The sequence below is a fragment of the Papio anubis genome, chromosome 5 (genome assembly GCF_008728515.1).
Source record: "Papio anubis isolate 15944 chromosome 5, Panubis1.0, whole genome shotgun sequence".
In the NCBI taxonomy this organism is placed as follows: Eukaryota; Metazoa; Chordata; class Mammalia; order Primates; family Cercopithecidae; genus Papio; species Papio anubis.
In genome coordinates this window covers 148,230,696-148,374,874 of record NC_044980.1, presented here as the reverse complement: position 1 = coordinate 148,374,874, position 144,179 = coordinate 148,230,696, and positions in this window count along the sequence as shown.

Genomic DNA, 144,179 nt, shown 5'->3' with positions numbered 1-144,179 from the left:
CACAACTTCTTAATCCTATGTTAGCAAAAAAACAAAAACAAAAACTTTTCAGTTTGTAACTTCTCTCTCACTTTACATGTCTTTTGAAGAACAAAATATTAAATAAAAGATTGGTAAAGGCAATGGTTTTCTTTGATGTAATAAAATTAACAATCCTTTATTAAGACTGATGAGGAAAAAAGAGAGAAATAGAAAGGGAGGGAGAGGAAGAGAGAAGACAAATGGCCAGATTATAGAGTAGCTTAGGAGGTAAGGATTCTGCATTTGATTAGCTACCTGCTCTTATTGTCTAGTATTTTCTTTTTCTCCAAAATATTACACAAGTTAGAACATTATCATAATATCATATTATATGGACAATGTTTAAACTCACTCACATTTTTACCAGTTTATTTAACCAACCATTCCATCTATATCAGCCTTCTGGGATTACTTTTCTTTTGTAAGTGCAACCTCTTCAAGTTTCCTTAGTAAAGACTTCTTTCTGTGGAAATGTGTTTATTTTTTCCTATTATTAAAAGGAAAACAATTTCAGCGTGACAGTTGTTTTGTCTCAGGGCTTTGAAGATATTATTCCAGATCTACTTTCCTCCATTGCTACCATTGAACAGCCTGCTGTCAGTATTACTTGTGGTTCCTTTGCAGGCGGATCTGTCTTTGCTCTCTGAATGCTTCTAAGACCTTCTCTTTGTGGTTTGTATCAATAATTTCACTACAATATATCTATGTGTGGATTCACATTTTATTCATCTTATTTGAACTTAGTATATTTGCAAATTAACATCATTCATCAGTTTTAGAAAATAGCTGTTATCTCATCAAATGTTGTACCTCTTTTATTTGCTCTTTTTCTCGGACTCTGATTAAACATCAAACAAACTTTTCAGCTTATCCTTTCTATCTCTTCACTTCTCTCCCATATTGTCCATTTCTTTCTCTCTCTGTGCTGAATTCTGGGGTAATGTCTTCCTCTCTATCCTCCTCCAACTTCAGCTGTGTCTACAATGCTATTTTACCTAACCAGTTCAGGGTTTATTCTACCAATTCTGTCTTTCAAAAAGTTCTAACAAGTTCTTTGTAAATTATTCCTAATCAGTTATTACGGTCTTTTATTGTATGGTCGTATTTTAAATAATTGCTTTTTACTACTTCAAATGTTCATTTATTTTATTTTATTTTATTTTATTTTATTTTATTTTATTTTATTTTATTTTTGAGATGGAGTCTTGCTCTGTCACCCAGGCTGGAGTGCAGTGGCATGATCTCAGCTCACTATAAGCTCCACCTCTTGGGTTCAAGCGATCCTCCTGCCTCAGCCTACTGAGTAGCTGGGATTACAGGCATGTGCTACCACACATGACTAATTTTTGTATTTTTAGTAGAGACGAGGTTTCACTGTGTTAGCCAGGATGGTCTCAATCTCCTGACCTTGTGATCCACCCACCTCGGCCTCCCAAAGTGCTGGGATTACAGGCGTGAGCCACCACACCTGGCCTACTCTTTCAAACATTGATACATAGTAATTGTATATTCTCTGATAATTCCGATACCTGAAAATCTTAGAAGTTGAAATCTGTTTTCTTTCTGATATCTCTGATTTATATTGGCTGGTTTTCATGTGTATTTTTGTCATCTTTAATTGTGGGATCCTTTTCTTATCTTCACCTGTGGGATTCCTGTAGGCCTAAACAGGACATGCTTTCCTACAAAGAAGATTTACTATTGCTTTTGTTGGAAGCCAAAGAAAGCTACCAACCAAGGGACATTTGATCCTCTTCCAAGTCCTGAGTTCATGCAGGAATCTTGGGTTCAGATTTCTTACTTTCTGGCTTACAGCTAGCTTGCTCAAGGCTGATTCTTAGATGCAGCAATATATGGGTATTTGCAGTTAGAACAATTTTGATTTTCTTCATCTGCTCCTTGCTCAGCACTTCCCACATTGGTTTAAGTTCAAGGTTTGTTGTATTTTAAGATGGTGTTTGCAGACATGGAGCGATGGAGATTTTCCTTACTTGCTCCAAGCCTAGCAGTGCATTGAAACCTAGGTTTAACTATGGTATAGGTGTTTTGTAGCATACGGGCCCATTGAGGTAGTCTGTCAAGTGGAAATATAGAATATTTGTTTTTAATTTATTGTTGTGAGATTTCAGGTGATGCAATCAGGATCATATAAATCTTTTCACTGTTCTCTGATGACATGTTATAAATTTCACCCAAATACATTGCTTTTAGTTTATGTTATTGTGACATAATGGGAAATACATATATTTGGTCTCTGACCTATTTCCTGAGACAGAGATCCTAAAATTCTTGTAGACTGAGGTGCTAGAAGAATCTTTTGTTGTAATATTGGTCTTTGAACTTAGTTCCTGACACAGAGCTCATAAGACTTTCGTAACTTCCCAGTGATAGGAGCATTGTTTGTTCTAATGCGACTTTATTGTGCTCCTGGATAGCCTCCCCATGGGAGCTGGTTGCCAGAGGTGTCAACTATGTGACTGAAGGGTTGAACCTTTGTAATCACATGGAAAGGAGATGAGAGGGGCTGAGTTGATCAACAATGAACAACGATGTAAACAATCACAACTACCTAAAAAAGCTTCCATAAAATTCCAAAAAGACTAGGTTCAGAGAGCTTCAAGACTGAACACATGAAAGTTCCTGGAGGATGGTACACCTAGAGAGGGCATCGAAGCTCCGTGCCCCCCACCAAACCTTGTACTATGCGTCTCTTCCATCTGGCTGCTCATCTGTATCCTTTGTAATACCCTTTATAACAAATCAGCAAACAAATTTTTCCCTAAGTTCTGTGAGCCTCTTTAGCAAATTAATGAAATCAGAGGAGAGGGTAATAGAACCACAATTTATAGCTGGTTGGTCAGAAGCACAAGTCACAACCTGAAGCTTGTGATTGGATCTGAAGTAGCAGTCCTGTGGGACTGAGCCCTTAACTTGTGGGATCTGACACTACCTCCAGGTAAATAGTGAGAAATGAATTATGGGATACCCATCTAGTATCTGCTGGAGAATGGCTTGCTTGGTGTGAGGTACGTGGGGGGAACCACAAACATTCTGGTGACCAAAGGTAATCTATGCTGAGGTTTGTAACGTCTGAACGCAGAAGGAAAAACGTTCGCTTTTTTCCTATCTCAAACATTGACAGTTACTTCCTTCTCTGAATCCTCATGGATTCATTGTCTCTGTCAGGCCTCTGAGCCCAAGCCAAGCCATCACATCCCCTGTGACTTGCATGTCTGGCCAGATGGCCTGAAGTAACTGAACAATCACAGAAGAAGTGAAAATGCCCTGCCCCGCCTTAACTGATGAGGTTCCACCACAAAAGAAGTGAAAATGGCCGGTCTTTGTCTTAAGTGATGACATTACCTTGTGAAACTCCTTTTCCTGGCTCATCCTGGCTCAAAAAGCTCCCCCACTGAGCACCTTGTGACCCCCACTCCTGCTCACCAGAGAACAACCCCCCTTTGACTGTAATTTTCCTTTACCTACCCAAATCCTATAAAACAGCCCCATCCTTATCTCCCTTCACTGACTCTCTTTTCGGACTCAGCCCGCCTGCACCCAGGTGATTAAAAAACTTTATTCCTCACACAAAACCTGTTTGGTGGTCTCTTCACACGGACGCGCATGACAGTCTCTATCATCCAGTTTAAGTCTTAATCACATTTAATAGTTTATCAATCTCAGTCTGCCCTGGGTAAGTATTTACTGCTTCTAGATTCCCCAAGGACAGAAAGTATTGTCTTTACATGTCTTCTATTCTCCCAGGAACCCAAGGACAAAAGGTCCTTGATCAAAAATGATTATTGGTAATTTCATTGTGTGGAAAAAAGTGCATACAATTGAATTAAAAATAGAATTTTTGACAACAAGCAAAAAAAGTGAGGAGTAACTATAGATCTTCTCTTTTTCCAAAATAATGTATCTTTTTATCATAAGTATAATCAACAATAAGAATTATAAACACCTAACACCCTTCTTAAAACCCTAATTTAACCCTTTTCTGTAAAACTTCCCGAGTGAAATGGGAGGGAAAATGTTATCACTGACTTTGTAAACCAAAAATAAACTTCTAAGCCTCCTAACCAACTGAATGGACCCCTCCTCTCAGTCTAGGGCTTTCCAAAGTAAACCTGAAAAACTACTTCTGGTGGCCAGGCGCAGTGGCTCACACCTATAATTCCAAGCACTTGGGGAGGCCAAGGCAGGTGGATTGCCTGAGCCTAGGAATTCAACACCAGCCTGGGCAACATGGTAAAACCCTGTCTCTACTAAAAATACAAAAATTAGCTGGGTGTTGTGGCATACATCTGTAGTCCCAGCTACTTGGGAGGCTGAGACATGAGAATCACTTCTACCCAGGCGGCAGAGGTTGCAATGAGCTGATATCACACCACTGCACTCCAGCCTGGGTGACAGAGTGAGTCTCAGTCTCAAAAAAAGAAACAAACAAACAAAAAAAGAAACCTACTTCAGGCCATGATGGGAAAGTAGGGGGCGGGGGTCAGACTTGCTTCATTATAACCTTCTCCCTTTGGAATTCAGGCACAATTGATCAGCATTACCATTAAAACAGAGACCTTAAGAGTGACCAAATGGATTCATTCTAGAAATAAGATACCAAATTCCAACCTGACTTTAGTATAGTATCACATGACAGATAGTAGGCTCTGAAAGAAAAAGTAATTTACCCCAAAACATATTTCTTTGAAATATTTGGAAATGGACCCACAAAAGTGTCTCTTGCAGGGAAAAACTACATTCTGTAGAGAATGCCCTTCCTTTTCCAGGTCTTTTCCTGATCCAGGAGATATTTAACTAAGACTGTGGCACCTAAAAGGGTCTGACGAGAGACATTTACCATTTATTTTCCCTGAAGCTTGCTACCTGGAGACTCCATCTAAATAATAAAACCTTGTCTTCCACAACCCCCCTTAACTGTAAACACTTCTTTCTGCTGACCTCAACTCTTCAGGCAGAGACGAACCTTTTCAACCAATTGCCAATCAGGAAATCTTTAAATCCACCTATGACATAGAAGCCTCCACTTCAGATGTCCCACCTTTCCAGGTCAAACCAACGTACACCTTACATGTATTGCTTTATGCCTCTGCCTGTGACTTCTGTCCCACTAAAATATATACAAACCAAGCTATAACCCAACCACTTTGGGCACATGTTCTCAGGACCTTCTGGGGCTGTGTCATGAGTCATGGTCCTCACATTTGGCTCAGAATAAATCTCTTCAAATATTTCACAGATATGACTCTTTTTTGTTGACAATTTGAAGGAAAACAAAACTCTTAATTTTGCACACAATAAATTACACTTGTTTCTGGATGGATATTTTTCTCTATCACATTCCAAAACAAGAGAGAGGAACCAGTGATATATTTTTCACTTCAGGTTTCAAAACCAAAACAAACCTAATGATACACGCACAATCCCTCAGTGAATAAAATAACAAAGAGTATAGCTGCTCAAGTTCAATTTGTAATCAGAACATCAAGTCATATTGTACGAAAATGTCAGTTCTGGCACAGCCTTGATGAGCTAAGATTGAGCGCATGGGCCAGTTTATCATATTATCCTGACTGCCCTCTTTTAAAGCTGGCAGGCCCAATTTGAGTATAAAAAGGATTTCAGTTTGAGTGATTTTTGCATCTGAAAAAGAACCACCCAGACTGATAATGCTTTTCATTGCTATTTTTTCTTAACAGAAACAAATGCACGGAAAATGTTCAATATAAATATTTTCTCAACATCAAGTGGTCCTAGATATGTTTCTACAACACTTTTCACTATAATGTATAAAAATAAAAATCTTTCTAAGAGTTAAGAGATGCTTTTGTTGCTAAAAATAGGCAGGGCATGCTGGCGTCTGCCTGTAGTCCCAACTACTCAGGAGGCTGACGCAGGAGGATCACTTGAGCTCAGGAGGTTGAGGTTGCAGTGAGCCATGATTGTGCCATTGCACTCCAGCCTGAGTGACAGAGTGAGGCCCTGTCTCTAAAATAAACAAACAAAAACATATGTCATTCAATAAAAATAAATGAATGCATTTCAAACATTTGGATGCAGTTTCCCTTCATTTCTCTGTTTGAGCTAGTGGAGGTTAACACTGCAGAAATCACAGCAGAAGCTTCTTTAAGGTAGGGCAGGGAAGCAGAATTGTCTAGTAATAATTCTCCATGGTACAATTTCATTATTCTACTTCCATCAAAATAAATGGTATTAAAATGATAAAAACCTAGAAGTTTAAATACAAACTCAAATCTCCTTCCTACTTCGGATGATATGGAAATTCCCAGCAAGTTTTAAAGCTTGCTCCTTTAACAAATTTCACTGAGTTTTCTGCCCACTAGTCAGGATGGAGCTGCCTCAGTCTCTTCCATCATTATTACACTAGCCAAACTAGTGCATTCACTTCCTCATTCACTACTTTATTCAAGTGTATGTTCCTTCACTGAATAAATGTTTACTGGGTATATTTATGCTTTTTTCAAACTCACCAGGATTACAGGCAACAGAGTTTCTCTAAAATATCCTAAATTCTGTAATGAAAAATGTATTTTCTTATAATTTAACAACAGCCATAGAGCCTTCTTTAAGCCTTCTATAGAACGCTAACTGAGGCAGGTTGGATGGAATATTTCATTTTATTACACGGTTATACATTAGCCTTAAAGCAACTCTCTCCTAGGAATCAACAGCCCTCCCCCACCACCCACCCACCGACCCACCGTATTCCTCTGCTTTCAGCCCCACTGACTTCCTCACTGGTTCTCAACTGTGAAACTCACAGTCCCACATCACAGCCTTTGTACTTGCTTTTCCTGCTGCATGGCACGATCTTTTAGCAGATACCTGCTGGACAACATCCAGTTTTGGTCGCAATTACACACAATTATTTATCATTCTCAACCTGTTCTGGGTAAATAAGTGCTGTCTCCATATTCTTCAAGGGCAGGGACCATTATCTTTACTTGTCTCCTCTCTTTCCAGCATCCAAAGGCAAAATATTCTCAACAAATAATTGTTGGTGATTTTGTGGTGTGAAAAAAAGTTCATACAATATTACAAACTGAATTCTTGAAAATATGCACAAATGGCTTTTAATTTAGCGAAGCCTTCCCTGGTTCCATGTTTCCTATTATTTTTTCTCTCTTTCTCTCTGTGTCTCTCTTTCACACACACACTCTCTCACACACAAACACACTCTCACTCTCTCACACACTCTCACACACACTCACACACACATACACGCACACACTGTCATGCACATTCTCTCACGCACACACACACTCTCTTACACACACTCACACACACTCTCACACACATACTCTCTCGCACACACTCACACACACTCACACACATACTCTCTCACACACCCACACACAAACACACTCTCTCAGATATACACTCTTACACACACACACACACTCACACACACACTCTCTCTCTCAGAGGCAGGCCAGCTCCAGAATCTAGCTTCTTAATCATTACACTTTATCACAGCCAAATAAATCTCAGTACATTTATATGACGGCACATTATACAGCTCAGAAAAATAATGAGGCAGCTCAATAGAAGCATACGTCAACAATCCCCAAGATTTGTTATTTACATAAAAACAAGGTACATTATGTTCTGTCACTTGGGTAAAAGAGGAAAAACATGATTTTTGTCCACCTTTATCTTTCGGAGGATGCACAAGACACGAAACATGGTTTTACCAGGAAAAGGGGAATTAAGGACTTGGGATCAGGGATGAGGGCACATTTACTTTCTACCATTTTGTATTGTTTGGCTTAACATGCACATGTAGTGTTAAATAAATTAAAAATTACTGTCTCAAAAAATTCTGCCCCCGGTTCAAGTAGTCATTAGAGTTTCCAGAAAGGGTTATTCATACATCGGGTGTGGCAAACTGGGCTGCACATTCAGTCCTTGTGTTAATGTCTTTAAACATGAGAGTAATACCCTCTGGGTTGTGGAAGGAGAAGTGGTCCAGAGAGAGACAGATATAGGGATTACGGGCACTCAAGTTGGCATCAATGCTTCTTCCCTCCTCTAGGATCTGTTCCCTAATTATTCAATCAAAAGAGTATGCAAGGCTCACAGACAAGCCACAGGGCCCTCAACATCGTCCCATCTCCTCCACTATCTCTTTACACCACAAGTTCCCACCGCCAAACCCATATATGGCAAATTAACCTATCACTTAAATCTCACTAAACAATGCTACATGAGGGAAATGGAGGTCAAAGTCAAAGGGAATATATTACGAGTGATCAATGACAACAATCTACTGACAGACTGAAGCTCAGTCAGGACCCAGAAGCCACGGTCAAGGGTGCTCACTCTCAGGCGTGAGTGGGGGGTCATAAGCCTGAGTTCTACCCTGGCTCTGCCACTAGCCTGTCATGGGATCTTGAACTAGGAAAAATGGCTCCGCTTCCCAAACCTTACTTTCTCCACCTATAAAAGTCCATAATGTCAGACTAGGTAAGTGTTTTTCACAATGTGCTTTTCAACCCATTAGTGTCATGAAATCAATTCTATGTACCACAGCATGATTTCTTTTTAATGAATGGGAATAGAATGGAAAATATCAGACTATACTGTCTATAGTAAGAGTATGATTTTCCAAAACTTTTATTTCAATGATATGAGTGAATATATTGTGTCTCCACATGTAAATGTGCAAGTAAATAATAGGACAAAGCAGAATAGAGGATATCAGTAAATTACCCACAGTAAGGGTAAGTGTTATATTTTTTGAAACTTTTGTGTCAGTTGCATGTGGGGTATATACTAATGACATAAAATACCTTAGTGTATTTATCTTAACATACCTCATAGTCGTTTGCAAGGCATAGAAGAAGATATTCTCCAAGCTCTTTTCAAGCTCATTGTTTTATAAGTCAATTGGAGACAGTATTACCTAGTAAAGTTTGAAAATAAGAAAGTCTGGATTCAAAGCCCTGCCCTGCCATTTAGAGCAGTGAGGATCAGGTGCAAGTTAACTTGCCCAAGCCTCAGCTTGCTGTGCATTCTCCAAAGATCCCACTTAGAGACGTGAATATTTGGGAATAGGAAAAAGGAAAGAGAGCTCACTTTTCCTCCCGCCCTTCTACATTGCTTTCCAGTATTTTCCTGATCCGACTATCACCTTTTCTCTATTCTGGTTAATCCTATCATCATTATTTTTGTCATCTCTGTGGTGATTTCTTAATTCCTCTACCCACAACCACAACATCAAGTTACTGAAAATATGAGATGAGAAAAATACATGTACATAACTTAGAACTATGTTGGCACATAGTGGATACTCAATAAATGGCAACAGTAACAGTAGCAAAAGTAGGAGGAGGATGTGGTAGTGGTGGTGGTGGCAGCAGTGAGAGTAGTATTTATCCTCAATGCCCATTAAAAGGTGAGAAGATAGGGTGAGATGTTAGGTCTAGTTATCAACAATATCCTACTGAGGAAATTTTTGCATTTCAATAAAGGACCATAGAAAACATTAAATTATTCAAAGGCCCCAAGAATTAGCATGCAATGGAGGAATTTTAAGAAACCTATGAGGTAGGAAAGGGAGCAATTTTTTTATAGTGGTAGGGGAATAAAGAGAGGTACCTCTGCCTTGCACCTGACCCTTAGATACCAAATCAGAAAATAACACCAATAATCTCAGCCTGATTATGGTAGAAGGGCAAAGTGAATCGTTATCTGGGCCTTCTTTCCTTGAATATTCAGAGTCTTATTAGTTTGGGTTGGTTTGGCAAGCTTTTTGGGATGCAGGGAAGATGCAAGGTTGAGATATTTCTTCTGCCTTGTCAGTCCTGATTATAATGTTTTCAAAGGATCATGCACAATACATCACACCAATGATCTGTGTCTTACTGTCTCCATAATATTGACACTATGTGATAAAGATCTGTGTGTTAACAATGTCTAAGTACACCACACATGTTTCTGTGTCTGAGGATGCAGTTAGGCTGATTCGTTTAGTCATACTCCAAAGCATCCCAGAGGTAGAAAGAAGGATCCCATGGTGACTGCTTCCCATCTAAAAAAAGGGTTAAGAAGAATGAGGAGCATCAACTGATCATGACTTTGCCAATGACCCTGTGCCAGGGGATTGGCAATGAACATCCATACATCTCTAATTCTTGAAATATCACATACAAGAACATCAAAGGAGGAACCTACTCCAGACACATTTTCTTATTTGAAAACTAGACTGTGAATCCCAGAAGCCCATAAGGCCTTACAGGTTAGGACCTGCCAAGAGGCTCTCCAACAAACACCCTTGACTACAGGAGTTTGCCGATCAGCAATTAATTTCAGGTCTGCTTCACTCATTTTCAGCAAGAGCTTCATCTGGGAATTGTGCAGTTGCAGGCTATGCAGAAGGCTTGCAAGCATGCCTTCAAAGCAAACAAGTAGCTCACCACACATGTGTTAATCACTCTCAGCAGGGCATTAAGAGTCCTGGGCCAGCAGCCAGAAACCACTGGCACTCACACTGGCTGTGGCACTACCTTGCTTGGTGACCTCAGGCAAGTCCCTTTCCCCCTTTGAGCCTCAGTTTCCTCATCTCTTCTTCAAACTGATTGGACTAGATTATCTCTAACCTCGGTTCTCACTCCAGAAAGCTTATTAATTTTTAAAACTTTTGGGTTGAGAAACAAATGTGTCTTTCTGAGCAACTAATTAAATGTACAGATAAAATCACATTAACTTATAAATCAGAATGTCCCTTTTAATTATATCTTAAGCAACATCACAATGAAACTTGCCCAAAGCTACCAACATAGTTAATCAACAACTACTGACACCATTATACTCCTATGTGAAGAAGTGGTGCCTCTAGGGATGCATTAGACCTCAGGGCTTTCAATTCCTATGTTTGGATGGTTTTTCTTTTAGCATTTAAGGACAATGGCCACTTTTTCTGAACCACATAGAATTAGCTCAAAGTTTCAATTAGTCATCCAAAAATGTTTCTGTGAGGTTTCTATATGTCAGGCATTGTCCTAGGTGCTGTAGATCCAAATTCCAATAAAACCAGTCCCCTGATCTCAAGAAACTAATATATAGACTGAGTGGCAGATACAGAGAAGTAAACAGAAAAGTATACTCCAGTTTAAATGGAGGAACACATTATAAAGACATCTAACACAGCCTTTGAGGACTCAAGGGAGATTTTTCCCAAAGAAGCAATATCTACACTGAAACCTTATAAACAGGTGGGAGTCAGCCAAGCAATTGCAACAGGTGATGGATCTATGAAACATCCCAATTGCTAGAAAAGGAAAAGCAAATATTTGGAGGCGATTTCACCACCTAAAAATTATCCCCAAAAGTTCAAAATCTTTTGAACCTTTGAACTTTGAAGAGAACCCACTGTTCTCTTCAACATTCTCTGCAAAAATGGGTTTTTAAAAAATACAAACCAGAATATGTTTCATATGCAACAGTGTCTTAAAGTATAAGGAACAGGGACTCACAACAATGCAACAGTAAGGGCAGGGGGAGTTTAAAAAGGAGAGATCTGGATTCTGTCAGTTTGCTACTTAGAATCTGTATGGGCCAAGTAGTGGCTCACACCTGTAATCCCAGAACTTTGAGAGGCCAAGGATGGAGGATTGCTTCAGCTCAGGAGTTTGAGACTAGCCTGGGCAACATGGCAAAACCTCCATCTCTCCAAAAAAAAATACAAAAATTAGCCAGTCATGGTGGTGCATGTCTGTAATTTCAGCTACTCGGAAGGCTGCCGTGGGAGGATGGTTTGACCCAGGAGGTGGATGTTGCAGTGAGCCAAGATGGTACCACTGCACTCCAGCCTGGTCTACAGAGCCAGACCCTGTCTCATAAGTAATAGTAATAATAATAAATAAAAACAAAATAAAAAGAGAATCTGTGTGAACTGGCCAAATTGCTTAACCTTCCCAACATCAGCTCCTGGGTTAAATGGAGGCTGGCACACAGCAAATATTTAACAAAAAGCAGTAACAATGCTAGCTGACAGGTGTGCAGGACACCATGCTAAGCACTTCAATCATTCATCAGTGTAAATCCTTGCAACATAAGACAACCTGTTACTGTCTTCAGCTTGTACATGAAGAAATGAAGAAGTCAAATCACCACACCAAAGTTATAAAAGTAAGGCAGGCTTTGACCTCAGGGCCAAACTTAAGCATTAAGTGTTTCCTTTCACCTTTTACTTCTCCACTGCCAGTCATGCCAGGAAAGTAGGTTCTGACCACTGAAATGGCAAAAAACAGTGTCCAGCATATTAATGAAGCAGATTATAAATATAAGGTATTCCTTGGTTCATGTTCTATTTATAAATGGCTGTGGTTATTTAAAATACATGTATCAGAGAGTTGCTTATCAAAGCTACCTAAGGCTCAATTACCATCTAGAGGTCAGGGTTAAAAGTAAAATATTCAAAAGATAAATTTGGATCTGAAAAGGGAAGGATGACAAAACAGTTTGCTGGACAAGATGTCTGGCACCTTTGGCCACTTTTCAACGAAATAGAAGGGAAAAGATGTTGAGGTCACTGAGAAAACAATTTAAGTGGGCCAGAAAGAGACAGAACGTGTGTGACAGCTCCTTTTTACCTGCAGAATGAGGTACTGATCTATTCTGAGGGAGTCAAAAGCACAATAACGAAGGGGAGGAAAGGAGTGTTTCTTACACCACAGCTAGATCCACTAAATTGGGAGACTGAATTTCACACTTTTGACATAGTGGCACATTGGCCTGGCTCCTGGCATCATTTTGTGTCAAGTATTAGTACAAATGCCGACACTCATGCACTGAAGGAGCATTTGATGTTTCCATAAATGCTTTCCGACTTGGCACAGGAGAAAAAAAAAAACACGAGTATAACAAACATCACTGTGATTGCTATACTTCTCAAAGAGCTTTCAAAGTTGCCTCCAGGTGGGCCTGCTTGTTTCCTTGCACATCAGTGGGCTGCAACATACATGGAGTCTACTACTTTTTGTATTTCTATTTGGCTGGAAGCAGGAGGGACTCAGAGTTCTCCTCTTGAAGCTGCCTGGAAAGGATTCAGTGTTGGAATCCAGGAGTGAGGGAAAAACTGGGGAAGACAGTAAGGTATAAATAGATGTAGGCTTGGGGAATGGGCTAAAAATATAGATCTCTGGCCTTTCTGCCCCAAGGTTTTGATTCAGTAAGCCTTTAGGGGAGTCCAGCAACTTGTGTTTTGACTATGATGTAAGTGGCCTTGATGATTAGCCAGACATGACAACTACTGGTGTGGTGAGAAGAAGGCTGGACTAAGACTCCAGACTGGGTGCTGGTCCAAGTTCCGGCACCTGCAGGTTGTAGGATCTCTGGCAAGACACTTCCCAGTTTCTTCAGCCACTTTCATTTTTCTCAAATGGTAGAGTGGGAAGGGAGAATGCTTGGGAAAGATCTTCAAGGACCTTTGGCTCCATCAGCCTAGAATGGGGTGTTAGGATTAGCAGCTACCATGGTACGTAATTAGGATCAGAGATCCTGGAGTCAACCACACCCGGACTCAAATTTTAGCACTGTACTTTCTAGTAGTTAGACTGCTGACAACTAAAGTCATTTCTCTGGGACACATTATAGAATTTCTCAAAGTCTCAGTTTCCTCAGCTAAAATGCAGATGATAATAACAGTGCCTGTGGCGTAGCTTTCTGTGAGTTTTAAATGGGCAGATAGTATATGAAGAATGCCAAAGGCAATGCCCTGAGGAATCCTCAGTACCTGTTAGTTATGAAAGCCCCTGACAAGGTCAACCAGAGGAGCCATCTGCCTTCCCCTGGAACTACTGTGATTAATGAGGCTCATGAAGGTAACCCTGGCTGAGCAACTTCCTTGGGCTTCTCCTTTTATTAAGAGAAATTCACAAGAAATGAGCTTTTCTGGAGAGAACAGGATAAGAGAGAGAGGTGTTAAACAGCATCTCTTAGGAAGAAATCCAGAAACAAATTAGAGAAGGGTGTTATACCATCTACAGCATGTTTATCAAAGCCCAGTTCAGGGACTACCTGCTTTATAGTCAACTGGGGCACTCCAAGTAGCACATTCCTGTCCGTAGTAGAACAGGCTCCCAGGGGAGTGGGTCCAGTAATCTGTATTTCTCGGAAGCTACCAAAGAGATTTTTCTAAAAACAAGGTTAGAGAATCATTGGCAAATATTGTCAGTGAGCTAACACTCTGCCTCAATTCTCCAACATGTATTTACCCAGAAAACTACAAACAAAAACAATGACTACAGATGCACTTATACATGTGTGCATTTACCAAGAATCTGAACTTCCTACACACGTGTCATCTCCAATGGGTTCCAAGTAGGTGTCCAATTTCTGCATAATTGACGACTCCCCAGAGAAACAAACATGAATCAAGGGCTGGCTACTTAAGGATGTGTACTATGTCAGCTTCCTTAGAATGGCAGCATGGTTTATGAAAATTAAATACAAAAAGAATGTGACTTCAGGGCACCTCTCTTTTCCCACCCTTTCCCTCCTCCCTACCTGACTTCTCCACCCCTGTTCCCACTCCCACTCCTTTCCCTTTTTGTTCTCTTTTCTCACACTCTTCTTTCTTCAGATTTATTTTCCCTTCTATCCCTTTCTCTTTGCCACTCTTGCCTCCTCTTATTCTTTGCCCTGTCTACCCTGAAACTTTCTTCTCTCTGCCCTCCCTCTCTTTCTATCTCTGTGTGTCACTGCCTCTCTCTCCATCTCTTTCTGCCCTTCTCTCCCTCCCTCTTTGTGCCTCCTTTTTCTTCTTACTCTGACTCTGTACTACTGTCTGACTGTCTCTCTGTAATACACAATATCTCCCTGCCCAATCTCCTTTTGGCCCCCAGTTCCTGGCTCCCTTTCAAACACCAAGGCTCCTGCATGTTTCTGGTGAGGCATGCGCCCCATGCTAAATCACCCAGTGTGTGCTACACATCCAGGAAATCACTCTACTTAGATGTCCTTAATGATCTGCTGCCAGAGGCCCTGGGTGAGGAGGGCTCTCCTTAGGAGGGAAACTAAATTGGGACTGGAAGAATGCAGCAAAATTCCCAAGTAAAGGCAGCAAGGCTAAACAGCTGTGGTCTCCAGAACTTCCTCTGGAGGGAAAGCCACTGGGGCAAGAGTCAACAGCAGAGGGTTCTTTTGTGTTTTGGAGTGTCCATCATTTTGTTTCCAATATACAAACATCTCACTGCACAGTGAGCCGGCAGTGATGTTGCAGCGCCAAGTGTGTGCTGGGAAAGCATGAGCTTCCCCAAATCTCCATCACTCTTCCCCAAGCCAACCAACCTCCTAAAAACACAAAATCTAAGTAAAAACGGAGTGCCTGCTATGCATGTAGGCTCCAGACAACTCTCCCTTTCCACTAGTGCCCCCTCGCCACACACACACACACACACACACAGCTGCTCTACCTTCCAACTGGACATCCACTTCTAAATACCTCCTTTATAGACATTCCAGAGCTTCTCCCATGAACGTGGATAATTGTCTCCAACCTACAAATGAGTAAGCCGAGGAATGAAGAAGTTACTCGGCAATTTTGGAAGATGCTACTTTGGCGGGTCCACAGCTTTAGGGGATTAGAACACTTTGCACTTGGCACACCTGAAGTCACCAAAGAAAGGTGAGTTCAGGTGAAACTTTTTCAAAGCTCAACCGCGCCCTCTCCTAATTTGCCTCCCTGGCGGGTGGAGAATTTTCTAATGTCTTCCATGCAGCTCTTAAACTCGACCTGTCCCCACACTCACTCGCACACAGCACATGTACGCCCATGCCTGCCCTTGTGTATGAATCTCTGGATAAAAACGCAGGAGGCAGGTAAAGAAGGATAAACTCTAGTAGGAGTCCTGGTGTTCCCGCAACTCCCCCTCCCTTCAGTGGAGTACAGAGGAGCGAAACTCTGAGTTTTGGCTCGCCGCCCAGCCGGAGGAGCTGGGATACTGCCGCCAGGGACCGTGGGGAAGGCCATGGCTCAAGTCCGAGGACCAGCCAACTCCGCGCTGCCCAGCTGAATGGCCTCTCAGTTGCCTGCAAGTTGAAACCTCAGTCGGGCACACAATGAGGCCGCTGTTTTCCGACAGGAGGCATTGGGATGCCTCACACACTCACCCCAAATCGGGCCTGAGAGCAGGGAGCGCATTTCCTTGCCCATGTTCAGATGCTCCCCTAGAAGCAGCAGAGGCAGCCCGGGGCTCGAGGAGGAAGCCGTTCCCCTCCCCTGCGCCTAGACACAGGAAACCCGCGCAGGCCACCTGTTGGACTCTGGACACCCTATATTGTGCTCCCCTAAAACCCGCACCGCACCGCGGATCAAGACAATCGGGCATTCCGGATGCTGGATCCGTCAGCAAAAGATAAATTTCACCAGCGCCTCCCAGTCGGGCTACCTTTTCTGGTGCCCCCACCCATGTCTCTGTCTCTCGGTCTCTGTCTCTCTCTCTGTCTGTCTCTCTCTCTATCTCTCTCTCTCTCTCTCTCACACACACACACACACACACACACACACACACACACACTTCCTTAATATACCAACAGTCTTTTTTCTTTAATGAAGCGCGCTTAGCCTCCCCTAAGGGCTAGGGCTGCCCACGATCTCTTAGCGCGCCCAGGCGGCTGCGGATCTCTAAGCGCTTATGCTGGGAGCTAGCTTAACGCGCGGGCGGCTGAAAAGCCCCAAATGGCACGTTGATGAGGAAGTCAGGTTCTGCTCTAGGGAGCCCCTTTTCTCCTCGGGAAGCGGAAGGGGACTCCCTCCTTGACTTAGAGATGGAGGGAATTGGGGAAGCCCCCGAGGCAATCGAGTTAGAGGAAACAATGTTACGTTTCTCTGCCAATGCCAGGATAGGTGCAGGGAGACCCAACTTTCTCCCGTCTCTTTGCCATTCATGCAAGCCACTAGCTGGGAGTAAAGGGCGCCTCCACTAGCGGCCTACTCACCCCTGGGTATAGACGCTATCCCGCAGGGCCACCAAGCCGACTGGTGCGCGCGGAGTCCGCGAAACGCCTTGGTGTCTCGCTCCCCTCCTGGGCCACGCGGCGAAGGCTACGCACTCCAAGCCGGGCAGCTGAGGGCAGTCGATCCTATGGGTGGCGAGTTGGCAGAAGGCGCGCCGCCCGGCTGGGGGCGCATCGCTCCCAGGTCTGGCGCAGGCTGCGGCGGGGAGAGGGGCTCACAGGGAAGTTGGCGGCGTTGGGGGCGGACTTCGGACTTCGCGCTCGCTCCGGCTCGGGCGGCCGGGTGCGCCCTCCGGGATAGACAAGCGACTTGCCAGCGGAATAGGGGCCGGCGCGGGCCAAAGGGCTGCGGAAAGCCTCCACCGGCCGCCGCCTAGAAGAAGCGCAGCGGCATCGCGCTGTCTAGAGCCCCCCAGTAGCGGCTGGAGCAGAGAGCGCGCAAGAGAGCGGGGTTGTTCCTCCAGGCTGCGGGTCTCCCTTGCTCACAGCCCAGCTCGATTCAGCCCGCCGTGCCCCTCCTCCTGTTCTAGTCCTCCTCCCCGCCGGTGCTTCGCCGGCTCGCGAGGCTCGCCTGGGACCAGAGGCTGAGCGGAAGGCGACCGCAGCGCCCGCAGCATGGAGGGCGATCTCGCCGGCTCCGACTCCGGCTCCAGCTGGGGCTCGGGCTCAGGCAGCGGCAGCACGGCCGCCACCTCCCGCGCGCCCACGTGCCGGAGTCCCGGTGTGCGCGCTCCGGCTGGCGGGGCTGAAGGGAGGGAGCTAGGGCGAGCCGCGGGTGGGGGCGGCGGGGAGAGGCTGCACAGCCGCGCGGCAGAGGGGAAGCCGCCGAGAGGCTCCCGAGTGCGCGGGGCTCCTCGTCTGCAGCTCCAGGAAGACTGGTGTGCAAGGTTCCCCCAGCTCCCCGCTCCCTTTGCAGAGCGGAGGGAGCCCCAGCGAAACGCGGGCGGCGTGGGGGAGCTCCACTCCGCAAGATCAGTCGGCCGCGGCGGCCAGAGGCGACTACGTGTCTCCGCCAAGGGGATAGGTTTGTAGTATCCTTGAACCCGCTCTCCACTCCCCAGAGAAGAAAGGGGTTAAGAAACACCGGGTGAAGGAGTGTGCGGATTCCCAGCGAGAGCTTGTTCCGGCTTGCCCCGCCTTCCTCTCCGAGAAAGCACTTTTCCCGTTAACCAACAGACTCCAAGGGTTTCTCCTTCCAGGGAGAAGGGAGGTGTCTTGCAAGATGGGCCTGGCAACCTCCAATCAATTGACAAATAATTCGTGAGCACCCACTCTGAGCGACGCCGGGCAGCGTCCGGAGCACAGGGCCCTCCATAGTTGGGAGTAATGTTGTATTCTCTGCTCTGCGGCCCCTTAGGCAGGCTCTCCCTGGGCCTCATTGCCCTAGTCATAAAATGAGGTTCTTTTATGATATGAGTAAGAAAAACAGAAGACTAGAATTAAAAAAAAAAAAAAAGACAATTTAAAAGATGGGTAATAATACTAACAAGAACGATAATTAAGAAAATTTCGCGGTAATAGAAATCGAGAACTTTAAAGAGAAAAAGTTAGCAAAACACACGTAACACTGGACACCATGTGCGATTGCTTAGACATCATCGTCTCCAATCTTCTCATCTCAATAGGGAAATTGAGCCTCAGGGAAGACACGTGGCTCGCCCGCTGTCACACACATCCAGTTTGGTCAGCTTCCAGTCTGGTCTCCTTCTGCCAATCCTGGGCTTTTTCTGCCACACGCCAGTACACAGGTTATGCTCAGCATTACTGAGACGAGTCATCAGCAAAAGAGGGGAGAGGGAGAAAAAGAGAGAGAAAGAGAGAGAGAAAAAGAGAAAGAGAGAGAGAGAGAAAGAGAGAGATTGAAATTCATTCCCTTTGGAGTTTCCAAAAAAGGCTTCATGAAAGAAGTGGGATTTAAGCTAAAACCTAAAGAGTAGGCAGGATTCGAATAGCTGGAAAAGTGAGAGGAGGATGTGAGAGGTCAAAATGAAGGATGAAGAAAGATGCATTGGAACAGCAGCAAACAAGCTTGGCAGGGGCAGAGAACTTGCCTAGGCAATGGGTGGGCAGGGATCACTGAAGGGTTTTTTAAGCAGCAAAAGAAAATAATGGAAGCTTCATTTTAGCTCAATCAGTATATCCCTGTACAGGATGGTTTAAGAGGGGAAGAGATGGTGGTAGAGGGAGAAAAAAAAGGAACTGCAGGCAGAGAAAAACATTGGGAAGTCAAGGCAGCTATCTGGGTGCAAATGAAGCCCTGATGAAATGTGGTAGCAGGTAGAAAGTAAAATAAATAAAACTTTTCTTGCTTCTGTTTTTAAAAGCCTGCTTTATAGGAAGGACTCTGCTGTTAATTGCAGGGGACATTGTAGGGAAAGGCACTGATGTTTAAGACACAATGGGAAACTGAGGGCCAACCCTCAGATAAAACAGTGGAGCTTTTCACAATAACTAGTCTGAAACAGATCTGGTCCCTTGGTTTTAATATTCAGCACCTGGAAGCTGGACAGCAACCGCCCTTGGTGAAGAATGGGGTAAGTTAGGATTTCTATCAATCAACTAAAAGCAAAAACGAGAAAAGGAAGGGAAAAACGTATTTTCTTTTATTCCTTGGAGGCACTTGAAGTCACAAACGAATGACTTCAGGGACTTCCTCAGGTTCCTCCTCTGGAAATAGTCTCTCCACCTAGCACTTTGTCTCCTTGGTTGGATCAGCAGCAACAACAGCGTCTGGGAGTTTGATAGAAACAAAATCTTAGGCCCCAGCACACAGCAATTGAATTAGAAACTTCATCCTAACAAGATTCCTGGCTGATTCATAGATACATTAAGCTTGAGAGGGGTTTCTTTATCTGTGTCTCTCCTAAGCTAGTGTCTTCAGACTTTTTAGTGTGATGCTGTATTAGTCTGTTCTCACACTGCTATAAAGAATACTACCTGAAACCGAGTCATTTTAATGGAAAGAGGTTTAACTGACTCACACTTCTACAGGCTTAACAGGAAGCATGGCTAGTAGGCCTCAGGAAACTTAGTAGGTGAAGGAGAAGCAGGCATCTTCTTCACAAGGCAGCAGGAGGGAGTGTGTGGGAGCACAAGGAAGTGCCACACTTTAAAACTATCAGCTCTAGTGAGAACTCACTCCCTATCATGAGAACATGAGCATAGGGGTACCAGCCTCATAATCCAGTCACCTCCCACCTGGTCCCTCCTCTGACACATGGGGATTACAATTCGAAATGAGATTTGGGTGGGGACAGAACCAAACCATATCAGATGCATAGTAAAAACACTTCATATTACACTATAATCCTACACACGCACACACATAACTTAAATAAAACTTTCACAAAACAACATGTGTCCTTAATTTGTGATTCACTTAAATATTTTTATTCAATTTAATTTTTAATGCTGGTCATGACCTACTAATTGATTTCATGTCCTGCAAATAGGCTGCAATTTATGGCTTGAAAAATATCGAGCTGTGATATTAATTATTTTTTCCTTGGGTTTTAGTTGCATATATATGTATATCTTATCTCTTCTACTAGCCTGTGCATTCCCTGAAGGCAAGGTTCAAATATTTTTTATCTTTGAAATATAAGTCAGAAATTAACAGAGGGTTTTATATGTAGTAGCAACTCAATAAATATTCAAGGAGTGAATCAATCAATGAATGCATAAATTGATTAAAGCTAGGGACTGGGAGCAAGCTGAAGAAGGATGGAGTGAGGCTTGGCATGTAGGAGAGGGCTAAGCCAAGAAAACATTTATTCAAACCTCCACTTTACTGAAACATCATCAATGGACTATTAGAAAAAGTCATTTCTAAAACAATCATGTATTCCAATATTCCACTGTCAGCCAGAATTTCTTTTTCCAATAGAGTTCATCTTTACCGCTTCACAAAATTTCAAGCTTTGGGGGCTTAAGATGAAGGAAAGCAGCTGAGTAGCTAGCACATATTATTAGAGAAAGAAAAGAAATTAAGAAGGGACCAAGACATGTTAGTGCACACCTGATCTTATTCTGGGACCAGAGCTACTGACCAAGGAAAAGGAAGAAGTGGGACTAATTACTTGGATTGACGCAGATTTTGTCTTACTCTACAGAGATACTTGACAATTAGATCTTTCCAAAATTCAAAATGACTTATTTTGAAGTCACTAATTTTTTTTGCCACAGGAAATAAACCACAGAAAAGTACTTACTGTTTACCATCCAATAGCACTTTAGAGTGGGAAGTATTATAATTTATTTAATATAAATAAAAGCATAACCTAAAGGGCAAATATTAGCGTCACAGTATTTCACATTGTAAAGGGATCTCAAGTGTGCACTAGTCCAACTCCTCATTTTAAAGGAATCTGAGGAAGTTATCACCGATTCTCTTATCACAGGTTCTACAAGAAAGCTGTAGGTCTAGGATTTGATTTCAGGCTTTTAGACTCAGTCATCATGACTGCCTGTTAATCCTACATAGGGATACTGCAAACTACACAGGAGCCACTGTTTCAGCATAAAGAAGAATGACTGATGCATTGCTTAAAAAGCTGGGAATGAATAGCATTTATTAAGTATCTACTATAGAGTAGGCACTGGAGCAGGTGTTTTGAATACTTTGTTCCATAAAATCTCCATTAAAAAATCCATAAAGTAGAACATTTTAATCTCCATTTGCAAGTGAGGAAAGAGTCATAGAGGCTAAGTAATTAGGATTTTAAGACTGGAACGTTGCAGAGCAGGTTTTGAACAAAGAGCTGGATTAATCTAAATCCATGCTCACTCTCTTATACTTTGTTTCCCAGCCATGGAAGATTTTAAGCAAAAACTGGCAGGGAAATGGAAGGAAAGAATTCTGATTGGATTGAAATAGCTGAGAAGTAACCCCTTTTGCTGAGATTCTGGGATGCTATAAAGGGTTATTTGCATCAAGGTAGAAACACTATTTAGCAATTTGAGTATATCCTGATTTGTAGAATCCACAAACTGACAAAGTAGTGGCCACGATATGTGAAAGCTAATGCTGTTGTTAACAGCTGCATTGGCCACAGCTCAATAGTAAGTTTTGCATTACAAGAATTTCACTCCCTGTATAAATTAGGATTATTTTCTTTATCAGAGTAACAGATACCAACATATGCTAGTTTAGGGTGGAGGGCAGAAAATTAAAGAATCAGTTAAAGAAATACATGGAAAGTAATGAAACAAAGTCTCTAGAAGGAACTGGCATGTCAGGATGAAACCTTTTTCAATTTTATATGGTCTCTTTTTATATATCTCTATCTCCATCTCTAGATCTGTATCTATGCTCCTTTTCAACTCATTGTCTTGCTATGCTTATACTTCTTTCTGCAAAAGAACTCTCTGCATCTGTGCTCCCATGGCAGAAAATGTCTATCCCATGCATTTCACAGGTATTTTTTTAACTTATTGTCTCTGAGCCCCAGGTCTTATCTACTAGGAGAGAGCATCTCATTAGCCCATCTAGAGTCAAATGTCTACTCCTGGATAATCACACAGAACCAGGGGTATAGACTCACAGTACCAACAAAACTGCTAGAAGCTTAGCTTTGTGAATTACATATAAAGTGAGGAAGGTGATTGGGATAAGTACCAGAAAGAGTGTAAAAATCTGGCTACTACACTTCTTACCAAGAGCAATCTAGTGCTTTAGAAATTGTGTTGGGGATCTTATTATACATATATTAGATTGTAGGAGATCACCCTTGAGATATGAGGGTTGGTGATGTTATAGCTGATTTAAAGCCCCAAAGTACAAGTGGATCCCCCTTTGAAGATCCCTGCCACTCATAATCCCGACAGCATGAACCACATGGTTCCAGAATTAATGGGAACTAATGAATGTCCCAGACAGCCTGTATCTACCATTTTATCTGAAGATTCACCCTATGCCTGGTTTCCTTGAAAGAACACTGAAATCGGGATTCAGAAAACCTAGATTCAGACTCTAACTCTGCCCTTTCCTGTTATGCAATTTGGGGCAAGTTACTTCACCTTATCAAAATGAAAGGCTACTAAGCATGCCCTGCCCTACCTCAGAAAGCTGTTCTGAGAAGCAAATGAGATAATAATCTGTGAAGCCAGTTCTATGTAAAATCTGAAGCACTGAGCAAATGCAAGGGATTATTAGTAATACAAAAAATAACAGGAAGGCAACGAGTTGTAACACTTAGCTTACCTTTGCAAACATCCATTCCACCATGCTCTTTGGAGTAGAAAAAACATGCTGCGAGAAATGTAATAAATGTGAAGTGTGTATATTCTATTGTATGAGGCATGGTAGGGTGAAAAAGATCAGTGCAGCTCCAAAGTGAAGGATTGAAAATGTATAGTTTTAAAGAAAAAAAAAAAAAAGACCCTTCTCTGGTAATAATATCAGTACTAGTAATACAGCAATAACAATAATTATCATATGGTTGCCATGTTCCAGGCATCATGCTAAATACTTTTCATGTACCTGTAATCCCAGCACTTTGGGAGGCTGAGACGGGTGGATCACGAGGTCAGGAGATCGAGACCATCCTGGCTAACATGGTGAAACCCCTCTCTACTAAAAAAGTGCAAAAAACTAGTCGGGTGAGGTGGCGGGCGCCTGTAGTCCCAGCTACTCGGGAGGCTGAGGCAGGAGAATGGCATAAACCCAGGAGGCGGAGCTTGCAGTGAGCTGAGATCCGGCCACTGCACTCCAGCCTGGGCAACAGAGTGAGACTCCGTCTCAAAAAAAAAAACTTTCCATGTAGTAATTCTTTAAATGTATATTACCTCCTCAGTTGGTTTCTGTTATTGTTTCTGTGTTAAAGATTAGGAAACTAAAGCAGAGCAAGTTAATAATTTACCCACAGTCTCAGAGATAAGTGGTACAGTCTAGATTAAACCCCAGTTTACTTTAATTCAAAGTTAAAGTAAACAACCAACACATTATTCTATATTTTATATCCTTAGAGGAAAAATGTGATAAATGCCAAGTTTTAATGGTTAAAAAAATTATGTAAAGGAAAGCATCTAACAATCAAAACTATTCAGTTATAAATCCATATATGTGTTTGATGTGTGATATTTTTCCATTGGATATGGATGATCACTAAGCAAAACTGAACCAATTTAATCACTACACACCTATTTAAAGGTGTTAGAATAACAATACCAATTATTGATGAGGACGCTTAGTAGCAAGAACTCTCATCATTGCTGATGAGAATACAAAATGGAAGACAGTTTGGCAGTTTCTTAGAAAGCTAAACAAAGTCTTACCATGCAATCAAGTAAATGAATGTTAGGTATTTACTCCACTTATTTGAAAATATCTTCACACAGTAACCAGCAGGCAAATCATAAACACCAAGAACTAGAAGCAACCAAGATATTCTTCAATTGATAAATGGAATTTATCAATTGTACATCCATATAATATGTAGAAGTCAATGGTATTCAGTGATCAAAAACTGAGCTATAAAGCCACACAAGATAAGGATGAATCTTAAATATATATTTAACAGCGAAAGAAGCCGGTTTGTAAGGGCTATATGCCATGTAATTTGTTTTATGCGACATTCTGGAAAACGCAAGGCTATAGAAACGGTAAACCAATCAGTGCTTGCCAGGGACTTGTGGGAAGAGGAGAATGTAATAGTAAAGCACAGGGGATTTTTTAGGGTGGTAAAACTATTTGACATTATGCATTTGTCAAAAACCACATAACTTTACAACACAAGAGTGAACCTCAATATATGCAAATTTTAAGAAATCATTTAGAAGGTCAGGGGATCCCAAGAAGGAATGTAGACTTCGACAGGTGAATTTAACTGTACCGTAAATGCATGAATGTGCTATAAATATATGAGAGAAGGCTAGAGAGATCCATGTGGTACTGGATTACAGTGGTAGAGAACAGTATTAACTCAAGTTTAATATAGATACAGATGGATACATACAGAAATAATTATAGATATGTGAACATGCACAGGATAGTATACAGATATATATTTCCTTTCTCTGTCACCTAAGAAATTCTAAAAGCAATGATACCCCAGTAACTGCACACATGTAGCATCCAGATTTTAATTTCTGATATCATTCTCCAATAAAAGGAACCAAAGCTCCTTGGAGAAATGTCTAATTCTATAAATGGGACAAGAAATGTTCAAAATAATAATAATTCTGGGGCATCTTATAGTGCCAGCAAGTAAGAAAGTGCTCAAAATACACGCATACACACTCTCTGTCTCTCTCTCACTCACACACACAAACACACACACACACACACACACAGAGTAATCAGGTATGTCAAATGGACAAAGGAGCCAACTGAAAGAGCTCACAATGACCAACACTGGAACAGTTTGAACAAAAAAGGTATTGAATTATAGACCAAAGCATGCAATAAATATTCATGTGTCCAAACTGATAGAAATATATGATTGAATAAATACATAAATGAGGACAAAGAAATAAATCTCTCATAGAAAAGAATTCCAAATAGTTTCTGTAGATACTCCCATCTCAAGGAGATGGAACACAAATAACCCTCTATCACCTATGTGTGGGCTGGGCATAGTGAATTCTCTCCAAAGAGTATAGTATGCAAGAGGAATAAAGAGGAACTTAATAGTGGAGAAACCTGAAAAGCTCTGTCTTACCCAAGTGATCAAGGTTAATGTCAATAGTGATGCCGAGTTGATAGTATGTACTCTTAAAATAAGTAATATGATGAAAATGACATTTTACCTCTGTGGTCTTCCTCCCAAGCACTCATAACCACAGTTTAATTGTGAGGAAAACATAAAATGAATCCCAGTTGAGAGATAGCCTACAAAATATCTAGCCATTTGATTTGTATTTGATTTAAAACCAAGATATTTGATTATAATCAACTTTAGTTAATAATAATATATATATTGGTTCATTAATTTATCAAATGTACCATAATAATATATTATCTCATAATAAAGAAAGTGGATATGAGGTATATGGGACTCTGTACCAGTTTGGTAATTTTTTTGTAAATCGAAAACCATTCTAAAACAAAAAGTTTAGTTTTTAAAATGTAAAATAATAACAACAATAATTAATTATAAAGCCTCAGGAGATATCTACAGGAACTATATAGTATTCTTTCCTCCAATAATAAGATGTTTAGAGCAAGAAAGTCCAAAACAAAACAAAATGCAAACAAAACTTAACTAAATTAGATTCATCAATGAGAAAAAAAATAACAGTTAATTTTCCAGAGAGGTCAATGTTCCCATTCAAAATCATTAGAAGCCTCATGTTGTAGTCAAGAACAATCCTCCTCCTCATTTTTCTGCTTGCTAGGCCTGTTCTGTTCATATTTAATGGCTATTTAGACATCTCAAAGATAATATTGATCTGTGCCTTAAAGTGGAATTGATTATTCAGCATGCCACTATTAAAATGTCCCTACATTGCACAGACATTTTCAGCACACAGGAATGCCATTTTGTCAACAGCATGTATTCAGTGACTGTAAGATTCGATCTTTGTCAAGCAGATAAAGTCAAATTTCATGAAGAGAGTTTGATTTAGGTTTTTTAAAAAAGCAAAATGCAAGTGTGGATGTAGAAGGCCATGTGCCAATTTAATTCTGGAAAGAAAAACAGAGGGAGTCCCTTAAAAGGATGACTGTTTTATATCATTTGGAGATTACTTAGTGGAGAAAAATGTGTATATGGTAACTGCAGCCATTTGAACCAAGTAAAACAATTAGGAGGTGATTCAAATTCCAATTTCCATTCATTTTTCTCATCATTGACTTGGTGGAGGGCAGAAGAGCAAAATGAAGATTGCCAGCCAGTTCAGAATTACTAAAGGAGAAGACTCTACATTCTATTATTCACACATACTATGGAAAACCAGGCAGAATTGCACTATTCTTCTGGACTTCAAAAGTGTATAATTTTTCCACCAATACTTTCTAGGTACAGTATTTTCTTTAGAAAACATGTTTTATGTGAGTCATTTTTATTGTTGTTATGGTTTTGAGTAACACGAATATTACTTCCATGCAGGTTACCTCTTCTCTCAGAAAGTGTTTCCAGGATAAAAATGTGAGATTCAGCAGAGTAATGTAACCAAACATTTTTTTCTTTAGCAATCCGGAACTTTATGCTATTAAGTTACATATTTGAGATTTTAATGTTGTAAATTTAGCAAACCCAGTTAATGGTTAGAAAATATTGAAGTAAGATAGGCCGGGTGTGGTGGCTCATGCCTTTAATCCCAGCATTTTGGGAGGCTGAGGTGGGTGGATTGCTTGAGTCCAGGAGTTCAAGACCAGCCTGGGCAACATGATGAAACCTTGTCTCTACTAAAAATACAAAAAAATTAGCTGTACATGGTGGCAGGCATCTGTAATCCCAGCTACTCGGGAGGCTAAGGCAGGAGAATTGCTTGAACCCAGGAGGTGGAGGTTGCAGTGAGCTGAGACCATGCCAGTGCACTCCAGCCTAGACAACAGAGTGAGACTCTGTCTCAAAAAAAAAGATAAAAAAGAAAGAAAATATTGAAGTAAGATATCATGGAGTATGGGCCCAACAACTCCATTCCTAGGTATGTACCCCAAACTAGAGTTCAAACGAAAACTTGTATGTAAATGTTCATAGCAGCACTATTTGCAAGCACAAAAGATGAAAACAACCCAAATATCCATCAATGATAAATGAATATACAAAATGTAGTATATCTATACAATGGAATATTATTCAGACATAAAAAGAAATGATACTTGCTATAACATGGATGAACCTTGAAAACATTATATTTAGTGAAAGAAGGCAGGTCACATATTACATGAAATATTCAGCCTAGGCAATTTCATAGAGATAGAAAGCATAGTTGCCAGGGACTAGGGGACGTCAGGAATGGGAAGTGGCTGCTTCCTTTTGGGATGATGAAACGTTCTAAAACTAGACAGTGGTGATGGTTGCAGAACATTGTGAATGTACTAAAAGCCACTGAATTGTATACTTTTAAATGGTTAAAATGGTGAATTTCATATCATGTGAATCTTACTCCTTAAAAATATGAGTATTTGGATATATTATAAGGACATGTTTTGGGAAGTACCTGTAGACTGAACCTCTAACCTTGTGTAATTGTAAAACCTTTTTCTTCATGTGGAAAGTAGGAGGGAATTAGCAAACAGGAGGCATAGATACTACCAAGACAAAAGTGCATGGAGAAAAGGGCTCCCAGGGAATCAACCCCCAATGGGTACTCTGCCTGACTATTTTTTTCCACTTAAAACATCAGAAGTAGAAACAAACAAAGAAACAAAAAACCCAAAAAACCTCCCATCAGGCAGAGGAGCAGATGGAGACTGAGATGGTCTGTCAGGCCAGGAACAGGCTGTGGTGAGTACAACACTAGTCAGGGAGTGTGTGTGGCATCTGAGAAGAGCATTGAGAGCATCCATTGTGCTCTGTGAAGTTAATGGCAGATGTGGCCAGACTGTAGATGAGGTTGTTTAGTGGAGCCGTGGGGATGAAACCTGACTGGAAGGGCCGCGGACAGATAGCGGATCAATGAAGAAGCATAGACGTGAGAGTGGATGCAGGGTATGAGCAGGAAATTACAAAGGAAGCCAAGTTAAAGCAGCATTTGCCAAACACATTTGGTCTCAGGTTTCTTTTGGGGATGTGGTAGACCTCATTCGTTATCTCTCAAGACACTAGCATTTCATGAGTCACACTTTTAAAAAGTGTGCAGAAAAGAAAAGCAATGTCCAGCTGAAATGAAGCCAGTGATAATTCACATGATAAAAGCAGTTTCCTTTTATGTTTTGTTTTTGTTTTGAGACACGGTCTTGCTCTCTCACTCAGGCTGGTCTTGAACTCCTGGTCTCAAGTGATCCTCCCACCTTGGCCTCTCAAATCTCTGGGATTACAGGCATGAGCCACCATGCCCAGCCAGCAGTTTCCATTTGCTTTGTGTTAACTAAGGGCCAGGTCTGTGCTAACAGTATCACATGGACTCTCTCATTTAATACTCACAATTATCCCTCAAGGGAGGTGTCATTAGATGATGAAACTGAAGATTGGAGAGGTCAAGGAATCCTCTCAAGGTCTTGCATCTAACTAGTGGCTGAGCTGGTTAGAAGCTGGGAGTCTGCCTGCAATGCCTGCTCTTGTCGTCACAGAGGTATTTCCAAGAACAGCAACACTCACACAGAAGTGTCCAGGGAAACCGAGTGGGCGCTTGGCCTATGATAATCTGACTGTGAGGAAATATGCAAAGGCCCAAAAGCTAAAGAAGACAGCGTGAAAACCAAGGCATAAGTGTGAAACAAGAGAAAAAGAGATACCAGCAATATACTTTATTGCAATGATCTATTTATATAACTGTAACCCCCAATAAACTAAGAGCTGCTAGCAGGCAGGAACCCTGAATTTTTCACCCCAGTGCTTAATATAGTGTCTGGTATACAGTAAGCCTGTAATAAATATTTTGAATAAATGGATGAATAAAACTGTGCGTCTTGTATAGTGACTGATAAGAATAATAATAGTTGCTACCACATATTGAGCATTTCATTTGTGCTTAGAAATGTACCTTCCATAAAGATCGTATCTTATTTTTGCTTCCCGACGAATATGTACTATCACCTCATATTACAAAGAGACTGAGGTTAAAAAACTTTTTCAAATTTAGTTGTCTAGTAAAAAGTGAACTGTGTTTCAAGCTGTAATCTCTATGATTCTAAGTCCCAGACGATTACACCTATTCTCTCTACTTTCTGTAATAGACTATCTATCCCTTGGTGAGGAGGGACTGGTGATTATGCACTTTTTGGAAAATGGAAAATGAAAATTGCAACGTTAGATTTAAAAAACAGAATGCAAAATTATACATGTGCTTTGATTACAACCATGCAAAACTTCACATAAATACAAAGGAAACCAGCAGGAGCTTGGAAAATAAAACAATCATATAAGAATGGTGAGGCTATGGGTGATTTTTAAACATTTTTCTAAATTATTTTAATGCTATTTTAAAACTAAATAAGAATTGAAGAAAATACAAGTGTAGTAAAATAAATTGTTATGTGTCCACAAACTGATCGCTTTAAGTAGAATCATTGCTTTCGAGCCCTGGGTCATAAATCCCAGATAGTTATATGATACCTCAGGTACCATATTTTCCTAAAGATATGGCAAATCTCTATGAAACAGGAATTTTGAGTCTTTCTAAATTCTCCAGTTCAGATTAAAATACTGAAAATATGATCCACTGTTTTCCTCAGTGGAACATTCAAAAATATCACTTGCTGTAAATGTAACTTCAAACCGGTTTCTTCTTTCATAGAATCTATAAAATATTCTCTGTTTCCATGTATATTCAGTTTTATTATTCTTGAAAACATCAACTCTGCTATCTTGGGACCAGTTATGTTTTTTAAAGCCAAGGTCAATGTATGACATTTCCTCCCCAAAACCTCTGGTACTCCCCATCAAATAAAGAATAGTCAGAACTGGATCTAGAACCAGAAATTACATTTGACCCAGCAATCCCATTACTGAGTATATACCCAAACAATTATAAATCATTCTACCACAAATACACATATATGTGTATGTTTATTGCAGCACTATTCACAATAGCAAACACTTGGGACCAACCCAAATGCCCATCAATGATAGACTGGATAAAGAAAATGCAGCACATATATACTATGGAATACTATGCAGCCATAAAAAATGATGAGTTCATGTCCTTTGCAGGGACATGGATGAGGCTGGAAACCATAATTCTCAGCAAACTAACACAGGAACAAAAAACCAAACACCGCATGTTCTCACTCATAGGTGGGAGATGAAAAATGATAACACATGGACACAGGGAGGAGAAGGTCACACACTGGAGCCTGTCAGGGGGTGGGGGACAAGGGGAGGGATATCATTAGGAGAAATATCTAATGTAGATGATGGGTTGATGGGTGCAGCAAACCACCATGGCATGTGTATACCTATGTAACAAACCTGCACATTCTCACATGTATCCCAGAACTTAAAGTATAATTTAAAAAAAAAAAAAAAAAAAAGAATTGTCAGAACTCTTTGTCCTAATCTCCATCCATCCTACTATTCCCTCCCACTATCCTCTATGGACCATATGCTCTACTCACATTTTGCCATTTACATCCATGATTTCCTGCCTTTCTCATAATGTTGATTTGGTCTCAAATGCCTTGCCTCACATATCAAATCTCTGTTCATTCCTCAAGACTCAAGAGAACAACTTCTGCTATAACTTTAACGACACCCCAGGCCCCTGTTTAAATGACTCATTATGTTGTGATCCCAACATATAATATTTGTATGTCTATAGCTTACTACATTCTGTCTTTTATGTTATAATAATATTACATAACATTTATCAAATACATTGGTCATGCATTTTCCATGCATGAGCTCATTTAAAAAAACAACATTAGGAGCTAAGTGCTATGAGCCCCATTCTAGAAAAAAGGAAATGGAGGCCAGGATAATAAAGTGCCTCCCCCAAGAGTACAGTATATAAGCAGCAGAGACTAGCTTTGGACTTAGGTATTCCCGAGTCCGAAAGCTGTGCTCTTAACGATATTTTTTTAAATGCTCTCCAAATTTCCAGTCGTCTCCCTGGGAAATTAATTGGAGGCAAATCGTTCAGATGGCAGAAACACATGCATTTGATGTACATGTCAAGTGCTTAGCTGCAGTGCCATGCTGAGCCTGAGGCAAAAGGAAAAAATCAGCAATACTGATCCTGTGTTTACTTAAAATTTGGTATTTTTTCACTGTGGATTGGCTTGCATTTATGTGATTTTTAAAAACATTACATAAAATATTATTTATCTTGAAAACCAAGATTTTTGGCATTCTCTTAACCTTTGGCCCCCAAGATAAGTACCTTACCTGCCTCTCTCTAATCCTGCCCTGTTTAGCACAATGTCTATTACATAGAGAGCACTCAAAAGACATTGGCTCATATATTGTGTTTAATACACATGGCACTTTTTTATACAAGACCTTAAACTTTTTGAAGGCAGTCACTGTAATTGATCTCTTTTTGTAATCCTGATACCTCCATACTGCATTTTTTACAGTCAGAACTTCAAAACAATGTTTTGAGTGAAAAATATTTCCTGCCTCACTTTACACTGTGATAGAGCTGTATTCCACAATGCTCATGAAAAAGAAACTCTTTATGAAAAGCTTGCAATCTGACTATAGTTTTAATTTTCTCTCAGCTTCCAGATCAAATGGTACATGACCAAAAAGCCAAAGTAAGAACTAAAAGTCAACTTAGTTTCTTCTAAATTCTGCCCTAAAATTCTTCATTTGAAGTCTTGAAGAGCCACTTTTAGTTTCTGCTAAGGATGCCTTACATGACTGTAACTAATCCTCCAAAAACAAAAAGAGGACTCCTACAGTTAATGAGTCATGATACTTAGTGCAACTGCAAAATATAGGCCAAAGAGTCATTTCAAACTTTTGAAAGATAATTATCCTTCTTTCTGCAGTCTTTGTGGTGGTACAGCCTCTTGGCCTACTAAAGATATTCTGCAGTATGAAGTCGTTGTTAGCTAGCCTTGGTTTATATTCTAGCTCCATCACTTACTAGCTGTGTGGTGTTTGCAAGATCTAGAATTTCTCTAAGCCACATCTGAAAAATTGAGATATTAACAATTTCTCTGTTAATGAATTGTTATAAATTTTAAGTGAGAAAATGCTATGTCTAGCACACAGTCATTTCTCAATAAATATTAACCTTTATTTTTCACTTAACACATATATATTGAGCAGTACTATATGTCAGGCACTGCTAGGCACTGGAAATACAGGCTAGAATGATGCACAAAGAATGGTCGTTAAATCTGGCAATGTGCACTGAGTATATTCTGTACAAAGTACTCTACTAGAAGTACCTTGTACTTGGAGAAAAACAATGAAGAATAAAATAAAATTCCAGGCTTCAGTAGTATTATATTATATTAGTATAGAAATGTTATTCATTTAAAATAAAAAGAAAATATTACTAATTATTACAGTAAAGAAAATGATAAATAAATGTGAGTTTGCTAAGGAAGAACCAAAACATATAGTACTACTGCCAATTTAATACAAGAAGGCCTGGAGGGAAAATGTTACCTCTTTGTTAAATTACATAAAACAAATAGTTTATCCTGGAAAAAATGTAGAAAAGATTGCATTAGACTGAGAGAAGGTATATTCTGGCCACAGTCTACTAGTAACAGTAGCTTGGTGAAGTCATTTTACCTCTTACCTATAAAATGGGGTTGTTCAGAGGATTAGGTAAAATAATCTTTGTGAGTTTGTCAGTTTAGGTCCCCTAAGAAGCAGGTGCATGACAGAATGAGAAGCACATGAGCTTTATTGGGGTGAATGCCTTTGAAGATGTTATGGTCTGAATTGTTCCAGCCCCTCACCCCCTTCCCCATTTGTACGTCGAAGTCCCAATCCTCAGTACTTCATTTAGAATGTGACTGTATTTGAAGAAGCGTCTTAAAGATGTAATTAAGTTAAAAGGAGGTTATATGGGTGGGCCCTAGTCCAATCTGGCTGGTGTCCTTACAGTAAGAAGAGATTTGGACATAGACACAACAGAAGGAAGACCAAGTAAACACATAGGGAGAAGATGACCATCTATAAGCCAAGGAGCGAGGCCTCCAAATAAACCTACTTGCTAACTCCCTGATCTGGGACTTCCAGCCTCCAAAACAGAAAATACTGTTGCTTAATCCACTCGGTCTGTGGTACTTTGTTATGGCAGCCTGAGCGGACCAAGACAGAAGGGCACAGAAAAGAGATAGCATGGAGAGTCAAGGAGAACCTTTGGAGTACCATGCAGATTGACACTTGTAAAAGGGGAAAGATCAGACAGGAAACTTGGACAGAAAGAGTCTCATCCTGCCAGGCAGCAATGAGAAAGTCTCAGCCAGGCTAACAGACAGCCCGGAATGCAGACTGCCTTTAGAGAAGGCCCCCATGGGGCAGGAAAAGCCTGACCCCAGTGTTGTGTGTGATCTCAAGGGATGGCACCTGGAAGCCATCAGGTTCTTACAGTCCTTGTAGCAAGTTATTTTCTGAGGGGTGACATCAGCTGCATGCTACTATGGCAGCCCCATTGCATATTGTGAAAATGCTGGAGAAAGTAATTATGATGGCTGTGATTATTCCCCTTGAAACTGCTGCTGTTGCTACTACTACCACTAGGTCCAAATTTGTTCTTTCACTAAATGGAGAACAAGATGAAGGAGAAAGCAGCAGAGGAGAAAAATAATTCACCTTCATGACTAAATGTTCCACAAATAAGACACTTTTATTGAGTGTGCAACAAAAGCTATTACAACCTATTCATCTAGGCACAAATTTTATCCCCATTTCACAAATTAGGGAACTGAGACACATAGGATTAAATAATGTACCCAAGAACACAAAAGCAACAGTAGAGTCAGGGTTCTTAGCCAGCCCTCTGCAGCGTTAGACACTAGTGGACCCCAGAATCTCACTCTCCACAAAGATGCTGGAACACAGCCCACTGCTTTATAAAAATATAAGCTGAGGGGTCCTCCCCACTCCAAATCCTTCCATAAGTGGCCTACCACAGATATCCAATACTTCACCATTAGTGGCTGATAATAATACAGATAATGGCAAAACCAAAACCAAAACCAAACAAAACAACAACAACAATAAAACAAACCAGAGAAGGAAAACGAAGAGCAAGCTATGAAAAGGCTGAACCTCTCAGGTGAGTCAATATCTTTTAAGGCATCTTCTCAGGCTCTCCACTGAATAACTTCCACTTGCTTTGTCTACCTTTAGCTACAAAGGAGGCTGGGCACTTTGCTGCCAGAATCAAAGTGGAAGAAGAAAGGGAGGATGGATATTGTGCAGGCAATGAACAGTCTGCCCTAGGTGCATGTAATTTCCACTCTAACATGCTGCTAAAGTATGAGAAACCTAGGATGGGCTTAAATAATCATTTTCAACCGGTGGGCATACCTCCTCCCCAACTGGGAATTGTGCTACCAGTGAAGGCGTGTTGCTTATGAAAATAAATTGTAATCTTTAGGTGTCTTGGTGAGGGGGCAAAAGGTATCTGGTCAGATACATTGAGCTGATATTCAAGTAACCCTGATGTATGAAAAAGTAACTTAAAACTTAAATTCGTTGAACCGTCTTCAAATCCTTTGAATAGGTAGCCAAGGAGGTTTTGAGACTATGCCTAGGAAAACAATTGAGATTATAATTGTTTTTCTTTATAAGTGAAAATATTTAAGTAATTTCATTTATAGTAACTTTCTATTCTCAGGAGTAGGAAATTGGATGATTTATTCTTTAGCTTGAAAATCAGATGACCCAAGCTACTTATATAAATGTGTATATATGATGTGTGTGTGTGTGTGTGTGTGTGTGTGTACACTTTGGTACTAAACAGAATTAAACAGCCAAATCTACAAAATTATGGCAAAGTATTTTTTCAATGTATTAATGTTATGTTATGTGTCAGTGTGCTTTAAAAACAAAACAATGCTTTTGTTAGGATCATAGAAGCAATGAATGTCAGAGCTGGGAGGGTGCTTAGAGATTATCTTGATTACTTACTCTGAGTATCAGGCCTGTATTGTTCATAGCTCTCCTTCTCTGATATACTTTCACCTTGTAAGTGCTCGTTTGGAAGCATTTAAACAGCCTGCCTATGTTGAGGGCTTTCCCACATTACAAATCTTGCCTTCCAAAGGTAGAAATGAGAATAATTTTCTTTTTTCTAGATTTCTTGGCAACTAGAGCATAGGCATTTGATCCAGGTTTCTTTAATCAGACTCACTCACTTGGGACTTCTATTCAGAAGGGAGCAATGTGTGAGAACAGACATACTGTGGAATTCACTTTCTGGGATGCAAGAGGAAGAAACAGACTGCCCCAGAGGCAGCAGAGATAATGGTCCATGGGAAGCACTGCACACATTATCCATGATGCTAGATTTAATGTCTGTGCCAAACAATTGTGACAGCAAAAAGATCTCTGCTGGGAGAGACAGCATAATTTGGGCATTTTTCTCAGGTGGATAGCCCCCAAGCCTGGGACTCTGCTCCGTCCTCTTGTAGAAATTCCATCTTTTAATAAATTCATTACCTGCCAAAAGTAGTTAAAAAGAGTTCTGTTATTTACAAATAAATATCACGGAGGATCTACCTTATTTCACAGATGGGAAAGCTGAGACTTGGACAGAATAAGGGAATTATGAATCATAACATCTGGTGATTTAATATGCAACAGAGTGAAATGGGCATGAACTAAGGGATCATAATCAACACGCTAGCCAACAAGTACCAGCAGGAGCAAGGAAATGTATGTGGAAATGAAGCCTAGCATTGCTAGTAAGGGAGAGTGGGACATAAAATTGGATAAAGTCAAGTTTATTTTCATAGGCATGCTCTCCTGGCAAAGATCCAAGGACATAGGAGTAGGAAAGTTCCAAGGAAATGATGAAAACACAGACTAGGATGGCCCCTAGAAGCCTGGAGAAAGCAATGGATCAAACGAAGTGAAGTAGAAACACCAGAACTGTGATGGCAGATGGTGACAGAACAGAGATCAAGAGGCCCAAAGAGTAGCCACGCAAGGATGTACAGATTATGTAAGGCTGAAAACCCAGCAGCAGCTATGTTCTGTGGCAGGACATAGAAAGCATGGAGGATATTATGTTTTACAACACAATGGGGGAATACACTGGTGAGCAGAGGACCAGATTCATTGAGAAGCTCAGTGGTGATTGTCCTTTGTAGACCAGGGCTAATAAGAAACACTATTACACACTGGATTTCCTAATAGCAGTGGGGATGATAGAATATTGACAATAAATCCAAGGGGCAGTGCTTAACTATTAGAATTGAAGCATAATTATCTTACTGTTTCTATAGTCATAGTGGAGCTCGGTGTCTGACCTGTAGAAAGCTATAGAAAGAGTTCAAAGAATGCAGCGTGCTTAGGAACAAGATAAATGGGAAGCCAACAAGGGCATTGCTTAAACCAGGGATCAGCAGTCTATATAGCCTCCAAGCCAAATCTAGCCCACCACCTGTTTTTGTAAAACTCACTAGCTAAGAATTGTTCTTATATTTTTTATTTGCTGAAAAATATCCTCAAACATATTTCATGACATGTGAACATTATATGATTCAAATTTAGTAACCATAAATAAAGTTTTATTGGAACACAGCCATGCTTATTCATTAATGTATTGTCTATGATTGATTTTATGCTACGATGAAATAGCTCAGTAGTTGTGACAGAGACCTTATTTCCCACAAAGTCTAAAATATTTTTATATGGTCCTTCACAAAGTAAGTTTATATGGCCCTTTACAGAGTAAGTAAGTAGTGTAAGCCAACCCCTGGCTTACACCATGCAATCAAAAGACTGTCAAGGAGACTTAAACCCATTGAGACGTACTCTTCCAATGACAACTAAAGTATCCCTTGCCTAGTCTCCAGACACAAACCAGTTTTCAGAAAGAAATCCAGAGCCAAGTATTCAGGAAAAAGGACAGGGCAACACTACAGCCAGTGTATATAGTCCTTCAAAAGGACCTCTCACCATTAAATCTAGTGAGCTGAGAAAAGAGGAATCCTCAGATATTTAAAACACGGTGGGAGACAGGGTCTGGGTTGGCACTGATACCTGGGGACCTGTTTTTAGAGTGGGGCATATAGGGAGGCCAGCTAATAAATAGAGTGGAGCATATAGAGAGGCCAGGTATAGGAAGGCCAGGTAATAAATGGAATATTGGCCCAGGCCTGGCTGTCAATGGATCCACTGGATCCATAGACCCAACCAGTGGACATTTTCCTAGTCCCTGGCTGCATAAGAGGCATACTTGGTAGTTGGGAGAACCCTCTCACTGGTTCCTTGGCCTGTGAGGTACAGCTGCTACAGTGGGAAAAGCAAATGAAAGCTTCTGAAACTGGTTAAGACAGTAAATCAAAAATAATGCTGCACTCCACGGTGGAGGGAGGCATAGCAGAAACTAGTGCCAGCTTTAAAACTGAAGAATGCAGAAAAGATGCCCCCATTCTTTTCCCACTTAATTAACAAATGTAAGTTTGGCCTCTACAGAAACCACATGGATCCTAGAGAAAAACAGTAGATTACAAACTCAAACAAGTATTAACCCCCATTGCACATGCTGTGCCGAAAGTAATAACTTTATAGAGCAGATTAAGGCATGTACACATTAATCGGCTTGGGTATATGTTATGAAGTCAATGGTCTAGCAAATGAGTTTTTCCCCATTCCTATCAAGAAAGTCAGCAGAGGGTCACATTCAGGTAGGATGGGTAACAGTATAAACTTAGACTTGCCTAGAACTATGTTAACTTTTCTATCTGCTATTATAATAGGTTCCTGGGCCTGAACAATTTAGAAATTCTGCAGAATATTACAATGGTCCACTACATAGATGGCATCATATTAATTGGACCAAATAAGCAAGAAGAGCTAAGTATAATGGAGAAATTGGTAAGGTACATACTAGGCAGAGGGTGGAAGATTAAATCCTACAAAGATTCAGGGTCCTACCACATCAGCAAAAGTTTTAGGGGCCCAGTAGACTGGGGTATTCCAGGATATCTTCTCCAAATTAAGGGACAAATTCTTTCATCTTGCATCTTCTACTACTGAGGAGGAAACAGAGGTTCTGGAGGCAGTATATTCTAAAACTGGTATGTCAGGTAGGGTACAGTCAAGAAAGTTAATATAAAGAAGTATTAACTTGAGCTGATGAATATATTAATTAGCTTGCATGCATCAAAACATCAAGGTGGGGGATAGGCATGGTGGCTCACACGCATAATCCCAGAACTTTGGGTGGCTGAGTTGGGAAGACTGCCCGAGTCCATGAGTTCAAGACCAGCCTAAACAACATAGTGAGACCCTGTCTCTACAAAAAAAAAAAAAATTTAAAAATTAGCCAGGCATGATGCCACATGCCTGTAATCCCAGGTACTTGAGAGCCTGAGACTGGAGGATTGCTTGAGCCCAGGAGGTTGAGGCTGCAGTGAGCTGTGATCACATCACCGCACTCCAGCTTGGGTGACAGAGCGAGACTCAAAAATAAACAAGAAAACCCATCAAGCTGTACACCTGAAATACATATAATTTTTATTTGTCAATTATGCCTCAATAAAGCTGAAAACAATTACTAACTAGTAACAGAGGATTGGGTACTAAGGAGTAAATTCATCTCTGAGATTTCTGGCTAAGACTGAAAACAGAAAACAGCCTCCTGGGTGTTAAAGAAACTCCTAGAAAGCTGCCAATAAGGGGTGCTGTTGAACCCACTGGGAAGCCAGCTGGAGTCTGTGGGATTGACCAGAAGCTTCCTGTGAGATTCAGCTAAAACTAAGTGAGCTCTGTGAGTGAGCTCCACAAGGTGTTCCCCACAGCTACTCAGCATCCCTGAAGGTAGAAGCAAAGAAAATTCACCAGAACCAGGAATGGAAGCTTCTTTCTCCTGAAGTGACCCTCCAGCGCCCTCTACTGCCAAAGCTTACTATCATGCTAGCTGGCAAAGGAGACAAGCTCACAACATTCAACTCTAGTATCACCAGTAGGGCAATGATGATTTGGAGATGAGAGGCAATAACTTGGTATCAGACACAGTCCACCCCTTTGAATATTCAGCTGCTCTATGCATTCTCCTATACACATTTGAATGTCCATACAATGAAACACATATACTTTCACCTCACACAATATAGCTATCCTTTATAAAATTAAAGAAGTTCTCATGCTTTTCCCCTAAATAAGGAGACACATAGTCTCAAAGCTTTTGTATGCATATCTGACTTTACTACTTAGTCCTCAAATTTAGACAACTGCCAAATATTCTGTTGCCTAAAGACTAAACTGTAAGTTTACCTCAAAACTTGAAGGTGTATATAACAGTAATGGGAAAAAGGAGGGAGAAGAAGTGGTTAGCATATTCAAATAAACCCATAAACAAAACAAGCAAAGATAAAATACCAGAATAGTTCTTGTTTCTGCAAAGTGGTCATAAGGCTGGAGCTGGTATCTGTGACTTTCTTCTTCTACTACCTATTCTATTCACTATTTCCCTGGCCCAAAACCAGAACCTCAGATGGTCAGTGTTTTTATTTGTTTTGTTTTGTTTTGTTTTGTTTTTTAACCTGGTGGAGTGAACAAACCCTAACTGTGAAGGGTTTGAGTCCTAATAATCCTGCCCTTCTTTGGTTGCTCTTGTTTTTCATTAGCTTTACTACTGGGCAGGGAATCATTAAGAAGCATGCCCCCAGAAAATATATGGACATGGGCTTTTTGGACCCTATTGCCTAGCAGCCCAAATTCTCCTTGGTGATCAGGATCAATCACTTCAGCCAGCAGAGTAAGCCCTTTTCTGCCATTGTTACAATTCTATAAGGAGACCCAGACGCCAGGTGGCAGTCTCACTTAACTCAATGGGACTATTGCTGTGTTCTCCTAGAGGAAGCATTCTCCTCTTGGGTACTAGGACCTCTAAACCAGTAGAGTACAAAGATGCCAAGATGGGAAGCAAAATACTGCAAGTGAGTTACTGAGTATCATAACAAGAGGAGCCACTTCCACTTCTACCTCTGTATTCAAGAACCCATGTATTCTGGCTATGGGTAAGAGCACCAAACAGTGGAATCTGATCCAAAGCATATACTACGTCCTGTAAGACAGAATCCCATCTTTCCAGGGCATTATCTCCTAACTGGTGCTGTAACTACGCTTTCAGTGAGTCATTTCACTTTCCATTTAGGCCAGCCACTTCCAGGTGATGGAGTATGTGGTGATACTAGTTAATTTCCATGGGCATACCCTCATGTATTCACTTCCTTTGCTATAAAATTAGCTTCTTGATAAGAAGAAATGCTGTGTAGAATGTCATGATGATGGATAATACATTCTGTATGTCTATGGATGGTGGTCATGGTAGAAGCATTATGGACACAGAAGGCAAATCCATACCTGGGATATACTCTATTATAGTGAGGACAAATAACTGCCTTCTCCATAATCATCAACCTGCCACCTGGTATCTAGCTGATCCCTCCAGAGAATGGTATCCTATCAGGGGCTCAACACTGATATCTACTTTTGCCTAATCAGGCACTTAGCAGTAGTGCTATCCAGGTCAGCCTTGGTAAGAGAACCTCTATGCTGCTGAGCCCATGTGTAGCTTTCATCCTTGCTGCTCTGATCATGAGCCCATTCAGCAATCACTTGAGTGGCTAGAGAAAGAGGCTAACTGACATCCAAAGAGTATGTAATTTTGTTCACTTTGTTATTCTCTGTGATGGATGTACTTCGTACAACATTCAAATGAGGCACAAATATTTTCAAAGCCCCCATCCATCTGAGAAGTTTGTCCACATAATTCTTCCCCACACTATCTTGTTACCAATCTCCTAATTCTGTTCCTTTTGAAACTTGACCATCCAACCACTGTTCATAGTTGCCTATAGATCAGTGCTGATCTCTATTTTACATCCATCTCTCACTCCAGACAAAGTATAAAACCAAATATTCCACTTGAAGTTTCACCCAACGGAGGATTCCTTAAACACCATCTTTCAGGGTCACCCTTAGTGGGACTACAGTGTTATAAGTGTCTACTTTCAGGTGGTACCAGCATATCATGAGACTTTCTTGCAACTAGACTTGAGTTTTTTCTTCCTTAGTCACCTGATCGTAACAAAATCTATAGAAGACCATGGATATGGATTATTAGAGAGGAAACAATGCAACAGTAATTATTATTGAAGGATCAAGAGTCATTTGTCATGACTTACTTGTACATTCTGCACCTGCCTGAGCTCTTTCTTATATACCATTCTACCTGATAATGGTTGCACATCTAACCTTATGGCTGAGTCAGACACTCAGTTCATAATGAGAAGGTCAAGCCACATGGTCATCTGATGTCCCTTAATTAGGCATTTGGTCCCTACAAATGCCCAGCAACAAACCAGAAGCTGTTTCTCAAAAAGACAATAGTTATTGACAAAAGATGGCATATATTTACTCCAAAATACCCAAGGTCTATGTTATGATCTATTGGTTCTTGTCAGAGCCTCCATACTGCATTCCTAGTGGCCAAAGGGACTTCAAGTTCATTTAATCTGCAGGATCAAAAGACCCAAATGATAGAACAGCTTGCAATGCACCCTGGACTTGGTACAGAGCCCTTTTTTGGCTCTGGCCCCCAGTTGAAATGGGCAACCTTACAAGGTGACTTTGTAGGTAGGTTAAAGTAGCCCTCTCGTGTGTGGTATATATTGACTCCCAAGTCCAGAAAGGACTACCGAGAATTGTGCCCTTTTTCATGGTGGGTGGCATAAGATGTAGCAACTTGTATTTCATCTTTGAGGGGGATATCCATACACGCTTCAGATGAGTGAACCCCCCGAAACTTCGCTGAGGTGGTTGGTCCCTGAAATTACATGCACTTTATTGCCCACCCTCTAGTTCATATACATTTTACCAAGGCATCAAAATGCATGCTACTTCATGCTCATCAGATCCAAATAGTATAATGTCATCAATGTAGTAGACCAGTGTGATGTTTTGTAGAAGGTCAAGATGAAGATTACTGCAGACTGTATTATGATGGAGAGCAGAAGAATTGATGTAGACCTAAGATGTAAAGATGTACTGTTGGCTCTGCCAGAAACATACTGCTTCTGGTAGTTCTTGAAAATTAGTATGGAAAAAACATCATTACCCAGGTCAATAGCTGCATACAAACTGCCAAGGGTCATGTCGATTTGCTCTAGTAAAAACACTGTATCTTGGATAGCAGCTGCAATTGCAGTCAATACCTAGTTAAATTATAATAGTCCACAGTTTTTCTCCAAGATCTTCTCAACTTCTACACAGGCCAAACAGGTGGGTTAAATGGAAATATAATAGGTTTCATATCCCTGAACCTTCCAAATCTTTGATAGTGTCACTATTTTCTGCAGTTTTTCCAGGGCTGTGGGTATTGCTTCTGGTTAACTATCTTGGTGGTGAGGAAAAGTTCCAGGACTTCTACTTTGCCCTTTCTACCATAATAGCTCCCAAATGATATATCAAAGAGACATGTGGATATTCCACCTATTCTACCCAGTATATCTTTTTATATTATATATTCAGGAATTGGAGCAAACAACTATGGAATGAGCCTGGGGATAGACTATACCTATTATGATTAAGATTTGCACTAAGATTCCATTTATTATATGGTTTCCATAAGCCCCTCACTTTGTGTCCTCAGGAATTAGCATCAATTCAAAGCCAGTATCTAGTAATCTCTTACAGGCTTATGCATTTCATTTTCCTCCAATGTACAGTCACTGTAGTATGGCCACAGGTCCCTTGCAGAAGGCAAGGGAGAAGATTTATAGCATATACTTGTGACAGTGTTACAAGGTCCTTCCTCTAGGGAACTCAGACTTCCCTTCAGTCAAGGAACCATGGATCTGTGAATTGGCATATGTGTGTAAATGAGGCTGTAACTCACCACTGTGGTGACACAAATTAGATTTTCTGTTTCCAGAGCTAGCAGGTTTTTTTGGTTATATAGGTCAAGCAATATTCCAGTAGATTGTCCATAAATTTTGTTACTAGGGAAAACACAATCAATTAGCCACTGCCAAAGGTCCCTCCAGGCCAAGGCATTCTGATTACCAGTATGTTTCTGCTGCATTTCATGGTAGCAAGGTGTACTCACCTTGCTTTTAGAAGTTAAATGCTTCTATTTGGCCTCTTCTTCTCCATAACAACATCATCCCTATTGAAATCAAGGAGTACATTGGATGTCCCACATGTCAGCTGAGAACCACAGGAAGCAACGAAACCACCCCAGAACTAGAAAGAAAAACCCCTCCCAGATCCATCAACTGACAAAGCTTCCCTATCACAAGCTGTCAAAAGAAAAACATTTATAAGATACAGGTCCAGTATCACAAACGGGTGATAAAGAGTAGATTTGGAGCTGTGAGGCAATAAAGTGATCACTGTCACATTCATGAATGTTTCTTTGAACCATTTATCAAATAACATGGAAAGCTGCCTCCTCTAAGTGGGGCAGAGCTGGAAAGGGCTCTATAGCAGGTTCAGAATATGGTGCAAATAACTCTGATGTATGGGCTATATAGCAGTGTTAGGATTTTAAAGATATTTGGATGGAAAAAAAATGGTACTGTATAGAGTTCTGGTAAACCTGAAAGAACAATCACATTATTGATACTAGTGTTGTGAAACAAGGCTATTCCATTTGCAGCAGAAAACTCTATACCATTAGAAAAGCTTCTCTTGACATACTACTGGACCCTGGGACATCAAGTGACTAGGTGGACAGAATGACTCATCATGAGCTAAGTTCTTTCAGACTCATCAAGTAATAAGTTTGGGAAGGTCCTGAAACAATCTAGCATAGGATGGAAGTAATATACATGGGATCAAGCATGAACAGGGCCAGAGGGCATAAGCAGGCAGCACAAGCTGGTAACTCAGATTCCCATGACTCTGCATGTGTTGACTGGTGCTTCTCCCTCCACTCTCATGTAAGCCACATTGCAGGGAGGTCCCTGTGATCAGCTAGCAGAGGAGAAAAAAGGCCAAGCTTGGTTCATAGGCTGAACAGCTTAATATGTGGATATATGCTAATAATGGACTGCAGCTGCACTATAGCTCCACTCCAGAAATGTCCCAGAAAGGCGGTGGTGAGAGGAAATAGCCTCAATGGGTGGAGCTTTAGGTGATGCAGATAGTCATTCGCCCTGTGTGAGATGAAAGGGACCAAAAACAGTGAGACTGGAGGCCGGGAATAAGGAGGTCTGAGCAAGAGGTATGTGGATGAACTATGTGGAACAGGAACAAATAGGATCTTAGATTCACATGACTTTTTTGTTTTGTTTTGTTTCTGTGTTTGTTTGTTTGTTTGTCTGTTTGTCTGAGACAGGGTCTCACTTTGTTGCCCAGGCTAGAATGCAGTGGACTGATCTTAGCTCACTGCAACCTCTGTTTTTTGGGCTCAAGCAATGCTCCCACTTTACCTTCCCAAATAGCTGGGACCACAGGGATGTGCCATCATGCCCACAAAATTTTTGTATTTTTTGTAGAGATGGAGTTTCACCATATTGCCCAGGCTGGTCTCTTACTCCTGGGCTCAAGTGATCCATCCACATCGGCCTCCCAAAGTTCAGGAATTACAGTTATGACCTGCTATGCCTGCTTGATTTATAGGTTAATGACCACCAGAGAACATCAACAACAGAAGAGGTATTATTAACCAAATAGACAGGATGAGTTGGTAAACTGACATAATCTAATACACTACCATTGGCCACCCCAATGCTGGCACAATGTAACCACAAATGGAAGAGCCATGGTGACCTAGATGAAGGCTAGGCATGAGCCCAGTAGTAAGAGTAGCCACTGAGGAAGGCTTATCCAGCTACTGCCAATGCTAACTATACAAACTCTCAGTGAAAGAGACCATAGTGAGCCCCCCAGTCCAGCCATCATTCAAAAAAAAAAATCAGCCAACTATTAGGTGGAAAGTTGGTTAAATTGGATTTCTCCTACCTGAAAGGAGCAATAATTTATCTTAATGCAAATTGAAACTGTTGGTATGTGTTTGCCTTATCTTCCTATAAGGCCTCAACCACCACCACTCTATGAGGACTCACAGAGTATCTGGCCTACCAGCAGGGGATCCCATATAACACTGCTTCAGATCAAGAAAATAAAGCACTTGACAAATGACCATGGTCCTATCACATACCACACTCTTAGAAGCTAATGGCCTTATATAGTGATAGAACGGCTCTTTAAAGGTATGCTTGAGGGATCACCTTGGAGATAATATACTGTGAAGACGGGAAATACACCCTGGCTTAGCCCATTTATGCTGCTACAATAGAACACGAGACTGGAAAATATATAAACCACAGAAATTTATTTCCCACAGTTCTAGAAGCTGGGAAGTCCAAGATCAAGGTACCAGCATTGGTTTCTGGTGAGGGCTGTTCTCTGCTTCTAAGATGGTGCCTTATTGCTGTATCCTCACACAGCAGAGGACAGAGGTGCAAGAGAGTGTTTTCTTCAACCTCAAGCCCTTTTATAAGGCTGAGGATTCCATTAATGGGGATGGAGTCCTCATGACATAATCACCTCCCAATGGCCATACCTCTTAATAGTGTTGCATTAGGGATTAAGTTTCAATATGAATTTTGGAGGGGACACCATCATCCAAACCATACCATACCTTAAATTAATGATCATCCAATGGGCCCCTCCTTGAATACATGGATCCAGGAACAAAGAAATGGAATAGGGGTGGTTCTGCTTACCATCACTATCAGAGACCAACGTGGAGAATTTGTGCTTGCCATTTTCAAAACTCTACACTCTGCAGATCTAGAAGTCCTGGTTCCAAGGGAGCAATGCTTCTACCAAAATATATAGCAAGAGTTCTACTAACCTTTAAGTTTTGAGTGCCGCACTGTCACTTTAGGCCTCTTATGCCAACAAAGCAATATGCAAGGAAAAAAATCACCATTTTAGAAGTTGTAAATATAGCAGGACACATATTTGACATCCAGATGATCCCCTCTAGAATCTCTTGGTACTCCCTTGCCAGTTTTGAAGGCAAATGGACAAATAAACCTGCCATGGCTTAAAATGGTGACCACAGGCTCAGACTAACCAGAAAAGAGGGTCTGAGTTATCTCACTGGGTAGCTACCTAAAGCAAAAAGGGTACTATCTGAGAATGAAAGGAGGGAGGGAAGAAATGAGTAACTCTATGGCAATATCAGGGGCTTTGGCCTACTCTCCAAATGTAGATCTGGTAAGTTTATCCAGGAAAGAGACTAATGAATTCTGGAAAAAAAATGGTGCAAGATTTGATGAACTTACACGAAGCTAGGAAGTCTCAGTAGTGCATGTAATTAACTGTAGCATGTAATTAACTGAGCAGTAATTAACTGTAGTGGATGCTAAGGTGTACCACCAAGATGCATTATTCGGTATCAAGAGCTCCATTCCATCAGCATCCAAGACTGTTGTCTACTGACGATTCTGAGCTATGTCCCTTCCGAGGGATTTTCCTCAGCCAAAGGGAATTTCCTAGCTCAGGTCTATGACTTGCTCCTTGGGACAGCTTGGTAGATGCAGGATCCTGGGATCAGTCACGCTTTCCTCTGTTTGGAACACCTCTGACAGGTCATCCCAGCTGTGTCATCCCTCTCTTATGTAAGTTACATTTAATAATATAAAATAAGTTAAATATAAAAAGCAAAAGTAAGAAAAGTGTATACATTAGTGAAATAAGAAAGAAAATTAGGTATTCATATTAATAATAGACAAATTAAACTTTAGGCCAAAAGTATTACTGAAGATAAACAGGGCCATTACTTTTTGATAAGTGTTTCTTACTGGAAAGACATAACAATTCTAAACTGATGTAAACTTAATTAACAACTTCAAGTTACATCAGGCAAAAATAGGTAGACCAAGCATAAAAAAAATAGGTCGTGGGAGGTGTAAAGAAAACAATTAAAAAGCAATTCTCAATTAATTAGAGAGAATTGGTATGCTGCTAAAATATTATCTGACCACATGTAACTAAATTAGAATTTCAAATATACCAAAAAACGAAAACATATAAAATTTACAGACATTTGAAAATGCAAAATCACATTAAAATAATTAATGGCATATAAGAAATCATAATAGAAAATATTAAAAACTGAATGTCAATACATATCAAAATTTATGGGATGTGGTGAGAACAACATTTACAGAAGAACATATAACGAGGCTTAAATACATATTTTAGAATTTACATATTTTCAAAATAAAAACTAAAAGTAAATGAAATAGGCATGCGGTTTAATTAAGAAACTATGACTAAGTTGGGATGTCCCCAGGAATTCAAGGTTAACTAACATTAGAACTTTAATTAATGTGGTTGATTACATTAACCAATTAAAAGAGAAAGACCATGTGACCCATCTTAATAGATGCAGAAAAAAAAAAAGATTAGATAAAATTCAACATCCTCTCATATTAAACACTCTTACATACAGGAATAGAAGGAACCTCCATAGCCTGATAACAAATATCGAAAAACAAACCAGCAGGAAACCTCACAACAAAGATTTTAGATAATAATAAAGGGTGAAAGTATTCCACTGGATAATTTGTAAAAACCAGAAATTTATTTCTCACAGTTCTAGAAGCGGGAAAGTCCAAATCTGCTGGCAGATTTGGTGTCTGGTGAGAGCCTGGCCTTTGCTTCCAAGATAATGCCTTGAACACTGCATCCTCCTAAGGGGATGACAATGGCTGTGTCCTTACGAGGCGAAAGAGACAGAAGGGCAAAAGAGGGAGTAAGCTAGTTTTCTCCAGGCCTTTTACAAGGCACTAATCCATTCATGAGGGAGGAGCTCTCATGTCTTAATCATTTCCATAAAGACTCCACCTCTTAATACCACCACAATGTAGATTAAGTTTCAACATGAATTTTGGAAGGTGAAGCATTCAAACAATAGCAGTGAAAGGAAAAATCCTGGAAGGTTTACAAAGGTACAAAGATTGAAAAGGAAAACAAAACAGTTGTTCCTTGGAGATAATATTACTGTCTACAGAGAACACCCCAAATAATCTACAGATAAATTATTTTAATTAGCTAAGGAATAACGAATTTCATCCAAATCCTGTAATAGCAGGTTAACCCTTTTTCAGTTAACTAGCTAAAAAAGACAGCCTGAATACTGAGAATTCCACTTTGATAATTCATGCAAAGATATTTACACGGTTTTGTTGGTTTGAGAAAGCATTTGTGTCCTTACCCTGAAGGCAAGTTGTGCCAGGGTAGAAAGTGGCAGTTTCAGAGCCCTGACACTATAACTCTTATTCAATAAAATCTAATTCCATCTTTCACTGGCCATTTTCTCAGCATAGAGCCATGAGTGGGGCCAAGGTGGGACCAAGGGCACCAAGGCTTTTGTAGGTGGGATAGAACCTGGTATATTTGAACTCAGAAATTTGTTCTTTCCCTCTTTTGTGCCTGTGGAGCTCTTTGCTGCATAGTCTTTGTAGAGCAGAATTCAGGGGGAAATGATTCTTTTGGAATAGCTATGATTTTAGGATTATATAGGAGCCATGGAGGTCATAGGAAAATAAAACTGTTAAAATGATGTCAAGGCTCTGATTTAACCCCACTAAACCCAGAGATTTCCGAGTGCTTAAGAAGCTTTACGTGTAAGGGACTATCCATTTAACTTGGTGTAAATTCTCATGCAGAGACAGGCTACAGATTTTGCAGGTATCTGTGATTTATCATTATCTTTCTCCCAGGGGTAAAAACAGGCTATCAGCAGCATAGGAACACAAACTGAAAGGAGGGAAAATATACAATTGAGCCTTTTTGTTGTTTTACAGGTGAGGAAACTGACCACAAAGCAGACAACCTAAGTGACTGAAAGAGATGAATTCTGTGGCAAACTGGAGAGCATACGCCTTATCCAAAGGGAGCATTATTTACCATCTATCGCTGACTGTTGCAATTAGAAATGTGGACCCAGTGAGGCCACATCTGATTTGAAGCCAGAAATCTATACTTTTATGTGAAATCCCTTGATTTTTAAATGTGACCTTAATTTTTAAATTTTTTATTTTTTTATTTTTACAAGCACTACACAGGTTATTCCAAAGACATCTGTCATCTCCTTGTCAGACTTGGTGTGTAAGCTGCCATTTTATAGCTTCAGGAGTAAAATGATTGGCCCAGTTAGAGACAGGACTAGAAAAACAATCCAGTCTCCCAGACTCCAAGGCAGGGTTCCTTTCAGTCCGGATTGCCTCTCTAGAACATACCAGATTTTAAATTGATTATTATTTCTTTTAATATATTTTTGTTTTTGTTTTTTTTGAGACGGAGTCGCGCTCTGTCGCCCAGGCTGGAGTGCAGTGGCGCGATCTCGGCTCACTGCAAGCTCCGCCTCCCGGGTTCCCGCCATTCTCCTGCCTCCGCCTCCCGAGTAGCTGGGACTACAGGTGCCCGCCACCAGGCCCGGCTAATTTTTTTTGTATTTTAGTAGAGACGGGGTTTCACCATGTTAGCCAGGATGGTCTCGATCTCCTGACCTTGTGATCTGCCCGTCTCGGCCTCCCAAAGTGCTGGGATTACAGGCGTGAGCCACCGCGCCCGGCCTTAATACACTTTTAAAGTAAAACATGTATTTCTTAAGCATATACTTTAAGATGGAAAATCTATAGCTGGGCAGGAAAGGGAAAAGCGTTGAGGAAAAGAAAGGAAATGATACTGCCTTGAATTGCTATATTAACACAGAAGTATCTGATTTAATTTTCCATGTATTTAGAAATATAGAGCTTGTATTTCCAGAGAATGTTTTATATTTACAGTTTGTCTGCCTTGTTATACAGCTGCAATATAATTGTTTTCCTGCTGAGAATTATGGCAGTGAAGTTACTCTGGGTCCTATTACAGCTAATTATAGGCTTGCTCTGGAATTTAAGAGCTCCCCTGCAAAGCTCCCTCCTCTCCAGCTATACACAATGGACCTGGAGAGCATTCTGATTCCACTCATGATTGTTGTTCTCAGGTTCCTGCTAGAAATGTGACGCTTGGGTGTTTAGGGTTATAAATGACCAGAAATGAGACCAAGCTGATTGGAAAAATTCTGACTTCCAATTATGTGAAAATGGAACCCTATTGTATAAATATACATATATTATACATATATGTATATATAATTTTATATATGTATATGTGTGGTTTTTAAGTGAGTTTGTGTGTGTGTGCGTGTGTGCATGTATATTCTTTTTTAAAATTAGTTCCAGAACTGATATACAGATTCTCCCTGGTCTGAGCTCTGGAAAAAAGTGTGAGCTGGGAACACAGCCTCTGTAGGCTCATCACAGTCTGAGCATCTAGATAGATGTATGTAAGTTCAGCACAAAAAATATAAAAATATCTAAGTGATAAGCTTCCTTTGGGCTCAGAATCAAAAGATTAGGGCTTTTTCCAATAATGTCACTTACTACCCCTGGGATATTAAATCATCCCACTCCCACTTATTTAAGCTTCATTTTTCTCATCTGTAAAATGGAGACACTACTGTCTGCCGCTGTGTTCATTCCAAAGTTGTGGTGAGGATCAAATTAGAGAGATCTAATTAGATCAAGGGAGCTTGCCTCTTTTGGCTACCACTCTCGCAGGAACTAGGAGGGTACATGGCAGTTTGAAGATTAAGGATGAGAAATTAGACATTTACCAGCCTTGGGCAGCCCTTATCTGTAAAATAAGCATGACAACTGTTTCTATTTGCTGGAGTTGTTGTAGGGGTTAAATGAGATGTTACATGGAAAGTGCTTGGCTCAGTGTCTTCCTCACAGAAGGACCTCATGCTTTTCTCTTCTGCATTCATATTTTATTGAATTACTGAGTCTTTTTTTAAAAAAATGTATTACCAAGGAATTATTTGCATATACAGGATATTGAGTAAGATAAGCACTTTTATTTTTGTAATTGTGATCATTGATTTTTACCAAAAACTGAAAGATTTTTGTTCAAAGAAGTCAAACAGTGCACAAAAAATTTCATGGGTTTCAGAAACAAAGGGAAGAAGCTAAATTCAGAACTTTTGATCTTGAAAGTGTCTGTTTTACTGTCTTTCCCAGGGCACATCAGAAGAAAGAATGAAGGGGATAAGGAAGTTGGGAAATTTTACTTCGAAAAATTCCTTACGGCAGAGGGGGATATTTCTGTCCTCATTTTTCTAATCTATTAAATTTAAAATTTATTTTTAATTTTTATCAAGGTAGTATTCTGTCATTTAGAAAATAAAGAAAAATTCATGGGTAATACATGGAAAAAAGTCGTCCCCTGCTCCACCCTGGCCCTCCCCCAGTTCTGACTCCCTGCAGGTAGCCACTTTCAAATCATCAAAGTTTATTCTGTTATTTACCCTCCATATTTCTAAATAACATGCTTATACTGCCATTCCTTGGTTTATTTCCCATTTCTTATATTATTTATTGATTTCCACCGAGGGAAGATGATGCTTTAGCTATTTTATCCCCTCTTTCTTCCCACACAAATTTTCCCCTCCCCTCATCCTTCCAATAATATATAATACTTCTTAGACTAATAAATAATAGTGTTCACATCATTATTACTCTGGTTACTTCTTAACAGATGCACCACACCATGTTTAATGGTTATAATTCCTTTCTAATACAAAATGTGTATGGTTTTTTTTTATTGTTGTTGTTTTGTTTTTGTTTTTGTCTTTGTTTTGAGATGGAGTCTTGCTCTGTCGCCTAGGTTGGAGGGCACTGGCATGATCTTGGCTCACTGCAACCTCAAATATTTGTATTTTTTGTAGAGACAGGATTTCATCACATTGGCCAGGCTGGTCTTAAACTCCTGATCTTAAGTGATCTGCCCACCTTGGCCTCCCAAAGTGCTGGGATTACAGGCTGAGCCACTGTGCCCAGCCAAATAACTGCCTTTGATGTGTTTGAGCTTCCCATGTTTGTATTTCCAACACTGCCCCAAATTTTGGATCCTCAATAGGGTCCAACACACCAGGAAATGTATTGAGTTCATTTTTTTCCTCCTGGAGGAATCCCTCCTGAAAGTCTCCACCCACAGCTAGCCACATAAGTATTACCCTGAAACTTTACTTCTGGGAATTCCTCACTCCTGTGTTGGACCCCCCTGCTTCACTTCCTGTCTTTTTAAAAATTTACTCTCTCATTTGAGGGCACACACTCCAATAGCTTCTTGACAAAGGAGGCTTTGTAGATAAAGTTTTGAGAACTTGCTTTACTAAAAGTATTGTTTGTTACACCTTCTCTATTAGGCTCATTGGATATACGATTCTAGGTTGTCAACCATTTTTGCACAGAATTATAAAAGTATTATCCTATTACCTAGCTTCCAGTTGTGTCAGTGAGCAGTCATGTTCTCAAATGATTCTCAACTTCTCTCTGAAAGTTGTGAGAATCTTCTCTTTATCCCAGGTGATCTGAATCCTTTATGTGTGCACTCAGGGACCCTCTAATCTGAAATGTGATGTATGTTTCATTTCAGGGAAATCATCCTATATTTCTTTTCTAATGTACTCCCATCAATTTATTTGCTCTCCCAATCTGAGTTAATTGAGTCAAATGCTAGTCCTCCTACATAAGTTTTCCAATTTATAAATCTTTTCTCATATTTTTAATTTTTTTTTTTTTTTTTTTTTTTTTTGAGATGGAGTCTTGCTCTGTCACCAGGCTAGAGTGTAGTGCTGCGATCTCAACTCACTGCAACCTCCACCTCCTGGATTCAAGCAATTCTCCTGCCTCAGTCTCCTGAGTAGCTGAGACTACAGGCATGCACCACCACGCCCAGTGAATTTTTATATTTTTAGTAGAGATGGGGTTTCACCATGTCGGCCAGGATGGTCTGGATCTCTTGACCTCGTGATCTGCCCGCCTCAGCCTCCCAATATGTAAATATTTTTTATTCTGTTTTATAGGAAATCTCATAGCTTTATCTTCAAACTCTTTAACTAAAATAATTTCCCTTATATGTTTAATTTCCAAAAGCTTTCTTCTTCTTTCATGTTTTAAAAATTCTTTCATTTTTGTTTCATGGATGTAATTCCTTCTCTTATCTAAGAATTTAGTTACGATTGCTTTCATTTAAGTTCTCTTTTGATCTCCGACATGTGTCTGTTTTCCCTTACATTCTTTATGGTTTCTCTTACATTCTTATGATTTTATGTCTGGTTAACTTTGGTTGTTCAGTCATCCTTAAGAGATAGGCATTAAAATGCCAATAAGAAACTTAGTGTGACACTAGAGCGTTATAGATTGAACAAGCAAGGACCTCAAATTTCCCTGGGAGAACTCTTGAAATCAGCACCACTCTATGGTATTCATGAACAAGTTCTCCTCTAGTGTCCTGCCTGGATTATAGAAGCCTGGTGAGAGCATTCTGAGAACCTAATGGTCAGAGAGTGGCAGAAAGTCTCAAGACCTCAACAGTGCAGCCATCCTATTTTGTCTTAGCTGTGCCTGACCTCCTAGGGGTAGAAAGCTCTCTGCTTTAATTTCTCCAGAAGTTAAACCTCTTTCTTTACCAGTTGGGATGAGTGAAGATATTAAAAACTATTATTGTTATTCTTCTTTCAGACTTTCCATCAATCCCTGATTTTAGTTTCATTCTGAATCATCAGCTTGAGAGAGAGAGACATGGTACTTTAAATTCCATAGATTTTCCAGAGTTCTTCAGCTTGAATCACATGCTTCCCACCTGAAACTTCAAGGCAGAGAGGTTATAGATTTCTTCACTGTAAATTAGGTACCACTCATTTATCTACCTCTGTCTTCCAAACTATGATTGTTATTGGTCTAAATCTCCTCTACCATCTGGTTGTTCACAGGGATTTAAATCTTGTTAATATAGTGTATCAGTTCAGGTCCTCTGAGAAGCAGAAAACAAGATGAAATTAGTCATGCAAGAGATTGGAGGAAACATCTATGAAAGACAAGGGAGAAAAAGACTGGGCAGGGAGAACCTTTAGGTTGTAATGGAGTTCCAACACCTGGGGAAGGAGAGATGGAGGGAAGGAGTACTGGGTAAAGAGCATCTGACTACAGCGTAATTCTGACAAAGCCTTGGAGAGGAAAATGGGGAGTCCCTACACAAAGAAAGCCCATAAGAGAAGTCCTGCATTGGGCATAAGTGGCCTGGCTCTAGTTCCCTGCTCTACTCAGTCATTGCCTGGAACACCCCAGTGAGAGCATTGTCTCAGTGTGAATGACAAAATGGATCTGAAGGTACAACAGCTGGTGCCTCCCAGCCAATCACACTCCCCACACCAGGTCTACTTGAAGGGAGATCTGAGTGGCACACCTTCATTTTCACAATATTCAGTCATTTATCTTTCTAAAAAGCTACTGAAGTAGCTTTTTAGTAAGCACATGTTACTCAGTTGAAATCACAAGATGGCTTCCGGAACAATGTAATTACCACATTCCAACTAACCTTACCTGCCCTCCAACAAGCTCCACATAATTACATGCAAAGCTTCCAAGAAAGGGTTTACCACTTAAAATGAGAAAACAAGTTTTTAAATCAGAAAAGTAACTGAGATGTCATCAAGATGTCTGACTAAAGGTACCTAGCACTTGTCCCCCTCAAAACAAAGGACTTAGGCAACAAATAAAAAACTAAAATTCAACTGAGTGTTAAGAGAGTGGTAGAGTAAAGCAAGAAATGTCAAGATTCCTGGATTCCTGTGGTTGTGGTAAGCCTAGGCTGGCAGCATACAGAGAGGAATGAGGCCTGGCCTATACTGCCCCATCTCCCCCAATATGATCAGCCCAGAGTCAGGATGGACATACTCTTTTGGGAAAAAAATAAGTAGAAAACCCCCACCAGTCCCCAGTGCCACTGCAGACACCTGCAGTCCTTCCTATGATAATCCCGTAGTGCTCATGAGCCCTGAGCCCTGTTTGAGGAGTTGCCTAAATGTATGCACTGCTTTGAATTGTATAGCTATAGCACAGTGCTATCTTGAAATTAGATACACTGCTGGGGTGTACCCTGCTGTGGGAGCCAGTAGTCACTGTGCCTCTTCAGCTCTTGGACTCTGCCATTATTCCACCAAGCCCAGATGAATGGCTGCAATGCTACAACACCAGCCATGCAGAACCTTGGCCCGGGAACGACTGTGACTCCAGTCCTGCACAGCAGGAAGACCAATGTCAGGCTGGGTGAACCACCATGAACCCATGCTCCTAGCCAGAAAGACAGCATGGGGGACCCACCCCTGATCTGGTCAAGCAGCAATGGCCTATGCCTCAGGCTGAAGTAACAACCTGGTGGCCCCAATCAGCCAGTCCCTAAGCCAGCTGAACTACTGTGTGTATGTATGCTCCCCTAGCTGGAGAAAACACCCAGTAAGCCCACTCCTACTAAAGCTGCACCACTGCTGCCACGGACTTCTGCAGCCTGAAACTCCAAGGCATTTTTATTAAGCCACTTTCACACTGCCAATAAAGACATACCAGCGACTGGGCAATTTACAAGAAAGAGGTTTATTGGACTCGGTTCCACATGGCTGGGGAAGTCTCACAATCATGGCAGAGGGTAAAAGGCATGTCTGACATGGCAGCGGACAAGAGAAGAGAGTTTGTGTAAGAAAATTCCCCTTTTTAAAACCATCAGATCTCATGAGACTCATTCACTATCACCAGAACAGTGCAGGAAAGGCTGCCCCCATAATTCAATCACCTCCCACCCACTGGGTTCCTCCCACAACACATGGGAATTATGGGAGTTACAATTCAAGATGAGATTTGGGTGGGGACACAGCCAAGCCATATCAGCATTCATAAACATTTCTAACAGGAATTACAAGTAAAGAAACTGCAAGAAGAATACACTATTGCATCGATCTGGAAGCAAAGCCACAAATCTGATACAACTAACATCTTAGGACCCAAATGTAGAAATATCTTTCCCTATGAAACCTACCTTATAAAACTGGAAAAGGCAACTTTCACCACATGTGCAGATATCAACATAGAGACAAAATAAACACGAAAAAGGAAGTAAACATGGCACCGCCGAAGGAATACAATAAGTTTCCCATAATAGACCCAAAAGAAAAGAGTATATATAAAATACCAAAAATCAAAATAGTGACTTTAAGGAAACTCAGTGAGATAAAAGAGAATACAGATAAATAATACGATAATATCAGAAAAACAATTAGCAATCTGAATGAAAAATTTAACAGAGATAGATATTGTAAAAATGAACCAGATCAAAATATAGGAGCTGAACAATTCAATGAATTAAATAAAAAATACAATCAAGAGGCTAGGTGTGGTGGCTCACACCTATAATCCTAGCACTTTGGGAGGCCAAGGTGAGCAGATCACCTGAGGTCAGGAGTTTGAGACCAGCCCAGGCAGAATTCAAAGGGCTAAAACAAGGTGTACTGTAGTGGCTGATTCCTGTAATCCTAGTATTTTGGGTGGCTGAGGCGGGCACATCACTTGAGCTCAGGCATTTGAGATCAGCCTGGGCAGGATGGTGAAACCCTGTCTCAAAAAAAAAAAAAAAAAGAAAGAAAGAAATAAAGAAACCTAGTCTCTATAAAAAATTTTTTAAAAGCCTAGCCAGGTGCATGCCTGTTGGCCTGGCTACTTGGGAGGCTGAGGTAGCAGGATCACTTGAGCCTAAGAGGTCAAGGCTGCAGTGAGCCAAGATCACGCCACTATCACCAGCCTGGGTAACAAAGTGAGACCCTGTCTCAAAACAAACAAGAGCTTCAAAAACAGATTAGCCCAAGCAGAAGAAAGAATTTCTGAACTGGAAGATAAGTCTTTTGAAGTAACACAGGTACACACACACTAAAGAAGAATAATAATTTTTTTAAATGAAGAAAGCCTACAGGACTTATTGGACACTACTTAGCAAATGAACATTTGCCTTATGGAGATTAAAGCAGCAGAAAAGTAGGGAAAAGTCGTAGAAAACCTGCTTAATGAAATAATAGTTGGAAAACTCTTATATCTTGATACCTCCAGATCTAGAAATGGCAAAGATTCCCAAATAGATTTAACCCAAGCAGGTGCTCTCCAAGGTATGTTATAGTCAAACTGTCAAAAATCAAAAGCAAAAACAAAATTGTAAAAACAGCAAGAGAAGAGTGTCAAGCTACATGTAAAGAAATTCACATTAGACCAACAGACGATTTCTCAGCAGAAACCTTACAGACTAAGAGAAAATGGGATGATATATTCAAAGGGCTAAAACAAGGTCCACTGTAGTGGCAGATTCCTATAATCCTAGTATTTTGGCTGGCTGAGGCAGGCACATCACTTGAGCTCAGGCATTTGAGATCAGCCTGGGCAGCATGGTGAAACCCTGTCTCTAAAAAAAAAAAAAGAAAGAAAGAAAGAAAAAGAACATTAGCCAGGTATCATGGCATGCTCCTGTAGTTCCAGCTACTTGGAAGGCTGAGGTGGGAGGATGGCTTGAGCCCAGGAGATGGAGATTGCAGTGAGCTGAGATTACACTACTGCACTCCAGCCTGAGTGATAGAGCCAGACCGTGTCTCAAAAAACAAACGAAAAGTGCTAAAACAAACAAAAAACAAGCAGCCAAGAATACTGTACCCAGCAAAGCTATGCTTTAGAAATAAAGAAGAAATAGGGCATTTCCCAAATAAGAAACAAATAGGAATTTATCACTACCAAACTGACCTTACAAAAAATACTTTAGGGAGTCCTACACCTGGGATCACAATGAAGATAAATATCATCATGAAAACATACAAAATTATAAAATTCACTGATACAGCAGATAAAAGGGAAAGAGAAAGGAATTGTATCACTACCAATAAAGAAAAACACTAAACCACAAATGTAATAAGACAGGAAGAAAGAAACAAATGGTATACAAAACAACCAAAAAAACAATAAAATGACAGGAGTAAGTCCTCACCTATCAATTATAACCCTGAATGTAAACAAATTAAATTCCCCAACTACACTATATAGATTGGCCAAATGGATGAAAAAATAACATGCAATTATAGGCTGCCTACCAGAAACTTATTTCACCTATAAAGACACACTGACTGAAAGAGAAGAGATAGGAAAAAGATATTCCATGCAAACCGAAACCATAAGCAAGCAGGAGCTGGTATACTTATATCAGAGAAAACAGACTTCAAGTAAAAAACTTTAAAGGAGACAAAGAAGAACATTATATATTTATAAGTGATAAATTCAGCAAGAGGATATAACAACTATAAGTATATATGCACCCAACAATGAAGCACCCAGATACAGAAAGCAAATATTATTACATCTAAAGGAAGAGTTAGACTCCATAATGGTTGAGGAGTCCAACATACAATTCTCAGCATCAGAGAGATCACCTATAGAGAAAATCAACAAAAGCACTTAGTATAACTGCGCCATGAACCAAATAGATATGAGACATTTACAGTTAATTTCACACAACAGCTACAGAATATACATTTTTCTCACTGGCACATGAAACATTCACCAAGATTCACCATATGTGAAGGCAGAAAATAAGTCTTAAATAATTTTTAAAAATCTAAATCATATCAGATATATTTTCTGACCACCATGGAATAAAACTAGAAATCAGGAACAAGAGAAACATTTATAACTGCACAAATACATGAAAATTAAACAACATGCTCCTGAACGACGAATGAATAAAGAAAAAATTTTCAATTCATTGAAACAAATAATGAAAACACAACATACAAAAACCTATGGGATCCAGCAAAATCAGTATTAAGAGCCAGCTTCATGGCAATAAAACCTTACAATAAAAAGTGAAAGGATTTCAAGTAAACAACCTATGGATTCACTTCAAGAAATAAGAAAAACAAAAACAAAACAAACCCAAAATTAGTAGAAGAAAAGAAATAAAAATTAGGGTAGACATAAAATTGAAATAAAATATTTTTAGAAATGAAATGAAAAGTGTGTTTAGATAAACAAAAATCAACTCATCAGTTTTACTAAGAAAAAAGAGAGAATACCCAAATAAAATCAGAAACAAAAAAGGAAACATCATAACAGATACCTCAGAAATACAAATAATCATTATAGATTATTAAAAGCAACTATATGCCAATAAATTGGAAAACCTAGAATAAATGAATAAATTCCTGGATACAATCTACCACAGTCGACCAAGAAGAAATAGAAACACTGAACAGATCAATATGAATTACTGAGATTGAATAAGCAATAGTCTCCCACAAAAGAAAAACCCAGGACCAGATGGCTTCACCGTCAAATTCTACAAAACTTACAAAGAAGAACTAACACCAATTCTCCTCAAACTAATTTAAAAAAATGAAAACAAGGGCCTTCTTCCTAACTCATTCTAGGAGGTCAGCATTATCTTGATACCAAAACCAGGCAAAGACACAACAAAGAAAGAAAACTATGTTCATCAATATCCCTGACAAACATAAACACAAAAATCCTCAAAAAATACTAGCAAATTAAATCCAATTGCACATGAAAAACGTAATATACCATTGAGATGGAATATTTCCCTTGACCCTCTTAGTAGGTAGAAACTGGAGTGCCTTGTTTCACTAAGCCTGCAGTCTGTGGACAGATAAGTGTTAACAGCTCAGTGAAGGGTCAGGGTGACAGCCTCCTGCACCTTCCCTTTTTTATACCTGAGTTCTTGTTCGGTGTCTAGGAAGAATCAGGTCACATGAACTATTTAAGGGTTGGTGCATGCAGAGGATTTTATTGGCTGATAACAGTGGCTCTCAGTGGGATGGGTAATTGCAAAGGGAACAGTGCAGAAAGAAGGTAATCTCTCCCTGAAGCTGAACAGTCTGAAGTTAGCCACGTCTATCTATAGTCTCTGATGACCAGCTGCAGGTATCCCTGATGTTCAGCAGCTTGTATCCCTGAGACTCAGCAGCTTGCATCCCCAACTACCTGCATCAGCTGCTTGTGTTGCTCTTTCAGCTGACATCTTTTTATGGGCACTGGATAGGGGTGTGTCAGGCCAAAAAGGCAATCATTTTGGTGGAAAAACAGTCAGCTGTTTTCACTTAGGGCCAAGATTCCAGGCTTGAGGGTGAAGTTTAACTGGAAGTCCAGCCTTTCAGGGTCAGCTCTTTTTACTTAGGGCTGAGGTTCCGGGCTTGAGAGTCAGGTTTATCTGGGAGCCCAGCCATTCTGCATCATTTTCACCCTCTGAAGAGGCACATCTAACTGCCTTTAGAATATGGATGATGACCAGTCTTAGCTACTTCCTGCTGAAAGGGGGCATTGTTTGGGGAAAACTGCAGTCAGATTCCTCCCAGAGGTCTACCTAAGGATCATTGGCAAAAGGGAGTCATTGTCTGAGGCTCTGGCTTCCTGCCCATTTGGAGCCTTGAGGACCTCTAGGTGAGAGAAAAAACAAGCTTTACAAGGTTAAGTATGCATGGATCAAACATGTGTATTATAGAAGGAAAGAATCTAGTGCCAAGGGTTACGGAAATAAGGTGTAAAATATACTAACAACATTTTATCCTAAGCTGTTTCACCCTGGTAAAAGAAATTAAACCTTGTATGGAAGTGGTTCAAATTTATGAGAAAGATAACTGTTCTTGCCACATCTGAAGCAGTTAACAGGTGAACCTTAGGGATTCTGGGGCTTTTAGGCTTGCATTGTGACCATTAAAGCTTTTGCCTCTTTCTTATGTCTGAAAGACCAAGGTGGCCACTTTCAGGAGGTTCCTTTCTAGGGAATTCTGGGGTTTATGGGCTTGCATGGTGGCCATTAAAGCATCTTCCTCTTTCTCATATCTAAAAAACCAAGGTGGCCACTTTCAGGAGGTCCTCTAAAGTATGATCTGGTCCCAGGGTCCATTTCTAAGCATAAACTGGAGATGATAAAGTTTCTTGGCTGCCCATTCTGAAAGACAGGAAATTCAGTGTCCTTAATTCCCTTCTTTCTTTCAGTGAAAACTTGGAGTGTGAGGGAGAAAGAAAATGGGCATTCCCCCTTTTCTGTCCTTATCCCAGAGTCCCGGCAATGTTGGCATGTGCCACCCAAGGGTGCCAATGTGGCACGCACTCATTAAGCAGGAAAGGCCTAGAGAATAGGAATTATCCACACTCACCAGTGCCTTTACCTCCCCTACTCTCGACAACTTCTGAGTTTCCTGGACCTCACTTATGCCATAAAGTATGGCCACCTTCCATGAAGCAGGAATTTAATTAGCAGGAATTGGTCCTGCCCATTTACACTGTGCTTGTTTTGTGGCTTTGGATCCCTCAGATCTGGTTTTCCTTTCTAGGGCCTCAACCTGAAGCTTGGAATCAAGTTTGAGACATAAAAGTTATTTCATGGGGTACATAGATTCATTTAGATTAAGTCCCATGTGGGCTTTGCCAAACTTGCAGTTAACAGTCAACAGGAGTTCCTCCTCTGTTGTTTCCCTATCATAAGCAAAGTGCTGAGGTAGATAGAGAACTCTCTCACTTAGAAAAGAAGAAAAACAACTTAAAGTGCATAAGTTGGGGAGCCTGAGGGAAGAGACTGCTGTTCTGTGAAAATGTGTTCCTTTAATCATTGTATCCTCCCCTAGTTCAGTCCAGCTAGACTCCCCTAAAGGGAAACAGGGCCAACATTCCTTTTACCCAAAGGAAAGAGCATGGTGACAGGGTCTTGGAAAAGAGACCAAACAATAGTTCTACATTTTAACTCACCACTTTTCTTATCCTGGATGAGCCCCCAAATGAGACAGGATGTTTCCCTTGACCCCCAACCCCCTTTGTGGGCCGGAACTCAGCCTGCAGTCCATGGATGGCTAACAGCCCAGTGATGGGTCAGGGTGACGGCCTCCTGCACCTGCTCTTTTTGACAACCAAGTTCTTATTCAGTGTCCAAGAAGAATCAGATCACATGAACTATTTGAAAGGTGGTGTGTTTTATTGGGTGATAAAAGTGGCTCAGTTGGATGGGGAATTGGAAAGGGGATGGTATGGGAGGAAGGCGATCTTTCCCTCAATCTGCACCATCTGAAGTTAGCCATATCTATCCATAGTCTACAATGCTCAGCCACATGTATCGCCAATGTTCAGCAGCTTGCACCATTGACCACTTGCATCAGCCACTTGTGTTGTTCTTTCAGCTGAAGTCCTTTTATGGGCACTGGATAGGGATGTGGCAGACCAAAAAAGGCAATTATTTTGGCGGAAAAACAAAGTCAGCTGTTTTCACTTAGAGCTAAGGGTCCAGGCTTAAGGGTGGGTTTATCTGGGAGCCCCGCTGTTCTGTATCACTATGATCAAGTGGGATTTATCCTGGGAATTTAAGAAGTTTCAACATACGCATTCTGTTGATGCATCACATCAACAGAAAGAAGGATAAAAACCATCTAAATGAACACAGAGAAGCATTTGGTAAAACTCAATATTCCTTCATAATAAAAACTCTCAACAAAAGGAACATACCTCGACATAATAAAGGCCATATATGGCAAGCCCACAACTAACATCATACTGAATGACAGAAAGCTGAAAGCCCTCACTCTAAGAACAGGAACAAGACAAGGATATTTACTTTCAACACTCCTATTCAACACAGTACTGAAAGTTCCAACTGGACCAATCAGGTAAGAGTTTGGATTTTCTAATCCAAATTAGAAAACAAGAAGTAAAACTCTCCCTCTTTGAAGATGACATGATCTTATACTTTAAAAAATCTAAGGACTCCACCAAAAACTCTTAGATCTGTTAAACAAATTTAGTAAAGTTGCAGGATACAAAACATACAAATGTCAGTAGCATTTCTACATATCAACAATTAACTAGGTGATGCAGAAATCAAGAAGGTAATCCCATTTACAATAGCTACAAAAAATAAAATATGTGGGAATAAATTTAACCATGGAGGTGAAAAACCTGTACAAGGAAAACTACAAAACACTGATGAAACAAATTGAAAACGACCATACTATACAAAGCAATCTAAACATTTACTTCAATCCCTATTAAAATACCAAAGTCATTTCTTACAGAAATATGAAAAACAACCCTAGAATTCCTTTTAAATTAAAAAAGAGCCCAAATAACCAAAGTAATCCTGAGCAAAAAGAACAATATTGAAGACATAAAAAACTACCAGATTTCAAAATATATTACAAAGCTATAGTAATCAAAACAGCATGATATAAATACAAAACAGACCACATAGGCCAATGGAACAAAATAGAGAACTCAGAAATAAATCCACATATTTCCAGCTGACTGATTTTTGACAAAAGTGCTAAGAGCATACATTGAGGAAAGGACAACCTCTTCAATAAATGGTACTGAGAAAACTGAACATCCATATGCAGAAGCATGAAACTAGAGCCCTATCTCTCACCACACACAAAAATCGTCTCAAGATGGCATAAAGACTTAAACATAAGACCTGAAACTATAAAACTACTAGAAGAAAACCTAGGGAGAACCCTTCAGGACATTGGCCTAGGCAAAGATTTTATGGGTAAGACCTCAAAAGCACAGGCAACAAAAGCAAAAATAGACAAATTGAATTATTTAAATTTAAAAGCTTCTGCACAGCAAAGGAAACAATCAACAGAGTGAAAAGAGAAGCTGTTGAAAGGCAGAAGATATATAAAATTATTCACAAGGGACTAATATCTAGAATATATAAGGAATTCAAACTGAACAGTAAGAAAACAAATAATCACATTAAAAATAGCCATTTCTCAAAAGAAGACTTACAAATAGCCAAAACTTATATAAAAAATGCTCAACATAATTAATCATCAGGTAAATGAAAATCAAAACCACAATGAGATATCATTTTATCACAATTAGAATAGCTACTAATAAAAATACAAATAAAACCCAAACCAGATGCTGACAAGGATACAGAGGAAAGAGAACTCTTACACACTGTTAGTGGGAGTGTAAATTAGTACAGCCATTATGAAAAACAGTATAGACATGATGCAAAAACAATTGAACCACTATATGATCAAGCAATCCAGCTACTGATTATTTTTCAAAGGAGAGGAAATCAGTATATCAAAGGGATACCTGTACTTTCATGTTTATTGCAGCACTATTCACAATAGCAAAGATATTGAATCAACCCAAGTGTTCATCAGTGGAGAAATGGAAAATACACACAATGAAATACTATTTAGACATAAAAAGAATGAAATCATGTCAGTTGCAGCAACATAGAGTGAACTAGAAATAAGTGAAATAAGCCAGGAAGAACAGAAAAATATTGCAAGTTCTCATTTATATATGGGATCTAAAAACATTGATCTCATGAAGGTAGAGAGTAGCATTATAGATACTAAAGGCTGGGAAGGGTTTGTGGGTGGGTGGGGGAGATAAAGAGAGGTAATTTAATGGGTACGAGCATACAGTTAGATAGAATAAATGAGTTTTAATGTTTGAGAGCAGAATATGGTAGTTATAGTTAATAATACTATATTGTATATTTCAAAATAACTAGAAGAGAGGACTTGAAATGCTCCTAACATATGGAAATAATAAATACCCAAGGTAATGGATGCCATAAATACCCTAACTTGATCATTACACATTTTATGCATAAAACAAAATATCACATGTACTATAATATATACAGATATTATGTATCAGTAAAAAAACCTACAAATAGAACTACCATATGATTTAGTAATCTAACTACTGGGTATATACCCAAAGGAAATAAAATTAATATATCAAAGAAATATCTGTACTTGCATGTTTATTGTAGCACTAGTCATAATCACCAAGGTAAGAAATCAGGCTAAGTGTCAATCAATAGACAAATGGACAAAGAAAATGTGGTATATATACACAAAGGAATATTATTCAGCCATAAGAAAGAATTAAATCCTGTCATTTGTGACAACATGGATAAGCCAGGAGGACATTGTGTTAAGTGAAATAAGTCAGGAACAGAAATACAAGTATCGCATGTTCTTACTTATATGCAGAAGCTGAAAAAGTTGATTTCATATGTAGGTTGGTGCAAAAGTAATTGCAGTTTTGCACTGTTGAAATTTGCTGTTTGATATTAGAATACATTCTAAAATAAATGTGGTTTATTTATCAAATGTGTGTTATATATCATTTTAATGTGCATTTCTCACTTTATTTTTTTGCTAATGACTTATTACTAGCTGTTTATTTTATACTTATTTTAGATTATAGAAATTATGTTAGGTAAAAAGCAAATTTGAGCAATTTTCTGAAGTTCAAAATGCGTCATAAGGCAGTGGAGACAACTTGCAACATGAACAACACATTTGGCCCAGGAGCTACTAATGAACGTACATTGCAGTGGTGGTTCGAGAACTTTCGCAAAGGTGACCAGAGCTTTGAAGATGAGAAGCACAGTGGCTGGGCATCAGAAGTTGACAATGACCAGTTGAGAGGAATCGTCGAAGCTGATCCTCTTACATCTACATGAGAAGCTGCCAAAGAACTCGACGTTGAACATTCTACGGTCACTCAGCATTTGAAGCAAATTGGAAAGGTGAAAATGCTCAATAAGTGGGTGCCTCATGAGTTGACCAAAAATGTTTAAAATCATCATTTTGAAGTGTCATCTTCTCTTATTCTACACAGCAACAATGAATCATTTCTCAATCAAAATGTGACATATGACAAAAAGTGGAATTTATGTGACAACTGGCAATGACCAGCTCAGTGCTTGAACTGAGAAAGAGATCCAAAGTACTTCCCAAAGCCAAATTTGCTCCAAAAAAAGGTCAGGGTCACAATTTGGTGTTCTGCTGCCAATCTGATCCACCTCAGCTTTCTGAATCCCAGTGACACCACTACATCTGAAAACTATGCTCAACAAATCCATGAGATGCACTGAAAACTGCAACACCTGTAGCCAGCGTTGGTAAACAGAAAGGGCCCAATTCTTCTCCTCGACAGCGCCCAACTGCACATTGCACAACCAATGCTTCTAAAGTTGAACAAACTGAGCTATGAGGTTTTGCTTCATCCACCATAACCACCTGACCTCTCGCCAATCAACTACCACTTCCTGAAGGATCTCGACAACATTTTTCAGGGAAAATGCTTCCACAACCAGCAGGATGCAGAAAATATTTTCCAAGAGTTCATCAAATCCTGAAGCACTAATTTTTATACTACAGGAATAAACAAACTCATTTCTCATTGGCAAAAATCTTGATTGTAATTGTGCCTATTTTGATTAGTAAAGATGTGTTTGAACCTAGTTATAGTGATCTAAAATTTATGTCTGAAACCTCAATTTTTTTTTGCACCAACCTAGAATAATAGAAGTAGAGAGTAGAATAGTGGTTACTAGAAAATAGGAAGGGTAGGGGGAAGGGTGGATCAAAAGTGATTGGTTAAAGGATACAAAATTACAGCTAAATAGGAGGAACAAGCTTTAGTGTTTTATAACATTGTAGAGTAAATACAGTCAACAATTATTTTCAAATACTTGGAAGAGAAGAAATTATGTTTCCAACACAAATGATACTTGTTTGATGTAATGGATAATTACCCCAATTTGATCACTCATGTGGTATACACTGAAACTCACTAGGTACATCATAAATGTATTCAATTATTATATGTTCATTTTTTAAAATAAAAATATTTCACCAGAAGAAAACTTGTATGTTATTAGTGTCTTCCATTTTGTTTCAGACATTTCAGTGTGAAAAAACAAAGACAGGAGGTTATTTGGCATCTAGAGTAAAACTTTGTTTTCAAGACTATGAAATAATGCTATGTGTTACAGAGTCTAGATTCCTCAGTGACCTCTGAGAAATTTCTTCATCTTAATATGTGAGATGAAATCATCTTATTTTAATTTTAGTTCTATGAGTAAACAATTCAGAAAGTACAGAAGAAGCAGAAAGTTCCTTTACCCTCCAATCTTTCCCTTCCCCAACAAGGAGATAATCATTTGTGTTGAGTATAACTTACTAGACTATTTTTTACTCTGTGTGTGTGCGTGTGTGTGTGTGTGTGTGTGTGTTTATCTCTACAGACAGAGAGCCTATCTGAGAGACATTATTATTTTGCTAATTATTTTCAAACATTAATGACATCTACTATAAATATTTTTCTTTTTTTACATAGAAATAAGTTTTGAACTCTTAATATGTCACTGCATACAGATATTTCTCATTCTTTTGTTTCCTGCAAAATATTTCTTCACTTACATATTTATTTTAACAAAGATTACTTAATCCTTTTCCCAATGAGGACATTTAAGTTGATTCTTGCTGTAATAAACAATGTTGCAATGTATACCTTTTTACGTGACTCTGTGCATATATGCCAATGTTTTCTGTAATAAATAGCAAGATGTGAAATTTCTGGTTTTAAGAATTTGTGCACTCAAAACTCCGAGACACTGTATTAGTCCATTTTTATGCTGCTGATAAAGACATACCTGAGATTGGGCGATTTACAAAACAAAGAGGTTTAATGGACTTATAGTTCCACATGGCTAAGCAGGTTTCACAATCATGGTGGAAGGTGAAAGGTATTTCTTACATGGTGGCAGCAAAAGCGAGAATCAAAAGGGGAAACCCCTTATGAAACCATGAGATTTCGTGAGACTTATTCACTACCACGAGAACAATATGGGGGAAACCACCCCCATGATTCAATTATCTCCCACTAGGTCTCTCCCACAACATGTGGGAGTTGTGGGAGTACAATTCAAGATGAGATTTGAGTGGGGACACAGAGCCAAACCACATCAGACACTTTCAAATTGGCCTCCAAGAAAAGCAGTTATCGATTTACATTGGAAAGTATCACTTTATCTTCATTTTCAAGATTATCCAAGATTTATTAATCTTTTTCTATATAATATAGTAACGTATTTTATTTTATTGTATTAAGAACACTTAATATGAGATTTACCTTCTTAACAAATTATTAAATGTACAATACATTATTGTTGACTATAGATTCAATGTTGTATAGCAGATCTCTAGAGCTTATTCATTCTGCTCCCTTAAAATTTTATGCCCATCCATTGGTAACTCCCCATTTTCCCCTTTCCCAGCACCTGGTAATCACCATCACACTCTTTGATTCTATGAAATCTGTCTTTCTCTGACTAGCTTATTTCACTTAGCATAATGTCCTTAAGGTTCATCCATGTTGTTATATACTACAGAATTTCCTTTAAAAATATTCCACTGTATGCATCTACCATGGTTTTGGGTCCATTAATCTGTCAACATACATTTAAGTTATTCCCTGTAAATAGTTCCACAATAAACACAGGAGTGCTAGTATCTCTTCTAGATCCTGATGTCCATTTTTCTGGGTAAATATTCAGAAGTGGGATTGTTGAATTATGTGGTACTACTGTTTTTAATGTTTTGAGGAACCTCCATATTGTTTTTCATAGTGGCTGCACCATGTTGCATTCCCAAGAGCAGAGTGCAAGAAGTTCAATTTCCCTACATCCCCACGAACACTTTCTGTCTTTTGTTTTTGTTAATACCTATTCTGACAGGTGTGAGGTAGTATCTCATTGTGGTTTTGATTTGCATTTCCCAGATAATTATTAGGTTGGTACAAAAGTTATTGTGGTTTTTACCATTACTTTCAATGACAAAAACTGCAAATAATTTTGCACCAACCTAATAGTGACATTGAGCATTTTTTCATATACTTCTTGGCCATTTGTATTTTTTCTTTGGAGAAATGCCTATTTAAATTATTAACTTCTTTTAAAAAATGGTTTTTTTTCTGTTGACTTGTAGGAGTTACTTACACATTTTAGAGATTAACTCCTTTTAAGATATACAGCTTGCAAGTATTATCTCCCATTCCGCAAATTGCTTTTTACTCTGTTGATATTTTCTTTGTTGTGCAGAAGCTTTTTAGCTTGATGTAGTCCCACTTGAATATTTTTGTTTTTGTTGCCTGTGTTTTGGTGTCATGTCCAATAAGTCATTGCCAAGACCGATGCCATGGAGCTTTCCTCTATGTTTTCTTTTAGGGGTTTTACAGTTTTAGGTCTGTTATTTAGGTCTTCAGTATATTCCAAGTTGATTTTTATGTATGGTAGAAGGTGATGGTCAAAATTTTCATTCCTCTGTATGTGGATATCCAGTTTTCCCAACACCATTTGTTGAAAAGACTGTCCTTTCTCCGTGGTTCTTTTTTCATACCCTTATTGAAAATCAGTTGACTGATATGTGCAGATTTATTTCTGGGCTCTCTGTTCTGTTCTACTGGTTTATACGTCTGTCTTTATGCCAGTACCCTACTGTTTTGATTACCATGCCCTTGTAACTCTAATGTTTAACAAAACATTTGTTACATGGTAGAGATGTTAAATGAATATTGGTGGAATGTATGGATGAATGAATGAAGAAATACCATGGATGTTACCTACTATTCTGGAAAGATAAGTGATACTAATTTTGTCAACTGAGCTGACATTAAAACCACTAGCAATATCAGTGAATTCATAGGCCTAATATTTTGTTTTTGTTTCCTGTTATGGAATGGGACAGAATATCAAGAGTCCTGAGTATTATAGTACAAGCAAAACTTCTATAGTCAGAAAACATCAGTTTAAATCCCAAATCTTCCATGGCCTAATGATATAAACTTATGCATGCAACACCCTTTCCTGCGTGTCAATTTGTACATTTGTAATGGTGATAATAAACTCCAAGGTCAAATGAAAAAGGCATGCAAAACCCTGTATAAACTATAACACATCATGCAAATGTTAGTTTTTCTTGCCTCCATATTTATAAATAAAAAATTGAGCTCTGAAATATTTGATTCAGCCTGGCTAGCGCTCAATCCATGCTTCTTCCACTACCTCTGATCCTCTTGGACTACCATCTTGACATATTCTAGTCCCTAAGTGGCCACATTGCAACACAGTGCTCTATGCATTTCCAACATGAAATGTCAATGAGTTTTCCAGATTAAAACATTAAAAATGTATGAAGAACTACTGTCATGCAAAGAAGCTAATAATACTCATGATTTTTTTAAGTGAGGCTGTTCATTTCAATAGCAACATGTATTACTGTAATCAGTAAAAATGATTCTAATATCTCCTATTGGTACACACAACAGGAAACAGGCATTTTAATGTCAATCTCAATTTTTATGTGCTAGAGTATAACAGTGTGTATTCCACCCACATATATAGTTTTTAAAAAGATGTGAAACATACAGCATGAGCTGTAAGCAAATCTATTATATGGAAGTTGCAGTTACATATTGTTTCTTAAATGCCAGCTGATATTTGCTGGGAAAGGAAGGTGTTTGCTCTATGAAACCTTCAGATGGTTTAACCTTCCTTTTCCCCCTCTGCTTCTGCTTTGTCTCTGCCCACCCTGCCAACTTGGGAGCAATATTCTATCATCCTGTTACAGGTTGCTAACTTCAACCCCGAGCAGGCCAAACACAGTGCTGCTTTTGGCTAGTCAGCCCTCTGCCAGGGGAAAGCACATCTGTTACAGGTTGCTAACTTCAACCCCGAGCAGGCCAAACACAGTGCTGCTTTTGGCTAGTCAGCCCTCTGCCAGGGGAAAGCACATCGTTATAGGTTGCTAACTTCAACCCTGAGCAGGCCAAACACAGTGCTGCTTTTGGCTATAGATTTAAGCCCCAGGAAGGAATCACCAATTCTACATTATGCAATACTTTATAACAATAATAATCAGTGATATTTTTCATAGCACTTTACACACATATTCATAGCGGCTAAGAGGACAGTTTTGGGAATTCGACTGCATGGGTTCGAAATACGATTCTTACTTGGACAAGATACCAAACCTCTTTGTGCTTCTGTTTCCTTCCCTGTAAAATTTGTCTGATAATTGTATCTAGCACATAAGGTTCTGTGGAGTACTAAATGAGATAATCCGTGTTATAATCTTAGCACTGGTCTGGCATACAGGTGGGACCAATTCACTTTAGCTACGGCTGCTACTAGTATTGCCATTTCACCAGCTCAATGAAAAAAGTGGGAGTTTCCCACTCCCCACTCCATTTTCCAGGAAAGAAAACAGATTATGAATGGCTAAATTATCTGCCCAAGGTCTCATCACTAGCAATTGGCGGAGAGCAACAGACTCGTTAAGATTTAAGCTCTCCCTGCTCGAATGCACAATTTTTTTCAATAAAGAGCAAAGGAGAAAAAAGCTGTAAAGAGGAAAGGGAAATAAACTAGGGATTAGATTACATTGGGGGCTATCATTCTGCCCAATCACTCTTTCACCCAAACATTACTTAATTTTGTGAGTCTCTATCTACCCATTTACTTAACAAATGGATTAGAAATGGTAAACAGGACGAATCAAGGTACCTGCACTTACGGAGCTCACGTGCCTGGGGCAGGGGGCACAGACAACTGATGAGCAACAAACACGCAAACAAACACGGCAAATTCAGACCGTCCTTAGTGCTGTGGAGAATATAAAACAGTGTAATGTGACCGAGCCGAGGTCTCAGTGTCAGGAAGAAGAAGCAGTGTGGTTAAGATCATGAGCTCCACAGTTAACTGTCTGGGTCCAAATCCTGGCTTTATCACTTAGCAGCTGTGTGACTTTGGGCAATTGACTTAACCTCTCTGTGCCTCAGTTTCCTCATTTTGAGAATTAAATGATTTAATATATGTAAAGAGGTTAGACTAGTGCCTGACACATAATAGGAGCTCCACAAGTGACTGCCAAATAACAGGAGGCAAACCTGAGAAGATCCTAGGGGCTGGATGCAGTGACTCACACCTGTAATTCCAGCACTTTGGGAGGCCGAGACAGGCGGATCACTTGAAGTCAGGAGTGTGAAACCAGTGTGACCAACATGGTGAAACCCCAACGCTAATGAAAATACAAAAATTAGTTGGGCATGGTGGTGTGCACCTGTAATCCCAGCTACTGGAGAGGCTGAGGCAGGAGAATCGCTTGATGGGAGGTGAAGGTTGCAGTGAGCTGAGATCATGCCACTGCACTCCAGCCTGGGCAACAGAGTGAGACTCCATCTCAGAAAAAAAAAAAAAAAAAAAGAAGATCCAAGGGAAGAGTATTCTAGGCATAAGGAACAGCAAGTGCAAAGGCTGTAAGCAAGGACCAAGCTTTGGATGTTTGAGAAAGAGAAAGGCCAATGCCTTAAAAAGTAGTAAACAAAGTGGAGGCTAGTGGTTGATGGGGTCTGTAAAACATCGTAAGAGAATATTAATAGTAGTTCACTCATCTGGAATTAAGAGACTAGATAAATCATTTCTTAATGTCATGACTAAATGTCTCAATGTCAGAGCTAAAGGTAGCTCTGAGGTCATTTGATAATATCATATCCCGCCTACCAAGAGTAAGTTATATGGGCTTAGATTCATTTTTCCCAGTAAGTAAGGGTCACTAGGCACCAACCACCTCATGTCCATGGTGACTAATTTTGGAATTGGCTAGAGAGGGCCAGGAGCAGAGTCTTGTATCCTCCAGCAAATTGCTTCTCAGGGTGTTGCTGGTTTAGCCACAGTGGAAGCAAATGACTGACCTGGGCATCATGAGCAGTGATTTGTCCAAGATCTATGGAAATCAGCTTCTCACTATGAGCTGACATACACCAACAGGGTCTGAATATAGCTGATTATGCAGGGAACTCATGAATACACCTATCCTGAGAATCCATCACAACAGGGCCTTTGGGTTCAATCTCTGTCTGGTATGAGCCAGCTGGGTGTTCTTGGGCCTAACTTGTAAAATAAAGGCAGATAATAGCATCTCTCACATAGGTTATGGTGAAGATTAAGTGAGATAAAGCAGAGAGTCTGGGATACAGAATAGCTCATGATCACATCTTGAATAATCCAAAAGTGAAGAGCTGAGAGCTAATTCTTATCTTTGACCACTAAATGACAGCATGCCCTCCTGTGCTTGCATAAGAATGGAATTTGGCAATATTTAGCCCAAAAGAACAAAGCATTAAAGTTAATACTTTATGCTCTAGGGCAAGACATTAGGAAAGAGGGGCCAGTGGGGGCAAGGCTGTCCTGGAAACCCCTTCTGAATGAGCTCCAGCCTCATACAGATGTGAATTCAAATCCAAGCTCATTCTGTGTAGCTTGCTCCAACTCAGAATTAATTTTTCTCATTTGTAAATCTAAAAGAATTATATCTAACTTTGGGGATTCACGTAAACTGTAAATAAGGCATAGTGGCTAGTACACCACTGGGTAAGCAATAAAAGGAAACTCTTCTAGTTATTCATTCTTGTGAAATAAACTACCCCCATTTTATTACAGCTCATGATTTTGTGGATCAGGAATTCAAGCAGGGCTTGGCTGTGATTCTTATTCTCTACATGACATCAACTGGGTTACTCAGGGATATTCAACTGTCAGTGGGACTCATTTAGCGGCTCAAGAAGGCCTAAGAAGGCTTTACCAGTACCTGTCACTTGGTGACTACTCTCCATATAGTCATAGGATGCATATATCTGGACTCCCTAGAAAAGTAGTTGGACTTTTTACATGGTGGCCCAGGGCTCCCAGACACCAAAGGAAAGCTTCCAGTCCTTTTTAAGGCTAGGCTTGCCTTAATGTTACTTATACTATACTCCACAGGTTGAAGTTATCACAGGCCAGCCCAGATTCAAAGGAAGAGGAAAAAGACCTCAGTTCTTGATAGGAAGAGAATCAAAGAATTTGTGGCCATGTTTATTCTGCCACAGCAGCTAACTACAAATAATAAGAAACTTGAAGTATGATCAACTGGGCTGCAAATCTGTTATCTCCATGCAATGGCCATTCTCTAAACTCATATTTCTTCTTTTCTTTATCTGCAACTCTTCCTTGATTAAGACTCACCCAATGTGCAGTGACAGGTGTAAGCCACCTTGCTAACTGACACACAAAATGATAATGTTTTCCACAACATTTTGATTGCACCATTCATCCAAGAATATCCAAATCCTCTGCAAACAATAATTAAGCCTCTGCACCCCAGTAACACTCCATTATCTTCTCTTTATAGATGGAGAAGCACTGAGTACAGGAGAGTGAGTTTGCCAAGGTCATAGGAGTTGGTGACAGAGCTGAGAAGGAAGCCACAGCATCAGCAGTTCTGTCCAGGCATTCACATTTCCCACTGCCATTGTTGCCAGACCTAGGGATTCAAGGGGAGCCCCATCTGCCCATTTTCCTGTGGCTCACTCTCCCCCTGCCCTTCAACATCATTACTCTTCTCACTTACCATGGTCTCTCTGAATCCAAACTTCTCCAAAGCCAGATAGAGGTCATCAAGAGAGCTGGAGGAGCTGCACATTCCTCACTTCACTCCCAGCATCTTCTCCAATTACTCAAGAAGTCACACACGATTAAACAGAGGCAGTGAGCAAAGTCAGGTACCAGAGTCGTGCATTCATTCTTCACTGGGCATAGCTCATTTGCTTTGCTGTCAAATAGCAAGAAATCCCAGAGAAAAGAACGGAAAAAAAATTATGGGTGTTGGGGAAAGGGGCATGAGAGAGAAAGTAACTGTAAATGATACGCCACATTCAGAATGTATCATTGAGCTTTTGGCAAACTATTGACTCCTGCCTGGTCTAAGCAAGTGCTATGGCAGACGCTAACGCTTGCTGGAGTCATTTAGCTTGTTGGATAAATGGGAACAAGAACAGATGCGTCACTTTTTATTGGTGGACCTTCTCTTTTCTGCTGGCCCTGTCTCTTGGTCTTCATGTCTCCAGACTAGATCATTAATAATCATTTTGTAACTGATCTTTCTACATCGATCCCTACCCCCAGCCACTCTATCCTACTTATGCTAGTTTAATTTTAGAATTAAATTTTAATTTAGAACTTTAAATTAATTTAGAATTTTAATTTAGAATTGCAGACCCTTTTAAAATTTGAGTTAGAAGAAATTCAGAGGTTATTTAGCCTAACACCTTCATGCTACAGATAGGGAAAATGAGATATCACTATAGCACAGTGATTTGAATACTGTATCAACTTGGACCTGACATTTAACCTCCCTGAGCCTTAGTTTTACCATCTACAAGAAATGAGTAATAAATAGTGCCCATCTTTTCACCCGATTGTGATGAGGACTAAACAGAATCATGCACATAAAAGGTTTTGCCCATAAGAAAAAGAGCTCACCCCTTCCTGATACCTCTTGTAAGTCTGGTGTTGGGGACATATGAGATGGGACTGCAGTTCTCTGCTTCTGTCCAGAACTCTGTAAGGATCTGTAAGTGAGTTCCATGGTAAGTTCCAAGTGAGTTTCCAGAACTCTGTAAGTGAGTTCCATGGGTAAAAATCTTGGTTTGCTTCCACAAGAAATTAGGTGACAGTAAAGTAATGAGTATTTGCTCACACAAATATGTTAGCCTCTGCTTGTCTTGTTTTGCTACTCTGATCTCTAGATTGCAAGTTGGAAAATATATCAAAGAGATATATAGACCAAGAGGTCACTGAAATTATACCAGGGGATTCCTGGTTTTTGTTTTTGCTTCTTAAATGGGCATGCAGGGTTGCAGCCTCCACAGGAACATCTCTCGCTCTGTCTTCAGACCACTTATTAGTTCCCTTTGCTGCTTCCTCCATCAGTGCCACACACAACCATGTTTCTTATCAGCTTCAGCCTGTGCTTCACTTTCTGCTCTGACCATTTCTTTTTCTGTCTTCCTTATCTTAACACAAAAAGGAGAAAAGCTATTCACTGAAACTCAGGTGCACCCCCTGTGATGTATTTGTCCTAGATCAAGAATCAGTATTTGGTAAGCTGAAAGAGTTTATTCATTGACCTAGGTGAGAGTTCATTTTCTCAAAGGGAGGTGGACTTACCCTGTACTCTCAAAGTTTTAGAGCCCATTGACTGGAAATACACCAAAGACTTATCCCTCACCATTTCCATTCTGATAAGAAACTCTAGTTCATCTGGCCCTACAGATATAAGGAGGTATAAGGAATATAATGATATAACTACAAGATATAATCACTGCCTTTAAGGATCATGTGAACAAGTGAAAGAAATTAAATGATTTTTATTATGATAAGTAAATTTATTAGACTCTGTATCAGGCACTGTTTTGTGGGATTTACATGTACAAACTCATTTAATCCTCCCAACAATGTGTCAAGTAGGGGTTGCTATTTGTCCTGTTTCATAGATAAGGAAAAGGTAGATCACATAGTTAGGTAGATCTGGGAAATAAGTCCATGCTATATAATTCCAAAACTTGTGTGCAAATCACATTAAAATAGACATAATAACAACAACAAAAGGCTACAAAAGGTCCACACAATTCAGAGAGAAGATCCTACAGAGTAGAATAAGAAGCTTAAAGGAAGGTGGACAAGATAGGACCCAGCTTTGTAAAATAAGGAGTCATTAAACCAAGGTTTCTCAACCTCAGCCCTATCGACATGTTGTGTCAAATAATTCCTTGTTGTGAGGGCTGTCCTATACATTGTAGGATGCTTACAGCATCCCTGGCCTCTACCTACTGGCTGCCAACAGAACCCCCCAATTGTGGCTACCAAAAAATTCTGGAGACACTGTCAAATGTGCCATCGACAGAGAAGGGCCATGCAAAGTCAGGAGGTAAGCTTGACCTGAGCACAGTGTTAAAGATGAAAGTTGAATAAAGAGTGAAGTAGAGATTGAAGCTGGATTGTGAAGGGCTTTGAGTGCCAGGTTATAAATTTGGGAGCTGGGAGCTAGTGCAGGTTTTTGAAACTAAGGCTGAGGTATGCCCCTGACTTCCTGTTCAACTGCCCACTGACCTCTGTACTGTTCTCTGAATGTGCCAACCACACTTTGGCCTTAGAGCTTTTGCATCTGCTATTCCCTCTCCCATAATCCTGTGCCGTCAGTTTCCTGTAGAGCCTCTCTCACTTCTACCGTGTCTGTTTTGAAACCTCGCTTTATGTGGGAGCCCAGCCCCACCTGTAACTCTCTAACCCCTTCTCCTGCTTAATTTTCTTTCATACATCTGCTTTTCCTTCACACTACACCCATTGTATCATTTATTAATGCCTTTATCACTTCACTGTTCATCTGCCCTATTAGAATATCACTTTCACAAGGCAAGCAAGCACTTTGTGTGCTGCTGTATCCTCAATGCCAGAAAAACTTCTTAGCACATAGTACATACTCAATGAATACTTGAGTTAATGAATTAATTTTCAAGAGAGTGTTTCAAGTAGGGTGTTTTCCTAGAAGTCAGGTGTTCCCATATCCAGTATATAAAGGGAAGGTCTTCATAATATCAGAGATTGTCAAACTATGATCTAAGTACTCCCTGAATCAGAATTAACTAGGACGAGTGTGTGTTAAAAATGTGGTCTCCTGTGCCCCAGTCTAGAGCCAACAAATCACAGTATCTGGATGGCAGGACCCAGAAGCTGCATTTTAATGCATTCCAAAGTGTGTAGGGTACCTAGCCACTCTAATAGTTTGTGAGATGACTTTGTCCTTGCTCTTTCTGATTAACTTCACTTCTTAGGAAGACAGGATTTGGATTCTCAGGCATTAATAAACATGGGATTATAGCTTAGAACATCTTGAGACTCTACATGATGCCTATCAAAATACAAATGCCATCATATATTGATATAAATCTTAAATTCTCACAGCCCTTTATAATATACACAGCATTTCACATTCACAGTTTTCTTCTATCCTTCCAACAGCTTCCAGAAAGGCGGGGGGGTGGGGGGGCAGTGCACAATTTCCTCTGTTGTGTTAGATGAGGCAAAAGAGACTCAAAGAGGGGAAATCACTTGCCTAGGGCCACACCACCCAGGGTAGCATTCACCCCTGTGCTATTTCTACTCCACTGTTCAATTGACCTATTGTAATCGCTAAATGCATTTTACTGATACCTAAATACTTACTAAGAGCTAAATACTTTCACAAAACCTTATGAAATACATTTAGGTAAGTAGTATTATCTACGTTTTTAGATTAGCAAATTAGAAGTTACTGTATAGTAACATGGTTAAATTCTTAAGCTCTGGACTAAATGTCCTAGTTTTGCCACTTGCTCCATGATTTTGAATACATTTTCTAACTTACATGAGCCTCAGTTTCCCTATCTGCAAAATAGGGATAATAATAACTATTTGGGGGATGTTGTGAGAATTGCCATAATCCATGTAAAATGCATATGCCCTGACACACAGACCAAAGTCAACAAATGTCAACTATTGTTAGTAGTAATTAAGGTTCTGAGGTTAACAAAAGCTGAAAGAATGTCTCATTGTAATCCTGATACTTAGCCCAATGGGTGGCATGGCAGGAATTCAATATATATTTGCTCAACTAAACAATAAAGGAATGAATGACAGAGGTTAAATGACTTCCTCAAGGTCATATAGTAGGTAAATAACAGAGTCAAGACCCAACCACCTCATTTCCAAGTCTGCTGTTCCTCACACAACACTGGTTGTCTAGCCTTCTGAACTAAGCAATAGGGTAAGGACAAGGATTCATTTCACTGCTGTGCTGTCTGAGAAGGGTCTACATTTGTGAATATGGAATTGCAAATCATTGGCTCTGACGAAAGTGTGTTGGACCCAACTGGCTCATCTAGGCTTTGTTCTTATCATCCAGTCTCCCTCCCAGATGCCCCCGTGCCAGGAGCTGTACGCATTGGTATTTGTATTCTGAAACAACAGCAAGTCCATTCTGAGTCTCCCTTCTCATTTAAAGATTCCAGGCCTGTCTGCACATCTCACTAGTTTAGGAGTGTATTTGTTTGTTTGTTTATAATTGACACATAATAATTGTACACATTTATGGGCTACAGTGTGATGTTTCAATATATGTATACATTGCATAATGATCAAATCAGGGTAGTTAGCATATTCATCATCTCAAACATTTATCACTTCTCTGTGGTGTCGGGAGTGTATTTGGAAGGTGAATTGCTAGGTTGTTCTGGTTGAAGCACAAAGGGAGAAGGGTTGTATAATTGTAATTGTGCTGTCACATGAGGTTAGTAAATCCCCATCCTATTCTCCTAACCCTTCAATCACCACCACTACCTCCTCCTCCTCCACCTCCTAACAGAGAATACGCACACTTTAACTAACCTAATGACTTTTCAATCACTTCTGATATGAAAACTGCAGTTCTCCAAGCTCTTCAGTTCATGCTTTGTGTCAAATCCGCATTGAACAGTAACCACTAATCAATGTTAATTTATTGATGGCTCAAAACCTAATTTCTTTATAGCTATGCTGAATCACGCAACAAAGATTATAGTACTTCTAACTTCATTTAAATGTGATCATCATTGTCTTGCAGAGAAAAACAACAAGCAGAATACAGAATCAATGTTTAGAATGCAAGGAACTTTTAAAAGCTAACAAGAAGCCTTGTTTGAGAATGAGACTCCTGAAATAGGGAAGCTTATAGAGACCTTAGAAATAACTTGATTCAATGCCCTCAGTTTACAGTTGTAAAAATTGAGGCCAGAGAGAGACAAGACACTTGTTCAGGGCTATGCATCTTCCTTCTCTATAGCTAGCCATTTTCGTCTGCCCAGACTGCCCATCACAGATGTGTTTCTAAACAAATCCTAACCTACACACTGGGAAGCTTTATTTAATAAAATTCTTGAGTCACAGCAAGCAGGGCTACTAGAGTTGATTAGAAGATAACACCATGGCTCAGGAATTGCCACTCTGCTGCCTCCTGGAGAGATACTGTAGCCCAGGAGAGTGCAGGTGGAGGCGAACTTGCCAGCTCAGAGAGTATGGCGGAACAGGGCTGCAAGTCAGATGGCAAAGATTAAAGGCACATGATAAAGCTTCTCTATTAAGTTAAGCAATTGAACATGCTCAATCAGGGATCCCAGCTCTATCAGTTATAAATATCAGTGACACCAGGCACTTACATATGAAGCTGTCTTGGGCTCTTAATGCCAATCGCTGGAAGATAGGAATAGAAATTCCAAACATTTTAAAACCCAAGCTTCTGTGGAGGTGAGATATTGGCAGAGGAGTTTGGAAGACTAACATGTTTGTACACAACATGTGCACACATACACACACATACATACACCCACACAGAATATGATGGTAATTCATATTAGCTTTTGGAAACATCCTCAGATCCCAGGACTTCTGAAAACATTTTCTCTTAATCTATTACGTTGAACCTCCTTCCAAGGTTAACCAACAAGGGAACAGTACAATCAGAAATTTTGAATGGAGCTAAATCAGTCACACTGGGGTATCATAGAACAGTGGCCTATGTTGTTGAGGGCACTGATGAGCCACCTCTGCTTGTCGATCCCAAGATGCAATCTCAGAATAAAACGTCATAGAGCTGCCTCCATGTTGCTGCTCTCAAAATGTCCTGGTATCAATATTTTAGTGATTCAAATACAGGACTAATTTTTTCGTTTTCATTGTCCTCTTCCATATAGTAGGTAATAGGATAGAGCAGTGGAAACAGCAGCAGAAAGAACAGCTGAATTTTACTGAGCTCTTACCATGTGCCAACCACTGTACTAAGTGCCTCATAAGTATTATCTCATTTAACTTTTCCTGCCATATGATGGGTACATCATTATCCTCACTTTACAGATGAGAAAACTGATGTTACGAGATACTCCTAAATTCATCCTGGTATGGAGAACAGAGCCAGATCAGATGCCAGGCGAATCTGTCTTCACTGTTCTTGAGATTCAAGAAAGCTATTTTATTTTTGTATTTTATTTTTTATTAGTAAAAATTTAGTAAATTAATTTACTAAATTGACTTTCTGGTGCACGATTATAGGAATTTTTACCACATGTATAAATTCTTATAACCCATACAACAAAAATACAGAATAGTTCCATCACCCCATGAATTGCTTAATGCCATCCCTTTGTATGCACACCTTGTCCTCAATCCTAACCCCTGAAAACCATTGATCTGTTCTTCACTACAGGTCTGTCTCTTGAAGAATGTCATGTAAATGAAATCTTCCAGTAGCTTACCTTTTGAGATGACTTCTTTCCCTCAGCATAATCCCTTTCGGATTCATCCACATAGTTGCAGTTCTCCATAGTGTGTTTCTTGTATTGCTGACTTGTATTGCAGTGTATGGATGTACCACAGTTTGTACTCACCGTCTCACTAAGGGCTTTGGGTTGTTTCAAATTCGGGGCACCTATGGATAAAGCTGCCATGAACATTCTTGGACAGGTTTCTGTGTGAACATAAGTTTACAATTATCTAGGTTAAATACACAGGAGTAGGAAGAATGGGACAAATTGGTTAACTTTATAAGGAACTCACAAACTGTTTTCCAAAGTGGCCAATCACTTATCATCCCCACAAGAAATGTAGGAGAGTTCAGATTGCTCTGCGCCTTCATCAGCATTTGAAATTATCAGCATTTTCATCTTAGTCATTCAACTAACTATGCCATTCACCTATTGGGGTGTATTCTGTTCGTATGTTTTTTGACCATCTGTATATCCTCTTTGGTGAAGTTTAGGTGTTTGCCTATTTCAAAAAATTTGTTTTTACTGTTCGATTATAAGAGTTCTTTATATACTGCATTCTGAATACAAGTCCTTGGTCAAATAGTTGCATTTCAAAAATTTTCTCCCAATTTCTAGCTTGTCTATTTTCTTAAAAAGTATCTTTCACACAGCAAAAAGATTTACATTTTTATGAAGTCCAATTTATCAGTTTTTTTTCTTTTACGGATTATACTTTTGGTGTCAGATCTAAGGACTCTTTAACTCCAAGTCCTAAATAATTTTTTTCTGTGTTTTCTTATAAAAGTTTTAAAAACTGTTCAACATCAGTAATCATCATAGAAATACAAATCAAAACCACAATGCGATACCACCTCATACACGTCAGAATGGCTATTAATAAAAAGTAAAAAAAAAAAAAAAAACACACACACACGACAAATGCTGGTGAGGCTGCAGAGAAAAGGAAACACTTATACACTATTGGTGGGTATGCAAATTAAGTTCAGCCACTGTGGGAAGCAGTTAGGAGATTTCTCAAGGAACTTCAAATAGAACTACCATTCAACCTAACAATTCCTTTACTAGTAATGTATCCAAAGGAAAATAAATCATTCTACCAAAAAGATACATGCACTTGTATGTTCATTGCAGAGCTATTCACAATAGCAAAGACATGGAATCAACCTAGATGGCCATCAGTGGTGGACTGGATAAAGAAAATGTGGTATATATACACCATGAAATACTACACAGCCATAAAAAGAACAAAATCATGACCTTTGCAGCAGCATGGATGCAGCTGGAGGTCGTTATCCCAAGCCAATTAACGCAGGAAGAGAAAACGAAATACTGCACATTCTCACTCATAAGTGGGAGCTAAACATTGGGTACTTGTGGAGATAAAATAGCAACAATAGACACTGGGGACTACTAGAGCAGGGTGGGAGGGGAAAGGGAAAAAGGTGAAAAACTACTAGGCACTATGCTCAGACCTGGGTGAAGGGATCATACTCATAACCTCAGCATCATGCAATATACTCATAACAAAGGTACACATGTATCCCTAAATCTAAATTAAAAGTTGAAATTATAAAAAAAAAAAAATTAAAGATTTTCTTAGTTTATATTTTGCATTTTGGTTGGTGATACACATAGATTAATTATTATATAAAATGTGAGAGTTAGGTCAAGTTTCATTTTTATTGTGAATGAATGTCTACTTGCTCCAATACCATTTGTTGAAAAGACTATCCTTTCTCCATTGAGTTGCTTTTGCACCTTTGTAAAAAATAATAATAATAATTGGCTAGGGTAGAAGAGAATAGAGAATGACTGCTAATGGATGGGAACTTTCTTTCTGGGGTGATAAAAATCTTCAAAAATTAGATTATGATAACAGTCGCACTACCCTGTAAACATTCCAAAACCACTGAATTGTACACTTTAAATGAGTGGATTTTACACATGCAATTTATATCCCAATAATCACATTAATTTAAAAAAATTATTAGCCATCATAATGTGAGTCTACTTTTGGACATTTTGCTCTAGACAAATTACATATTTCATCTTATATATCATTTTATATATTCAAATTATATGTACTCATTTGTATATTTAAATTATATATATACTATATCTCTATATATTATATATAAATAGAGAGATATAGTATATATAATTATATATAATATATATAATATATAATATATTATATATATATCAATTCACTGCACATTTATTTAGTTCCCACCGTATGTAGACATTCTGTGTAAAGGGAACTAAAACACAAGATAAGAGCAAAATCCTTCATCAGAAGTTTACAAAGTAGTAAGGGAGGGAGCTACCTATACAGATCATTTCAGTGCAATGTGATAAATATTAGTGGACATGGGAATAAATGAGAGGCAGACACATGGGAATAGATAAGAGGAATATTTACTTCAGCCTGATGGCAATGAATGGGGTAGCCAGATTATCTTTGTTCAAGCCACCACCATCTTTCACTTGGACAACAGCAACAGCCTCCTAATTTATTTAAAATTTCTAATTTTGCCCTACTAGCAATCTATTTTTTAAAAATCAGTTTCATTGAGATATAATTCAAGTACAATTTTCCCATTTAAAGTGCATAAATCCATGGTTTTATTATATTCACTGAGTAGTGTATCCATCACCACAATTTTAGAACATTTTCATTATGTCAGAAATGTTCTAACCATAATCCTCCAAACTTCATTCCCCCCAGCCCTAGGCAACTACTAATTTGTCATCTGTTCCTGGGTTTGCCTATTCTGGAGAGTTTACATAAATGTAAGTCACAGGACACGTGTTCCTGTGTGGCTGACTTCTTTCACTTAGGTAATGCTTTTGAGGTTCATACATATTGAAGCACGTCTCGTCACTTTATCTTTAATGCTTAATAGTCCATTGTATGCATATACGACATTTTATGTGTCCCTTCGTCAGAAGATGAGTATTTGGGTTGTTTCCATTTCGGGGTATAATGATTTAATGGTGTACGAATATTTGTATGAAGATTTTTTTTTACTTCTCTTAGGTACATACCTAGAAGTAGATTGCTAAATCATACAGTAACTCTGTTTACCATTTGAGGAACTGCTAAGCTGCCTTCCACTGTGGCTGCACCAGTGTTCCCACCAGCAGCAAATAAGGGTTCCAATTTCTCCATAGCCTAGCCAACACTTGTTATTACCTCTCTTTTTCAATAATTATCATCCTACTGGGGGTGAAGTGATATTTAATTGGGGTTTTGATTTACATGTCTCTGATGGATAATGATGCTAAGGATCTTTTGGTGTACTTATTGGCCACTTATATATCTTCCTGGGAGAATTGTCTATTCAAATCCTTTGCAGATTTTTTAAATAGTATGTCTTTTATGATTGAGTTGTAGAAGTTCCTTATACATTCTAGATATAAGTTATTTATCAGATAACTGATGTACAAATATTTTCTTCCATTCTGTGCGTTGTCTTTTTGCTTCCTTGACAATGTTCTTTAGTGTACCTAAGTCTTAAATTTTGATACAATGCAATATATCTTGTTCTTTCTTTTGTTACATGTCCTTTCGGTGTCATATATAAGAAACCGTTGTCATATTCAACGTCAGAAATTACCAGTATACTTTTGTCAAAGAGTTCTATAGTTTTAGCTCTTATGTTTAGGTTTTAATCTGTGTTAAGTTATTTTTTGTGAATAGTATTAGGTAGAAGTCCAGCTTTGATCCATTTATATTTGGATATCCAGTTGTCTTAGTACCATTTATGGAAAAGACTATTCTCTCCCCAATTCAATTGTCTTGTCACCCTAACTGAAGATCAACTGTCTATAAATATGAGGACTTATTTCTGGACACTCAATTCCATTCCATAGATCTATACATCTACAACAATCTATACTTCACACTACAGAGTCCTCTTAAAACATATAAAGGAAAAAATGCCATGCCCATGCTTCATGTCCTGAGGACTTACCATTGCACATAAAATAAAATTCAAGTCCCACAAGTTCTTACATGATCTGGTCCCTGCCAATCTCTCCATCCCTTGTCCTCCACTTTTGGAGATCTAGCCACAAAGACCTCCTTTCTCTCCCTTAAGACCCTTGCACCAACCTTTCCCAGTGCCCATAATAGTTCTCTCAGTTCTATCCATGGCATCTGGTACCAAAACAGAGCTCTCAGAAATAATACCACACATCTACAACCATCTGATCTTTGACAAACCTGACAAAACTATCTGATCTTTGATAAACCTGACAAAAACAATAAATGGGGAAAGGATTCCCTATTTAATAAATGGTGCTGGGGAAACTGGCTAGCCATAAGTAGAAAGCTGAAACTGGATCCCTTCCTTACAGCTTATACAAAAATTAATTCAAGAGAGATTAAAGACTTAAATGTTAGACCTAAAACCATAAAAAACCCTAGAAGAAAACCTAGGCAATACCATTCAGGACATAGGCATGGGCAAGGACTTCATGTCTAAAACACCAAAAATAATGGCAACAAAAGCCAAAATTGACAAATGGGATATAATTAAACTAAAGAGCTTCTGCACATCAAGAAAAAATCAAACAACCCCATCAAAAAGTAGGCGAAGGATATGAACAGACCCTTCTCAAAAGAAGACATTTATTCAGCCAACAGACACATGAAAAAATGCTCATCATCACTCGCCATCAGAGAAATGCAAATCAAAACCACAATGAGATACCATCTCATGCCAGTTAGAATGGCAATCATTAAAAAGTCAGGAAACAACAGGTGCTAGAGAGGATGTGGAGAAATAGGAACACTTTTTCACTATTGGTGGGACTGTAAACTCATTCAACCATTGTGGAAGACAGTGTGACAATTCCTCAAGGATCTAGAACTAGAAATACCATTTGACCCAGCCATCCCATTGCTGGATATATACCCAAAGGATTATAAATCATGTTGCTATAAAGACACATGCACACATATATTTATTGTGGCACTATTCACAATAGCAAAGACTTGGAACCAACCCAAATGCCCATCAATGATACACTGGATTAAGAAAATGTGGCACATATATACCATGGAATACTATGCAGCCATTAAAAAGGATGAGTCCATGTCCTTTGTAGGGACATGGATGCAGCTAGAAACCATCATTCTCAGCAAACTATTGCAAGGACAGAAAACCAAACACCGCATGTTCTCACTCATAGGTGGGAATTGAACAGTGAGAACACGTAGACACAGGAAGGGTAATATCACACACCAGGGCCTGTCATGGGGTGGGGGGAGAGGGGAGGGATAGCATTAGGAGAAATGCCTAATGTAAATGATGAGTTAATGGGTGCAGCACACCAACATGGCACATGTATACATATGTAACAAACCTGCACGTTGTGCACATGTACCATAGAACTTAAAGTATAATAATAATAATAATAATAAAGGAAACCTAAACAAGACTCCTTGTTAACTCTACAATAATTATGTCCTGAATTGGACCATTTAAAACATCCTGCAAAAATAAGGTCCATATTTGGTAAAAAGCAACATCAATAGAAGTTAACATGTTAAAACTTAACATGTTAAAACATGCATTGCCAAACTAGAGATTCACAGCTAAGCAAAGCCCATTTAAAAATGAAAACAAAAATAATAAAGTGCCATTTCTCCTTTGACTGCTTTACCCTATTCTGAGCCCACCGTCTCTCTGATTGTAGTTTTTCAGCTGCATATTTGTGAATCATGTCAAATGGAATCTGGGCTGAATTGTGGTGCCAACTTTGAGGCATTCCTTGCTACTGAGACCAGCTGTCACATGAGGAAAATGCAGCCCTCTTCCAACTGGCACAAACCAATGCCTAACAGCTAGATTGGGTGACATTCCCACAGTGGTAGCTGGAAACTGCTTGTGTTTGTGATTTTTTTTTTTTAACCTCACTTGCCCCACCTTATTGGAAAATGACATGGTATTTGCCCTCCTGCCTTAGTTCCTCTCAGGAATTATGTCCAGCATGTTTATGCTATTTGCCAACACTGATCACTACTAGGAAAACAGCAGCAGCAATAGTGTGGAGGGCAGGGACTATGAAGTCACAAACTTGGATACAAATCCCAGCTCTGCTACTTACCAAATATGTGACCCTGGGCAAAGTACTTAACTCTTCTCTAGTTCAGATGCTTTTATTGATGAAATGAAGAATATATCTCTTATCTAAGTCATTGGGATAAATTATTCATTCATTCAAATAATATGTACAGAGTGCCTGTTATAAAAATAATGTTGTCATGTATTGACAGCATAGCATGGGAAACCATTGTTCATTTATTTATTCTCAAGCCATTTCAAGAGCTAGGCCCTATTATTACCATGCCCATTTTACAGATGAGGAAAGAGACACTCAGAGATATGAAATAAATGCCCAAAGTCACATGGCTAAAGTGGCAGAGACAGAATTTAAACCCAGGATTGCCTGAATCTAGTCTTCATTCTTAAGGATGGCTTTCCACAAGGAAAATTTTTTGCAGGTTTTATGCTCTGCTAATTTCCCAGCACCGGGTATTAGCATTCAGAATCTGCTTGTCAGGTTGCTCCAGCACAAAGTGGATATTCCATAAGTCTATGCTGAAGTAATTTGCAGATATTCTCTACTGCTACATACCAGCCACTATGCTAGACACTAAGAATACCACCACACATAGCAAAGGCTAAGTCCCTGCCCTCATGTAGTTCACAGTCTAGTGGAAATCAAATGAGACTATGGCTATCAATCACCCAGCACAGTACCTAGCACATAATACATGTATTTCTTAACTGCTAGTGCCACAGTTTTGATAAGACATTATTCCTTCTTTGCTCAACTCAAACTCAAATATCTGTCTTCTCAGTATGCAATGAGATAACTATTGTGTAATAATTCATAATATTGCAATCTTTACCTTGGGAGTTATTATTATTTATTCTCACTCATTCTTTTAAAGGGTATTTCCTGAACATATACTCTGGGTTAAAGAATACCAGTTCTGGCCTGGTGCGGTGGCTCACGGCTGTAATCCCAGTGCTTTGGGAGGCTGAGGCAGGCGGATCACGAGGTCAGGAGATCGAGACCATCCTGGCTAACACGGTGAAACTCCATCTCTACTAAAAATACAAAAAATTAGCCGGGCATGGTGGTGGGTGCCTGTAGTCCCAGCTACTCCAGGAGGCTGAGGAAGGAGAATGGCGTGAACCCGGGAGGCAGAGCTTGCAGTGAGCCGAGATTGTGCCATGCACTCCAGCCTGAGCGACAGAGCAACACTCCATCTCAAAAAAATAAAAAATAAAAATAAAAAAATTCCAGTTCTATAAAATCCAGAGAAATCTTTCAGAGAAACTGGCCTCATTCAGCTGACCATTTGCTTCCACTACACCTTTAGATCTAGCTGAAGGGCAAGAATGAAAGGTACCACCTGATATCCAGCAACCTGGCCCTGGCATGGAGTGCCTCTCAGAAAGCTCAAGCAAAACTGACCTGCTTATAGTTATTTTATTCTCACCTAGATGGTGATATGTCAACAAGGGACATGGCTAGAAACAAGAAGCATAGGATTGGGTGGTATGGGCATAAATAGTTGAGATAGAAAGAGAACAGGTTGGGCTTTAAAGCAACTGAAATTTGTCTTCAGCACCCTGCATCCCTCTTTCCACAGTCAAGCATCAAAGGACTGGCCCAGAGAAGCAGGTGTAGGCTTGCCATGGGTGGCTGCAGACAGCGGAAGCAGGAATTTCCACAAACAAGTGGAACTTTCTAATAACTAGAAATGAACTATTAACAAGTGAGGCAGTGAGCAACCTGACCAATGAATGATACTTCACTGGCATATTTTTGTAAGGATTGTGGTGCCTTGTGATTATCTGGTCTTTCTAGAAGTGAGATTCTATTATTCCTTCTATCTCTGGATATTTTTCCTCGAGAAGCTAATGTTCTTGTGACTTTCTTCATCTTCTTATATCTGTAAGGGTTGGTCATTCACCAGGCACATCTGTGCCCCTCTTTTATATCCGCATCAAAACGTAGCCACCTATGTACCCCTCTCTCAGCATGCCATTACAGAACTTTCAAAATAACACAAGCCACGGTTAGCTGCCATGTGCATTCTCTCTTTTTAGAAAATATTTATATTTCAACAAGGTTTTCCCCAGCGAAGCACAAAATGTTTTTTCTTTACTTGGGGTGGGAGCAGAGTATCAAGAAAGAAAGAGGCTGGGGCACCATAGGTTTGTTTATCTACTTAACAATTTTGCTGCAAGGTCAGCATTGCACAGAGGTAAGGATAAACCGCTTCCTAGCCATTGACAGGAAAAGAGAAAGATAGTGAGAAGATCTGAAGCTTTTTCTTACGTAGTTTGTCAAATTATTTTCTGCTTGAGTAGTTTTTTGTGGACTTTTAATTATAGTCACTTGCCACATAATGAAGTCTGTGGTCAATGACAGATCACATATATAATGGTGGTCCTCAAATAGTATAATACTTTTATGTACCTTTTCTACATATAGATGTGTAGATACACAAATACCATTGTGTTACAATTGCCTACAGTATTCAAGACAGTCAGATGCTGTACATGTTTGCAGCCTAAGATCAATAGGCTCTACCATATAGCATAGGTGTGTAGTAGGCTATATCACCTAGGTTTGTATTAGTACACTCTATGGTATTTGCTCAACAACAAAAAGTCACCTAATGATACATTTCTCATAAAGTATCCTGTCATTATGGGACACAGAACTCTATATATTTTCTGATACTAATACCAAAAACCAGAATTCATGCCAAATTGTTATGAAATATTATTACATTAATATTTATATTTGCAACATATTTTACAACAAACCATTGAGACAATTATTATTATTGTTCTCCAATTTTAAGGATAACTGAAATTCAAAGAACTTAATTAACTTGGCCAAAGTCAGTTGATCAATCAGAGGTAGAATTCAAAACCAGGTAGTCTGTTTCTAAAGCTTAACCTACAAGACACAGTTGCAATAAGCCGGTTTTAAGGGGACCCTCAAGATTCCCAGCCCTTGGTGGACAAACACCTTCTCTTAGTTATTCAATCAAACTCAAATCTGGGTGTTGCTACAAAGGGATTTTGCAAATGAAACCAAGTTCTCTGATCAGTTGACCTTGATATAGGGAGATTATCCCTGTGAGTCTGATCAAATCATAGGAATCCTTTAAAAGCAGGGAGTTTTCTCTAGCTGATCACAAAGAGACAATTCACGCACCCTTGCTCCGCTGGAAGAAAGCAAGCATGCATGTTGTGAACAGCCAGTGGGGCCGCTGGGAAGGAACTATAGCTGACAGCCAGCAAGAAAACGAGGGCCTCAGACCTGCAACCACAGAAACTGAATTCTGCCAACAACTTAAAAGAGCTTGAGTGAGAACCCTGTGCTCCCCATGAGAACTCATCCCAGCTGACCCTGTTTTGAGCCTTGTGAGACCTAAGCAGAATCCAGTAAAGCCAACCTCAGACTTCTGACCTGCAGAAACTGAGAGATAATACATGATATGGTTTTAATTTGTTATGCAGTATATGTGTATGTGTATAATTTGTTATGCAGCCCTAGAAAACTGATTCAGTTTTCATCATAAGATTTGGAAAATACCAAAGAGTTAAGTAGAAGAAAATAAATATCACCCATAATCTCACCACTCAAAGGTAACCGTGCTGACATTTTGGGTGTATTTGTTTCTAGTATTTACAAATTCAAGTTCAAAATTAGTAACAAACTCTTAATAAATTTTGTTTTCTCTCTCTCTTGTTCATTAACATTCTGACAAGAGTATTTTCCATATCATCAAATATTCTTCAGAAACCTAACTTTTAGTAATTACTATAAACTGTACATATACAAACGCTTATTAAATCATGCCTTTTTGGAGGCATTTAGATTTTTATATTTCTTTTTCAATCAACCTTATTTTGATGATTAGTATTTATATAAAGCTCTAAATTTATCTCTTCAGTCTTCAAGACAGGTTTCTGGAAGTGCTAGTAATGAATCAAAGTTTTAAAATTCTTCTAAGGTCTTGACACAGATTGTCAATTTGTTTTCAAGAGTGGTGCAGGAATACTGGCCTACCAGCAGTAGGAAAGTTCCCAGCTCATCGCTTTTACCCCACTGTATATTGTTGCTTTCAAGAAATTGTCGCAAACTGTGGCATCTCTTTTTTGTTATCTGTTGTTTCATCTGTGTTTCTTTTATTACTAGTGAGATGATCATATATTTATACCTTTATTAGCCATTTTACTTGTAATATGAATTATTTCTTCATGCTTGTTACCTATTCTTTTCTGTTGGCATTCCAGTGCCTTTTTTTTAGTTAATTGACAAAAATTCTTCATATATTTACGATGTTAACAAAATATTTCTGGCAAATATTTTCCTGATTGTCATTTCCTTTGCTCTTTATCACCTTCAGTAGCTTTCATTCTTCTGTATATCATCTAATGTCTTTGTGCATATTTCCACTGATTTTATTTTAAAAAATTCTTGCCCACCACAATATCAAATAGTGACATGTATTTTCTTATGTATCTAAACTATTCTCCTTTTTACTGTTAATGTAACTGTAATCCACCCCATATGAAGAAAAGTTTCTCATCCGGTGATGGGGCACCTGCAGGAGGACTGGATGAAAAATGACTATCATGAATGCATGAACTGTACCTTGTTCAGGTCTCCTCCATCATCCCCAGCACAGACAGCTGTATAAATGTCCCTTGAGTTGAAGTGGATTGGATTGATTCAAATGGAATCTCAGAAGCACCAATGAGTCATGCACAAAAGATCCCAGGACCCTGATATTGATAAACATGCTTGGGTCTGATCATATGTCCACAGAAAGCTCACTGAATTGCAATGGGAGGAAACAGCTTTAACAAATGCCTTTATTTCAGCTCTCCCAACTCAGTGGCAGATGCTTCTGGTTCCAGACCTCTTCCTTCTTGCCAAATTTGTCAGATGAAGCTGCAAACATGAGGGTCTGTTGCCATTTAGGGATCAAAAGGCACACTTCCACCTGCTGTCATATGTCTGATCCTAAACAGGCACCAGGTGATTGGATGTGACAGACATCACACCCAACACAAAAATCATTTCCAATCACCTGAGAACTATCTACCCCTTCACCTCATGTTCAAACTAGATACCATCTAGAGCTTAACTCAGGATGAATCTCTGCTCCATTGTCTACTTTTCAAGTCACATATACTTCTAACCAAGTGTATGTGATTGCTAATAAAAAGCAAACACCATTTAAAAAGGGGAAAGCTATTGAAAATTTATTAACCAGTCGCCCCTCGGTAGTTCATTTGTAATTTATTAGCCTAATTTGGACCATGTAACTTCCTGATGGCTGGTGTTCATAGATGATATCGATTGACGCTGGTCCTATTGTGGGAGAGAGAATGTATGTCGAATACACATCTTTTTAGGTAAAGGACATCATCCTTGTATGGTAGAAAGTTACCGAACGCCGCACTTCTCATCTGGTGATGGGGCACCTGCAGGAGGACTGGATGAAAAATGACTATCCTGAATGCATGAACTGTACCTTGTTCAGGTCTCCTTCATCATCCCCAGCACAGACAGCTGTATAAATGTCCTTCATACTCCTATGTTCCTTCATACTCCTATGTTCATCTCTCTGAAAATGTTTATGATGCTTCTTCCGTGAAAGTACTATCTCAGGTTAATGTTCTAGTTACCACCCAAAAACTCAGTGGTATAAAGCAACCATCATATTATGGTCTTGGATTCAGTGGGTCAGGAATTCAGTTGCAACATGGTGAGTGCAGTTTGTCTCTGCTCTGTTATATCTGAAAATTCAGCGAGAAGACTGGAATGGCTAGGAGTGACTCAGACATTAGGGCCTGAAATTATCTGGAGGCTTCTTCACTCACATGCCTTGAACTTGGGCTGGAATGACCGTTCTCTCTCTCTCTCTCTCTCTCTCTCTCTCACACACACACACACACACACACACACACACACACACACATATCCCCACACACCTGGGCTGGAATGACCACTCTCTCTCTCTCTGTCTATACTCGTGTGCACACACACGCACACACACACACACAAATATATAGCTTCAGAGTTCTCCATGTGGCCTCTCAGCATTGCATACCCATATCCCACGTGGCAGCCTCAAAACAGCTGGACTCCTTATATGGTAGCTCAGGGCTCCAAGAGGAAGAACCTCAGTGGACAAGCAGCAGATGCATGGTCATCTATGACACAGCCTTGAAAGTCACATAGCATTACTTCCACTATGCTCTGAGGCTGAAGTTCACCCACATTCAAGGGGTGAGAACCTAGACCCCATCTCCTGATGGAAGGAGTATCAAAAGAAATTATTGCTATGTCTAAAAGCTGAAACAGAGGCAGTCTCTGAGCCAAAGATTCAAGAGTCAGCAGTTCATTTAGGTGGTGGTCCCAGAAAGCACTAGTAAGGACTAGAGAAGTGAGAGAGGAAGGGAAGAAAGCCAATTCAAGGTGAATTAACCAGCAGGTTTGCACTGTGGATAACTGGTGTTCAATGCCACTGGCAGCTATGTGATACAGTGCAGAATATGCCCATTAGTTATGTCAACTAAGGGGCAAAGTTGCAGAACTATTTTTCTACCAGTTCGTCACAGTCATTGGTTGGGAATTACTTGAGGAAAGGGTGGCAACTCTCTGACACTTTCAGAAGATTCCCATTGCCAGAGGAATCCCTCAGGAAGAGGCAGGTGCTTGAAGTTGGAAACTGTGAGGCTGGTATGCACCGGAATGTTGAGAGCAGAGAAGATATGTTTTGGCGCCAACAGCATCTGCTCTGAACTTTGATCACAACTTAATTATAGTGCCAATCATCTAGATTTGGAATTCAGATGGGGCAGCGTAGCTTCTCCCCTAAACTGTGAATTGATTTCTCTAGGGGCACAGTTTCTGTGTCTTTTTTCACCTTTCAGTAATTAGCACCTAGATTGGAACCTTGCATATAGGAAGTCCCTCAAAGCTATGAATAACAAACTAAAATAAAGAATGCATCCACATCTTTAATATAAATCTCCCTCCCAATAAATTTCCCTGACTTTCTTGCTACCTAATTCTTTACCACCTTGGACACCTTAAAGTTTGTGAATATATAGTCTACCTCTTTTCCATATTATGCTGCAAAATCTAAAAACTGCTTCTTCTCCTATATTTACTTGCTCAATAAATGACTATCATCTACTTAGTCACCAGGGCAGAAACTCTTGACTCATCTTTGACCCCTCTCTCCCCCAGAACCTCCCACATGCACATTTTGTTATATCTATATTTGGAAGGTCATTCCATTCCCCTTTTTGCCATTTCTTTCTGTTACTGCCTCTAGACCAAATGCATATTGTCTCTTGTCAGATTGTTGCTATAACTGTCTGACTGGTCTTATTCCTTCAAATGTTTCCTGGAAATCAAATGCACTCTGAGCATTTGTCAAGTTACAGTCCTCAAGTTGTTCCAATACAGGTTGAAAATAAATTTCTTTTTCTTTTTTTTGGGGGGGTGGGGATAAGGGGGGAGGAGGATTTCCTATTTAATAAATGGTGTTGGGAAAACTGTCTAGCCATGTGCAGAAAACTGAAACTGGACCCCTTCCTTACACCTTATACAAAAATTAAATCAAGATGGATTAAAGACTTAAACATAAGATCTAAAACCATAAAAACCCCAGAAGAAAACCTAGGCACTACCATTCAGGACATAGGCATGAGCAAAGACTTCATGACTAAAATACCAAAAGCAATGGCAACATAAGCCAAAATTGACAAAGGGATCTAATTAAACTAAAGAGATTCTGCACAGCAAAAGAAACTATCATCATAACGAACAGGCAACCTACAGAATGGGAGAAAATTTTGGCAATCTATGCATATGACAAAGGGCTAATATCCAGAATCTACAAAGAACTTCAACAAATTTACAAGAAAAAAAACAAACAACTGCATCAAAAAATGGGTGAAGTATATAAATTTCTTATATTTCAATTCTTAGGCAATATAGAAAAAGACAATAAGGTTTTCAAATTTATTCCCCATTTCATCTATAAAACTCATTTTCTTAGTTTAAACATCCTATAAAACTTCAAACCTCTCAAATTCACCCTCTCTGTTTGCGTCTTCTTCTCGTGCTGTTCTCTCTTCCCAGAATACATTTCTGTATCAGTCTCCATCTGACAAATGTTCAACTATTCTACGAGGACCAGTAGATGACACTTTTGGCATTAGAAAAACCTCTAGCACTAGCCCTAGTTATTAATGACTCCACCTCTAATCAAAAGTACACTATTTTGGTACCCTATTTCCTCAATTATAAGACACCGTGAATTGCATAATGTATCATTGATTTGTCATTACATTGTGATAGAATTAAAAGATACTAAATGGTCCATGCAAATTTTAGAAATATTTAAACGTGGGGAAAACTCCACAAAACTATGCACCTCATAATGTTAAAAGTATGTCACTGCAATCCCAGCACTCTGGGAGGCCGAGATGGGCGGATCACAAGGTCAGGAGATCGGTGACCATCCTACAATATGGTGAAATCCCGCTCCTACTAAAAAAATACAAAAAATTAGGCCGGCGTGGTAGCATACTGTAGTCCCAGTTACTTGGGAGGCTGAGGCAGGAGAACAGTGTGAACCCAGGAGGCGGAGCTTGCAGTGAGCCGAGATTGTGCCACTGCACTCCAGCCTGGGTGACAGAGGGAGACTTTGTCTCAAAAAAAAAAAAAAAAAAAAGGTCACTGCTTCCTCTTCTGTGTTCCCAGAATACTTTTATGGCTGACCATACTTCTCACTAGAAGTTTTCTTCATGCTCTCAGAAGTCCAGACTTCCAAATAAAATTTCTTCAGATGTCTCTATATATGTTCACTGTCACAGAATATTCTGGGTTAATAATAAACAGATACCCAGCCCAGCTCTCAATTTACTGAGAACAAAGGATTATGGTCAAGAGCTTGAAGCCAGTCTACAATTGGGATACAGATTGGCCTACTGGACAGGGATTCCCAGGAAGAGGCCAGTCTGGGAGAAGAGACAATGAAGTGCCCTGAGAGAAAAGAACCCTGAGGAGACATCAGGCAGGGTGATCCAGACCAAACAGCAGGTTCTCCACCTGAGAGTCTGACTCTCACCAAGAGAGTATGGCAACCCATTCTTTGTCCCACTACTCACCTTTGCCCTCTTGTAAGGTAAGAACTATAATATAAAGAAAAAAAACTAAATCGCTAGCCATCCAACAACCATAGAACTCACTCTGCAGGAGTGATTATAAAAAGGGGTACATCTTTTTTTCTAGTAGCTGAAGAATGACAAAAGTAGCTACAGTCAATGGCTTAGAGGAATAAGATTATTGCCAGGTAATGCTATGCTCTGTAATGGCCTTGGGGGTCCAATGATATAATGGAAGCTAATAGTGGTTTAAACAGTAGAAGGACAGAAAAGTGTAGGCAGCTGAAAAAATGATAATCAATGGAAAAGAAGGACGACAAAAGTAAGCACACCACAGTGCAGGGTGTACCTATATAAATGTGACACATCTGTCCAGGTAGACAAGTCCATGGATATGCAAAATAAACTTTACTGCAACCCTATCAACCATATGTCCCACCTATCAATCTATCAACCATATGTCCCACCTCATATTCTCTCTCTGTCCCCCTCTGTATCCCAACACACACACAAAGGAAAAGCATTATCACCTACTGGGTCAAATCTTATGGAACTCCTGACAGTGAGCAACAGTAGAATCCAGAGAGGCTCAGACACAGAAGAAAGGGGAAGAGAAAAGAGGAAGGAGTAAGAATAAAGAAAAGCTTTTCAGGTAGCATGGTCAACATTTTGAGAGACCGGAAGTTGAAAATACAATGGAGAAAAGAGGAAGAACGTTTTAGGAAGCACTTGACAACCACGTGGAGAACACTGGGAGGGATCAAAAACAGAAGAATGTAAAAATGTTTTCTGTGAGTTAGGCATACTCGTACCCCTGTAATTTTTACATGTAAAGTAAAAGATTCATAGTAAAGATTAGGATTATTCTTGTTCGTGTATTTTAGTTTCAGCTCGTGTATTATTTTAGTTCTAAAATTTTTACCTGGCTCTTATATATATTGTCTATTTATCTGCTAAGATTTTCCATCTTCTCATTCCAGAATATATTTTCTTTGACCTCATTAATAATAGTTAGACCAGCTGCTTTAAAGTCCTTATCTGCCAATTCTGACTTCTGAAATATTTTGGGGTTGGCCTCTGTTGATTGTCATTTCTCTTGAAAATGGGTCATATTTTCTTTTTATGTCATGTCATTTTGAATTGTGTTCTGGACATTGTAATGTAAGTTGTAGAAACTGGGTTCTGTTACATTTCTCCAAAACTTGTTGACATTTTTGGTTTATTTGTTTCAGGAGACAATTAACTTGGTGGGAATCCAATTTCAAACTGTGCCCTTTGGGCATCAGCTCAAATTGCTTAGTTCTTTCACTCCTTAACTGAGCAGTTTGCAGTCTGACAGGCACATGTGTGGTTCAGGGATCAGCCAGAGAACTGGAAGAGTTTAGACATAGAATTCAAAGCCCCTCTCTCTGATTCTCTTCTTTCCTATCCTCACTTCCTAATGACTGCAGTTGCCTGGAACTCTGTTCTCTGGTTCTTCAGGCTAGAAATGTTAAAGGTGTTCTATCAAAGTTCTAGATAACCCACGTGGCACTAACTTGGCCTGCACTCAGGTTAAAACTCATATTAATAGAAAACTTAGCCTATGCTACTAGTCCTTTTTTCCTTGTATCACTCTCTGGAACCTGTGTGCTTTTGTTTAATCCCTATATTCGTCAGGTAGTTGGTTAAAATATTTTTCCAGAGTTTATCGTTGCTATTAGCAGTGGAATAGATCTATTAGGAGCTTGCTTTACCACACTGAACTTAACAGATTTTTGATGAATGGATTATGTTTCTTTGTGAAACCATATTGACAAATCCTCATAAGCCAGAATATTTTTATCCAGCAAATGCCCAGACACATTCTTCAACTTAGTGTGGGTGGAAACTTAAACCCAACTTACAATTGAGGTTCAAAAATGTTTCTTGAAATACATTAGGTTTTCTCTTAATAATAAAAATATAAACAAATCCCAATTAATGAATTTAGAAATTGAATTGATTAAGAAAAAATGAAAGCCATAATAGGAACAGAACACTGAGCATCAGATACTGTGTCAGACCCCAGAAAGGTATTTGCTTATGTCATTATGCTAATGAGCAAGAGCTTATTGTGTCATTACAGATAGGCTCTGTCAACTACTTTTACAGTTGAGGTTTTTCCGATAGAATCACTCTTGGTTTTTTTTTTAATATTTAAATTCATTGAACTTACTTATCTCTCAGCATGGTTTTTCACTATTGTTTAAATACGGAAATGTTATATTTAAAGTCTAATACTCAATACAATATTGTTAACTAAACAACGGATTAAGAAAACTCTCAAGTCCATTCCAAACACAGATAGGGGAACATCAGAATCAGATTTTTACTTTTAAGTAGGCTGATTGTCATCAAAGGGAAAGTTGCTAGTGCAAAGAGGCATCAGAGATCATGTCACTGTACACAAATCTTCTGTTTGCTAAACACACATTTTACATCCTAAATGATAATTTGTTACCTCTATATAAATGTCTTTGTATTTGTATTTCAGGAAATCATTTGAGGTTTCAGGGTTGATGGATAATGAATTGTAATTTTTCCCATTTAAAATAATTGGAAACATGCTCTAGGCTAGTGTTTTTGTGTAGAACATCTGATTTTTTAAGAAGAGGTTAGTGATCTGACATTAAGCAGGAGATGCCTGTATTTATAAGAATATCAGGGGCACTAAATATTATAAAACATTTTTAATTTTCCAAATGTATCCATAAAACAAGTACAAGATGTTAATAGGTATCCTAAACATCTCCTCACTGTTCTTGAAAAAGTCCTAAAACTGAGGTACTACAGAGCGCACCCAATATATAGCACAGATACACACTGATGCAGTTACACATGCACAAGTACATGTGTGCCATATATTACTCAGCCTGGCATACGAGCATCAGAATGTCCTCAAGATTTTTAGCCCTGATAGCAGTTTATCTAATAAAAGTTTCTATTATTAAAGAGAATGTTCAGTGTCTTCCAGAAACACTTGCCTTTGTGTTACCTGCATATGGGCTGCATTCAGGCTGCAGGCAGACTTTGTAAGGCCTGCACCACGGTTTAAAAGCGCCCTTCCAGTTTCCTCTGCATCAACCCAGCTGACTGTATTTATCCTATCTGCCTGGATCATTGAGACATTTGAGTTTGAGACCTTAGATGTAGAATTTGAAAGCAGAGAGATGGGGGTGAGAATGCTACCTCAGTGGGGATACTGGGGACCTGTTGCTCTTTAGGCTCTGCTGTCTTCTGTTGCTAAAGCCTTCACAGCCTTCCCTTTCTCAAACATTGCATACCTATGATAAGGATGTGCATCCCTTTTACTATTTAATAGGGTAAAACATTTTTCAAATGAGAAAGAATATAAAAACGAAAAGATTAAACTGTGTATGTAAATTGCAAGTGAACAGGATTTTTTTTAAAAAAACTATAACTAAAAAACAATATTCTGTTTTCCTTCCCATCCTTCCCTGACCCTGTCAGATGTAAACAAATTCCCACAAAGCCTCCTGCTTAGAAATACAAAAAAGAGAGAAATTCAGGTTTCTCTCCATGCATCCATTGAAGTATAGGACAGTTTATTCGAATAGCACCTTCCTGCGGGACTATTGATGAGACACTTGAAAGTGTGCTCCCTGGGACATTTGCCTCCCGGTGACTCCCCTTACTCAGCTGGTGGTGATGGCCACATAGTCTTCAGTGAAAGAATGAAAGAAACCCACTTAGCTTTCTCAAGGATTTGAAAACTGCGATAGCAAGAACTGGACCTCCACAGCACACCTTAGGCCAACATTTACAGCCACAAAATGTAGGATTGAGGAACTGATTAGAGAATAGACTGGTTCAGTAATACTGCGAGGTGGTCAATTCAATTTATCCTTTTTGTTTGTTTGTTTTGAGACAGAGTCTTGCCCTCACTGAGGCTGGAATGCAGTGGCACAGTCTTGGCTCACTGCAACTTCTGCCTCCCTGGTTCAAGCAGTTCTTATATCGCAGCCTTCCGAGTAACAGGGATTTCAAGCAAGCACCACCACACCTGGCTAACTTTTCTATTTTTAGTAGAAACAAGGTTTCAGCATGTTGGCCAGGCTAGTCTTGAACTCCTGACCTCAAGTGATCAGCCCACCTTAGACTCCCAAAGTGCTGGGATTACAGGTGTGAACCACCTCACAGGCCAGTCAATCTATCCTTAAAAGTCAGCACTGGAATGAATTGAATCTGAGGTTAAAGTAATATACATTTATTATGATAATGTACATGTAAGTACAGTTAAGTGCTTTCATTCACTATCTCATTTAAAAGGCCTGCTCAATCTCCTAATTTCTACAAAGAGTCTTTCTAATCTAAAAATGCTTATAAATGTTTACACACAGAGATGTTCTGTGCAGTGCTCTTTATAAAAGAAGATAACTGAAAATAACCTAATTGTTCAACTTTAAGGAAATGAACGTGTTATGATACATTCATGCAATGCGATAAAGAAGTTACGGTAGGGTTTCCCCCCACACCAGGGAATGGTAAAGTTTTTATGCAATGGTGCTCTTAACAATATAAAAAATGAATAGAAACCATTGAAGTGTTTTCAGTACCAGAGTGACAGGATTAGATTTTTTAAAACAATGACTTTATTCTCTCTATAGTTTTTTGTTCCTTCCAAATTTTCTACAATAAAGATGTGATATTTTTAATTTTTAAAAGTTAAAAGCAAAACAGGATGAGAAATAATCTTGGAGTCCTTGTTTTGTGATCTATTTGACAACTCCTTAAAATAAGGCCAAGCCAAGGAAAAACATCATGAGCAAACTTCAGGACCTCTGCAAGAAGGCCCTGCAGGAAGCCTTAAACACTCCCTGGCTTGTGCCCTTCAACACAGAGGGTAAAGTTATTTTTATGCGGTGACAAATGAGCCAACCAAAATATCCCTTGCACACTTGTAAGTTACTGTTCAGGAAAATGCTAAATAAACTCCTATCTATGGAAGTGCTGGTCTAATAAGGAGATGGGAAAAGACAGCTGACCTCCATGAACTCTGTTTCCTTTTCTGGAGCTACTGATGCCTTGCAGTGACCCTTGCCCTCCTAGGAGAGAAAGCCCCAGTGTCTGCCACTTGCATTCAAAATTGAAATCTCTAGCACACGATGTATGGTAAGAAGCTCTCTGCAGTTCCCCCAGGACCATCCAATTCTGTTTATGGAATAGGTAGGGGTTGCCTACATGATAGGATTTGGGTAGGGGTGAAGGCCACATACACCCCCCAATTCCCTTGACCTTCCTGCCATTATTAGACACCCTATGTTAAGAACGTAGGTTGTGTTCCTCTATATGACAGCTTCCAGAATGTGAATATACTCAGACTCAGATTAGTTAGTTGACACTGAGTCCTGAGATAATAGCTGCTAGGTGAGAAAAACTGTCAGCATGCAAAGAAGGCAAGCCTAAGTCAGATTCTCATCGGACACAAGAGGGCAGTGGAAAGAGAAAGCAACACTACAAGAAATTACCGAAATTTGACAACTTTGGGCCCAGTGGCAGAGTACAGGGAAAAACAGGAGGTCTGAATTTGCTGCTGGCTTTGTTTCCTACTCACTCTATGACCTTGGACAAGATACAGTTACAGGATCTTTGGGGTGTCGATTTTCTTCCCAGAAACCTCTGTGGCTGCTCATGCCTTTGCTTGAATTCTTGTCTTGCGTCCAGGAAGAATGAGGTACACAGACAAGTGAAGGGTGAACAAGATGAAGACGAGCTTTATTAAGTGTCACACCAGCTCAGAGGAGATCAGCAATGAGTAGCTCTTCTTTATAGGCAGGTCATCTGTCAGGTGTTTAGTTCTCAGTAGAGAGGAGGTTCTGGAGAGAGTGGCTCCTCTCTGCCAGCAGGTCACCTCTGCAACTCTTAGCAGAGGGAGTAGCTCCTCTCTGCAGGTGGTCATCCCATCTTCTCCAGCTATCATCAGAGAGGTTACTCCTCTCTGCAGCTGGTGGTCCCATCATCTCTCTGGCTGTCTTCTGCCCTGCTCTGGCTGAGCCTAGGGCTTTTATGGACCTCAGAGTGGAGGAAGTGCATGCCAGCTGGCTCATGGGTGGCCATGGGCAGGCCCAGAAGTGGCATCATGAGGACTAGCAACCTCCCTGGCCTGAAGGTGGGCTTTACTGGGGACCCACCCTCTTCCATTCAGGACTCTGCCTCCTGCTGCCATTCAAGGCCCTGGGGCTTGGCCCCAACCCTGCTCTAAGATTGAGTGGGCACCAGGGTAGAAGAGAGGCCAGGCACTGGAGGCAGATAACCCAGGCCTGCTGGGACAGAGGAGGGGGTCTTCTCGGGCCCTTGAGGGTGCAGACTGCAGAGATGCCGGAGAGGCTGGCCACAGCTGCACCTGGGGAGCTCCGGTTCCATCAACTCAGGAGGGGTGGGGTTCCTGCTTGTCACTGGCACCTGCCCACTCCATGAAGTGGGAGGCCCAGGTCTGCAGCCATGGGTCAGGGAGTTGCAGCTGCACCAAGGAGGGCAGATACTGCCTGTTCCTGTCCCCCTGCAAGAGGACAGGGAGGGTTGGATCCACAGCTGCAGTTTGGGTGGCTGTAGCCACTGGCCAGGAGGATAGACTCCTGCCTGCTCCATAGAGCAGAGGCCTGGGTCTGCAGCCATGATTTGGATGGCACCCAGGGAGCTTCATGGAGTGTGCAGCCCCAGCTGTGCCTCCCGGCTGTAGCTGGGAGTTAGTTAGCAACTGCTGCCATCAAGACAGTCTCTCTAGTCTTAGTTTCCACACATACAAAAGGAGGGTGATAATAACTAAGTTCTAGGATTGGTGTGGTGACTGAAGATACAATTTTATTTTTTATTTATTTTTATTTTTTATATTTTTTGAGAGAGGGTCTCACTCTGTCTCCCAGACTGGAGTGCAGTGGTGCAATCTTGGCTCATTGCTGTCTCAACTTCCTGGGTTCAAGCCATCCTCCCACCTCAGTCTCCCAAATAGCTGGGACTATAGACACACACGACCATGCTCGGCTAATTTTTTTTTTTTTTTTTTAGAGATAGGGTCTCACTATGTTGCCCAGGCTGGTCTTGAACTCGTAGGCTCAAGTGATTGGCCAGTTTCTGCCTCCCAAAGTGCTGTGAGTCACCATACCTGGCCCTGGAAACACTTTTTCTTTCTTTTTTTTTTTTTTTGAGATGGAGTCTCATTCAATTGCCCAGACTGGATTTCAGTGGTGTGAACTTGGCTCACTGCAATCTCCTGGGTTGCAAGGAATTCTTGTGCCTCAGCCTCACATGTAGCTGGGATTACAGGCATGTGCCACCACTCCTGGCTATTTTTTGTATTTTTAGTAGAGATGGGTTTTTGCCATGTTGGCCAGGCTTGTCTTGAAATCCTGACCTCAGGTGATCTGCCCACCTCGGCTTTCCAAAGTGCTGGGATTACAAGCATGGGCCACCATGCCCGGCCCTGGAAACACACTTCTAAAACATCTCAAGCTGTATGTGATAGATAGGGGGCTATGGCTCTACACAACACAGTTGAAAAACCTATTCCCTCATTTCACAGTAAGAAAACTGAGGGTGAGGGTCATTACTCCCTCAGTAAAACTCCCCTAATTCCACCACCACTGTTATAGCCTTAAATATTGAGATGCATTTTCCAGATAACCCCTAAATCTTCAGATCCTGAGTCATGAGAAAAATACAATTGTGTTGGCTAGAATTATGAAGACAGTGAAGCATATTCATACATTTTGGAAGTTTTTTCAACAAAAGCTGAAGAGGGAAATTCTATTTAATCTCTCAATTAATCAGAGAAATGAAATCACTAGAATGTTCCTCTTAGAGTCCTTTAGTTAACTGAGATTTTACTATCTTCAGCAGTGAAATACAATAGATTGTCAATGTATGAGACTCCATAAAGCTTCTATACCAAATTGATCTTTTTTTATTTCATTTGGAGAGCGGGAAGGAGAAAAGGGTTGTCTCAGGTACAAAAGGGTGATCAAATTCCTCAGCTTGCAGCATGCACAATATATTTCTAAATCATATATGACCCTCCCCTTGTTTCCTCCTTTTGGGTTTGCTAATTATGAATTTTTAAATCTTTTCAGTAAAATAAGGTTAAAATTGTTGATACCCCATTCACTAGACCAAATGCACATGCCCGTGTGAGTCCACACCCACAGTACACACATGCAGGCACTCTCTATTAGAGTACAAAATTCCCAATCAATATTTCAATGTTTTTTTAAAAAAAGATGGCAAGACTATATAAAAGTTAAAATTTAAGGGGGGCGGAGCAAGATGGCCGAATAGGAACAGCTCCAGTCTCCAACTCCCAGCGCGAGCGACACAGAAGACCGGTGATTTCTGCATTTTCAACTGAGGTACTGGGTTCATCTCACTGGGGAGTGCCGGACGATCGGTGCTGGTCAGCTGCTGCAGCCCGACCAGCGAGAGCTGAAGCAGGGCGAGGCATCGCCTCACCTGGGAAGCGCAAGGGGGAAGGGAATCCCTTTTCCTAGCCAGGGGAACTGAGACACACAACACCTGGAAAATCGGGTAACTCCCACCCCAATATTGCGCTTTAAGCAAACAGGCACACAAGGAGATCATATCCCACACCTGGCCGGGAGGGTCCCACGCCCACGGAGCCTCCCTCATTGCTAGCACAGCAGTCTGTGATCTACCGGCAAGGCAGCAGCGAGGCTGGGGGAGGGGCGCCCGCCATTGCTGAGGCTTAAGTAGGTAAACAAAGCTGCTGGGAAGCTCCAACTGGGTGGAGCTCACAGCAGCTCAAGGAAACCTGCCTGTCTCTGTAGACTCCACCTCTGGGGACAGGGCACAGCTACACAACAACAACAACAACAACAAAAAAGCAGCAGAAACCTCTGCAGATGCAAACGACTCTGTCTGACAGCTTTGAAGAGAGCAGTGGATCTCCCAACACGGAGGTTGAGATCTGAGAACGGACAGACTGCCTGCTCAAGTGGGTCCCTGACCCCTGAGTAGCCTAACTGGGAGACATCCCCCACTAGGGGCAGTCTGACACCCCACACCTCACAGGGTGGAGTACACCCCGAGAGGAAGCTTCCAAAGCAAGAATCAGACAGGTACACTCGCTGTTCAGAAATATTCTATCTTCTGCAGCCTCTGCTGCTGATACCCAGGCAAACAGGGTCTGGAGTGGACCTCAAGCAATCTCCAACAGACCTACAGCTGAGGGTCCTGACTGTTAGAAGGAAAACTATCAAACAGGAAGGACACCTACACCAAAACCCCATCAGTACATCACCATCATCAAAGACCAGAGGCAGATAAAACCACAAAGATGGGGAAAAAGCAGGGCAGAAAAGCTGGAAATTCAAAAAATAAGAGCACATCTCCCCCGGCAAAGGAGCGCAGCTCATCGCCAGCAACGGATCAAAGCTGGATGGAGAATGACTTTGACGAGATGAGAGAAGAAGGCTTCAGTCCATCAAATTTCTCAGAGCTAAAGGAGGAATTACGTACCCAGCGCAAAGAAACTAAAAATCTTGAAAAAAAAAGTGGAAGAATTGATGGCTAGAGTAATTAATGCAGAGAAGGTCATAAACGAAATGAAAGAGATGAAAACCATGACACGAGAAATACGTGACAAATGCACAACCTTCAGTAACCGACTCGATCAACTGGAAGAAAGAGTATCAGCGATTGAGGATCAAATGAATGAAATGAAGCGAGAAGAGAAACCAAAAGAAAAAAGAAGAAAAAGAAATGAACAAAGCCTGCAAGAAGTATGGGATTATGTAAAAAGACCAACTCTACGTCTGATTGGGGTGCCTGAAAGCGAGGGGGAAAATGGAACCAAGTTGGAAAACACTCTTCAGGATATCATCCAGGAGAACTTCCCCAACCTAGTAGGGCAGGCCAACATTCAAATCCAGGAAATACAGAGAACGCCACAAAGATACTCCTCGAGAAGAGCAACTCCAAGACACATAATTGCCAGATTCACCAAAGTTGAAATGAAGGAAAAAATCTTAAGGGCAGCCAGAGAGAAAGGTCGGGTTACCCACAAAGGGAAGCCCATCAGACTCACAGCAGATCTCTCGGCAGAAACTCTCCAAGCCAGAAGAGAGTGGGGGCCAATATTCAACATTCTTAAAGAAAAGAATTTTAAACCCAGAATTTCATATCCAGCCAAACTAAGTTTCATAAGTGAAGGAGAAATAAAATCCTTTACAGATAAGCAAATGCTTAGAGATTTTGTCACCACCAGGCCTGCCTTACAAGAGACCCTGAAGGAAGCACTCAACATGGAAAGGAACAACCGGTACCAGCCATTGCAAAAACATGCCAAAATGTAAAGACCATCGAGGCTAGGAAGAAACTGCACCAACTAACGAGCAAAATAACCAGTTAATATCATAATGGCAGGATCAAGTTCACACATAACAATCTTAACCTTAAATGTAAATGGACTAAATGCTCCAATTAAAAGACACAGACTGGCAAACTGGATAAAGAGTCAAGACCCATCAGTCTGCTGTATTCAGGAGACCCATCTCACACGCAGAGACATACATAGGCTCAAAATAAAGGGATGGAGGAAGATTTACCAAGCAAATGGAGAACAAAAAAAAGCAGGGGTTGCAATACTAGTCTCTGATAAAACAGACTTTAAACCATCAAAGATCAAAAGAGACAAAGAAGGCCATTACATAATGGTAAAGGGATCAATTCAACAGGAAGACCTAACTATCCTAAATATATATGCATCCAATACAGGAGCACCCAGATTCATAAAGCAAGTCCTTAGAGACTTACAAAGAGACTTAGACTCCCATACAATAATAATGGGAGACTTCAACACTCCACTGTCAACATTAGACAGATCAACGAGACAGAAAGTTAACAAGGATATCCAGGAATTGAACTCATCTCTGCAGCAAGCAGACCTAATAGACATTTATAGAACTCTCCACCCCAAATCAACAGAATATACATTCTTCTCTTTCACACTGTTAAGAGAAAAGCTCTGGTCTCTATTCAGCTCCTGGCTTCCTCTCTCTGAGTTAATGGGACGATGGAAGTCAATTTAGCCCTGCCACACCCCACTCCCTTGTTCCCCGGCTCCCTTGGTGAGAACAGAGCACTGGGTGGGAGTGGTGTCTTGGGGGCGAGAGTGGGTTTCCTCAGTTGCAACTCTGCTCCTTCCCTCATGTAGTAGTTTTCCTTGACTCACAATCTCCTGGAAGCATTCAAACCCAGTTTAAATGCCCACCTGAGGCACACTGCAGGCATCAGACGAAGGTCTGAAGTAGGTCATGTTTTAAAGTCACTGGTAACCCCAGCATAGTTCCATGACCAATGCCTAAACAGCAGTTACTCGTTAAAGTCCTGTCTCTAAGCAACAGACTACCTACATCAATTTCACTTTCACAGACTAGATTTTAAGCCATGTTCTTTTAAAATTTATGAGCATTCTTTCTCAGAAATTAACCAATAAAATCAGGTTTTTAACAGTTAAGGTAATGTTGTTTCTCCTTACAGCTTTACAGAAATTGGTTATCTGGAGTCAATTTCTCTACTGGTTCAAGAGTCACTGTTTTACTGAGAAAGATCTAGATTATCATGAAGCTAAAATCCATTAACTACTGATAACCAAGACACTGGAACTTTCACATGTTTCTGGTGAGAGTGTAAAATGGCACAACCACTTTGGAGAACTGTTTGACAGGTTTTAATAAAATTAACTCACATATAATCCAGTCATTCTACTCCTAGGTAGAGAAATAAAAAAAAAATATGTACCCAAAGCTTGTACACTGATGTACAGCTTTATTTATAATAGCACCAGACTAGAAACAACCAAAGTGTCCATCACAAATTAATGGACAAACAAAATTCCATAAAATGGAGTGTTACTTAGCAATAAAAGGGAGTAAATTACTGATCCACAGAACAACGTAGATGAATCTCAAAGGCATTAAATGAAAGAAATCTGAAATAAAGGAGTACATACTGTATGATTCCACTGATGTGAAACCCTGGAACTGTCAAAACTAATCCATGAGGTAGGGATGCATGGGAGCACTGACTGCAGAGGACCATGAGGGAACTTTGTGGAATTACAGAAATGTTCTTTACATTAATGGAGGTGGTATTTACAAAGCTATATACATGTGTCAAGATGCATCCAAATGTACACTTGAAATGGGTGTACTTTTTGTTTGCAAATTATACCTCAGTAAAATTGATTTAAAAAGGAAAAAAGTCTTAGACGCCATAAGCCCAGTAGGATACATTTTGGAAGTGGCACTACTTTTCATACATTTCTTATCATGATGAATGTGTTGAGTAAATGATAGGGCTGCAAAGCATAGATTCCAGCAACACATTTAAACCAACTCTGAGGAGCAAATATGGAAGGTAACCCATGACGTTTCATTGCACTGTGTCCCGATAACACAGATGTAGCTAGTTGTCAAATCTTAACAAAATAAGACTCCCTAGAAGTGTCCCAAATCTATTGGTCTCATCTTAGATAAAGCAGATGTTATTGGTTTATAGAATTTGTGATACAGTGCCCAAAGCGAGCCTCTGGAAAGAACATTTTGTTTTGTAATAGATCATTTTTGTTCTTATTAGGAACACCAAATCTCTTTATTATACATATGAGCTAAATTATCTTTGGTTAATTTGGAGAAGGGGATCTTAAATGATAAATCAAAGTTAAGCTCAAGCAAAGAACTCTGTGTTGAATTGTAGTACTAATAGCAGTTTGGGGAAGTTAGAAGCTCTGGATTAAAATCCCAGGTATGTCTCTTACAAGCTACGTGACACAAGGCAAATTACTTAATTTCTCCAAACCTTAGTTTACATACTTATAAAATGGGAACACAACACACAGCTGTAGGGTCAAATAAGGATTAAATGAGATGATACTTATGATGCATGCAGTATTATCATGCAGTATTACGAAACTTACTTCTTTGCATCCAAATGGTTCGGAAACAATGGGGACTTATTAACACGAAAACTATGAAGAGGAAAGGCAGAGAGCAACAATGATTTTTTTTTTTCCTGATTAAAGAAAAGCTCAGTAGTTTTCAAATACACAAACAGCACATTTTCATATAACCTTTCCCCTTTAAAACCAATATCTATGCTATCTGAAGAGAGACAGATCAAGGGTAAGGAACTTGGAAGGTCATCTGCCTGCTAATTTGCTCCCTGACAGACATCTCTTGACAGGGAGATCAAAGGCTGAAAGGAAACTACCTGCTAAAGCTTTTGATAGATAACAGTCCAGAGATTCTGTAGGATTCTCATTTTTCTCTACATATAAGGCTTCCACCTGTCCAAAATGGAAGTTTTCTTCTCAAGTGTGAAGATATAATCAAGATTATATTAATTGCCAATAGACAAATCTAATGTCCAATAAAAAGTTACCTGTAAGTACTTATGGTTATATTTTTTTAAATCATGCCTCATGTCAACTGTTTACATAGAGTCATATAATATTAATTGATGATTCTGTTCAGCACTTTTAGTAAGAAATTATCCACTAAAAACTTAACCAAATAGGAAAGTCCACAACATTCTGTTTGTTCAATTCATGTTTGAGTGGCAGGTGGAAAGACCGTGAGGTCATACCTGACCTACCACAATTCAACTAGTTTAAGTGCACTCACTGCAGGCCAAATATCCAGGAGAGGAATAAACCACCACCTGGGGATTAGCAGCCTTGTCAAAAGAAACCTGAATGTAAATGGACAGAAATCTGAACAGAAGGGCAATTTAGTTAGCTTCAGTATAGCCAGCTCAGCTGCTTAGAGTAGGGGTCAGCAAACTTTTTCTGATAGTGGCCAGGCAATAAATATTTTCAGCTTTGCAGGCTGCATCGTCTCTTTTACAGCTACTCAACACTGCCATTTTTGAAAGAAAGCAGCCACGGACACTACATAGACAAATGTACATAGCTATGTTCCAATAAAACTTTGTTTATGGACACTGAAATTTGAATTTCCTAGCATTTCCATATGTCATAAATTCTTTTGTTTTTGTTTTTTCCAGCTACTTAAAAGTGTAAAAAAAATTCTTTGCTTGCAGGCCCTACATAAATAGGTGGTTGACTGGATTTGGTTATACAAAAACAGGTGTTGACTTGAGAGCATCATTCTCATAAGAAGGTATTTGTCCAAAGGGCTTAGTTTGTCTTTCCTTTCAGAACACCTTGTGCTATGGTTTATACTTCTCAATCTAGGTACATATCTTTCAAATATGAACCCCTGATAGCAAATACTTATGCTTTTCCCTGGCCTTAATGTATTACTTGGGTTGCCTCATTTAGTTCACATTACAACCCAAGAAGTTAGTACCATTATTAATCTCCATTTTCAGGTGACCAAACTAAGGTTGACAGATGCTAAATAGCTTGACTACTGTTACACAGCTAGGAAGACACAGAGCTGGAATTTGAATTATGCCTCTTGCTGTCGAGAATTCTGTCTCTTTCTGAAGGTACTAGAGTACAAATGGCTGACTCTGTGTGACTATTAACTGCTTTATGAAGCAAAATTCACAGCCCTCAGCAGACGCATTGGTTTATCTCCATTCACAAAGAAAGGTCACCTGCCTTTCTTGGCTGTTGCTTTTCAGTGAAGCTCAGCAAGCCATTCAGAAACTCTCTGCTTAACCATAACATCAAGGGTAAATTTTCCAGGAGTCTTTGGCAATTTGAATACTGCAAAACCCTTTCAAAAAGCACTTGCCTTGTCAAGATGTGGCTGTTAGAAAAGAATTTCCCCATTCTCCCAGGGAAAAAAAATCTATAGAGTTTAATACAGTTTGTACACAGGCAGCTCTCACTTGGAGCTAATTTTTCTTCCAGAACTTTAAATTTGCAATAAGTACATGCAATTGGACTGGAGTGGCAGAAAGCTTATAAATCACATCACATCATTCTCTGGCTTTAAATCCCTCCAATGGCTTTGTTCCACACTTAAAATGAAATCTCAGTTTCTTACAATAACCTGCCAGGTCCTACACAACCAAACCATTGCTTGCTTGTCTGATGTTATTTATCCTACTCTCTCCCCCTGCTTTCTACTTTCCAGTCACACTGGCCAGTTTTCCTTTGCACATGCTATGCCCTGTCCCTGGAATACTTTTCCTCCAATCTTTACATATCGATTCCTTCTCATCTTTCAGTTCTCATCTCCTATATCTACTCCTTAGAGTGATCATTCCTAAATACTCATTTATTATCATGTCCTGCCTCACCATCCCCAGTCTCTGCCTAAACCCAATACCTTTTTTTACTTCGTAGCACATACCACTATTTGAAATAATATTATCCATTCATACATTTGTTTACTTGCTTGTTCATCACTGTCCACCCACATGCCAGATCCCAAAGAATGGAGCCCTTGGCTTGTCTTTTTCACCCCTCTATCCCTAGGGCCACCTGCAGGTACTAGGTAAATGTTCATGGAATGAAAAATAAATGACTATTCTGGAGAATGAAAGCACCAGGCCTTACCTTCTTGTGACATTATTGACTAATTTTAGGCTTTGCTCAGGCCTTGGTTGCAGCAGACAGATGAGAAAGCCGTGGAGGTCTTCTTGGTCAATGGATGTCAACTCAGATTTATTCTGCTTTCTTGTCCAAGTCCCAAACTCATTATTAATGTGCAACCAGTTGACAGGTTTTAGTTTTCTCAAATATGTCTATGGCAAAAAATTGGACAATATATTGCACAATAAGCTATTGATTTATAAGCCCCCAGCAGACACACATATTATTCTGAATGCATAATTACATTGCAGGCAGTACATTTTTCACCTGAGATATGGCACATTTAGATAAAAACTAAGTATGCTCAACTAGGTGCCTTGTCTAAATCTGGATATGGAGAATGCATACAAAATTAGCATTCCATTAAAAATGAGTAAAATGTGAGACATAGGTAAAAAGAGGTGCCTGCATCATCTGGAGTGTCAGAAAGGCAAAGGCACAGTGTTGAAGCTCTGGCTTTCTTAGAGCGTCAAGGTACTATGTCAAAACTATTGAAGTCCTAACCTTCAAATGACTTTTCAGGAGTTACAAGGCACACACTATTTGTTTATTGAGTGCCCCTAATGATCTAGTAATTAAGAGAAGAGTCTTTTAAGTCAGAGAGTACCAGGCTAATACCCAGTTCTGACATTTAATAGCTGTGTAACTTTGGTCAGATCCCTTAACCTCTCTTCAGACTCAGTTTGCTCAACTGCAAAAAGGGGACAGCAATAGTGTTTACCTCCTAGAATTAAATAAGATAATGCATAGAAAGCATGCTACCAGCACAGAGTAAGTACTTAAGTCATATTGAATATCAATAACTTTGCACTTGGTATACCCTCAAAGTAGCTAAATTCACCTACTGTATCAATAAAAGAACATGCAAATACAAGTTAGACCTGGCTTCATGTCCTCTTTTTGTTGGTTCATATGTTTACTTGGGCAGATTACTTACCACCTGTGGCATTGAGGACAAAATTCATTTAGTCTATGAAATCAGTCTACAAACAAGTATTTCCTGAGCATCTATGCTTACAAAACCAAACTTTTTGTAAGGTTACCCAGTCTATTGCCCCCTATGTACAGAGAAGAGTAATGCCCCACCCTGCGTCATGCAGTGAGGTATATAAAGAGGCATAACATTTGTTTTTACTGTCAATGAAAGCATAATGCAGCTCAGAACATGGGTTCCAAGGGTCAAACACATGAAATAGTCACCATGATGAGAGAATATAGAAACAACAAATGCCCTGATGCACACTGATATACTGTACATAGTCGGAGAGGAGGGAAACTGATGAAACCTGGACTAGTCTTACTTTTTGTAGGGAGGGCTTATTTATGGCAGCAACACTTACGACTTGAAAGGTGTAGGATTTGGGTAGAAGGAAGAGAAAGTAAATTACATTTGGGAAAGAGGGAATGTTATTAATACCAGTAGCAAAATTTTGAAATGCATTTAGCCTCGAGAGTGACAGATAATACAGGATGATATGGCCAAGTCTTGAACAATGCAAATAATAATAATAAGTATCATTTTTTGTTACAGTTCAGCTCAATGCCTGCACCTGTTGCAAAGAAGATAAAAGACCAAATATTTGCAGATACTAAGCATCTTACTAGCATTATCTCATGTAATGCTTTCGACAACTAGATTCCTCAGGACTCATTAGGTTGTTAGTTACAGACATTCGATACAAACTAGCTTAAGCATAAAAGGAAATGTATTGACTCTCATAACTGAGAAACACAGGAGAGCAGGTGACTTTGTGTCTAGCCGGATGAAGGTACTCAGACAAAGTCTTTACGACTCTGTCTTCATTTCTACCTCAGGCAAACTTTTTCTGCGAAGTAGGAAACATGACCTCCTGCAGTTCTAAGCTCACCTCCTACCAATGTAGCAGCCTGGGTGGAGAAAAATAGCCTTCATGCATCTCCAGGAGAAAGGTTCCAGGAAGGATTCTGATTGGCCCAAGTTGAGTCCCAACCCCATCCCTGAGTCAATCACTGAGACCAGGTAAATGGGATACGTGAATTGGTCAAATCTGAGTCACATGCTACCCATATGAATGAGGGCAATTTGGGTGGGCCCATTTGGATCACACTAAGTTCTCCACAGGAAATGGGAACATTATTAGGACGACAGGATGAAAAAGAGGTTCTAAGAAGGCAAAAACAACAGATGTCACAGCAGATGCCATGGCATTGATGTTGGCAAATTGTTATTAAGCCTATTTTGCAGATGGGGAAAATGAGGCTTAAAAAAGTTAAAGAGCCTTGTCCAAGATCATGTAAGTATAGAAGCAATGCAGTCAGGATCGAACCTAGGTCTCTCTGTCTCCAGAACCTGTGCTTGTAACCACTATACCCAGTTATGGCTACAGGACCCAGTATTTACTTCACAGGACTGTGGTATCCCATTCTTAATATTTTAGGAACTCGAAACAGGTTTCATCATATACTACACCTCTGTCATTATTTTTCACTTTTCTATCTGAACTTGTTTCTTATGTTCAGAGAATTTGCTAAACATAGAACTCATCTCTCACTGGAGTTGCTGAAGATGCCAGAAAGTTCATTTTCTGGCTATGGCTACAACTAGGGCACAAACGTATGAGCTAATCTCTAACATACACACTCAACGATATTTTGAATAGGAGTTAGTGAAGATAAATGAAGAGCCCAGTGAAACTCCTGTCTGGCAGTAGAGGGGATTGTAGCAAGGTTGTGTTCTAAGGGCTCTAGGAAAAATTGCTAGCAGTAGATTCACTAGCCAGTGACTGGGGCTGGATATCCAGTAAGCTGGAGCCCCCAGGGCTCAGCTGTGGCTCCAAGGGGGACATTCACAGACCCACTGTGTGGATTGAATGCTGCTCCTAAGTAGCTGCTGAATCTGCTGTCGAGTGTTCCTAGTGATTCAGCAGCTATCCAACGTCCTTCTATTGAATAACTTTCTGCTTTAAACAGCCAGAGTTGGTTTCTCTTGCTAGCATCTCAGAATCCTGTCTCATATACATCCAGAGAGAGTAGCTTGACATCTTATTCTCTCCTCTGGTGTCAAAAGACTAAATAAATAAAGAATGGAATTATTTATATTGTCTTAGTAGCTTCTTCTACCTCTCCTTTTTCCTCTTCTGTTCTCCTAGCATTTTCTAGAGACCTTTGCTATTCTAGGATAAAGTTTTGTGCCTTCAGAGGCACTGCTGCTTTCCTCCCATCTGTTCTGGCCACTTCCATTTCTTGTGAGATCACCTGCTTTGTTTAATTTCTTCCTTGCTTCCCTGTCTTCTGGGAATACCTATTCTCTTCCATGCTTCCAATGTTTTCATTGTAGGTTAAAATGTATTTTAAAAATTGTAATTAAAAATAACTTTGAATCTGACCTTCTCAAGTTCAAGTACAAGCCCATAGGTACAGCAAGAACAGAGCTGGCCTTGAACAACTTCATGAACTCAACCCCAAGCTCATTATAAAGAACATTATTGGATCAGCAGCTGTCCTCCCTAGAGAATTGAAATGGATGCTCTTTTAGATAAAGGTTTGCTCCCAATAAATATGGAAGCTTTGGGGCCAAAGCCTCTGAGAGAAGCTTGCAGTGACCTGACCAACTTTGTAATGGACTTGACCTGAAACAGTGTGATTATTTGCTGTTTCCTGAAATAAGCACTACTCAACTTTGGGGAGCTGCTTCAGGCGATGTAAGCCAGCCTGAGAAGGCAGGGCACAGCTGATTTTAAGAGGATATGTTGGGGTGCATCAGTGTCTCACCCTCACCACTGAGTATATCTCCTTTAGCTTGGATGATCTAAAAACCAAGCTCAATTGGGACACTTTAGCATAATTTAATACCTTTAAAAAATAAGAAGATGAAAAGTTGTCCAGAAGGGAATATTGAGCTCAAGGTATTTAAAGAAATTATACTTTATGGATGCAGATCACTGTCTCAGCCTCTGCAATTCATTTAATGAAATGAGATTAGCATTTCAATATAATACCTCTTGTTTTCTTCTCCTGCTTCACTTCTACACTATTTTCTATGAACAAAAAGGAGCGAGCGACGTACAGAAAATAGAAAACTTAAACAGTAACCTTATGCTATTGAATGGAGAGAAGCATTCTCTAGTTCTTGCAAATGAGGCCTGCAGACATTATCCAGACAATTAGCTTCCTCTTCCTGCTGTTTGCAATGGAATAAAAGATTCTGCAGGCTCACAACCAACAGAAGGACCTAACATTGCAAGCCAGACATCTGAGATATGCACCTCTTCCAGAAACAGTGAGGAGCTAGCATGGATCACGCATAGTGCTTGATACTGGGATTACAAAGGGGAATACATTTATCTCTGACTTAAAGGACCTCCCAGTGAAGAAAACAGGGAGTATATTTGGGCTTAATTTAATAGTAATTTTAATAACTTCCACTTATTGAGGACTCATCATATACAAGTGACTTTGCTAAATAATTTGTGTCATCTCATTTAATGCTGTCAAAAGACCTATAGTACGTAACCTATTATTATCTCCACCTTAAAGCTAAAAAACTGAGGCCTTCAAAAGATACGACTTATGTCCCCAGGCATGCAGCTGGTATATGAAGGAGTCTGATTTCTAATCTAGGTAGGGCTAAGAACAAAGTCTGGATCCTGTCTGGTAAACTCCTATTGGATATATAAAACTGGATTTGGCTCTGTAGATTAATGAAAGATGGTTGTTTTCTGTCTGGGTGTTTATATTCTGGTAGAGAAGAAGAAAGTAAGAATGTAAAAAGCTGTAACAGAGTAAAACTTAGTGTCTTACGATTGTGCACAGTAATGATGTATAGAACTTCAGAGAGAAAAAGAATTACTGAGAAAATGACATCTGAAATGTCTTGAGTGATAGAGATGGTTCTTCAGACAGAGGTAGGTGTTTGACAACACCAAAAATTCAGATTCCTACCTAGAAGTGACTTTAAAGCAAGCCAGATTATAAAATGCTCACCACTCTTTCTCCCCACTTCCTGGGGTCATAGTGACATTGTACACTGTGCTGTTAAAACTAGGAGCCTGAAGGATAGGATCAGGCAGACTTTGAGCAGAAAATGCTTCCTCCAGTACTATGCAAAATGAGGCAATAGCAAGTAGGCTATTCCAAAACAAAAACAAAACAAAACTCTTTTTGTTTTTACTCCTAAGTATGACGCTGGAAATCTAACTTACAGCAGATCGTTGCATTAGGGAGCCATTATGTCATTTAGCAGGCATAGGTATTCCCCCATCTATCAAGTCCATTCCTAGTCAATAAGCTCTAAGATCGCTGATGCAACATGAGGACTTTTCCAGACTTGCTAGGAAGTTCACCTGCAGATGCCTGCACTCTGCCTCTGAATAAGCCACTGTAATAATTCATCTTTCCTATTCAGAAATTCAGAGTAATTGTAGTCTTTGCATAAGATTTAATTTATAGACACTAAGGAATTGAGAATACAGTCCTGTCACCATTTAGATTTCTCTCTACTACTACCTCCAACAACGTGGATTTGTTGAAAACCAAATGTTAATAGTCACAATTCTACTGCCACTTAAACATGTAATTATTTATTGCTGTTAAATACAATTATAATTATTATAGCAAGAATTCCATCTGCATCAGCAGGAATGAGCAAGGGCTTGGCTATGGGCAGTTAGTTTCTTCTTTCTTCTTACCACTTGCTGCATAGTCCAGAATAGGTCTCATATTTGGATGTGGGATGCAGGTGTCAAAATAGAATTCAGAGGCTGGAGTTCTGATGATTAGCTGACACACTGATGTAAGTTCCCTGTCGTGGGTGACTCCAAAAGGTTCTTCATTTGAATCAGACTTATGATTTCTTCAGAATGGTCTTTTGAAAATTACTTTTTGATTAGTCTAGGCATGACACATGATTGCTTCTCCCAAACCAAAACGGGAGGGTGTGGTCTTTGGGCAGCAGGGAGAAACTTGAGCTTGGCTGCTGCCTTTTCTTGTTTTGATCAATATCACAAGACTTTGAAGGATGAAATTAGTTAGGGTTACCAAAAAATTAGACAGTCTTGCAGGGGAAAATACATCCCTGTATTCTGCCTTTTGCTGAGCTATTTCCCTTGTAATGTTTTGGATGGGCAGTCAGAGCCATTTGCCTAGAAACAAAGACAGGATGTGCCAGCCCAGCTCATAGCATTTAGCATGGCAATGCCATGCTCAAGTATGGACATGTGGTCACAGTAAGTGCTGAAGGCAGGCTTTGAGGACCTTGTGTTTAGCAAAGTGAACCAATAGCTGCCTTTAAAGCAAATTTCCCCAGAGTTACACAGGTTACCTTGTACTTGGATGAAGACATATGCTTAGAACCTGCTCAAGGAATTCCCTGTGCATCCAACAAATACGATAAAATAATAAATGTTTGCCTTTCGCAGCCCTATTACCCACTCGCTCCTCATCCTTGGAAGGCTCTTCGAAATAAAGGACCCTGACTATATCAGATTTTAAATGGAATATTTCAACCAATCAACCAACAAGTGTAATAGCAGCCAGTCAATTAATTAAGGAACAAACCAAGCACAGATTCATCAAAGCCACTATTTTGCTTCCTAATTAGTACTCGTAATCACTGTGCTGGGTGTTTTTTCCTCCAAATTCATCAAGGTCTGATTTAATTGTCAAAAGAAAAATCTGAAGAGAAAATGATCACTGTGAGGCGTTCCAGGCATCCTGGCTATAGGCAGGATGATGAGGCTCACCTTCTTATTCAGGAGAGCATGATTGAAGCTTCTGATCATTTTTGGATTTTTTTGGGGGGGATAATTCTTATGATCTAGGCTTCCAAGTCATAAACTTGAGGGAAGGGTTGTGAGAGGCCATTCATTTTCCTTTCTAATGAGTACATGGTTCAGTTATTTCCCAATTACAGCTGCAGCATGTTGGAAAACAAACACTAACTGGCATTGCTAGCTGAAGTTTTTCAAAGACTACCTCTTTTGTGAGGGCTTCTGGTGAAATACAGTCACCTCTAATGAATAGATCTGTTTGTTTAATTACAAGCGTGGAAATTAGTCACTTGACATGATGTATAGAGCATTATGGATGAACACCTTATCTTTGGGTGATATGGTTTGGTTGTGTCCCCACTCAAATCTGATCTTGAATTGTAGTTTCTATAATTCCTAAGTGTCATGGGAGGGACCCAGTGGGAGGTAACTAAATCATGGGGGCTGTTACTTCCATGCTTCTCTTCTCATGATAGTGAGTGAGTTCTCACGAGATCTGATGGTTTTACAAGGGTCTTTTTCCCTTTTTACTCAGCACTTCTCCTTGTGCCACCATGTGAAGAAGGGCATGTTTTCTTCCCCTTCTGCAATGATTGTAAGTTTCCTGAGGTCTCCCCAGCTGTGTCAAACTGTGAGTCAATTAAATTGCTTTCCTTTATAAATTAGCCAGTCTCAGGTATGTCTTTATTAGTCGTGTGAGAACAGACTTATACACTGGGAAAATGGAAAACTTACAAAGATGCAGTTTTTGTCTCTAAACATTCTTAAATTAGTCCACTCCTCCCTGTAACCACTGCTGCCCCCTGGTCCTAGGTACTAAGGTCTCCCTTGCCAGATGGAGTACAGAAGCTTCTCACTTCTCTCTGCTTTCATTCCCACCTTCTTCCTGCTCCTCAGTCTAATCTTCATTCTGCATCCTTTACAACCTAAATACGATTGTGTCTTTCTTCTGCTTAAAGGCTTCTTGGCTTTCTGTTGCATCTGAGATAAAAGACCAAGTCCTCATAGCCTAAAAGCCCCTAAATGATATGCCCTCTGTGACTTCTCTAACCTTATACTAGTTGCCTAACTTCCCTGTACCCCTTAGCAAAAAAAGTTATGTATACACACACATACATGCACATATTGCATGCGTGCACACACACACACACACACACACACACACAGAGTCCAGCTTTAGCCACAGGTGATGAGGGGAGGAAGGACAGGGAGGATCAGAAAGAGCTTTAAATTAAGCTCATTTCTCTGTGTCTAATGCTCTTCTTGACATTTTTTTCTTAAAAGAAAAGTGCATAGAATTAGATTAATCATAATCCTTGGCTTATGAGACACTCTTTACACTGGAACTAGTTTGGAAATAAGAATATGAACAACTTACATCTACTCTTGAGATTCTCCAGTATTTTGACCTCGACCTCCTGCTTCCCTTCATTCAAAAGAAACTCTATCAGAATCCTGAGTTATCTTTCTCCTCCCTCCGTCCCTTCCTGCCTCTCTTCCTGTCTTTCTTGCTCCATCTCTCTCTCTCTTTCTTTCTCTTTCTCTTTCTCTCTCTCTTTCTTTCTCTTTCTCTTTCTCTCTCTCTTTCTTTCTTGCTCTCTCTCACACATACCTCTATGTATTCTGAAAATGTATGTAATTTAATTCAAGTTTCTTTTATTTATAAAAATGGTATCATACTATTTATAATCTTTTAGGGATTTTTCATTCAATATCATATTGCTAAGATTCACGCATTTGGGCTGTTTCCAGGTTTTTGATGTTATGAATGGTGCCACTGTGAACATTCTTATACAGGTTTCCTGCTGTACAAGCTTACTCTTTGGTAGATGTCTTAGGAGGCTAATTGTCCTGAGTTGTAGGATATGTGATAACTTTACAATATCAATATAGTGGATGTTATCCAAAGTTACTCTACCAATTTATACTCCAGAGCAATGTACAAGAAATCTCATGGTCCCACACTTTCTCTAGTGGTACAAAGGAACAAGTTCAACAATGCTAAGTATTTTTCATTAGTGCTGTTGCAATGGTGTAAATTGGTATCTTATTGTGATCTTGGTTTGCCTTTCCCTGATTGCCAATGAGAATGAATTATTCCCACTCTTCACTGTGACAAATCCTATTTAGATGTCAGGCCCTGGCTTAAATGCCTTTCCTCATATTGGTCATATATAGATTTCTTTTGCTCAATTAAATCAATCCTCTAAACTTTCTCCGCTCTAAACATCTGTGGACAATTTTGTTGCAATGAAAATATCTCAACGTTAACGTCTTTCCAGGAAAAGTCCCCTTTATACTTTAGATAGCCCTAAATATATGATGAATAAGTAGCATAAAATGATGAAGCCAAATAGTTTTAAAAATGGGAGAACCCTCAGAAATTGTCTAATCAAATTTCCTTTATTAATTTGAAGATGATGTAAACTCAGTTAAACTGCCTTTAGGAAAAAGGAAACAAACATTCATCATCCAATGTAACTGGCATTTCCTGAGGCTAACGTTCAGGTCTGGGTGAATTAAGCGATTTTATCAAAGTTGCTGGGGCTCTGTCTCTAATCCCATTACTTGACTTTGCATTTCTTTGTCGTTGTTCTCCCCTGTTGCAGATGGCTTTTTCCATGCTGCCAGGGAAGTGGTACTGGAATCCTCAACTTCACACATGTCAATTTCTCAACCCCAGAAGATAGAGGAGAACTCTCATTATCTGCATAACAATACTGAAAATAATAATAGTAAGGAAATAACATAGCTAACATTTATTGAGTGTTTACTTTGTGCTCCTTGCTTCACATAGGCATACTTTGGAGATATTGTAAGTTTGATTCCGGACCACTGCCATAGAGCAAATATCATTAATAAAATAAGTCACATGAAAGTTTTGGTTTCCCAGCACACACAAAACTTACGTTTATAATATCATGTAGTCTATTAAGTAAAAAATAGCATTATGTCTGAAAAAATAATGTATATACCTTAATTTAAAAATACTTCATGCTAAAAATTGCTAACAATTATCGGCCTTTGGAGAGTCGTATGTAATCTTTTTTGCTGGTGGAGGGTTTTGCCTTCATGTTGATGGCTGTTCATTGATCAAGATGCTAATTGCTGAAGGTTGGAGTGGCTATGGGCAGTTTCATAAAATAAGACAACAGTAAAGATTGCTGTACTGAGGACCCTTCCTCTTGGGAAAGACTTCACTGTAGCATGTGCTGCTATTTGATAGCATTTTACCTACAGTAGAACTTCTTTCAGAATTGGAGTCAATCCTCTTAAATTGTGCCACTACTTTATCAACTAAGTTTATGGAAGATTTCAAACCCTTTGTTGTCGTTTCAACCATGTTCACAGCGTCTTCACCAGGAGTAGCTTTCACATCAAGAAACCATTTTCTATGCTCATCCATAAGAAGCAATTCCTCATCCATTCAAGTTTTATCATGAGATTGCAGAAATTCAGTCACATCTTTGGACTCCACTTCTAATTCTGGCTCTCCTGCTATTTCCACCACACCTTTGTTGACTTTCTCCATTAAAATCCTCAAAGTTGCCCATGAGAGTTGGAATCAACTTCTTCCAAACTCTTGTTAATGTGGATATTTTTATTTCCTTCCATGATCATGAATGTTTTTAACGGCATCTAGAATGGTGAATCCTTTCCAGAAGGTTTCAATTTACTTTGCTTATATCAATCAGAGGAATCACTATCTATGAAAGCTAGAGTCTTATGAAATGTACTTCTTAAATAATAAGATTCAGAAGTTGGAATTCTTTGTTGACCCATGGGCTGCAGAATGAATGTTGTGTTAACAGGCATGAGAACAACACTAATCTCCTTGTACATCTACATCAGAGCTTTTGAGTGACCAGGTGTCAATGTCAATGACAGTAATATTTTGAAAGGAATATTTTCTGAAGTTGTAGTCTTCAAAATATTCAGTAAACCACAGTACATAAATAGATGTACTGTGTAGGGTAAAGGCACAGTGGATTTAGCATCATTCTTAAGGACCCTAGGATTTTTGGACTGGCCAATGAGCATTGGCTTCAATCTAAAGTCACCATTGCGTTAGCCCCTCACAAGAGAGTCAGCCTATCCTTTGAAGCTTCAAAACCAGGCATCAACTTCTCTCTAGCTATGAAAATCCTAGACAGCATCTTCTTCCGACAGAAGTCTGTTTTGTCTACATTGAAAAGCCATTAGGGTAGTCACCCTCATCAATTATCTTAGCTGGATCTTCAGGATGACTTGCTGCAGCTTCTACATCAGCACTTGCAGCTTCACCTTGTACTTTGCTATGGAGACGTTTCTTTCCATAATCCTCATAAACCAACCTGTCTAATCTCAACTTTTCTTCTGATGCTTCCTCACCTCTCTCAGAGTACATAGAATTCAAGAGGGTCAAGTTTTGGCTTGAAAATGCTGTGGCTGATTTGATCTTCTATCTAGGCCACTAACATGTTTTCCACATGAAAAATGAGGCTGTTTTACTTTGTTGTCATTCCTGTGTTCCCTGGAGTAGCACTTTTAATTTCCTTCAAGAACTTTTTCATTGCATTCAAAACTTGGCTAACTATTTGGCATGAAGGGGCCTAGCTTTCAGCCTACCTGGGCTTTTGACATGCCTTCCTCACTAAGCTTAATTCTTTCTAGCTTTTGATTTAAAGTGACAGATGTGCAACTCTTCCTTTCACTTGAATCCTTAGAGGCCACTGCAGGGTTATCAGTTGGCCTAATGTCAATATTATTGGGTTTCAGGGTCTAGGGAGGCCCAAGAAGAGGGAGAGAGGTGGGGAATGGCTGGCTAGTGGGGCACACAGAACACATATGACATTGATTATGTTTGCCACCTTGCAGGGGTACAGTTTGTGGCACCTCACAACAACTACAGTAGTAATATCAAAGATTGCTGACCACAGGTTGCCATAACAGATACAATTATAATGAAAAAGTTTGAAATATTGTGGGAATTACCAAAATGTGACACAGAGACACAAAGTGAGCCCAGCTTGTAGGAGAAATAGTACCGATAAACTTGCTTGATGCAGGGTTGCCACAAACTATCAGTTTATTTGAAAATGTACTATCTGTGAAGCACAATAAAACAAGGTATGCCTGTGCTTAATCTTGAATTCTGTTACACAATTCTGTGAGGAAGGCATTATGATTATCTATTCTTAAAACACTGAGGAGTTATGTAAAGCTGTCCAAGTTCACAAAGCCAGCAAGAGGCAGAGCAAGATTTAGAAACCAGGCAAGTCTCCCTGGTTCTCCTAGGGTCATTTTCCTCTAATTCTTCCCTGGCCAGGGAGTGGGGAACTGTGAATGACATAATCATTGCCTCCTGTGCAGACCTCAGGCCAAGGCTGTGCATATGAGTGTGGGAAATCTTTAGGGTCCACAGAGAAGGGAAAGAATTTTCCAAAATAAAAGGGAGGATATTACCAAACAAAGAGGATAAGAGTGAATTCTGAAAAGGCAAAAGAACAATGAGCACCATAGCCCACTACATCTCTTATGTGACAGATGAGGAAATGGATTCTGAAGAGGGACATGTGTTTTTCAAAGTTAAGAGTGATGGGATGTTATAGTCCAGACACAAAGCTGGGCATCCTGACTCTCTATGCTTGCTTTCTCCTCTTGGCCCCAGCTGCCTTGAAAAAGAGAAAAGCATTGTATTTCTAGGGCTGTGAATGAGAGAGAGAGAGAGAAAGAGAGAGAGAGACAGAGAGAGAGCACGAGAGAATGACAGAGAGAATTCTTCCAACCTGCAAGCTCTCTGCACAAAACCCTCAGTCCATCAGCTGAGTGTGCTGGTCTGAATTAAGCAGAAGGGCCTCCAATACACCATTTGAAGAGGCTATTTCCTGGCCCCTACCCTGAAGTGTCTGTAAAAGCATTAATGATTTCCCACTGCTTCCATGGTGACAGCGAGAGAGGGCTGACTATCAAGTGCTCATGTGGAAATGGCCCATGGCTCAGGCCCTGTTTGCCTGAACAGATACCTGATGCATTGCTGCTCCTGTCACTTAACATTTTAGATGGGCCCATGCTCCCCAGCATCAAACTAGATTGAATTTCCATAAAAAAGAGTTATTCTTCCGTAGCTTGTCAGAAGCCTGCTGAAGTTAGCAGCAAATGTAATCTGCTCTGTAAATGAGAATTTTCCTTTGATACATGTAGTAGTTGATGAAGACAGTGACTCACTTCAAGTGTCCCCATCTCTCCACATCACTCCCCTCTTCCCACCTCCGCAGTCATTTTACTTGCTACTAAGGCAACCCTGGTTGATTTGGTTTAGAATGATTTAAGAAGGTTCTAGTGCCCCTTTTTATGCTGGGTCTGAGAATTCCAAGACACCACCATTTCCCCCATAATTGAGTTCCACAGTTGATTTTTGCAAATTCTCTATCAGCAAAGAGCCCTTTTCTGACATTCCCCTGGGCTCAGAGGATCCTATCTTGGAAGGAGCATGGGCATATTTGTCTGCAGTGAAGTGAAAAGGGGAGGCCTGGCTGGAAAGTCAGGCAATCTAATTTCTAATACTGGTGCTGCCTCTGCTGTTTTTATTATTTTTACTCTCTGAGCTCTGATCTTCATCTGTACAGAAGAGACCTCAACCCCTGTTCAGCACAAAGGACAAAAGAGGTGGGTATCAAGGCACAGAGAAAGGATGGGTTTGTCAATTGTATGTGTCAGACTGGCCTTAGGAATTTATGCAATGCCATACTCCTCTCCTTTTCTTGACTCCTCTGAGTCAAGAAAAAATTTCCAAAGGACAAAACTTGCAAATATTTTGGTTTGAGACTTGAGTTCCATGCAATGCTCTCTGGATAATCTACATTGTATTGTTATGCTGTGGTTTAAATGTACCTGTCCCTCCAAGATGCATGTGTTGGAACTGAAACCTGAAGACAATGGTGTTAAGAGGTAGGGCTTCTGGGAAGTGATTAGGCCGTAAGGTCTCTGTGCTTATGAATTGGATTAATGCCCTTATAAAAAAGCTTCACAAAACTGCATAATCCCTTTCATCTTTTCTCCTACGTGGGGACACGGTATCCATTTCCTCAAGAGGATATGTGAGAAGCCACCATCATGGATGCAGAGTATAGCCCTCACTAGACATTGAACATGCTAGTGCCTTGATCTTGGACTTCCTCGCCTCCAGAACTGTGAGGAAGAAATTTCTACTGTTTGAAAATTACAAGTCTCAGGTATTTTGTTATAGCAACACCAATGGACTAAGACATGTTATATTCCTTCAGACACAACCTCCAAGGGGAAAGCTTTATGGCACCAACTGCCTGAAACACTAATGTTCATTATAGCATTTTGAAATGAGGCATTATTTAGCAGAATTAACTCCCTTTCCTCATTTACATCCAATTCCTTGTGAAAACAGCCAGTGAAAAGATTTATTACTTAGGGTATCTTGTGGGAAGTTTTATTCTGAAAGTTCAGATTGAAGCAGATTCTGACAAAATCACCATGCAGATTTTGAGTAAGAACTCTGCTTCTCTGCTTGTTGTAAAACAGTTTTCAATATGAATAAATCCATATTCCATAAGGGAGAACAACATTGTTATAAACTGCAGCTTTATTTTATATGGCAGCACTCACATGAGAGCCTGCCCACAGACATGTTTACTAGGCTGTTGTAAACAATTGACTTGACATTGATTCACCCAGCATCAAATATCTTCTGAGCACCTCTGTGTGTCAGAACCTGTGCTAGGATCCTGGCCTATAACATTGAACAAGACAGGGTTCCTATTCATTTGCAGCTATGGTTGGATGAGTAATGGGCTCCCAAAGATGTCTGCATCCTAATGCCTAGAATTTGTGAATGTTACCTTGTATAGCAAAAGGGACTTTGCTGGTGTAATTAAGAGACAAGGGAGTCATCCTGTATTACCTAGTGGGCCTGATGTAATACAAGGGTCCTTATAAGAGAGATGCGAAAGGTAAGAGTCATTAGTAAGAGAAATGACAATGGAAGCAAAGATATTAGAATGACTTGAAGAAGAGGTCATGACCCAAGTGATGTAGATGGCTCCTAAAAGCTGAAAAAGGCAAGGAATTGGATTCTTCCCTGAACTCCCCAGAAGGAACATAGGCCTGTTGATTTTAGACTTCTGACCTCCAGAACTGTAAATAATTCGTTTGTGTTGTTTTAAGCTACTAAGTTTGTGGTAATTTGTTACAGCAGCAATAGGAAACTAATATAGAAGGTTACATTTCAAATGGGGGCAACACATAATAGGAAAGTTAATCAGTATTTTTCAACATTTTATGGGGAGATGATTCTCCATGTGCAGATCCACCCAGGCATCACATTCACCCAGCCTCATCCATTAACTGTCCTCCTAGCAGGCAGTGGATGAGGCTAAGTGATACTAAACGTCAATCAAAGCTGTCCACACACATTTCCAAACCTCCCCTCAGGTGCCACTGTTGCCCTTGGCTGAGAACCACTGACTTGGATTGTGTAGAGTTGAAAGAATACTCTGAAATGAAGCAACATAGCACAGAGAGACTGGAGTCCTGGGGCTACTGTGCACTGTGACCAAAGAAGGCCCTGCCAAGGAGGCAATATCTGAGTTGAGACTGGAGGAGGGAATGGAAGCAGGCCAGTGAAAAATCTGTGGAAGGGTGTTACAGGTGCAGGGGAATGTCAATGGATATAAAGGCCCTGAGAAGGAACATGTATGTTGTGTTGGAAGGATAGATAAGGAAGGGCAGATTGCCTGGAGAAGAAGAGTGGGATGGGAAGTGAGACCACGGAAGAGGCAGCGCTTTCCGTGTGGGGCTGGCAGGTCATGGTTAGAAGCATAACTTTTATTCCAAGAGACAAGCTAGCAACTTTAGTAATAAGGAGATCAATGGGGACTGACGAGGTAGAAAAAAATAGGCTTTGAGAAGTTTGGACAAATGGAGTAAATCTTAGAAAGGCTCATCAAGTTGTCATGGACAATCAAAATGACCCCCACAGTCAATGCAAGACACATTTATTTCATGTGCTCACTAAATATTTTGCTTTTATGCACAAATTACAATAAATTTCTAGTAGAGTTAAACTCTAGGGAAAACGGGGTGGGGGGAGATGAATGAAGACAACATCAAAAGGAAAAAGAAAAGATAAAGTAGTTTTCTATTGGATTCTATAAAAGATATGATATTACTGAAGACATTTTCTTATATTGTAGAGTGCTTTGAAGTCTACAAAATATGTTTTTCATACTTTATATCAATGTAGTTTACCAAAACCTTGCGAAGTAGGAAAGAGTTGTTTCCATTTTCTGTAGGAGGAACTCCTGCCTTCAATTAAAAACACACACTCATTAATTAGTGAACATGGACCTCTTATTTGGTTTTTGACCCTAACTTCAGGGCTATTTTCACTATGCTGAGGGACCACCGCTAGGAAAGAATGGAGGGTTGGCAATCCTCTCAACCAAGGTCTTGACTTTTTAATTTATTTCATTGTTTCCACAGCTTCATACCTATGTATACCACTTTCGATTTCCCAGAATACTTCCCCATATAATACATACTTGATCCATGCAATAGCCCCAGAAGTGGATAGTGCCCCTTTTATGCATGAAGAAACCAAGGCTCAGGGCTTATATGAGGTCTCGTGTGGCAAGACTTTTTATTCTGAATCCAGTGTTCTTTCTGATATGTTACACTGCCCCTCAAAGCCTCTTATTGCAGTTTCCTTTCCCTTCATGCTTGTTTTACATAACTCTTTTATACAGTTTAGGTTTCAGGACTTAATATTGGCACATGTGTTTTTAAGCAGATAATTTGCTGGGCAATGGCTGAAACCTTAGATGCATCTAAGGAAGTTAATCTCTTATTACATCAATTATATTCTCATTATTGGTACTAGGTAGATTAATATGGTGCATTTGATGGAGCAATAACATGCTTCTTTAGCTGCATTAATTCTATATAACTTTTGATTAGGTATTATATTGTTTAGTTAGTAGAAAATTAAAGTAAAACCAAACTCCTGGAAGCTACTCATAGCAAACTGTATTTTTCATCCTGCATCAGATTTGAAGATGTACCTAATAATGTGACATAAGTCTGCAAAGTCCCCAAGGACACTATCAATTCATTCTACTGCCTCCCCAAATCATAGCCAGCCAAGATCATCCTAGTAACTACAAAACATAATCATTGTCCTCTTCATTTACTCCTTCAATTTGGATCCAACAAAAGTTTCTCTTCCTTCATTTCCCATAAAGCCTAAATTGCTGAAAAAGATATTCATGAATATCTGTCTAAACGTTGCAGCTAACTAAGTGATTACACGGGAGGTAGCAGGCTGATAAGAAATTGTACCCACTTTATGGATGAGCACACTGAGTTTCTGGGAAATTAATCCGGCTTGCTCAAGCTGTTCCAAGTCTGAAAAAATTACTAGGGTCTGTGAGGGAGGTCCTCTGTCATCAAAGTTTGGGCTTATTCTAATACTCTATGCTGCTAGATTTCTCTTAAGTGAACTGAAAGCATCTTGGCCTGAATTTGAAACAAGGCACTCCAAGTTTGACTTGGCTAAGTCATAATTCTGAATCATGGCTCCTGTGCAGGTAATTCAGAATAGGCAAATGTGATACAGGATGGCAGCAGAAATCAGACAGAACTAGATAGGGGAAGAAAATGGAATCTGTAGCAAAGCAAGAAAATAATAATGGCAGTCACTCACTATTTTTTGAGCAGTTACATTATGTTAGGTATAATGCTAAACATATATGTGTCTTATCTCATTAGGTCTTTATAATTACTCTATATGCTTGATATTATAATTAACTCCAATATATAAATGAGATATTTCAGGCTTAGAGAATTTAAGTAGCTTACCCAAACTTAGATAGCAAGCTGCCAACTCTGATCTGTCTGACACCCAAGCCTGTGTTCTTTATCAATCTATTACACTTTCTGATCAGGCAACAGGAGACAGAGGTCATTTCTTAGGCTCCCTATTCACTGTTCAAGGTTTTTCTTGGTATCCCATTCTCCTTTCCAAGTTCTCAGTGATGCATGGGATGGACAGTGATGTCTTCTTTAACTATCTCCCTGGAGGTCCTTATTCAAAGGCATCAGAAGCTGTCCTGGACCTCAAGATGTGCCAAGACACCACAGGGGGCTTTAGGATTTCCCCCAACCCCCTGCCATAGTTTAACATCACAGCACTTACCCTTTATTGTTGCTCAGGGCAACTGGTCAGCCAGCTAATAAACACATCAACTTCCTTTGAATTCTAGAGTGCAAAGGGAAAGAAGATATAAACATCGACAGATTTATTACGGTCTAATTTAATAAAAATGTCAAGAAATAAATGCACATTTAGCTGGGAAATAAATATCAACAATGAGGAAAGCTGACAGTGGAGTAGGTTGTAAGAAATTAACATTAAATAGTTTGGGATGACAGTAACTATAAAACAAAATTGTACCTTGGAGACATCTTGAAACAATTTAACAAATGTGTGCTTTGAACGTGAGAGAAGGCCAGTGAATCAAAACCATTTTGATATAGAACAAGAGCCCACAGAGCTGTGGAGAGCAATCACTTGCATTCTGTCCCATACATCTGCAGAATGACATTTAGTGCAAACCAAGAACAATCATCTAAGGATCATTTTCTCAAATTAAATGGGCTCCACACACCAAAAGGAACTCTTGTATAAATTCTTACCAAAAATAAATGAATAAGTAACTTTCCCTTGACAAGATCTGCCTGATCCTTTCCTAGCACAGCTAAAGGAGAATGGCTTGCTGAGTTTGGCAGAACTGCATTTATCTCCTAGAACCGCAACTTACTAGCTACGTGACTTTGGGGCATTACCAAACCTCCCTGAGCCTTGACTGTGGAAAAGAGATAATGTGTACTGCACAAGGTTATTGCGAGGATCCCAAACACCTAGTACAATACTTGCTAGGATGCAGAAGTGCAATAACTCTTAATCCCTTAAGATATTTACATGTCCAATAAGTGTTTACTGAGCACCTACTAAGCGCCTGCCTTGTATTAGGCACTTGGGATATATCAATGAATGATTCCTTCTCTGAATCTTTACATGACAGTGTAGGGAAACAGAAGATTAAGGTGATAAATAGGTAAACTATATAGCATGTTAGGTTGTATATCAAAAAAGAGGAGAGCAGAGTGTGAGAAGGGTAAGTAGGATTTTAGTGAGGAAGATGGAGATAGGCATCATTGATAAGATGATGTTTGAGTAGAATTGCCAGATTTAGCGAACAAAAGTACTGGATACTAGTTAAATTTCAATTTTAGATAAATCACAAACAATTTTTAGTATACATAGTATGTTCCAAATTGCATGTCCATGTCACTGTCTATCTGAAATTCAAATTTCAATGGGTGTCCTTTATTTTTATCTAGTAACCCTACAATTTGAGCCAAGACTAGAAGTTATCTGTGTGTATATCTGCAGGAAGAGAGTTATAGGTAGGGAGAACAGCCCACGTAAAAGCCCTAGGGGAAGATTGAGGAGCATCTAGGAGGGTAATAGGGATGGAGCAGAGTGAGCCAGGGAGGGAGGGAGTAGAGGACAGAGAGGCGCCCAAGATCCCAAGAGTAGATCGCATGGGGTCTTGTAAGCACTGCTGCTTCTACTCTGAGTGAGATGGGGAGCCATTACAGGGTTTTGCGTACAGAAGAGACATAATCTAACATATCCTAGCTGCTGGCTGAGAGTTGACACTAGGAGGGGCAAGTCAGGGACACCAGTAAGGAGTTATTGCAGTCATCCAGGCAACAGCTGATGGTGGCTCAGACCAGACCAGGTGGCAGCCATGGCAGTTAGAAGTGGTTAGATTCTGGGCATTTAGAAGGAAGAGCCAGCAAGATTTCCTGTGAGTTGTGAGAGAATGAGAAGAGTCAAAGATAACCGCAAAGTTTGTGGCTCAAACAACTGTAAAAATTGAGTTGCCATGATGGGAAGGCTGTGAGTGGAACAGGAATTTGGGTGGGGGCTGGGGCAATGAGGAAGATTGGTAGTGCCATTTTGGACATGTATGGTTTGAAAATTCCGATAGGCATCCAAATAGAGATGTCCAGTAAACATTTGGAATGTGAGTCTGGAGTTCGGGAGAGACATCTGGGATGAAGAAACAAATTCGGGAACATTTTAGCATCTAGATGCTATGAGATTGGATATTACAAGGAAGTGACTGTAGAAAGATAAGAAAAACAAGTTCAAGCCCTAGTTTAAATGTTGATGAGAGGAGGAAGGAACAGCAAATGAGACTGGGGACTGACCAGTGATATAGAAGAAAAACCAAGCCACCATGTTGTCCTGAAGGCCAATGAAGAAAATGCATTGAGGAGGAATGAGTTATCAAGTGTGTCAAATGCTAACAATAGGTCAAATAAGGTACCAATTTATATGTCTGATTTCTGATGGACAATGTTTCTGTTTGACCAGTGAAGAGGGGTCAGTGGCAAAAAAGGTATTGCCATTGTACCATCTTGAAAAGTCATGTCTCATTAGATTTTAATATGATTCTCCTGGCACTCCCCCTTTCCTTTCTTTCTTTTCCTCCCTTGAATACTAGGCTATTGGGAAACACTTTGAAATTCCATATTGTGAAAAATTCTAGAAAATAAAGAAGAAAATAGGGCCATGTACTATTGTCTTTTAGCACGTGCACATTGATAAGCTTTTTCTTTTTATTGTGGAAGGACTATGGGTGAGCCCACCTGAGAGCATATGAAGCGTCTCCTTCCTCTCATGTACTGATTGGCTGGGTAGGCGCTTTCATGGATTCATGGCCAGCCTGTTGTTAACATCGCTGGTTCCCCTCCTAGGCCCTCACTCTCCAGACAGAGACAAGGTCCTGATGAGTTACCTGGTAGTCTATTCGGAAATCTACCAGCGTTCAGGAGACTGAATTCTCTTGCTCTGAATCTCCTCAATAGCTATTACACAATATATATATATGTTTTAAATTTTAGAATAATTTTAGATATACAGAAAAGTTGAAATATAATGCAAGGAGTTTCTGCATATGCCTCACTCAGTTTCCTGTAGTGTTAGAATCTCACCTTGCCATGGTAAATGTGTCAACATCATTATATACCTTTAACTAAACTCAGGCCTTTATTCAGATTTTACCAGATTTCTCCACTAATGTTCTTTTTCTGTCTGGCCCAGGATGAAATGTAGGATGCTACATTGCGTTTAGTAGTAATGTCTCTCCCCAGCCTCCTCTGGTCTATAATGGTTTCTCAGTCTTTCCTTGTTTTACTTGACCTTGGCCATTTTGAGGAATACTGGTCAGTTTTACATTTTTGTAATGTGGCCCTCAGTATGTGTTTGTCTGATGGTTTCCTCATTATTAGACTGGCGTAATCATTTTGGGGAAGAATGCCACCGAGATGAAGTGCCCTTCTCATCATATCACATCAGGGGTACAAAATATTAACATAACTCTTTGCTGGTGATGCTAACCTTAATCATTTTGTTATGGTGGTATTTACCAGATTTCTCCACAGCAAAGTTACTATTTTTCCCCCTTTTCATACTCTTTTGTTTGAATACAAGTCACCAAGTTCAGCCTATGTTCAAAGAAGGTGAGAGATTAAGCTTTACTTCCTAGAGCTTAATAATAATATATACCTATATCATTTGAAATTTTTCTACAAGGTAGTTTTTCCCCTTCTTTACTTCATGTTCATTAACTCAATCCTTTATTTATATCAGCATAAATCATTATATTTATCTTATACTAGTGTTATAATCCAATATCATGTTACTTATTTTGGGCTCAAATTCCTCCAGCTTTGGACATCAGGAGCTCTATCAGGTTGGATTCTGACTCTCTTTGACATGTCTCCATTCTTTTTCTTTTGTTTTAAAAGTAGAAGTACTTTATGTTTACGAATGAACATTTTTTAAATGAAATACTGGCACCCATGCTGTGTATAGGAGTTTGTTTCCTAAATAAATATGAGTTTTTAATTGAATTCAGCTAGGTATAGACACAGCCTGAGCTTTAATGCTAGAAAGAGCTACTGAGGGAAGCTTATGGAATCTAATTCTTTGAAGATTTTGCCAAAACAAAAATGTTTCATACTACCAAAAGTTGCACATAGGGTACCGGTGGTGGGGTAAGAGATAATGTTCTGTGATTTCTGAATTTTTTTCTGCTCCTTTTATTTTATGTTATTTCCCCCCTTTCAATTGTTACATAATAATTGTACATACTCATGGGACACATATGATATTTTTGATACATATAAGATATAATGATCAAATCTGAGTATTTAGCCTACCCATCACCTCAAACATTTATCTTGTATTGTGTTGGAAACATTTCAAATCTTTTCTTCCAGCTATTTAGAAATAAACTTTAATTCATTATTAACTGTAGTAGTCACCCTACTGTGCTATTGAACACCAGAACTTACTACTACTTTCTAACTGGATGCCTGTATCCATTAGCCAACCTCTCTTCCCCACCTGCCTCCACTTCCCAGACTCTGGCAGCTACCACTTTAGTACCTACTTCCATGAAATCAATTTTTTATCTCCCACATATGAGTGAGACCATGTGATATTTGTCTTTCTGTGCCCAGTCCATCTCACTCAACATATTGACCTCCCTCCAGTTCCATCATGCTGCTGCAAAAAATAGGACTCCTTTCTTATGGCTAAACAGTATTCCACTGTGCATATACAAGACTCTCTTCACCTGTTCATCCGTCCATGGACATCTAGGCTAACTCCATATCCTGGCCACTGTGAAAAGTGATATAATAAACATGGGGGTACAAGGTGCAGGCACTTTTGGTTTTTAACATGTCTTTAAGACACTGCAGGGTGCTCCAGGCTCATCTTGTGTTTTCCCTGCTCAACTCTGGAATCAGCCATTTCTCCATGGGGCCCTGCTCCTTTTTTACTGGAAAATCATAGAAAAAGCAAGCAAGATCTGGGCAGTGGGTACCCAAAGGCATATTACTGGGTCAAAAATACTCTCCCAGGAGGGCTCATGAACCACCTGCACCACTTGTGTATTACCCAGGGGTTGCCAGCAGGGGTCACCAAGTGACTGGGTTGGGGGTGTGATTGTATTGACAAATTGTGGGTAAGGATATCACCACAATCTTCTGGTTGGAGCCCACCTTACAAGCAGGCAGAAGATAGTAGTATGGTTTGAGAGGCAACAGTAAGTCTCTTCTTTCCTCCCCATTCCAAAATACCTTCCTTTCCATTCATAAGATTCCTGAAATTCCTGCGTTGGAGTTTTAGCTTTTCAGTCTTTTAAAAATAGCTTCCAATTAAAATAAAACCAGACTTTGATTAAAAATTATCTTTGATTCCCATTTAAAATGTAGATAAATCACTTGCCTCCAGCGGCCGCAAATTTAACCAGAGTTGGATCATAGTATTCATCTAGAGTTTAGGCTTTGTCCTACAAGTTATCAGGAAGCCCTGAATATTTTTTGGCATAATCTGCAATGCATTTTTAGGGTGATAATGTTGTGGTGCATATATGTGTGTGTGTGTGTGTGTAGATGTGTAAATATGTATATGTGCCTGACACATAGTGAGAGCTATAGAGTATTTGCTATAATTAATGTCATTAGTAGTAGTGGTAACAGAACATTCTTACCATAAACAGCTCTCTCCAAACTTCCTGCTATTAATTTGTGACACAGTGTAAGAACATGTGTGTATATATACACACATACTTCCATTGATTTCTCACACCCTATGAGGTTAGTACTATTTTTATTTCATTTTACAGGTGGAAAAATTGAGGCACAGCAAGGAAATGTAACTTGTCCAAGGTCACACAGCTACTAAATGGAAAAGACAAAATTTAAACCCAGGCAGTCTGGCTCCAGGTTTCTGCTTCTTAGCTATGCTCTGTGCTACTGATTTGAATGTCTGTTCTCCTCTGCCTTCTTCAAGAGAACTCTCCCAAATCGCCACCTAGCCTCATCCCTGACTTTCATGTCTCCAGAATTTCATATTTCAAGATCCTGCCTTACCAAGATTATCTTTTCACAGGCTATCCCCAGCGTTGTCCTATCCCCATGAGCCCTTAGGGTCTTTCTCATTTTCTTTATCTTCTCTTTCCCCAGTTATCACTGCCTTAGTGGTAAATGAGCCGATATGATTAAATACCTTTCTTTGGGGGCAGGGGATGGGAGGGGATATTTTGTTTTCAAAATAAGGCTACTAGTATAACCCAAAGGAATACATTCTAATGACAAAACAGGTGTCAATAAAAGACAAGTGATAATAATAATAATCTTCAATTTATCTTGGCTTAATGTAAGCACTCAATAAATGCAGCAGCTAGCATTTAGTGAGTGACTGCTTTGTGCCTGGTATCATACTAAGTACTTCACACAGATATTTTCTTTTGATTCACACAGTAATCCTTGGAGTTTAGCACCATTATTATCTCTCTTTATAGAGAGAAGTTGAGTAGTTTTGCCAAGGTCACACAGCAATGGAGAAGGTGGAATATGATTGGAAATGGTGAGTCTGTAAGAACCTTCACCCTTGAACTTGACAAAGTACTCACTGTAGTATATCTCAAATGATACCACACCCACAGACCCAATTTCATCTAGTTCGGTGCTGTGCAAAAGCTATTGGTAGAGAAGGAACACTTAGAAATTGTATTTCCTATCTATTATGGATCAATAGTTCTATAAAATACATTAACCATGAATTGCATGATCACATACTTGGACGTTATGCCTACGTCAACTTGTTATCCAAGTTTCTCAATGATTTCTCTTAGTTTTAAACTTACCACAGTAGGTTGGTAACCAGCAGTTCATGGACTGGCATCAGTCTGTGAATCATTCTCTGAATGGCACTGGTCTAATAGTATCCTTTTCACAAATGTGATTCATTAAATGTATGTCTAGATATAACCGAATTTTTATTTCTTTGTAAAATTTGTGTTAGACTCTTTTTTCCAACTGTTGGTTATTAAACACACAGACGTTAGACATTAGGTAGACCTGGTACCAGACAAACCTGGATTTAGATCTAATCCTGCCTGTTCTACCTGCATGACTTTGAGTAGCTTAACCTCTCTTAGCCTGTTTTATTGTCAATAAAATGAGGATAATAATATTTACCCAGATGGATTATTGTGAGAATCCATTGAGACAGGGATGACTGGTACATGGGAGACACTTAATAGATTGTGTTCCCTAGATTCCCCATCCCATTCCACAGACACTAGACTAAAACTAGGTCTTCCTGTGGCCATGACAAGATGCACATTGGGCCAGGCATAGTGGCTCACACCTGTAATCTCAACACTTTGGGAGGCCAAGGCGGGAGAATCACTAGAACCCAGGAGTTCAAGACCAGCCTGGGCAACATAGGGAGACCCCGTCTCTACAAAAAATTTAGAAATTAGCCAGGTGCAGTGGTGCACACCTGTGATCCCAGCTGCTTGGGAGGCTGAGGTGGGAGGATTGCTTGAGCCCAGGAGGTTGAGGCTGCAGTGAAATGTGATCATGCCACTGAATTCCAGCCTAGGCAACAAAGTGAGACACTCTCCCTACCCTCCCCACCCCCACAAAAAAAGAAAAAGAAAAAAAAGTAAAAATAAAAATTTTAAAAGCTGCAAATCTGATATGCATGTTCGGTGGCTGGTAGACCTCCATAAATTATTAACAAACGTCCTAATGACTGACCACTCCCCAACCAATTCCGATTGTGGGGGAAGTTTTCCCTTTACATCACCTCCCCTGAAGACTCAGGTATCAGGGATGGGGACAGCCTGTGTACTTGGAAGGAGAGACTCTCTTTGAGCAGCAGTTTCCTATGTGGCAAAGCAATTTATTAGACTTCAGGGGGTCAGGGCTCCTCTGACCCTGCCCCCTCCCTGGACCTGGCTGCCCCAGGCTTACCCAGGGGAGGACACAGCTCTGAGCTGCCACACGGTGGATGAAGATTGATGTCAAAATATTAATTTAGAGTCAGCACTGCTGATGTAAGCTAAACAGGCATTTCTTTCAGCCTGCAGAGTCAATTGGATTGTAATTCTTCTCAGTTCTCAGCCCAGCAGTGGAAGACTGTGTCATTCCTGGAGGGGTATGTAGGCAGGTGCCTCTGAGATCTGAAAGGTTAATGCAGACTGCAGGTGGGGGCTGTCTTGTTGGGGGATCGCCAGCTAATTTTCCTGAGATTATAGGATCAGAGAAAGGCAGGACTGGGCAGGGTTTTAGGGATCAACCTTTCTTTTAAAATTAGAGGAAAAGGGCTGGTTAAGAGGTCAGGCTTTGGAATCAGGAGGACACAGGTCACCTCCTGGTTGTGCCTCTTATGGGCAGTGCGCTTTTAGGCAAGTGACTTTACCTCTCTCAACTTCAGTGTTCTCATCTGTAAAATGGGGATAATAAATACGCCCACATTGCAGATTATGCCTTGTAGACTAGTCTCATACATACACATATCATTTACTCTTTAATTCTTAAGGTTTCAAAGAAAGTCTTTCTCACAAGACTGATTTATGCCTTTATTCATCACCTGTCTTGCGTCTGTAGTAGGTGCATGGATTGCAACAGAGAGCAAAAGTTGACATGCTGTCTGTCCCCATGGAGGCTGCAGTTTGGTGGGAGAGACAGAACCTGACTGAGCCATCCCAGGAAGCAACCTAAATACAACAATGATATATGTGGCAGAGGAACAGTGCCAGGTACTGTGAAAGGGCATCATGGGGGAATCTGATTTGGTTTAGAAGACCAAGGCAGGCTTCCTGAAAAAGCAACAGCTAACCTTAGATCCGATGCACGAGTAGAGGTTTAGGCAAATGCAGGAGAGCAGGGCAGTCTCAGCTGAGGGTAGAGCCTGTGTTTCGTCTCCGTGGTCCCTGCTGAGAGAAGAGCAGTGTGCACAATGCTGGGGGAAGTGGTAGGTGATGAGACTGAGGAGGTAGCAGAAGCCAGGCCTGGTAGCAGACTGAGGAGGTAGCAGAAGCCAGGTAGCAGAAGCCAGGACTGAGGAGGTAGCAGAAGCCAGGCCTGGGGGTGGCCCTGGTCAGGACTGGTTTTGTTCCTCCCAAGAGCAAGTGGGTGACTCAGTTGATTGAAGATCAGTCTGGCGGCAGGGAGGGAGGCAGAGTGTGTGTTCAGGAGCCTGTGTTCCCAGGAGTTCTTTTGTCCTAGCCTGATGCAGGCTCAGCCCTCCGCTTATTGTTTCCCTTATCAACTGGGTTCACTCTTTCCTCTGTTGTGGCAGCACCGGCCTCCCCCTGGTCTCCAGCCCCGCAGAACCTGACCTGCAATATTCCTTGCTGCTGCTTCAGCTCTCCCTGGCTCCTTCCCCTCCATCCTTCCTTCTGTCATCAAAGGCACCTCTCTTTGCTGTGGCTTCATTGGTCCCTGTAGATGTGTTTGTACCTCTCTGCCCTCCTGTCATCTTTCCTCTGACCGGTCGTCAGAGAGATTTCCTGCCACTGGGGATGAGCGAGTCCTGTGCCGATAAGGACAGCCACCAGTCAGTGTGTAATGTTTTAAAATTTTACAAAACTCTTTTGCGTTTGTTCCTCTAATAGCTCCTCATTACCATCCCATAAAATAGTAGGACAAGAATTATTGTCCCCATTTGCTAGATAAGAAAAGGATTTCAGAAAAGTCGGGAGTCTCAAGCTTGCTCACACAGCTGGTGTGTTGTGAGCTGGGAGCCCACCCTGGGTCAGGTTCTGTTACTCTAAACCCCCTGATCTTTTTTTTTTTATACATGGTATCCTAGGACTTACTATTGTGTTTTTATTTTTAATCAGCTTTATCGATAAGCTGAGCATAAAGTGTATATTCTGATAAGTTTTGACATAAAAATATACCTGTGAAATCATCATCCCCTAAAAGTTCCTTGTGCCTCTTTGAAATTCCTCCTTCCTGCCACCACACCCCGCCCATGACTCGCCAGACCACCGCTGATCTGCATTCTAACACCATGGCTACTTTCTGTTTTGTAGAACTGTATAAAGATGGAATCATACGCTGTTTTTCTGGCTTCTTTTACTCACCATAATTATTTTGAGATTCATTTGTGTTGTTGTACGTCTCGATAGTTCATTATTGTTGAGTGGTATTCCATTATGTGGATGTGTGATCATTTGGCTATCCATTCACCTGTTGATAAATATTTGGGTAGTTTCCAGTTTGGGGTAATTACACAGAAAGTTGCTGTGAACATTCATGTATAATATAAGTATTTGAATGATGAATCTTGACTTTCTTTTCTCTTGGATAAAGACCTAGGAGCTATTAGAGGAACAAGCGCAAAAGGGTTTTGTAAAATTTTAAAACATTACACACTGAGTGGTGGCTGTCCTCATCGGCACAGGACTTGCTCATCCCCAGTGGCAGGAAATCTCTCTGACGACCGGTCAGAGGAAAGATGACAGGAGGGCAGAGAGTGTGACTTTTAACTTTTATCTTTTTTTTTGGAGACAGGGACTTGCTCTTTTGACCAGGCTGGAGTGCAGTGGCAGGATCATGGCTCACTGTAACCCAAACTCCTGGGTTCAAGCAGTCCTCCTGCCTCAGCCTCCCAAGTGGCTGATAGTACAGATGCACGCAACCACATCCAGCTAATTTTATTTTTGTAGGGACAGGGTCTTGCTGTGTTGCCCAGGCTGGTCTTGCACTTCCTGGTCTCAGACTATCCTCCCCTTTTTGGCCTTCCAAAGCACTGGGATTACAGGTATGAGCCGCTGCACCGAGCCCATATTTAACTTTTTTAACTGAATAGAGTAAACATGTTTCATAAACTGTTCTACAAAGTGTTTTTACTACTTAATCTCACCAGCAGGGTATGAGAATACCAGTTCCTCTACATGTTTACCAATGCTTGATATGGTCAGTCTTTTAAATTTTAGACATTCTAAGAGGTATGTAGTAGTATCTCATTGTAGCTTTATTATGCATTTCCCAAATAACTAGTGACATAGATTTTAAAGTGTTCCTGCTTGTTTCCATGGTTTACTACATTCCGTTTTAATAATAAACTGCCTCAAGTGCACTAATCTGTGTTATTAGATTTGTTTTTTATTGTGAATAAAGGGAATGACTTTTTAAATGTAAGTTAAATGTGCGATGTGACCCCATTATACGCATTCATTGAGAGTGGCATTATCACACTATACAATGGTTTTTCCGTATGAATTTGCCTCCCCTCCATTAGACAGTGAACACCTCAAGAGAAAGTCTGCATCTTATTTACCTTGATATGTCCCCCATATCCACATATAGTGCCAGGCTGATAGTAGAATTTCATAAATGTTTTTCGAATTGAATTTATCTGTGTATTATCAAGAGCTAGCCCTGTGGTAGATGCTCAAAAAAATACTTAACAGGTTGAATGAATGAGTGAATTTTGCATCTGGCACTGTGCAACCATGTGATGTTGGATGGCTCTCTTCTTCTTGCAATCCTCAATTTTCCTGTCTCTGACACATTTAGGGTCTTTCTAATGCTAATATTTTATAATTCTAAGCGTTTCAGTGTCTCCAGGCCTCCGCAACAAAATAAAGTCATATTTCTTTTAATTCTCAAATTATACTGACTCTGAATTATAGTCAGATGAGCAGGGAGTCTGATCCCGAGATTTCTCATCCTAAATTTTCGTCAAATGCTCATTCTGAGAATCGTCCTGCTTTAGATGAGAAAGACGTATTTCACGAGAGAATGTAGCGCTTTGGGGTGACCCCTCTTCACCTTATCCCTCCACAGGTTTGAAAAAACACTGTATTTTGTGTTTTCTCACAATTAAAATGAACAACAATCAAAAAACCTGGCTCTGGATCTTTAAGGTAGGGATTTAGAAAGGGCTCTTTCCATTCAGATCCACTGAGGATGCTAGGTCAGGAAGGGTATCAGTGTCTGCTGAACTAGCCCTCTGTCCATTTGTGTATGCCCTAGCCTAGAAACCAGTCTTCCTCATGGTGGGTGATGCTTCTTTGGGTTTGTGGTAATCCTCTGGTAATGGATCTGGTCTCAGCCAGAACCAACCCATCCTCCAGCAGACACTTTCTAATAACTTTAAGCCTTGGAGGGGACGTGCCCCATTCCCCTTCCTCCAAAAAGTCTCCTGGGTTCTTTCGTAAATTTTTGTGTGCAGATAAATTTCTAGGGAAAGGGCATCACCTAATTCAGTCTACACCACCATCTAAGCGCTGGCATGGTATTTTTCAAAATAGCCTCCATGGACTGTGTCAGAATCTCCAAGTTCTTGTTAAGATGTTATGGCTTTACCCCAGAACAAAATCTCTGGGAAGAGGGCTCCAGGCTTTGCATTTACTGCATTGGGTGTTCATTATGCATATGAGACATTTGAAAACCATGGCCTTAGATACCCTCCACACCTACCACCATACAAAATTGTAATGCTAATAAGTTGCTATAATTTTCCCCCCAACAAAGACCTATGATACTGAATTTTCAACTCTCTAAAGGAATGCTCAAGTGGTTCTACAAGAGAATAGGAAGCACATGCAAAGGGTAGATGGATCTTTTTCCACTCACTCAGCAACAAGTATTCTTTGAGTGCCTGTAGAACCAGCAGTTGACTTCATGGTGCTTAAATTCTATCTGGGGAGAGACAGACAAAAAAAAAAAAAAAAAAAGAAATCAAAAAACAAAACAAAAAAAACTACACAGAGAAGAAGCAAGATAGCTACAGAGGGACAATACAGTGAGAGAAATGAACATAGAGATGTGGTAAGTAGCTTGGGGTAGAGGAAAGGAGGGCCATGGCGATCCCCTCTCCCAGAAGGGTATGTGTGAGCTGGGGACTAAGGCAGATCTGAGAGTGAGGCATTTGGGCTGAGGAAACAGCTAGTGTGATTTCCTCAGGAAGAAAAAATCTCTTAGCTTCCGAAATAGAATAAGACTGCTGTGGTGAATGAATGAGAGAGGAAAAGCAGGCAGATGCTTGGTCATGGTAAGGGATGTGGAAGACTGAAAAAAAGGCATATGGAGGCAGAGAGAGAAGAGAAGAAAGAAGAGTTGGAGGAGGAGAGAGAGAGAAGAGAGAAGGAAGAGGAGGAAGAGAAGAAAGGAGAGGAGGGAGAAAGAGAGAAGGAAGAAGAAAAGGAAGGGAGAGAGGGGAGAAGAAGGGAAACAGAGAAAGAAATAATTGTGACAAAGGAAGGAAGAAGGAAATGAAGAGAGGGAAGAGAAGGAGGGAGAGTTCCTGTCTTTTCAGCAATTATTACGTAAATGAGCAAAGCAGGGAGATAAAAGGTGAGGTTCCCATGTGAGCTGCTTTATGGAAATCGGAAGTGCGTTTATTATCATGGAAGGTAATTAAGCCAAGAGAGTGAATGTGAGTTCAAGAGTCAACACAGTTTATTTATGGAGACGGAGAGAAGGCAAGGCTCTGGTGACAATGCTGGGAGATGAGATTGAAATAAATGTAAAAAGGGTTGGCACATTGACTGTGTGACCTTATACTGTTCCTAAAATTTAATTTTGTCCAAAGACTCATATTAAATATGGAAAGTCTGTTACTGCTTTAGAGTCATCTAATATTCTGAACAACGTCCTTGCAACAATCAGATCATTTTAGCTGTGTTGCTGTGCTAAAAGCAATGTTCATTCCTTAATTTTTTTTTTCTTGCCTCTGAAATATTGCAGTAACCACCTTTAATCTTTTGAAAAGTCAGAGCCTTTCAATAAGGAAAAAAATTACTTTTTCTGTTGGAGTGATGAGGTAAATTATATTTTATTGTAACAATTACATAATTACTTTATTGCAGGCAAACCTGTCCTCATTCAGAGGGTTCATATTAGAGGCTGTAACCATGTCTACTTCCTTTCCCAACTTCTCAGATGAGAAAGTCAGTGGAGTTCTGAGAATGTCAGCATTGATGGTGAATTATAAGGTTGGTCTGTTAGTGAGGGAGACCATATACTCA